Below are 142,929 nucleotides of genomic sequence, written 5' to 3'. Positions count from 1 at the left end.
AATTTTCTCCCCTACACAGGCAACAAGTTGATGGTAATGTGATTTGAAGTTTGGGTCTGAGAGCAAACAGTCAAGAAAGAATTCTCAAGACGTTTTTGGTACAAAAAGGTGTTTTTGTTATTGCACAGGGACAGGACCCATGGGCAGAAAGAACTGCATCTGTGATTGTGAAGAGTGACTGATTATATACATTTAAGTTTGTGGAGGGGCGGAGGTAGAGATAAGGTAAGTTTCTAAGGAATATCTGTACGCTGAAAGCAAGGTCTACAAGACCTTGGAGGTCTGGCTACTGTCAAGATAAGGTTGCTGCAAAACATCAACATGAAGGCAGCCATGAGTTCCTCGAGGAACGTCACGCTCTGCATGTCTCAAGTATTTATCAGTGGGCTACAGGTTGTAAGGAGATTTAATTTAAGCTACAGTTTTCTTGACTTTGTTCTCATCATTTTTCCCCCTGAGCAATTTTGACCTTTAAATCTTTAAGGTTGCTGAGTGTGGAAGGTCTTATCTTCTGTAACTTCTTCCTGCTAAATAGGGGTGTAGAGATGTCCCTACTTATGGGTCAACATTGGTCAGCTGGGGAACTTACATATAGGAGTTACCAAAGCCAGGCAGCCGAATCCAATGTAGACAACATATTTGAACCTCCTTGAGTAGAAAGGACCATCTGTTGGCTTGAAGGAGTCTTGGCACCAGGTAGGGAGACACCAGAAAAGACAATAAAATAAGGTTAATATTATTATGAGAAAAAGAAGCCTAATAAAAAAGACTTTCGATAGTTGGCCAAAATTCTCCTCCAGTCCTTCGTTGTCATTTGAAGAAAAGTTTGAGGTCTTCCACAGGTTCAGAGGAAAAAGAACGTGTGTTAGCTGGTAACACAGGATTTCTGTGAGGAATGTACAGGTTTAATTCTTGATATATGAGCCCATGAGGAATGTCCTTCTAATTTTATGACCGTGGGAGTACATAATATGACCCAGTAGGGGCCCTTGCATTTTGGAGTTAAAATCCCCTGTTGTATTAGACTTCTAATCCTTTAAATGAACCTTGTCTCCTGGGTTTATATGGGGTAGGTTGCTAGTAACTGTCAGATCAGGTTTAGGGAGCATGTGGTCTTGTTACAGAATTTTTCTCTGTTGGTGCCCGCGGTTCTTGGTCACACAGCTTCGAGGAATGAAGAGGTAGACCAGACAGAGTGGTGGGCAGCAAAGCAAGGTTCATTGAGCGATAGCAAAGTGATAGTAGAAAGCTCCAGAGGAGGGAGGGGACCCAAGTGGGTTGCCACCAGAGTTTCTAAGTCTAGGAGTTTTATGGGTTCTCTGGTGTGGGCTGTTTTAATATGATTAACTCTCCCTGCACCTGTCATCCAGTCAGGTTTTTGTCACCTATCATATGGGAAAGGGTGGAGGGCTCCTTCCCAGGCAGTGTAAAATCCTTTTAAGGGTGGTTTCCTCTTAGGGCGGGGAGGGGGGCGGGGGGCTTGTCCCTGCCTGCCTGTCTTCCAACTATTCTTCATCAGTCTGAGTATTCATTAGCTAGATATTTGAGGAAACCAGAAAAATTCAGAATCTAGTCTAGTTTATGAGAAATAGTATTAAAATATACTATCTATAAAGATAAGTTATTGAGATACTTTCTCTCTATAATCACCCTCATTTTTATCAAAGATAGGCAGCCAAATCAAGACTAATTCATTTGGGAAAAAGAAAAGCCCAATTTTAACAAACTTGGCCTAAGGATTTACATAAGCTCACCAAGAATAGTGATTGATCATATAAATCTTTCAGAATCTGCTTTGTTGGAACTTCAATAGGGAATCTCAATTGAACTTTTAGTAGCCTCTCTAGGCCAGAAGCCAAGCCAAGTGCTTGCTATCAGACATGCCTGCAATATCTGTAGATTTGGGTGAATTCCTCTGCTTGAGGTCTCAAATATATCCTGAGTTTCCTGCACCTGCCAGGAAGTGACATTCTTTGCTCACCAGGTAAGGCTGCAGGGAATTCTGTAAGCAAGGTAACAGGCCAGCATTCCTAAGGGGCTCTATTGCCTTCATGCTTCATAAAGTCAGTCTTAGTTCCTTAAAGCTGTATAGTCATATCTGAGTCCATGCATGTCTCTCAAATATGGCATTCTAGTAAAAAGCTTTGGTAAAATAACCAATGTTTCCAATGTGAACTATCTGTTACACCAGAATTCTTTAGTTTATGAATATATTTCATAATTTTAAAGACCTGTTTCTCCATGGTGCAGCATTTTAAGAAAGCACAAAACATGTTTATCAATAGACCCAAGCATCCTTGGCTTCTCTGCAATAAGAAGTCAAAAGCACAAACCTATGTTCAGTAATCAATGCTTTAGTATTTTGTTTTATTTGGAAAAAACCTAGGTGTCCAATGAATTCAATCCAATTTATCATCCAAGCAAAACTTTAAGGTTTCAGGTTACCAAAGACTTTGAAAGCTATCTTAACAATTACCCATGAAAACTTTGAGACTGACAAAATGAACCACCATTTTAAGTCTTTTTGTTGACAAATGCAATAAAGATCATGAGCTTATTTGACCTTCAACAAACCTTGGTAGAATAAAAGTTTTATATTTAATGCTGACAACTCTAAAGACATGTCTATCTTAATTAAACCAACAAACTTAAATTAGTTTAAAGATCGAATATGTTTCACCTGGGTTCACTTAAATGTCAATCAATTTGTTCCCCATTGTCAATTTTTACCTGGGGCACTGGTGGGGAAATCTGAAGTGGGTGGTGTAAGTCCAAAGGGGTGCTCTTTGCTCCTTGACAGTGAGGGGAGGAGGAGCAGGGGTCAATGGTGCCAGAGGCACCCAGGATGGTAGGAGCCAGTTATGCAAGCTGCACCCAAGGAAGTGAAGAAACAGGAGGAGGGGGAGGGGAAGGCAGGAGAGGGGAGGTGCTGCCAGCAAGTCCCGAGGTGGATAAAAGCCCAGAGGGCAGAGAATGAGGATTCCTTGGTCTTAAAGCTCATCAGCTAGGACAGATGAAAAGACAGGTTTTCTTTCTACCAACAAGTGGAAATAGGCAGTCCATGTGGGGCTGGAGAAGACAGGGAGCTTCCCCGAAACAAAAGGAGTTTCAGCAGCTGCTTGGGAATATTCCTTAAAGTCCCCATCCCAAGGTAGACTAACCACAGTTGGCTCCAGTCATCACAGCCATTAACCTGGGAAATGAATGAAGAAGAAGACCACAGGTACAGTTAGAGTAATCTGGGTCTACTAGGAGGAACAGTGAAAGAGAGTCAGTGTCCCCTTTGTCAGGGATTCCTCCAGCAACCTGGGTTTATTTGAAAGAAGCCTGTTCAATCATCATCCAATATATTAGGATGGGGTTTTCTAGCCTGGTTAGTGGCCAAACACATTCGGCAAAAGGCCCTTAGGTCCTGTTTTAGGGCCATGAAGGTCTGAACGTAGGGTACCTCAATCCATTTGCACTGTTTCCTGCAGAAGAGATCTAATGGATACATCGTATTGAAGCTTAATGTCCCATTAACAGGCCATTTTCCCTCATCTCCTAAGGAGTACTGAGGCCATGCAGTGTTACAGAAGACCAGAAGATTTCTTAAATCTTGCAATCTGAATTATTTCCAGTGGGTTAAAAGTCCTTGGGACTTTTAAGAAGTTCCATTACCAAGAAAATTCCGCACCCCCCACCCCGCAACTCCCAGGTGGCATTCCACACAGGAAATGTCAGAGGTTCCTGGTGCCAAAGTGACTAGCGGTGTCCCTCTAAGGAGCTGCTATGAACACCACCTTGCCTTGTAGGAGGGATGCTGGCATTCCCCCACTTCCACATTGCATCCTAGGCTACAAATGGGTGCTGGTGAATGGACTGAGTTGCCGTGCCATGAAGAACCCACTGTTTTTAACCCAACGAAAATGCTAAAAAAGTTTTACAAGGGGGAATTACCCAATTTTGTAATTTAAGTAGTTGGTAGGGGAGATTGATGGAAAATAGTAAAGACAGAAATCCACCATGATCTAACTGACATTCCCACACATATAGTCCTTATAACCAACTTCCCTAGGAAATGGTCCCTAGTTGGATTTTAATTCAGTTGGGTACTGGTTTTGGCCCTCTCCGTGCAGAGGTCTCATGGCCAGAATTGGCTAGACCAGAGACATGAAGGGGATCACATTAGACCAATGAGGAGGAAACCTCATATGGAAGTCTTAAGGTTGGCAGCCATCCTAGTGACTTAGGGGGCTGTCCCCTGCCCAAGAAAGACAACTTTGTATGAGAATAGGAATAGAGAGAGGGCATCAAGTTTCTGGGTCTAATTACCATGCTGGCCAGGGTACTAACTTCCAGGCAAAAGGCAGGCTTTCTCCTCCCCATAGAGTAGCCACGGGCTAGAGCATTGCACCCTGAGCAATAGACATGAAAGTTTTTCAATAAGACGGTACTCCTTGAAAAGCCCCCGATATGAGAGTAAAGGAAGAGAAGAGAAAGTACTCACCAAGGCTCAGAGTCCAGATGAGAAGACTCAGGCCCCACGCTGGGTACCAAAATGATGTGATTTGAAGTTTGGGTCTGAGAGCAAATGGTCAAAAAAGAATTCCTGAGACATTTTTGGTGTAAAAAGGTGTTTTTATATAGCACGGGGACAGACCCATGGGCAGAAAAAGCTGCATATGTGATTGTGAGGAGTGACTGATTATATACTTTTAAGTTTGTGGAGGAAGGGGAGGTAAAAATAACAAGTTTCTAAGGAATTTCTGTATGCTGAAAGCAGGGTCTACAGGACCTTGCAGGTCTGGCTATTGTCAAGATAAGATTGCTTTTACTCTCTAGCAAAATATCAGCATTAAGGCTGCCATGAGTTCCTTGAGGAATGTCACGCTCTGCATGTCTCAAGTATTTATCAGTGGGCTACAGGCCGTAAGGAGATTTAATTTAAGCTACATTTTTCTTACCTTTGTTCTCCTCATCAATGGGGTTCAGGGCAGGCCATCAGAATATGCCACTTTGGTGTATGGATTATTTTGAATTAAAGTTACTTCAGAAATACCCCTTGCAAGAAGGACAATCTTTGTCCCCCTGAAGGCAGGAAATACATTTCCCGTGTGAAACGCACCCTCCCTGCACCAAGAAGTAGAAAAACATTCTTATCACCAGAGTCAGTGAATTCAGGGCCAGAAAGGCTATGCAAACACTGTGCTTGGTTTTCTCACTAATTAGTACCCAAAACTAAGTTTCTTCATCTTCTCAGTTCTTCATAAATTTATTGTTTCTTTCTCTAAAAGCTCCCTGCTTTGGTGTCCTCTTTGAGTCTCATATTCTTAGGGGCCCCCGTATATACTTAATTAAATATTTTTTCTCCTGTCAATCTGTGTTAATTTAATTATTAGACCAGCCAAAGAACTAAGAGGGGTAGAGGAAAATTTTCTCCCTGACAGAGTAGAGAGGCAAGGGGCCCTGATCCTCAAGCATGGGGTGGTTCCAGCAGCCAGATGGAAGAGTGGGAGCAGGCAGAAGTTGTGCTCAGAAGCAAGGCCAGGAAAACTCCATAAAGCAGTAGCCTAGTAGGTGTCATCCCTCCTATCCAGGCTGAGGAAACTGAGGGGGAGGGAGGCCCACAAAGCGTTCTGAGGCGCCTGTCCTCACCTTTCCCTCTCCCAGGTGGACTGAACTGGTGAGGAGAGTTCTTAGGTGCACAAACAGACCAGGTTGGTAGAAAACAAGTCTGACAAGCAGGAGTGTGAATAAGAACAAAACAATCCTAGCCTCAGAAGGGGGAAGCCTGAGGTGGAAGGACTTTTGTGAGAGAGGGCTGAGGAGACGATGCTCTAAGGGGGGGGAGGTGAGAACAACAAAGTGACGCTCTGACACACCCCTCCTGCCCTCCTCACAACAGGGAGCCCTAGTAGGCAGACCTGAATATGCACACCTCTTGCAACCTCATGGGCACATATCACAAGATCTACTTTGCTAGGCTTCTGCCTTGCACAGAAACACGCAGAGATTATACTAACATTGACTTATCAAATTTGCCAAAGACAGTGAAAATGGTAAAGCGCAAGAGTAGACAAAGGATCTGCTGAAGACTGAGGGAGGCAGAGAATGGAGGAGGGGAGATACAGAAGTTAAAATCTCAGAGGATCTTGCAGGGAGGGGAAGCCTGCACATGCAGGCTGTCCAATGTCCCAGGGAATATCCATGGGGCCCATGTGTATTCAGCCAGGCAAGAGGGCCAAGAGTTGAGTCTGTACTGTGTGGATTTTCCACTGGAGGCCCAGGTGGAAAAACTGCTTGAACCATCTCTTTTTTTTTTTTTTTATGTTATGTCAGTCACCATCCAATACATCATTAGTTTTCGATGCAGTGATCCACGATTCATTGTTTTCGATTAACACCCAGTGCTCCATGCAGTACGTGCCCTCCTTAATACCCATCACTGGGCTAAACCATCTCCCCACCCCCTTCCCCTCTAAAGCCCTCAGTTTGTTTCTCAGAGTCCATAGTCTCTCATGGTTCATCTCTCCCTCCGATTTCCCCCCCTTCATTTTTCCCTTCCTTCTCCTCATGTCCTCCATGCTATTCCTTATGTTCCACAAATAAGTGAAACCATATGATAATTGACTTTCTCTGCTTGACTTATTTCACTTAGCATGATCTCCTTCAGTTCCATCCATATTGATGTAAAAGTTGGGTATTCATCCTTTCTGATGGCTGAGTAATATTCCATTGTAGAAATGGACCACATCTTCTTCATCCATTCATCTGTTGAAGGGCATCTTGGCTCTTTCCACAGTTTGGCTATTGTGGACATTGCCACTATGAACATTGGGGTGCATATAGCCCTTTTTTTCACTACATTTGTGTCTTTGGGGTAAATACCCAGTAGTGCAATTGCTGGGTCATAGGGTAGCTCTATTTTTAATTTTTTGGGGCACCTCCACACTGTTTTCCAAAGTGGCTGTACCAACTTGCATTCCCACCAACAGTGTAAGAGGGTTCCCCTTTCTCCACAACCTCTCCAACATTTGTTGTTTCTTGCCTTGTCAATTTTTGCCATTCTAACTGGTGTAAGGTGGTATCTCAATGTGGTTTTGATTTGAATTTCCCTGATGACTAATGATGATGAACATTTTTTCATGTGTCTGTTAGCCATTTGTATGTCTTCTTTGGAGAAGTGTCTGTTCATGTCTTCTGCCCATTTTCTGACTTGATTATTTGTTTTTTGGGGATTGAGTTTGAGAAGTTCTTTATAGATCTTGGATACCAGCCCTTTATCTGTAGTGTCATTTGCAAATATCTTCTCCCATTCTGTGGGTTGCCTCTTTGTTTTGTTGACTGTTTCCTTTGCTGTGCAGAAACTTATCTTTTTTTTTGCATTTTTTAAATTTTATTATGTTACATTAATTGCCATACATCATTAGTTTTTTTTAAATTTTTTAAATTTTTTGAATTTTTAAATTTTTTTATTATGTTATGTTAGTGACCATACATTACATCATTAGTTTTTGATGTAGTGTTCCATGATTCATTGTTTGCATATAACACCCAGTGCTCCATTCAGTACGTGTCCTCTTTAATACCCATCACCAGGCTAACCCATCCCCCCACCCCCCTCCCTTCTAAACCCTCGGTTTGTTTCTCAGAGTCCATAGTCTCTCATGGTTCATCTCCCCCTCCAATCCCCCCCCCTTCATTTTTCCCTTCCTACTATCTTCTTCTTTTTTTTAACATATAATGTATTATTTGTTTCAGAGGTACAGGGTATGTGCTATGGTGAGCGCTGTGAATTGTGTAAGACTGTTGAATCACAGACCTGTACCTCAGAAGCTTTTTATCTTGATGAAGTCCCAAAAGTTCATTTTTGCTTTTGTTTCACTAGCCTTTGGAGATGTATCTTGAAAGAAGTTGCTGTGGCCAACCTCAAAGAGGTTACTGCCTATGTTCTCCTCTAGGATTTTGATGGATTCCTGTCTCACATTGAGGTCTTTCATCCATTTTGAATTTATCTTTGTGTATGGTGTTAGAGAATGGTCGAGTTTCATTCTTCTGCATGTGGCTGTCCAATTTTCCCAGCACCACTGATTGAAGAAACTGTCTTTTTTCCATTGCATATTTTTTCCTGCTTTGTCGAAGATTATTTGACCATAGAGTTGAGGGTCCATATCTGGGATCTCTATTCTGTTCCATTGGTCTATATGTCTGTTTTTGTGCCAGTACCATGCTCTCTTGGTGATCACTGCTTTGTAATATAGCTTGAAATCAGGCAACGTGATGCCCCCAGCTTTGTTTTTCTTTTTCATCATTTCCTTGATGATTCAGGGTCTTTTCTGATTCCATACAAATTTTAGGATTGTTTGTTCCAGCACTTTGAAAAATGTAATTGGAATTTTGATTGGGATGGCATTGAAGGCATAGATTGCTCTGGGTAGTATAGACATGTTAACAATGTTTATTCTTCCGATCCATGAGCGTGGAATGTTTTTCCATCTTTTTGTGTCTTCTTCAATTTCTTTCATGAGTGTTCTGTAGTTCCTAGAGTATAGATCCTTTACCTCTTTGGTTAGGTTTATTCCGAGGTATCTTATGGTTTTTGGTGCTATTGTAAATGGAATCATTTCTCTAATTTCTCTTTCTACAGTTGCATTGTTAGTGTATAAGAAAGCAACTGATTTCTGTGCATTGATTTTGTATCCTGCCACATTACTGAATTGCTGTATGAGTTCTAGTAATTTGGGGGTGGAGTCTTTTGGATTTTCCACATTCTCTAATTTCTTTTTCTGCAGTTGCATTGTTAGTGTATAAGAAAGCAACTGATTTCTGTGCATTGATTTTGTATCCTGCCACATTACTGAATTGCTGTATGAGTTCTAGTAATTTGCGGGTAGAGTCTTTTGGATTTTCTACATAAAGTATCATGTCATCTGCGAAGAGAGAGAGTTTGACTTCTTCTTTGTCAATCTGAATACATTTTATTTCTTTTTGTTGTCTGATTGCTGTTACTAGGACTTCTAGTACTATGTTGAACAATAGTGGCGAGAGTGGGCATCCTTGTCGTGTTCCTGATCTTAAGGGAAAAGCTCTCAGCTTTTCCCCACTGAGGATATTTGTTGTGTGTTTTTCATAGATGGATTTTATGAGCTTGAGGAATGTTCCCTCTATCCCTATACTCTGAAGAGTTTTAATCAGGAAAGGATGCTGTATTTTGTCAAATGCTTTTTCTGCATATGGTTCTCTCAATTGATGCAGAAAAAGCATTTGACCATACCAACCTGAACGCTCCTGATCTTGTCTGCTTGAACCATCTTGAAAGTTCCTTTAATTTGTCTTTGCACGTAGGACCCCCATTCCAAAAGTAGGCTTTGGAGACACTGCACTGTGGGTGGCCAGGCCACAAAGGAATTCCCACTCAGGTGACAACAGAGCTGAAGAAACAGTCAGGAAACCTTCAGAAATTCCCCACGCCAGCAGACAGCAGACACATAGAGGATTCATGCAATTGCTCATTCCTCTCCTGTCTTTATTAGTACCTGCTAATTTCCTGACCCTCCATTTGTTCAGGGTAATTGATTCTGAACTTAGGTATTGAGGACATACAGGCTGACACTGGGTCTCAGTGGATGACTTCATGTGGAGTGTCACTATGAGCAAATGGCTCAGTGTATGTTTTTTCTTCACAGTGAATAAGACCTCTGTGTAGGTTGACTGGTAATGGTTGCTGACAGCTATTTAAAAAGTGCTTTTCAGTCATTCTTTCCACCCTCTTTACAACTGTGTGTGAGAAGCAAGTGCTGGCTGGATGGATGCTGAGCCCACATGCTGTGCCTCTGTTTCCCATTCTGCACAATGAGGAGTGACCATGTCCTTCCCTAGGACCTCTCCAGCTCTATATAGTGTCCTTGCCATTCTTTGCCAGTTCTAATAAATTTACTAAATTTGCTTGTAGATACACTACATGGAGCTGGGTCTGGGGTGTGGGTTGCAGAAATTTGAATCCCAGAGATCTAGGGTGGAGGTTCCCAGAGACACACCTATATCATATTCTGGAAGGCATGGAAGACTGGAGACCAAGGGAAAAACAAAGAGGGAGAGAGAAAAACTAAGGAGAAAAGAAGCAATTTCCAGGTATTATAGGTAGCAAGAATGTCTAGAGACATGCTTTTGGTACAGAACACCTAAGATGCTGGAAAATTATTTGAAAACACCTTTTAAAATAAATGACTGATATGGCAGAAAGGTAAGGGAAATCCCCTGAGCCCAGAATGCAAATCTGGAGAGATGAGGACAGCTAGAGCCTACATAGCCCTGGGCCCCTGCGGTCCTTCAGGGCCAGGAGCCTGGTCTTTGAGGGTCATGCCCTTGCAAATGACAAGGTCTGGGCTGGGAAGGCTGGGAGTTTTGTGTGTGGCCCACACAAAGCCAGTATCCCCAAAGGGCAGCCTCCTCGATGCCTGTCTTAGCTCCTTCCCTAGAAGATGGAGACTGAGGCAGAGCTTGTGTAGTAATGCCATAATGGGGTACAAGATTCAAGGGAACAAAGGGAAGGAAAAGGGAAGTGCAGTGGGAGATAAAAAACAAATACAAAACAGTGCATGACTGAGCTGCTACAGCTTCATGAAAAAGCATAGGTGGTCACCTACTCCTGTGTGACCTCTGGTAAAGACCCACAGAACCACCATTTCTTAGAACAGTGGGTTGCAGGGACAAGCAATTTTATTCTCAGTTCTTTCTCTTCTCCTGTCTCTTTGGTCAACATGTCCTCCATAGAGCATTCACTTCCTTGCACTTCCAGCTTGTATAAACTGGACTTTCTGGAGAGCTGCTGGGAAAGCCAGAGGCTCCCTAGGTGCAGCCAGATCAGACCTAGAACCAGAGCTGCCATGTCTCCTGGTGCTGTGGGCATGATGGATTCTTCCCTAAAGCCTTGCTCTCATCCCTGGGGAGGCTGACACAGGCACTATTAGGAACTGAGGTTAGGGAGGTGGAGGCCCACACTTCACAATGGTGGTGAGTGCATAAGCCACCACAGAGGCGCTCTGGCCAGAAAGCAGCCAGTGTTCAGAAGGCCCCACTAAGTCTTGGGGAGGCACATAAGCTCAGTCCAGTGTGGGATCTCAACAAGAAATAGATGGTTTATTTATAAAGGCTACTTCCAAATGTGTGGGCTAGTAGGGACACCCCAGGGACTAGTGCAGTAACCTGGTCCTCACAGTATAATGGCAATATGAACTGCTCCCACCTTTAGGCTTAAAAGGACAAAGGGAAGAAGAGGTTTCCAGAACCGGAAGGAGAGGGTCATGTACAGCAGATTACCTTGAGAGGAGCAGGAATCTTTGGCGAAGGAACCCAGTCAAGGTGAGGCAACCTCACAGGGAGGGATCCAGAGAATTAAATACCTGATGTGGTCCAATTAGACCCAAATAGGCAAAGCAGAGTGGAAAAGGTTGTGGTGAAGCTGGATCTGGAGGCATAAACTGAAGCTGCCTGGCATACCCATGGGTAAAATTCCAAGTAATACGAGTTCATATTCAAAAATCAAAAACACCCAAGGAACTGAGCCAGCATAAGTCAGAATTAGCAAAAGCATCAAACCTCAAGACCAAACCCATGAAGACTTTGGATACAGAAATTATAAATAAAGAATGCAAAATGAGTATATTAAAAAATAAACTACTGGGACTACATCAAAATAAAAAGCTTCTGCACGGTAAAGGAAACAATCAACAAAACTAAAAGACAACCTACTGAATGGGAGAAGATATTTGCAAATGACACATCTGATTAAGAGTTAGTATCCAAGATATAAAGAACTGACACAACTCAATACTCAAAAAACAATCCAATTTTAAAAAATGGGCAGAAGACATGAACAGACATTTCTCCAAAGACATTTGGTGGCCACCAGACACATGAAAAGATGCTCAACATCACTCATCATTAGGGAAATGCAAATCAAAACTACAATGAAATATCACCTCACACCTGTCAGAATGGCTAAAACCAAAAACACAAGAAACAACAAGTGTTGGTGAAAATGTGGAGAAAAAGGAACCCTCATACACTGTTGGTGGGAATGCACACTGGTGCAGCCACTCTGGAAAACAGTATGGAAGTTCCTCAAAAAATTAAAAATAGAGCTACCCTATGATCCAGGAATCACACTATTAGGTATTTACCCCCAAATTACAAAAACACTAATTCAAAGGGATATATGCACCCATATGTTTATTACAGCATTATTTATAATAGCCAAACTATGGAAGCAGTCCAAGTGTTCATTGGTAGATGAATGGATAAAGAAGATGTGGCGTGTGTGTGTGTGTGTGTGTGTGTGTGTGTGTGTGTATAAAATAGAATATTATCTAGCCATAAAAAAGGAATGAAACCTTGCCATTTGCAACAATATGGATGGAGCTAGAGAGTATAATGCTAAGCAAAATAGGTCAGTCAGAGAAAGACAAATACCATATGATCTCACTCATATGTGGAATTTAAGATACAAAACAAGCAAGCAAAGGAAAAAAAGAGAAAGAGAGCAAGACAAATCAAGAACAGACCCTTAACTGTAGAGAACAAACTGATGGTTATCGGAGAGGAGGTGGTTAGGGGATGGGGAAAATAGAGGATGATGATTAAAGAGTAGTCTTATCACCATGAAAGAAAAAAGGCATTTTCACTCTACTGAAAGGATATAAAATAAAATGGGTATATTAATACATTTAAAGAAATAAAGGAAGATACTGAAATATGATGAAGAAATAAAGGGCCATCAGAAATAGTTTGGGTAAAATGAAAAACAACAGACATTCTAGAAATAAAAAAAAATACAGAATGACTAAAAATATAAAATACAACAGATGAGCCAAGATTCATTATAGGAGAAAAAGAATTGATGAAGTTGAAGAAAGATCTAAAGATATTACCAGAATGCAGTGCAGAAAGACAAAAAGTTAGAAAATATAAAGGAGACATGGAGCATGGAGTGAGGAGGTGTGAGCATACATGTAATCAAGGTCTCAGAGGAAACTGGCAGACAGACCCTATGATCCCCTTGCTGTTATTCACACCCTTGTGTGATCCCTTCTTCTTGAGTGTGGGCAGGACCTGTGAGTTGCTTCTAGCCAATGGCATGTGGATGTGGCAAATGTGATGGAATGTCGTTTCTGTGATTTATGTCACATTAAGATTGTCACATTTGCCTTGCCAAAAGACTCTGGATAGACTCTTTCGCCACAGGGTCTGATAAGGGATGGCAGCTGGGGCGTCTTGGAAACTCATCATATTCTGTGCTTGAGAGAAGTGTCCTCCGACAGGAGAAGGTGAAAACTACCTCAGTTTCAAGTTGTGAGGAAGAGCTGTTTACCAGTGGGGAGAAGACAAGGCAAGAAAGGGGCAAGACATCTGGTGGCATCTCTAAAGTTTGGGGGCCATGAAACAGACACAAAACTTAAAAGGATGAAGCTGCTCTACTTTGAAAGATGGTCTGAAGAGCAGCAGGATGGGATGCTAAGCCATGGGATTTCCAGGGCCAGGTGCACACACAAGCTTGTGCTCTCTGGTATGAAAAACTCTTTGTAGAGCTGGGCATCCTAACAGGTGGGATTCTATTTCCACCCAGAGGCAACCACTAATATCATTTTGGCAGAGTGATGGGGAAGGGTATTTTTAATAAGCAAAATCTTCTCCTGACCCAGAAAACCTCTCTGCAAAAGTAGTGGAGAGTGGAAACAGTTTTATTATTGAATAAGCAGAATGTGATGCGCATCATAGACAATCCATTTAAGAAATTGCAAAGACAGCGATCTCACCCCGTTTACACAGCCAAGCAGATACAACCCATTACACAAAGGTTCTCAAGGTAAACAGTAACTATTCTTCCAGTAAGAGGACTCCCCAGTATCTTTTGTCGCATGTAGTTTGTTCTAACTTTATCAAAGTAATTGGGGACACCCTTGGGTTGGCTTTATCCAGAGGAAAAACGATCTTCTCATTTCAAACTGGAATAAGGGCCCCAACAATGTTAGGTTCTTAGTCTTCCAAGGTTAGGAGCTATCTCCCTTGATGAGGTTGGCATTTCAAAAAGATGGCTCTTGGGTGCTTGAGGAAACTAATCCTCAGTTGTGAGACTGGCCATTATGAAGATTTATGTACATTTGAAAAAACAAATTCTGAAACAAAAGGGAGAGAAGCTTCTTACCTTATTTGCAACAGGGAGAATTAAGCCTCGTATTTTTTATTTGCCCTTACACCATCCAGAGTATTTTCTGTGGCTATTTTTTCCCCCTTAAAATTGACAACATACTATATATAGACTTCCAAGCCCTAGGGATTTTTTTTTATGTCATTGAAAATTTCCTCATTTCAATGCATAACAGCTCATCATACAGAGCCTCTAACTTTATTTAACTGCTTCCTTAGTTTGGAGTTTGGAGTTTGGGTTATTTCAATATTTTTCTATTGTAAATAAAGTTGCAAAAATAGCCCTGAACATACACTTTTTAAAAACATGTTTCAACATCCCTTGGAGATTCTTAGACATGGAATTAATGAATCGAAGTACATACATGTTTTAAAAATCTTTGATACTCCCTGCCAAATTATTTTCAGGAAGGTTGCAACAGATTTGTTCTCACTGGAGGGTCTGGGGCATTGACAGAGCGCCTGAGCATCTTCAGCCTAGGAGGTTCAACATCTGACTAATAGGAGTTCCAGAAATGAAAAAGAGAAAACAGAGGGAAGAAAATTATCAAAGATCTTGGCTTGAAAAACATGAAATTGCCACTTTGATAGGCTCAAAAAAAGTTATATATAAGCAATTTCATATGATTCAACCTAATATATTATAGAAAAGCTTTCTCAAACTGAAAGACATGAGTCACAGGTTGAAAATGCCAAATGAATAAAAGACTATGAATAAAAAAGAATCACACATCATGAAATTTCAAAGATAAAGGAAAAATCCTGGAGGAGGGGAACAGAGTGGTAGAGAGAGAGAGGGAGAAAGGCAGCAAGGAAGGGAGAGTTCATTTCAAAAAGGATTAAGAATCCTAATGCTTTCAGACTTCTCAAAAGCAGAAGTAAATGCTTGAAAGCAGTAGAACAATGTCTTTAGAATGTTAAGAGAAAATTATATTCAATCCAGAATTCCTTACCCAGCAAATGATCAAACAAGTGTAAGAGTAGAATAAAGACTCTTCAGACATGCAAGAACTAAATGAAATTACCTCTGAAGTGTCCTTTCATAAAGAGTTACTGCAGGGTGTGCTTGAGCAAAACAGAGGAAACTAAGAAACTATGACATGGGCTCCCAGACAGGAGTTCCATTCAAGAGGGCAGAAAAGGGAAATCCAAGGATAATAACTATTGCCTAAAGAACAGATTGGGTCAAGAGGAATGAGGGTGGAGCAGGGCTGGTCTGGGGTAGGATAAAATGGGCATTTGGAAAAATTACTGAAAGTCACTGGGCAGATCCATAGGAACATTTGGAAAAAATTACACATAAAAGACTAAGCAAATTATAAAAGGAAAATACACAATAAAGGAAAAGAAACATTTTGAGAAAAAAAAACATAACAACAGGGCAGCCCTTTTGGGTCCCCTCCCTCTTCAGGAGATTTGTATTCTCACTCAATAATAAACTTTACTATCATTCAATGAACTTTGCATTGCTGCCCACCACTCTTGGTCTGGTCTCCCTCTTCATTCTTTAAAGGGGCATGACCAGGAACCATGGGCACTAAGGGAAAAGAAATCCTGTAACAGTTACATTCATTAAAAAAAAGAAGAAGAAGAAACATAACAACACTTTTTATGTTATAATTATTTTGAGAGAATGGGGTAGGATAAGAGAACTAAATCCCCAACCATCTCAACAGAAAATGAGTCAAAAATAAAATTTATGAGTTGGTAAATAGCAGAATAAGCATAGTATTTAGAAATTTTAATGGTAAATACCAGAGGGGAAAAGCAGCTAAAAGTATTTTTGGTGATTTTTCTGGAATGTGGGACTGATGTGAGGGCTGGGGACAAGGAACAGTTATATTTTGTTACAAACTTTTAGCACTGTTTAATTTTATGCATGTATTATTGGGATAAAAATTTAAAAAAATTTTTTACAAAGTACAATCTTCCTTCACTTTATGTATTTATTTTTTAAAGATTTTATTTATTTATTTGACAGAAAGAGAGCACACACAAGTGGGAGGGGAGTGGCAGAAGGAGAGGAAGAAGCAGACTCCCCGCTGAGCAGGGAGCCCAACTGACAGACTGACATGGGGCTTGATCCCAGGACCCCAGGATCATGACCTGAGCCGAAGGCAGATACTTAACTGGCTGAGCCACCCAGGTGCCCCAATAATAAAAATTAATTACAATTTTGAAAACCCCTGCATATAGAAAAGCATATGAACTCACGTTTATATGTTTCATAGGTCAGATAACTATTTTTTTCTGCTCTGATGTTTATCTAGAAATAAATCTATTCTGATGTTCTCAGTGAACCCTCTGACTCATACCTGAAGAGGTATTTGCATTTATGACCTCAGAGATTTCTAGATCTCTACTGCTCATGTGAAGGAATTTGTGATTCTTCTCTCCCTTTGAATTTTCTACCTCTTGGCAGTTATCCGGGGCCACAGAGAATGCCCATTCCACATCAGGGGGCATAGTGTTTTGGCAAATGTTGAGACATGACTTGGGTATAAAAGGGTTAGGCTGAGGGATCTAATCTACAACAGGTATCCTAATGGTCCCTGAAACCTAACACTTTCATAGAGCTTTGGTGCCCGAGCAACTGGATTTGAGTTGATCTTGCCATTTCTTCGTTCTGTAGCCTTGGACAAGTTATTCCTCAATTAACTAAATGGAGATAAAAATAATTACAGTTTTGGTGAGGATTAAACAGGACAATGTATGCAGTTTATTTATTCGGCATGGTCAATAAATTAGTTATGATCAGTATTATTTTTAAGAACAATGTTGACCGTTATGCAGTTAGCATAGGGTCCTGAGAAGAATATAACATAGTAAAAAAAATTTCATGGAGTTGGTATCAGATAGACTGGTGTTCAAATCTGGACCCAGTTACTTGCCTTCTATATGATTTGAGTGGAATGATCAAACAAAAGGGAGATGCTCAATGCATCCCACTGGGGCTCATGTCAGTGAGGGCCTCACACAGCTGTGTCTAGGATGACCAGACCAAAACTCACTTGTTAAAATTTTTGAAATCTGATGAATAGAAATCAGCTCTCATCTTAGAGCCACCTAAATAACATATATACATATATATAGAGTTCTTACATGTCAATAAGAAAAAGGTAACTAAATAGAAAAACGGGCAAAGGATACATCAGAAAAAATAGAACAGAATGATACCTATGTGAAAAGATCCCCAACCTGCAATAGTCAAATAAATGCACAATAAAACAATGATATGACTTGTTGATTCTGGTGTCTGTTTATCTAGAAATAAATCTGAAACAAATTGATATCAGTGTTTATTTATTTATTTATTTTTCAAAGATTTTATTTATTCATTTGACAGAGAGAGAGAGATCACAAGTAGGCAGAGAGGCGGGCAGAGGGGAAGGGTTAGCTGAGCAGAGAGCCCAATGCGGGGATGCGGGCCTCGATCCCAGGACCCTGAGATCATGACCTGAACTGAAGGCAGATGCCCAACTGACTGAGCCACCGAGGTGCCCCCAAGTGTTTGTTTTTTTAAATTAACCTTTTCATTTTGAGATAATCATAGATACACATGGAGTTATAAGCAATAATTAAAAGAGATCCCATGTACCCTTTACCTAGTTTTCCCCAATAGTAATCTCTTGCAAAATTGTAGTACAATACCACAACCAGGATATTGACATTGGTACAGTCAAGACACAGAATACTTCTATCACTATAAGGATTCCCTCATGCTGCTTTTTTATAACCACAGCCAGGAACCATACAGTATGTAAATTTGGGGGATTGGCACTTTTTTATCACTCAGTCTAATTCTCTAAAATTTCACCCCAGTCGTGATTGCATCGTAGTTTTTTCTTCTTTATTGCTGAGTATTGTGGGTTAGATGTACTACAGTTTACCATTCTCCCTTTGAAGACAATTGGGTTGTTTACAGCTTGGGGCTACTAGAAACTAAGCTGCCATGAACATTCATGTTCAGGTTTTGTGTGATTTTAAGTTCTTATTTCTCTGAAATAAATGCCCAGAAGCGCAGGTGATGGGTTGTATGGAAAGTGCATGTTTAAGTTTTATAAGAAACTGCCAAACCACTTTTCAGAGTGGCTGTAACATTTTACATTCCCACCAGCAATGTATAAAAAAACTCAGTTTCTCCACATCCTTACCAGCACTTTTTTATTTTAGCTCTTCTGATGGGCATGTAGTGGTATCACATTGAAGTTTTAATTCGCATTTCCTTGTTGACTAGTGATGTTGAGCATCTTTTCATGTGCTTATTTGCCATCCATATATTCTCTTTAGTGAAACGTCTCTTCATGTCTCTTGCCCAATTTCCAATTGGATTGTTTGTCTTGAGAGTTCTTTTTATTTTCTAAATAGTAGTCCTTTGTTGGATATGTGGTTTACAAATATCTTCTAACCCTCTGTGGCTTGTTTTTCCCTCCTAACAATCCTTCAGAGAGCAAAAGCTTTTTATTTTGATGAAGTCTTATTTTTCCATTTTCCCTTTTTTGAATTGGGTTTTTGGTGTCATGTCTAAGAATTCTTTGTCTAGCCCTACATCCTGAAGTTTTTCCTCTTTTTTTTCAAAGTTTTATAGTTTTGAGTTTTATGTTTAAGTGTATGATATATTTTGAGTTAATGTTGCATTAAGTGTGAAATGTAGGTTGGGTTTCACTCTTTTGCTTATGAATATCCAATTGTTCCAACACCATTTGTTCAAAAGGTTATCTTTCCTTCATCGAATTGCTTGTGCACCTTCATCAACAGTCAGTCAGGCCTATTTGTGTGGGTCTATTTCTCGGTTCTCAAGCTGTTCCATTAATCTATGTGTCTATTTCTCCACCAATACCACACAGTTTTTATTATTGTGGCTCTCTCTCTTTTTTTTTTAAAAGATTTTATTTATTTATATGTCAGAGAGAGAGAGCACGCAAGCACAAGCAAGGGGAGTGGCAGGCAGAGGGAGAAGCAGACTCCCCGCTGAGCAAGATGCATGATGCGGGATTTGATCCCAGGACCCCCGGATCCTGACCTGAGCCAAAGGCAGACACTTAACTGACTGAGCCTCCCAGGCATCCTTATTCTGGCTCGCTTATAAGTCTTGAAATCCATTTATTCTTCTTTTTCCGATTTGCTCTTTTTTTTCCCCAGATTATTTAAACTATTCTAGTTCCTCTGCCTCTCCATATAAGTTTAGAATATCAGATTTATATAAGCTTTATTAAATGAATTGGGAAGTGTTCTCGCCTGTCTTCTGGAAGAGATTGTTCAGAATTGCTGTTAATTATTCTTCAAACATTTGGGAGAATTTTTCAGTGAAACCATCATAGTCTGATGTGAAAGTCAATGAATGTAATCATAGTTCTAGTTTCTTATTTGAGAGTTTTAAAATTATGAATTCAATTTGCTTAATAACTATAGGACTATTTCATATTAGGTGAGCTGCAGTTTGTGCTTTTTGAGAAATTAGTCCATTTCATCTAAGTTGTCAAGTTTATGTGTCTAGTATTGTTTGTAGTATTGCTTTATTAACATTTTATGTCTTCAGGATCTGTAATGATATCCTCTTTTTCATTCCTGATGTTGGTGATTTGTGTTTTCTCTTTTATTCCACTGGTTAGCCTAAGTAGAGGGTTGTCAATTTCATTCATCTTTTCAACGAACCAGGTTTTCTCCTTGATTTTCTCTATTGTTTTTGTTTTCGATTTCTTTGTTAACTGCTCTTATCTTTATTGTTTCCTTCCTTCTGCTTGCTTTAGGTGTATTTTGCTCTTCTTTCTCTAGGTTCTTGAGATGGGAACTTAGATAACTGGTGTGAAATTTTTCCTCTCTTCTAATGTAAACATTTAGTGCTTTAAATTTTCCTTTCAGCACTGCTTTAGTGTTTCCCACAAACTTTGATGGCTGTATTTTCATTTTCACTCAATTCAATGTGTTGTTAAAAAATTTCCCTTAAGACTTCCTCTTTGACCCATGAGTTATTTAGAAGTGTGTTGTTTAGTTTCCAAGTGTTTGGAGATGTTTCCATTTTTTCTGTTACTGATTTCTAGTTAGATTCCATTGTGGTCAGAGAATATACTCTGTATGAGTTAAATTATTTTAAATTTGTTGAGGTTTATTTGTGGCCCAGGATATGGTCTCCATTAGTATTTGATCTTTGCACTTTTAAAAAGAATGGGGATTCTGCTGTTGTTGGGTATTCTATAATTGTCAGTTAGGTCCTGTTAGTTGATGGTGTTGTTGGGTTCTTCTATATCCTGATTTTCTGCCTAGTTGTTTTATCTATTGCTCAGGGAGGGGTATGAGAGTTTTATTATAATTATACTTGTTGATGTGTCTTTTCCTCCTTTCATTCTATCAGGTTTTGCTTTACATATTTTGCAACTGTGTTGACTGGTGCATACACATTTACAAATGCTATCTTCTTGGCAGACTGACCCTTTTATTATATAAAATCCCTTTGTCTCTATTAATTTTCTTTGCTCAGAAGTCTACTTTATCTGATATTAATATAGCCCCCCTGTTTTCTTTTTTTTTTTAAGACTTTATTTTTTTGAGAGAGAGAGAGTGGGGGGAGGGGCAAAGGGGGAGGGAGATGGACAGTCAGACTCTGTGCTGAGAACAGAGTCTGACTCGGGGCTTGCTCCCATGACCCTGAGATCATAAGCTGAGCCAAAACCAAGAGTCAGAGGCTCAACCAACTGAGCTACCAAGATGCCCCTCTGTCTGCTTTCTTTTCATTAATGTTTGTATGGTATACCTTTATCCATCTTTTTATTTTCAACCTACTTATATCATTATATTTGAAGTAAGTTTCTTATAGACAGCATATAGTTGGGTCATGTTTTCTAGTTTGTCTTTCAATTGGTGTAATTTTTTTTTTAAGTAAGCTCTATGCCCAAAGTGGGGCTTGAACTCATAACCCTGAGATCAAGAGTTGCATGCTTTACTGACTGAGCCAGCCAGGCACCGCTTAATTGGTTTATTTAAACCATTTACATCTAATGTAATTGTTGATATTTTAAGGGTTAAGTGTTTATTTTTATTAAACACTTTATTTTCATTTTCTGTTTGTTTTGTCTATTTGTTTTTTGTTTTTCTGTTTTCTTTTTCCTACCTTATTGAGCATTTTTTAGAATTCTGTTTTGACTTATCTATGGAGTTTTTTAGTGTATCTCTTTGTATAGCTTATTTAGTGTTTGCTCTAGGTGTTACATTATACATCTCTAACATCAAAGTCTACTGGTATCAAAATTTTGCTGGTTCAAGTGAAGTGTAGGAATCTTACCCCCCCCCCTTTTTTTAATATCCCTGTTTATAATATAATTGCCTTAAATAGTCCTATATGTACATTTATAACCATGTTGGGCAGCATTATAATTTTGGTTCAATTATCAAACAACTTAGAAAACTCAAGAAGAAAAGGAAAATGCATTTATCCATGTTTTTACTCTCTTTGTTTTGTTCTTCCTTTTTGATGTCTCAAGGTTTCTCCTTTTAGAGACCTTCCTGTAGTTATTCTTTTAGGGTAGTTCTCCTGATGACAAATTTCCTTAGTTTCTCTTCTTCTAAAAATGTCTTGATTTTAGCACTTGAAAAATGTCGTGTCACTTCTTTCTGGCCTGCATGGTTTCTGATGAGAAATTTACTGTCATTTGAATTGCTTTTCCACTGTAGATAAGGTGTTGTTTGTCTCTTGTGTTTAGGATTTTTTTCTTTTCTTTTTTAAGTTTTTTTTTCTTATTTATTTATTTGAGAGAGTGAGAGAGAGAGCATGAGACCGGGGAGGGTCAGAGGGAGAAGCAGGTTCCCCACTGAGCAGGGACTCGATCCTAGGACTCCAGGATCATGACCTGAGCTGAAGGCAGTCGCTCAACTGACTGAGCCACCCAGGCGCCCCTAGGATTTTTTTTTCTTTGTATTTAGTTTTTAGAAGAATGACTATGATGTGTCATCTTGCCTTGGGCTCTTTGATTTTATCCTGCTCGGGATTTGCTCAGCTTCTTGAATCTGTAGGTTTATGTTTTTTTGCCAATTTGGGGAGTTCTCAGACATTATTACTTCAAATACTTCTCCAGCTTCCCCCTCTTCCTTTCTCCTCTCTTTACAAGACTCTGATGGCACAAATGTTCAATATTTTGTTATGGTCCTACAAGTGCCTGAGGTTCTGTTCACTTCTTTTTTCATGTCTATTTTCTCTCTGTTTTCAGATGGGACAGTTTCTTTTGTTCTATCTTCAAGCTCACTCATTCTTTTCTGAGTCTCCTCAATACTTCTGTTGAGCTCATCCATTGAGTTTTTCATTTTATTACTGTATTTTTTGGTTCTAAGTTTTCCACTTGGTCCTCCTTTATATCCTCTACTTCTTTGAGGAGACTTTCTATTTTTTCATTTGTTTCAAGTAATTGTTCATTAAACATTTTTATGATGCATGCTTTAAAATTTTAGTCAGATAATTCTAATATCTCTGTAATCTTGGTATTGGTGTCTATTCATTGTTTTTTTAATTCAAGTTGAAACTTTCCTGATTTTTGTTATGATGAGTCATTTTCCACTGAAACATGGACATTATGGATATTATATTATGAGAATCTGGATCTCATTTAAACCTGTTTCAGCTGGTTTCTTCTGAAACTGTTTTGTCAGGGGTGGGGGAAGAATACTGCCTCATTACTGCCCAGTGGGGGTAGAAGTCCAGGTTTCCTATTTGACCTCTTTTGACATCGAAAGGGGAAGAAGGTCCTCATTAGTTCTGGGTGAAGTGGGAATTCTGGCTTTCCTTGAGGCTTCAACTGAGACCACCCTGGTTGGGAGGGTCAGGGATGCCAAGATACTGCTGCCCATGTGGCCTCCACTGACACCACAGGTATTGGCCTCATTAATGCTAAGCAGTAATGAAAGTCCTGACTCTCCATGAGGACTTCTCTGACATCACCCTGGGAGAAATGAGTCAGAAGGAGGTCAAGGTGCCTCACAACAGCCTTGAATGTGCAGACATTTAAGATCCCCATAAGGCCCTAGTTGGAATGGGTAGAGACTGGGCCACAGATTTTTTCCTGCATCTATTGGCCAGAAAAGGAAGCTTATTATCAAAACATTTTCTGTCTCGGGCGCCTGGGTGGCTCAGTTGGTTAAGCGACTGCCTTTGGCTCAGGTCATGATCCTGGAGTCCCTGGATCGAGTCCCGCATCGGGCTCCCTGCTCAGCGGGGAGTCTGCTTCTCTCTCTGACCCTCCCCCCTCTCATGTACTCGCTCTCTCTCATTCTCTCTCTCTCAAATAAATAAATAAAATCTTTAAAAATAAAAAAACAAAACAAAACAAAACAAAACAAAACAAAACAAAACAAAACATTTTCTGTCTTGCTATGCATGCTGCCTTTTTCCTGGTCCTCTGGCTAGAAAGAATGGGTGTTTTAGGGGGCTTTTGAAAAGATCTGTTCCTCTTGGAGTTTCCAGACAGCTGGCTGCTTCTCTCACTGCTTTGTTATGCCTTGGGTCCCAAGTGCCTACTTGGCATGCCTTTTTCACTCCACATTTTAGATATTATAAATATAGTGTTCAGGGGGTTTTGTTGTGTTTAGTGGGAGGAATAAAGAAAAGCACATTCATTCCATCTTCCCTGAAGCAGAAGTCTAGGTGTATTTATTTTCAAGTAGCCTGCTTTGTTTACCACCTTTATAATAATAGGAAGAAGACTCTAAAGAAGGAGAAAATGGTTAATAAGTGGTGTGTGCTTTTTCTGTACCAGACAGCCTAAGATATAGGTTTGAACTCATTTTACAGGTGAGGAGCACATGTGCAGGTCTCAAGTTCACATACGTAGTAAGTGGCAGAGCTGGGATTCAAGCCCAGGTTGAGAGTACCCAAAACCATGATTCTTAATTCCCATCTCTTCTCTTTCTTTCTTTTTTTTTTTTAAAGATTTTATTTATTCATTTTGAGAGAGAAACAGAGACAGAGACAGAGAGAGCACAAGCAGAGGGAGAGGGAGAAGCAGGCTTCCCGCTGAGCAGGGACCCCGATGTGGGGCTCGATCCCAGGACCCTGGGATCACAACCTGAGCGGAAGGCAGACGCTTAACCATCTGAGCACCCAGGCGCCCCTCCCATCTTTTTTCTTATCCATTCATCCCTTTCCGGTTGCTCATTTCTGGTGACAGCTGTGTCCATTCAGGCCTGTCCTCTAGCAGCCATTTCATAGAGAGGCCACACTGTCCAATTAAAAATCCTACAAATGATTAGCCAGATGCCCTTAAGCAAGTTACTTAACCTCCTCTCCCACATGTTCCTCACTTGTAAAATGGCAATAATAGTGGACTTGCCTCATAGAGCTGTTATAAGAATTAAATAAATTGATATTTGTAAAGTACCTTGAATAATGGCTGACACAAAAGGTATTAATTCAGTCTTTGCTATTATTCTTTACATGCCATTCTACAAATGGCCCCTCTTCCTGGAAACATCTTTCCCTATTGCCAACCCTATTCAAAATATTATTTTACATTTATCTTGTGGCTTGGAGTGCCCCTTGCCCACTGCCACTTGTCACCAGGGATATAGGAGTATCCAATTTGAGAAATGAGAATGTGTAGTGTGCTGAGTAGGAAGCCTAGAATCTCACAGGTGCTTAGTAAAAGATTGCAATTTTGAGCTATTAGGGAAAAGGACTTCCTCTAATTCTTAATCCATATTTGTTATTCCCATTTTATAAGTGAGGAATGTGTAGGAGAAGGAGGTTGATTAATTTGCCTAAAGGCACATTGTTAATAATAGGTAGGTTTTTGAATCTGACTCCAGTGTGTGTCCACTGCCTTACATTGCCTCACTGTGAAATAGCCTGTATAGGGCAGATCTAAAAGTAGACAGTGTCGCCCACATGGGGATTGTCAAGCTATGAGTGACTGGGAAGAGTGAGGATGCTATCCCAATAGTTTGAGTGAGAGATGCTGGTGGATTCAGATGTATTTTGAAGGTAGGAGCAACAGATATGCCACGGTTTGGATGTGTAGTGTTAGGCAGAGTTAACATTGAATTGTGTTTTTGGCCTGAGCAACTGGGGATTTGGATGTGATTTGTTGAGAGGTGAATCAGGGGGAAAACCAGGTTTGTGGAACATGAATCAAGAATTTTATTTGGAATCCATTACACTCAGATATTTCAAATGGAATTGTCACTGCATGCATGAATAAAGTTTAGGGAAGAAATACAGGTTAGACTAGGGAAATCAATCAATCAATCAATCAGCCTGTTGATGGTATTAAAACATGAGAATGGGTATTAAAACATGAGAATGGGGGCACCTGGGTGGCTCAGTCGTTGGGCGTCTGCCTTCGGCTCAGGTCATGATCCCAGGGTCCTGGGATCGAGCCCCACATCAGGCTCTCTGCTCAGCAGGAAGCCTGCTTCTCCCTCTCCCACTCCCCCTGCTTGTGTTCCCTCTCTCGCTGTGTCTCTGTCAAATAAATAAATAAAAATCTTAAAAAAAAATAAATAAATAAAACATGAGAATGGTATTAAAACAGAAAAGAGGTCTAAAGGCTGAGCCCAGAGCCTCCTGATACAGACTGAAATTCAGTAAGGGATAACAGTGTATGAAAGAGCTGCTTTGATTGATTCTATCTTTTGAGTGAAATCAGAAGCAAGGTGGAGAATGAGGACAGAGGATCAGGGGTGAAAGGGTTGTCCTAGAGCCTGGGAGGCTGAATTGACGAGGGACATTGAATAGAATCGCCAGGCAACATGGGAAGCCTGCTTGAGGTTTGTTGTCAGGAACTACATGCAATTCCATGAGAGGTTATGTGAGTCTCAGCCAGGAGTAGCTTTGTGGGTGCAGATGTGGAGCAGGCAGAGGTGGGTTTAGGGGAGTTGAGATTTGGTTGGGTAAATGTGAGAGAGAAAGATGGCGGGAGCTTTGAGGCTGCCCTGAATCAAAGTTTCCTTCCTGCTGCCCTAGACCTTGGTCCTGTTCTCAAGGCTGGTTGAGTTCTCAGTTCTCACTGGTGCCTTCCGTCTCTGTGCTCCCTGTTAATCTCCCTGCCCTGCTCACCACATTCACCCCTCTGGGCCTCAGCCTTTCTCCTACTCTTCCCCTCCTGCCTCCTCCTTTCATTTCTCATCCTGCCCACAAGTCAGCTCAGCCAGAAGAACTGGAACCAGACTTCAAAATGTATAGTAATAGTGACTTTCTCTATTCAACAAAGACTTCCACCTGCATGCCAATGCCAGAGCTGATTTTCTTAGAATGCAGCCTCATTGAAGTCAGACAGAGTTCTGTTCAGCAACTGGTCCACCCATCAACAAATGTGCTCTGAGGCCCTACTATTTGTTAGATATATTGTGAGATATGAAGGTCATCTTCTGCTGTGTTCTGCCATAAGGAGTTTGTTGTCTGGCAGAGAGAGGCTGACCCAGGTGAAAAGGATATAGTGGGCAGTGGGGTGTACCCCTCAGTCTCCCTTTAGACTGAAGGACTTATTCCCCCAGCTTTTGGGAGTGCTGCTGGCAAATGCCCCCACTGTCAGCTCTCTTGGGAATCATTGTGGCTGAAGATAGCCACCTAACCAGAGTTCAAGCTGGTCAATGCCAGGTTATAAAGGTCCAGCTTCCTTGACCCAAATTGAGACATTTCAGAAGGGTCGTCCCAGCTTCAGAACTTCCAGTGGGGTGAGCTGAGTCCTTCACTGAGACTCCATCACGGCTCAGCTTCTCCGCCTCCCCAGTGCTTGCCTCCTTCCTTCCTTTCCACAGATGTTGACCCCAAAAGCACCCCTTAATAAACTCCATGCCCCCTAATCTCCACCTCAGAGTCTGCTTCCCAGGGAATTTGGCTTGCAATAGTTGTGCCAGGGGTGATTCAAGAAAGCAGATGCTAAGGGGATATTACTGTTTTCAGAAATTTGCTTTTTTTGGCATAGCACTAAACCCACACCAGTACTCTGAAATAATCCCTTTACTGTGGCCTCATTTTCGGCTAAATCATAATTGCGTGTCATCTTCTGAGTCTTGAGCCCAGACCCTTCCTCAAATGTAAGTTGTGCCTACACTTTCTTCCCTACTTCCTTAATATCCAGACCAAGATGCTATTTCTTGGGTACGCATGAGGACACTCAGGGTTGTGCCTACTTCTGTCATGCTGGGGTCTTGTAGTCTGGGCCGAGAGACAGCAGTCCGAATTCGGGCTGTCAAAACGACTGGAAATTGTGGGACAGAATGCAGCAAGGAGGCACTAAAATCATTGTGAAAATTACCTTCAGCTGCAGGGTTATTTCTGAGAACTGAAGGAAGACCACAGATTAAGTGATTTTTTTCATATGAAAGTCTAGAATAGGGAAACTTATAGAGATGCAAAGTATATGAATGGCTGCTTAGTGTTGGGATGGGGGTGTGGGGATGGGAGGAAGAAAGAGAGGTCATAGATAAAAGGTACAGGGTTACCTTTTGAGGTGATAAAATATTCTGAAGCTGATCATAGTGATGGTTGTACATATCTGTGAATATGTGAAAAACCATTAGATTGTACACTTTAAACAGATGAGTTATATGTGGGTTATATTTTGATAAAGCTGTTTAAAAGAACTGAAGGAAGAACAGGAGTGAATCTAGGGGGGAAGCAGGGGCTCTTCCATCTGTTTGAGTTTGCTCTTGCTGCTGCAGAATGACAGATTTGGGGACCTCAGCAGCCACACACAGCCACCAGGGAAAAGCCAGCTTATGGTCTGAGATGGTCCTCAAATGAAGGATCGGTGAAACACCCAGTCCTGTGAACTTTCTCCCCACCCACCTTGATGGTAAATGAGATGAGGCTGACAGCTGATAAGGAGAGACTGGAAAGGGTCTTAGTTTGGGTTCCAAGAAGCAGAGCCCGAGACAGGATGTGGGTACAGGTGGTTTGTTTGGGAGGTGGTCCCAGGCATCAGGAGTGAGGAAGTGAAGAGGTGACACAAGGAAGGGAAGAAGCCAGCCCAGGATAATACTGAGTAGTTTCTGCTGTGAGCCCTTGGGCTGAATTCCACTGGGGACCCTCTGAGCCACCCAGGACTTGGGAGAGGCACTTGGGCTACCAATTTCAAGGGAGCACTTGTTCTCAGGGGCTGGTCCTGCTCTTATAAGACCTGACCATAAGGGTTGCCTCAAATTTTGCCTTGCCCTAGTCCTTGCTCTGCTGTGAGAGACTAAGCAGGACTTACTTCACAACTGCCCACCAAGCAACGAGAGGCTGGGGTATCTCGTCACTGACCCTGTCCCCACTACCTGAGTGTCACTAAATCCTGGCACTTCCACCCATCTGTCTGAGAGTTGGGGAGGAAGCTGCTGGCCTTCCAGGAAGTACCCACTACAGATGAGGTGAACTCAGAGGCTGGCTGAGGGCATGTGGGACTGGGCATCAGTAGATAGAGAGCATTTATTCAGATAGAGTATTTAGGGAGGGCTCTAGCATTTCCCTCCTCTCCCCCACCTCCCAGCCCCTTCCGCTTCTTTGACACTTTAAGCCAATCAAGGAAAACTGCTGAAGACTACTTGGAGTACATGGCTGGGTCTCCTGGCATCTGGGGGAATGCCAGGACTGGTGGACAAACACAGCCTGGGAAACCCTCCAGAGTAAGTGGGTTATCTGGGAAAGGTCTGCACCGACAGTTGACTGGGGAAGGGAGAATGAGCTTCAGATGAACCCCAGCAAAGGGAGCTGGAGTTCACTCCTCCTGAAAGCATCCCACTCAAGAAGACCACTGCAGGGGTGTCTGGGAGATACACTGTCAGAAGCCTAGGCCTAGGGGAGTGGTAGACATAGAAGGTCTCAACCAGGTCCATGATGGGAGCTCCTGAAAACCCCACAAAAGTGCTCCACGGGAAAGGGGCAGCCTTGGGCATGCATGCCACAGGGCATTGGTGCCAGGCTGTAACCAGAGCAATTCTAATAGACCCTCTCTGCTCCCTCTTTTCCTCCCTCTCCCAGTGCACCCCTGGAGGAGAGAGAGGTAGCAGAGCAGGTGGGGAGGAGAAGCAGGAGGAAATCAACCTCTCCCTTCCTCCCCAGCACAGCTTCCTCAGCCCAAGCAAGGCCCAGGCAGGAGGAGGGGCCATGCTGAGTGCACAAGAGATCAACACTGTGATAGGTGATTGGACTATTTTTAATACCTAAAGGAAATGGAGTTTTAACGCCCATATAACACAGGAAGGTGGGGGGTCTGCCTGAGCACTCATACGCATGGGGAAGAATGAGTCAAAGGTCTGCAGGGGCAGTGGGGAGAGACAAAAATGTTATTTTCTACTACAGCCCTTCTGGGTTCATTCGTCCAGTAAAGAGAGGAGAGATGTGGTGAACTGACACCCTTAGATCCCCATCAGCTGGTGAGGGCTGTCCCCACACCATTTCCAAAACTAAGGGAATTGTTGGAATTTGAGCAGCCACCCCAACTGTGCCTGATGCAGCCACTCCCCATCAGAAGAGCCCCAGAGGTTGAGATATAATCAAGCAGTCAAGACAGGAAGCTCTAAGAACTAGAATATTTATAGTAAGTTCAGAACTGGCATTCACCCAGGACACAGTGGTACTGCAGTCCCGGATGTCTATGGCCAGCATAGTTATTAAATAGCTTGAACATCATCCCCGAGAAAAGCTACACCCTGCATGCTTGTTGATGGCTCCATGATGGGTGGCACAGAGATTCTTCTTCCAATCTGAAGCAATGGAAGGGACAGTCTAACTTAGAGTTTGCAAATTCAATGTGTACACAGATCCACCTGGGCGTCTGTTAAGATGCAGTTAGCTTCACCAGGTCCAGAGTGGGGCCAGGATTATGCATTTCTAACGCACTCCTAGGTGATGTCAATGCTTCGCTGTATGGATCACATTTCAGGAGCAAAGAGCCAGAACAGTGGTTCTCAGTCTAAGCTCCACATTAAAATCGCATGAGGGAATCTGCAAAAAACTGAGATTCAGATTTTATCAGTCCGGTGTGGTACCCTGACAGTGATATTTTTTAAACTCCCCCATAATTCTATAAACTGCTAAAATCGAAAAATACTGATTTTGAACTTGTAGGAATTGTAACTGTTATTTATTTCATAGCTGTTCTTTACTTATGAAAAGATAAATGTGGTTGAAGAGTTAATGCCTGCATGGCCAAATGATGAGATCAATCTAATTCTCTCCAGCTCTAGTTGAAAACGCCCAGAAAGTGCCATCCCACCTGCAGCTGGTACCTCACGCTGGTGCTCCAGATGGCTGCTAACCAAAGTGCCCTTTCACCCTCACCACCATCCAGGGGTAGACAGTGCTGTACCAGAGGCGGGGACAGTTTGTGGTTGCTCTGAGCTGTCTCAGAACGAGGAGAGGCAGGGTGTGTGTGAGTATGTGTGTGGGAGACATCTACACAGTTGTGATGGGAATTCCGCATGACCCCATGGGCTGGAGTGTCCCTGGCACTGATGAAGCCTTCCTTCCTGAGTCTCACAGCTGCAAAATAGTGTCTTTATTTGATACAAGGCAATGCCAGCAACATTTTGAGACCACTTTGTGAAGTTCTCATGTGCTTTTTGTATTCATTTCCTAGGGCTGCAGTAACAAGTCCACTATCAACTGGGTCTCTTAAAACAACAGAAATTTAGCCTCTCACAGTTCTGGAAGCCAAAGTCCAAATCAAGATGCTGGCAGGGCCAAGGCAACGGTATCAGATTAAAGGCCCACCCTATTCAAATATTACTTCATCTTAACTACAAACATCCACAACGATCCTATAACTAAACAAGGTCACGTTTGAGATTCCAGGAAGAACATGAATTTTGGGGGGATATGATCCAACCCAGTCCACTTTTCTCACCTATAAATGGAAAGTTTCCTAAGGCCATCAGAGGTACATATTAGAAATACTTTACCCAAATACCTTCCAAAACGACTCTCATGATCTATAAAATGGGTCAGTAGAGATAACCAAACATCTATTGGACACTTTCTTTTGTGTGATACATCACCTAAGGAACCTTCAGAGTCATTATTTGATTAGCAAAATATCATCTTTATGAAGCTGTGAGGATAAGTTGGTTAACCTAAAGCCTGATACCCTGTTGGTGATGAACAAATATTAATTCTTTTTACTCCCCACCCAAGGTGCTGGCAATTTGTGATACTCTTGCCTACTCCCTAAGCAGAGCCACCTGGATTACCTGCACGTGCATTTCCTTTTTAAAAATTAAATTAAATTAAATTAATTTATTTTTTAAATGACCTCTACCCCCAACATGGGGCTCGAACTCATAACCCTGAGATCAAGAGTCACATGCTCTACTGACTGAGCCAGCCAGGCGCCCCTGTTTCTCATGGGCAGCATGGAACAGGAGACTTGGGGTTCAGCTCTGCCAGTAACTCCACTGTGACTTGGGCAAACCACTTAAACTCTTTCCATCTGGTCAAGAACGAGCTGTCTCCTCAAGAACGAGCAACATCTGAGAGAAACATGCCAGTGTGGAAAGTGGACACCCAGAGCTTAGGAGGTGCAAAGGCTCTCAGACCCTGGGTCATGTGGCTATGGAGTGTCCCTGTCCTGAGTTCAACACCAAAGTGGCCCTGAGCCCACCTGCTCCACCCCACCATCTGCCCCTTTGTGAGCCTGCTCCAAACTACACTGGGTTGTGTTCAAAACTCCTTATGGAGCTTCTAGGAGTTAATTGGCTTTTAAAGAAAATGTGAAGCCAGTAGAAGAGCCCCCCTCTGGTTTTGGACAATGTGTATGTCTGTATTTCCTTGCTCTCTTGCAGGACTTCCTGTTTCTGCAGAAATTCTTCCCCCACCCCATTAGCTCTGGAAGTCGCTGGGCACCCATGCAAATCTGCCAGTTACTGCATCACATCCTTACTTTGTTCTCTTCTCTTTCTTCTCTAGAGACATCTCCACTGAGTTGCTGGTGTATCCTCCTGGCACAGTGGACACTTCTGATGGGCTGAGCTGCCACATCTGCTGGGCATGGCTATCTTCTTCAGGTGTCAAGTCGTGGAGATGGGGGGTCCCACTCTCACTTTATTGGACAAACCTTGGAACATTGCATCTCTACAACTGGAATGTCCCATTTCTACAAAGCATCACATTTTTTAAGGAGCAAAAATGTTCCTTAATATTATCTTATGAAGTCACAACATCCTCATGGAAGTTTTATTCCGATGTTGCAGACCAAGATCCTAACCCTGTCAAATGTGATCTTCAGACCAGTGGCATCGGCATTGCCTGAGAGCTGGGTAGACATGCAGCATCTCAGGCCCTGCTGTATCATGATATGCTGTTTAAGAGGATTCCCAGGTGATGTGTGTGCACATCAAAGTGTGGAAGCACTGGATTAACATTCAGAAAGGTGCAGTGACTTTCCAAGAATTTTAGGGTAACATGCTGGCTCAGCTGGGACAAGAACGGAGGCTCTGAGACTCCCAGAGAAATGCTTTTCTTGCAAGAATGCTTCATTCTCTGCTTGGGGGCCACACCCACCTTTTAAGATCAGCTCCTGGGTCACCTCTACATTCTTACCTAGAGGGCCCAGGAATTAGGCACCCCACTTTTGCTCCTGAAGCCCTTAATGTGCTCAGCTGTCACTGGGTGGAGAAAACCTCATCACCAAGCATCTTCTTGGAGTGTCATGGGATTTGTCTGAAAGAGCTGTATCACTTGGAATGGGCATATCTGTGCGATGGGGAAACAAAGGGAGCAAACTGCCGTGCAAAAGGAGGAATTTATGTTGATCCTGAGAGTGAGGAAGACCAAGGTGAGTAGAGAAATTAGAAGGAGAAAAAAGGAGAATGTATCAGAACCTCTTGCGAGAGGTGGTGCAGTAAGTTTCTAAATTCTTGGTGGAAGTGGATTGCTTTTTGTTTTGATTCCGATTTTGGTGGATAGTGGTGAATGGGCTGTGTTTTGCACAAAGTGGATGCCTAGGGCAACACAATGAAGCCAGGAACTGACCTGTGCAGGAGGGGCGAGAGGCCTCAGCAGGAACTGGACTACACAGTGACTGGGCCAGTTTCTCTCATTCTCAGAATCCCTGGGACCCAATTCAGTGCTCCCCAAATGCTTCTTGTATGAATGAATGAGAGCTGAAGAAATCCATCAGTATTATCTAATCCAATTCCCTCTTTTTTGTTTTGGCTTATGCATTGTTGATTTTTTAATTTTAATTTTAATTAATTAATTAAATTTATTTATTAGTGAGTAAAGCGATAGAAGTTTATTAAGTGAGGATACAGAAAAAGCTCTCAAGATTGAGAGGGGTCCTGACAGGGTTGCCCTGATTTTTAATTTTTAAAATTATCCAGTACATTAAATATCCCAACATGAAAACATAAATGTACAGTTTAAAAAATAATAATAAAGTGAACACCAGTATATCCACCATCCAAGTGAAAAAACAGAATATCAAAGTACCTTCTAAGTCTTCCTTGTGCCCCTCCCCAACCATTTCCTTTTCCTATCCCCCACTCACCCTATTCACAGGTAGATAGCTGCGCCTATTTTGAGCTTGATATAAATAGAGTGATACTGTATGTGTTATGTTGCTTCATTAGCTCAGCATTTTATTTATGAGATTCATCCATGCTAATGAGTGTAGCTGTAATGTCTTCATTCTCACTATGTTATATTCTATTGTATAATTATATCTTGATTCAGTTTAGCCATTACACTGTCAATGGATATTTGGGTTGCTTTGAGAATTTAGTACTAATATGTACAGTGCTGCAGTGACCAGTCCTGCCCATATCTCCTGATGCACTAGGCCACATTCCATCTGTGGAGTTGCTCAGCCACAGAGGATGCCCACACTCAAGTTTACTAAATAAGCGGAACTCTTTTCCAGAGGGATTAAGTTACCTTAGACTTCCACCAGTCCTATAGAAGAGTTCCCAGAGCTACAAAATCTTTGCCAACACTTGATATGGTCCGACTTAAATTTCTGATCAGCTGGTGAGTATAAAAATAGCACCTCATTACATTTTTAATTTTAATTTCCCTGACTATTAATGAGATCATGCACCTTTTCCTGTGTTTATTGGTCATTTGGATTTTCTGTTTTGTGAAGAGATTATTCAAGTCTTTTACTTGTTTTTAAACAATGTTGTGTCTATTTCTTATAGATTTCAGAATGTCTTTATATATAATTTTAGATAAAAGTCTAAAGCTATGTGTGTTGAAAACATCTTCTCTCAGTTTTTGAATTTTTTCTTTTTCTCTTTATGGGTCTTTCAGTGAGAAGTTTTTCATTTTAATGTATTTGGATTTGCCAATGCTTTTCTTAAAGATTAATGATCTTTGTGTCTTATTTAAGACATGAGCTATGCATTATCAACAATAGCCAAACCATGGAAAGAGCTCACATGTCCATCAACTGATGAATGGATAAACAAGAAATGGCATATATATAATGGAATATTACTCAGCCATCAAAAAGAATGAAATCTTGCCATTTGCAATGATATGGATGGAGCTAGAGTGTATGTGAAGACATAGCAAGAAGGCAGAAAAAGACCTCTCACCAGCAAAGGAATCGGCTGGCGCCTTGATCTTGGACTTCTAACCTCCAGAACTGTGGGAAATTAATTTCTGTTGTTTAAGCCACCCAGTCTGTGGTACTTTGTTCTGGTGGCCCAAGCAGAATAATACAATATCCTTCCCTACCAGGAGAAAATGTCCTCCCATATTAACTTTTTAAGGTTTTATAGTTTTTCCTTTCATGTTTACATCTTTAATCCACCTGGAAATAATGTTTTTGTAAGGTGTGAAGTGCGTGGTTAAATATTTTTCATATAGCTAATCAGTAGATTCAGCAGTTGTTGAAATTTTTTTCCTTTTCTCACTGAGCTGCAATGCCAACTGGGTCATAAAACAAATTCCAACCACAAGTGTGTTTGTTTACAGGATCTATCTTTGGTCCTTTGATCTATGATTCTCCATGTAAAATTACTTGGTCTTAACCTACCAAAGTTGTAAAATAATTACTGATACCCGGTATGGTGAGACCCCACATTCATATTTCTAAATAAATATTAGAGCTAATTTTTCAATCACAGAAAAATATTGTGAGGATTTTTTAATAATTATATTAAATCCTTAAATCAGTTTGGGGAGAACTGACATCTTTTGCTATTTACTTAGTCTTCTAAAGCATGAACATGACATACTTCTATACCTACTTAGGAGTTCTTTAATATCTTTTAATAAAGTTTTGTAATTTTCTCTATAAAAGTTCCTGTCCTTTTTTATGAGATTTATACCTCAATACTTCATATTTATTGATGCCATAATAAAAGGAATCTTTTTAAAATTACATTTTATGTCTGTTGCTGAGATACAGCAATGCAATGGAATTGTGTGTTATCAATTTTTCATTCAGCAAAGTTACTAAATCATCTTGCTAACTTTAATATTTCATGTATGGACTGTCTTCGGTTTCTGACATTTGTACATCTACATTTGTAGATTCATTTGGGTTTTTTCCCCACATCCTCTGTAAGCAATGACGTCTTTGTTTCTTCTTTTCTAATCCTTATGCCATTTATTTCTTGTTCTTATTATGCAGATTAGCGTCTCTCATACCAGGTAGAAGTGGTGATAGAGTAGGCATATTTTTCTTATTTCCTAATTTCTAAGAGATTACTTTCAGTATTTCCTCATCAATAATGGTAGTTGGTATAGGTTTTTGTAGCTATATTTTCAAGTTAAAGAAATTTTAATAACCTTTTTAATGAAGTTTTTTTCTCTCAGAAATTTTTAATGCAGTGCGATATACATGTGGAACAAGCTTATATCATAAATACAGGAATTTCTATACTTTGAACCTCTCTTTATGACCAGCAGCCAGATCAAGAGACAGAATATTACTAGTCCCTGAGAGGCTCCTTTCCATCTTATAAGTCACCCGATAGAGGTAACCCTCATCTTCTGACCCCTGATGCCATAGACTGGTTTTACCTGTTTTTTGGTCCCCATTTAAGTGGAATCATATAACATGCTGTCTTTGTTTCTGGCTTCTTTTGCACAACATTGTTTGTGGAATTTATCCACACTATTCTGTATACTCAATAGATGATTCATTCTCATTGCTGCAGTGTATTCCATTGTATGACTATACCAGAATCTATCTATTCTACTACTGATTGGCACTGGGTGGTTTCCGGTAGTCTATTATGAACACTGCTATGAATATTCCAATACGTGTTTTTTATGAAATATACATTTGTGTTGGATACATATCTCAGAGTAGAGTTGATAAACCATAGAATATGTGCATGTTCCATCCCAGCAGAAGATGCCAAACAATTTTCCAAAGAGTTTGCAATGGTTTACACTCCCACCAGCAGAGTGGAGAGTCTCACCATAAAAATTGAATTTTATCAGTTTGCTTGTATCTATTGAGATGATCATGTGATTGTCTGATTTTTTCCCATTAATCTGTTCATGTGGTGAATTACACTTATATTTTTTCCAATGAAAAAGCAACCTGTTATTACTGGGATAAATCCAACTGCGTCGAGATGTACAAATTGCTTTGTACGGTGCTTGACTGAGCATGCTGCTATTTGTTTACAGTTTTTATCTCTGTCTTCACTGGTGGGGGTTGGGTTCTATTTTCCTTTGGGAATGATCCTAGCCTCCTGAAGGGTTACGAATGCTAAGATAAACCCTTGAAAGCCTCCATCTCTAACAATCTTTGATTCCCAGATTCTTCCATATTGTTCAGAAAACTGCAGATTCGATTTTCCACCTGTTAACATGACAGGTGCTTAGGCCATGCATTCCCCAGCCAGAAGAATGAAGTTCTGCTCTGCCATTAATTCTCCCAGGAATCCTTTGTGATGTATGCTTGTCTGCTAAAGCCCCTAAATTAGTTGAGATCTCACACAGTTGCAAGGAATGAATGGAAAGCAAGATTGTAGGGGTGGAGGAAGAAAGCGTCTGCATTTATAAACCTGAGACCCAACCAACTTTGCTGGAACCCGATGTCTCTAAAATGCTTCTAGCTTGCTGTGCGGAGCTTCTCTCCTGTTCTCCTGCCCCCGTCCTCTCTGGGGCTGATACACAATGGAGAGGTCCTGGACCACAAGGCCCAAACTCTGACACCCCCCTTCGTAACTAACCACAGTGCTCCCACACAGGAAATTAGTGAAAATAAGAATTTATACCTTCTGAACCAAGGAAGTACAGACATTTTTCAGTGTTTCATCTTTGTGAGAATTTCTTCCACAAAAGCTTCCAGAACAGCACCCCTGAGAGTTGGACAGGAAATAGGATATTTTCATGGTCTTGAAGAATCTCCCCACAAATGGCTATTAATAATGAAGAAAAAAAGAACAGCTTTACTACTAGCAGGCATTTTAATCAAGTGAACAAGGTTATACCACCAACATTGGGACTGGCTGACATCATTTCTGTGGTGTTTTTGCCAAAAATCTCCAACCTAGACCTAATCATAAGGAAACATCAGAACATCAGACAAACCCAAATTGAGGGACCTTCTGAAAAATAACTGGCCTGTGTTATTTTAAAAATGTTAGTGTCTTGGGACACCAGGGTGGCTCAGTTGGTTAAGCTTCTGCCTTCAGCTCAGGTTGTGATCTCAGGGTCCGGGGATCAAGTCCCAACATCGGGCTCTCTGCTCAGCGAGGAGTCTGCTTCTCCCTCTCCCTTTCCTTCTGTGCTCTCTCTCTATTCCTCTGTCTCACCCTCAAGCTCTCTCTCTCACCCTCAAGCTCTCTCTCTCTCTCTCAAATAAATAAAATCTTTTAAAAAATGTCAGTGTCTTGAAAAACAATGAGAAGCAGAGGCACAGTTTCAGATCAAAGCCAAGTTAAAGTACTAGACAGTTAAATGCAAGGCGTGGTCCTGGATTAGATCCTGAACTAGGAAAAAGGTACTATAAAGGACATTACTGAGACAATTGGTGAAATTGTAAAATAGACTTCTTAGAGAGCATTACCGTGAAATGCTAAATTTCTTGATCTTGATAATAGTACTATGGTGACATAAGAGAATGTCCCTCCTTTCAGGAAAGTCACGCTGAAGGGTTTAGGGATGAAAGAACATGATACCTACAATTTTTCTCCAATGATTCAAAAAAAATTATGTATATATCACATACAGAGAGAGAAAATGATAAAGTGGGTATGTCAAAATGTTAACACTTGGTGAATCTGGGAGAAGAATATACCAGAGTTCTTTGTAGATTCTCATAATTTTTCTTTTCTGCATGTGATTTCAAAATAATAACTTAAAAAAAAAAAGACTTCCATGTCTAGCAAAGAGGAAACCACAAAGGTAAAATGATAAGGGTTGCCTTGGTGGTTAGGAATAGAACCTGTAGTTATTAACACATATTTGGTACTAGATCTCTGGAGAAGAAAGTGCTTCTTTTTTTAACAGTCCCCTTGAGACAGGGATCACTACCCATCTTGTACAGATGAGAATGATGAGGTGTGGGGGTGAAATAAAACACCCACGGTCACCCAGCAAGTAAACAACAGGGCTGGGATTTCACCCAGGTCTGGGTGACTCCAAAGCCCTCAGGTGCCATAAATTCTCTGGGTTTTGACCCCGATAAAGACTGACCAGAAGAGAAGGTGGCATTTCTGTCCCCTTCATTGTGAGCGGTTGGGTCTTAATTCATCCTGTGCTTTCTGAGACCTACCTCATGCCAGGCACTGCCTTGGATGTATTGAGTGGAGACCCAAAAAGAGCAAGATATGAGTAGAGTCTGGTGGGAAAGACAGCCCAAAGAACATGAGGGTGAACGTGAACAAGATCTATCATGAGAACAAGGATTCTGGCAGCCCAGATGAGAAAGACTTAAGAGATGATAAATTGTGAGGAAGTGACAGGGAAATGTATGAGGGAACTAATGGAAGACAAGGACTATTTTAGTACGGTCTTTTTATGCAAACTCATCTTGATGTTCAACTCCCCATCTTTGATAAGTCATTCTCTAGTACAAGGTGAGCACCTTCATCAAAAGGAAATTTATCCCCCTGCCTTTAGACAAATGGGGAAGGACAGAGAACTCTTCCTGCATTGGTTAATTCTCAATTGCCTTTAGTTCAAAATGATCCTTATGCCAAAGTGGCATATTTTGGGGTGGTCCCTCCTTGAAGTCCAAACCTCCTTTCCTTTGTTAAAATGGCATATAAACACTGAAGTCTAACCACTTTTTTTGAGTTTCACTCCTTTTCTGGGAACTCCCATGCATGTAAATATTAATAAAAATTATGTACCTTTTCTTTTGTTAATCTGTCTTTCGTTAGTTTAATTCACAGACACCCCCCTGCCAGGTTCAGAACCTAAGAGGGTAGAGGAAAGTTTTTTCTCCCCAGTATCTGCTTCATAAACCAGATTTGCTTTATCAACTTGGACTTCCCTTGTATATCACTTTTTGTCGGGCAGGTTCTTTTTGTTCTGCAAATCATTGGGAGAGAATTCTAAGTGTGGGTTAGTAAATTCATCTACAATGTAATCATTAAATCATTTACAAAATGGAAACTTCTCTGCTTGGAATTTGCCATTGATAGCCATTGTCTATTTCCTTAAAAACTTATTGAGAAAAGGTGAAAGATTTATACAATCTGAAGAGAAATTAGAGTAGTTAAACCAGAATGGCTCAAATTAACAACTCAGGAAACAGCAGATGTTGGTGAGGATGCAGAGAAAGGGGAACCCTCTTACACTGTTGGTGGGAAAGCAAACTGGTGCAGCCACTCTGGAAATCAGTATGGAGGTTCTTCAAGAGGTTAAAAATAGAGATACCCTATGACCCAGCAATTGCACTATTAGGTATTTATTCAAAGGATACAAACAAACATAGTGATCCAAAGGGGCCCATGCATCCCAGGCAGCAATGTCCACAATAACCAAAATATGGAAAGAGTCCAGATGTCCATCAGCAGATGAATGGATAAAGAAGGTGTGGTATATACATACAGAATGGAATATTACTCAGCTATCGAATGAAATCTTGCCATTTGAAACGATGTGGATGGAACTAGAGGGTATTTTATTTATTTATTTATTTATTTATTTGACGAGAGAGACAGCGAGAGAGGGAACACAAGCAGGGGGAGTGGGAGAGGGAGAAGCAGGCTTCCCACTGAGCAGGGAGCCCGATGTGGGGCTCGATCCCAGGACCCTGGGACCATGACCTGAGCCGAAGGCAGACGCTTAATGACTGAGCCACCCAGGCGCCCCTAGAGGGTATTTTTTTAAAGATTTTATTTATTTATTTATTTATTTATTTATTTGAGAGAGAGAGAGAGAGAGAGAGACTGAGCGGGGAGGGGGCAGAGGGAAAGGGAGAAACAGATTCCCTGCAGGGCAGGGAACCTGATACAGGACTCGATCCCAGGACACTGGGATCACGACCTGAGCCGAAGGCAGACACTTAACTGACCGAGCCACCCAGGCTCCCGGAACTAGAGGGTATTATGCTAAGTGAAATAAGTCAGTCAGAGAAAGACAAATACCATATGATTTCACTCATATGTGGAATTTAAGAAACAAAATAGATGAACATAGGGGAAGGGAAAGAAAAATAAAGTAAGATGAAAATTGAGAGGGAGGCAAACCATAAGAGATGCTGAACTCTATGAAACAAACTGAGGGTTGCTGGAGGGGAGTGGGGGGGAGGGATAATTGGGCAATGGGCATTAAGAAGGGCACTTGATGTAATGAGCACTGGGTGTTATATGCAACTGATGAGCAACTAAATTCTACCTTTGAAACTAATAAAAAACTAAATTTAAAAAAATATTTTAAAAAAGTATGAGAAGACAATATACCATTGTTAAAAAAAACTTTAAAAATAAAGAGATCTAATATCTGACTGTTTTCATTTCGCCTGTTTCATTCTGGAATGTGATCACACACATCCAGGTCTTGGCACAATCATCGTTACACATGCCACTTTAATTTGCTTTTATGATCATAAAGATTTTTCTGGGTTTCCACATAGTTTTCATAATGATTTTTCCCTTTCATTATTCATCATTCTTCAAAGAGTCATTGCTAAGCTCCTTAAATGGAAACTCCTATAATTTCACCTTTTTACTCATCGAATGACCAGAACTATGCTGGGCATATGCTAGGTCCTCAGTAAGTGTTTGTAGCTTTGAGAGAAAAAAAAAGGATGTTGGTAAAAGATCAATTCCAGGAATAAAGGACCATCAAAAGGCTGAGAGATTTAATCAGTTCTTCTTGCATACAATATAGCACACACTTCCCGAACATGCAATTAAAAATACAAATATTATACTATTAGCTGGTACTATTAACTGCACATTTCTCCATGTTCAACCCTTCAAAGCAATATTGTGGTTGTACCTTTGATTGCATGCAGGCAGTGTTCCTGACTACTCTTATACAGGAAATAAATATTTACTAGTAAGAAAAATCTGTTTATTGAAACTTTTTTTTGCAATCTATGTGAAGAACTAAATTATATGTATATATACACATATAATAAACATAATTACTATAATTGATATAATATATAATTATAAACTACAAATACATATTAAATTATATATAAACCATAAATATATATTAAAATATGTGATTAAATTATACATGAATTATATAGATGGGAAAATATTTTTCTGATAAACTGGCTTTATTATTAATAACACATGCTTTTATTAAACTCATACTTCTGTCTACCACTTTTTGTTAAGCAAATGTTTTGTTTCCTGAAAATTATTGGTGGACTTACAGTTGGAAAATGTAGAAAACCCTAAAAGATTCCCCCTAGTTTTATCCACAACTCTTTGTAATGTGATCATATGAGAATTTTAAAAATATAGTGTGACACAGAAAGAACCATAGGCCGTGCTTCAGAAAACCTGAGTATAGGATCTGGCTCTTCTACTGACTCACTGTGTGTTTTGGGGTGAGTTACTTCACCTCTTTGCACTTAAGTATTCCCATTTATAAAGATAGAGTTCAGTTAGATGGCCTGAGGTCATTTTCTGCCTAATGCTCTATGACAAGTGTCTGTGATAGCAATAATTTACACATTTACACTTAGAGTTGATTTAAACATAGTCTTTTCTTTCTCTTTATTTTGGGAGAAAGGAGGTAGAATGTGCCATTTATTGCTGGCCACATGGAGAATTGACCTCCTATTGCAACATAGCTGCCTCAGAGGAGGTCTTTATCAGAGCTTAAGCAAGAGAGGGCTATTCAGACAGGGGAGGTGCAGCTGCTTCTGTCAGCAAAGGAGGCTCAAGGAGAACTAGCCATCCAAGTTTCTCAGAAGTTTGGGAAGATAACTCACACTGTGGTATTCTTGTAGGGTCTTGCCTCCCATCTGTCCTATTTTTAAAGGCGCTCTGACTCTGCACTGATGCACATCCAGGAACTGCATGATCACGCGAGCCTCTCTAGGACAGGGGCTCAAGTCAGGTCTCTTCACCAGATAGACTTGCCTGGGTGCACAAATCAAAGAAGAAATCTGTGGTGTGGCTGCCTATCAGTTCATTCTTGTGACTCCATGACAAAATCACTTGGCTGGAGATATTGGCCCAAGGTGTGATCTCCCCGTCTGTGATTGACATGCCCACCCCACAGTCTGTCATAATGACTACAGTAGTTAGCTGCCCTGCACCCCAGCCTCTCTTCCTGTCCGCACGGAGCACAGTGCAGTGAGCCCATTTCAACTGCAGTCGATCCCTAGCACAGCACTTTTTAAAGAGTTTGGAGCTTCCTTCATCAATTTATTTTTCATTCAGAGGTGAAGGAAGACCTTCTGGACCCTTGGAGGGACATGGTGGAGTTGGATTTATATGGGATGTCCCTGATAGATCCAATCCACCATTTCTGTGCTCTGGTGAACTTAAATTCTTTCTTCTATCTTTGCCAAGAGATTTTTTTCCTTTTTTTTGGCCATTCAGTGTCACTTAGGAGGCTCCAACAATGAGTCCAGGTTTGGATTAGCCAGTTCAGCAAAGTGTTAGCCACTGTTTGGCCACAAAGCTGATCTCTGATGAAAGTAGACATATCAATGAATCCATCGAAATCCCAAGTTTCATTCTCCCTCCTTGACTCAGCAGCCATTTCCACACATTCTCCAGACTTTTCATAATTAAAAAAAATTCCTGTATGTCCTTCAGAGTACCACACTATTTTCTATATTCTGAGTTCTTATTTCACCCCCATGGTTAGGATGAATTCAGACTCTGGAGAAGTGGAGCCTGAAGGGAGGTTTTCACTAAGATGCATGGGGTGTGGGGATTCATCCAGGTCCTTCAAGTCCTCAGAATCTGCAAATAACATCATTCCTGTTGTCAGGACCCTGCTTTTTAAAAAGCACAGTGCTACTAGGTATTTACCCGAAGGATACAAAAATACTGATTCTAAGGGATACGTGCACCCAGATGTTTATAGCAGCATTATCAACAATAGCCAAACTATGGAGAGAGCCCAAATGTCTATCGAGTGATGAATGGATAAAGAAGATGTGTTACACACACACACACACACACACACACACACACACACACACACACAGAGGAATTTTACTCAGCCATCAAAAAGAATAAAATCTTGCCATTTACAATGATGTGGATGGAGCTAGAGTGTATTATGCTAAGTGAAATAAGTCAGAGAAAGAGAAATACTGAATGATTTAGGAAACAAAACAGATGAACATATGGGAGGAGGGGGAAAAGAGAGGAGCGAAGGAGAGGCAAATCATAGGAGACTCTTAACAATAGAGAACAAACTGAGGGTTGATGGAGGGACGTGGGTGGGGGATGGGCATTAAGGAGGGCACTTGTGATGAGCACTAGGTGTTCTATGTAAGTGATGAATCACTAAATTCTACTCCTGAAACCAATATTGTACTATATGTTAGCTAACTAGAATTTAAATAAAAATTTAGAAGAAAAGGATAAAAATTAAAAGCACAGTGCTCTGTATTTCACAAAGAGACCCAGAGAAATGATATATGCAATTGTTGTTATGATTCAGAAACTCACAGAATCTGTTTCTGAGTGAGGTCCTCTATACCTCTGCCAATGGTTTTCAACCAGATGGTGCTACTCCTTGAAGGGGCATTTGGAAATGTTGATGGTAGTCATGTTGTCAGAATAGCTGAGGGTTGTGTGGTGTCTCTGGGGAGTCTCTTGATTAGATGGGGGCCCCCCCAAAAGTGGGGCATCCTGATTGGGTGGGGGCCAGTGGCAGGGGTGGTAAAAGAATTCACCTGAGGCAGAACAAAGGAGATAGAAGTTTATTGAATACACAGCAAGGGAGTGGAGAGCAGGACAGTAGAGGAGAGGCTGTCTGCAACAAGGTAGAGGGTGGGGGTTGTTTTTAAAGGGGGAAAGATGAGGAGGTGTGACAACGTATGGAATTCTCCCATTTTTGGTAACTGTGCCTAGTTGTAAGTAGCCCATTGGTCAGTTAGGGCTTATGGATATTTTGAGGTGGGTTGCCTGATGGGTCTTTTCTACATTCAGCCAGTTTGCCTGAAAGCAGGCTCCACAGGTTGTGATTGGTATTTAGTGCCCCAAGGCAGAAGATGTTACACATCCTGTGAAATCAGGACTCAGGGATGAATTAGAGCACTTGTGGGCATCTCTCAGGAACTGATGGACAATCTCTTTTTTGGACACTACCATGAGAATTGCAGAACCCCTTTCTAACCATGGTCATTCTCCTCAAGATGCAAAATCTCAGGTGACCAAGTCTGATTGGTTTTCCTGGGCTCAGCCTTGGGCAAAGATTTAGAGCTAAGGCACCACAATTAACAGTCTCTTTGTTCCCCCAAAGGAAAAAGAGGTTTTTCACATTAAGAGAAGAAAAATGGACACTGGGTGGGTGGGCACAGAAACAACAATGTCAGCAAACAAAACAGATGCCCACCATAGTACTGTCAGCCAGACAATCTTGATCAGATCACTTCTAGGTCAGGGTATTGATCAGAATTCTTTTAATTATAAGAGACAGAAACTCAGCTGAAGCCAGTTAAATGTACTAGCCTGAAACTGTGAGATCCACCACCACCTTAGTCTATTTCCATCCATTGCACTGGGCACGTAACGGGCCCTTTCTATCTGGAAGCTGGTGACGTTTACTTCTGGGAGATTTTCTTGAATTATGTCTTTGCTAATTCCTTCTCCTTTGTTTCCTCTGTGCTGTTTGTGGAACTTCTATAACTTGGACACTGGGTGCTAGTAGTGGTTCTTGAGTTGTTTTCTCTCTGTTTTTCCATATGTTGTCTTTCTGCTGTCCTTCACAGGAGAATCCTTAACTTCACTTTCTAAACCTTCTGTTGATCTTTAAAATCTGATAGCATGCTTCTAATGTCCAGAACCACTTTTGTACTATAAATATTCCTTTTGGTAGCATTCAATTCTCATTTTATGGATGTCATGTCTTCTTATTTTCTCTGAGGTATTTATATTTTTGAAATTCTCTTATCTCTGCATAGTCTCTGTTTCCTCGAAACCTTTGTTTCCTGTCAGTGTGTTTGGTCTCTGTCTTTTATATTGGAGCTTTCCTCTCATGTGTAGTGGTTCTTAGTAGTCTATCTGTTGGCAGCTCTGAGTACTTGGGACAGTTTGTCAGCTGTGAACTTCACCAAGTATTGCCTGTTTGGACTTTTGGGTGGGGGAACCACAATGCCCGTGGCCTTGAGTGTTTCCTCATGGACCCATCAGACCTTACTGAAGAAATTTTTCCTGTCTCCACCTGGTAAGGGACACAGGCCAGAGGTCCTTAGCTGGGTGTGCATATGGTCACTTAATGCTCTCTCCAGAGAATGCCAGTCTACTGTAGGGGTGAAGGAAGGGCAGCCACCTGCTGCACGAATAGAGAAGAGGACCTAGGGATGAGGCTGCTTATTAAATAGCCCTTTCTACCAATTTCCCTCATTTAAACTATCCCCTCATCCACTTGAAGACATCATTCTAGAGACACACAGACACAGCAGACTGGACCCACCTGTTCTAAACATCCTCGGTACAAGTACTGCTCATTCACACTATCACAGTTAACATCAAACATTTGTATAATTAGCTTTTTGCCCATCACCCACCACATCTGACCTTACAGGACAGAAGCCCTGTCTATGTCATCCCCACTGTATCCTCCCCACCCAGCACAGAGACTCTCATGTGGTAAGCAGTTGATATTTAGAGGATTAATGAAAAGAATGAATGCATGAATGGAGTCACTACTTCTAGAACTAAAACAGCTTGAAAATTTTAAATGCCAGTTCTTTAAAGTTTTCTCATCATTTCAAAAATCTAAGGATACAGTCTTAAGGCACCCCATTATGCCAGTATAATTTAAATATTTAAAATATTCATTCATCAATAGGAAATACTTGGGGATATCTACTGTGGGGGCTAAGGGCAGGCCACGCCAAAAGGCCTACTGTTTATTTTGATTTGAATGAATGTTACTTATGAAACAGCCAGTGCAAGAAGAAAAGTGTGACCTCCCTTTGTCTTCAGAAAGCAGAAATAATCTTCCATGTGAAAGGTACTCTCCCTGTACCAGGAGGTGGAGACATCCTTATCACCAGAGATAGGGCCTTCATAGCTAAGAAGGCTATATAAACAAACTTTGTTACTTTCACTAATTTACTACCACAGGCCCAAATCTTGTTTAGAATTCTTTGCTAATTGAAGCTCCCAAACATAAATTTTCTTTGTCTTGTCAATTCCTCACAGACTTATGTCTTTGTCTAAAATGTATAAAAACTGCATGGGGTGGGGGGGTCCCAATTTCATGATTAGGCCTGTGTGTTCACATAATTAAACCTTGTTTTTTCTCTCCTGTTAATCTGTCTCGTGTTAATTTAATTTTTAGACCAGCTAGAAGAATTTTGAAAGATAGAGAAAAATTTTTCATTCCCAACAGAACCCATCCCCAAAGTCCCAGCAATTATCTATTATAGCATATCCTACCAAACCGCATGACATTGTTGGACAGGCTAGGTCCCCTAAGTTGTAAAAAGTCAGGCAAAAACTCACTATGTAAATCATGTATACTCATATCATAGAAGTTGTTAGTGCAATCTCCATCTCAAACCACAAAATATTGAGGCATGTGGAAATGGAAAGTCTTGTTCCTTAAAATTATAAAATGCTTAAATACCCAAACCAGAAACATTGGTATGTTTCCTAAGAACGCTCTGAACTCTGCAATGTTCATTAGTGGTCAGAGAAGTTGTGTTGAACCAGCTATGGGACTCAGCTGGAGCAATTTCTTTGGAGGGATTGGTGGTGATTTGATATAATGGTGCATTTCAGTAGTCATCTGTTTCTAAGATATGTAACCCAGTACTTGGATACTCAGCACTACTGTTTCCTAGTCTTGCTTGTTTATTTACACCATTAACTATGGTGTTGTTTTGTGGTTTTCGTGGTATATTAAGGTCCTCCAGAAAAACAGAATTAATTAAATGTATGTATACATAGAAAGAGAGAGGTTTATATTAAGGAATTGGCTATCATGATTGTGGAGGCTTGGCAACTCCAGAACTTGCAGGGTCCGCTGGCAGGCTGGAGACCCAGGGAAGTTGCAATTCAAGTTCACAGGTGGTTTGCTGTCAGAATTCCCGCTCCTTCTGAGGAGGTCAGTTTTTTTCTATTAAAACCTTCAACTGATTGGTGAAGTCCACCCACATTATGGACAGTAATCTACTCAAAGCCCACAGATTTAAATGTTAATGTCATCTAAAAAATACCTTCACAGAAGCATCTAAAATGTTTGACCAAGTATCTGGATACTGTCACCTAGCTAAGTTGACACATAAAATTAACTATTGCATATGGTTATTATTAAACTGTTAATAGGATTTTTCTAAGTTTTGGAGCCTAGATGAAGAAGAAGGCAATCGATTTCAATTAAGATCCTCCCCAAAGCTTTGAGAAGTGTGTCAATGATAGAAGTAACAAATGCTATCAAAAATACATTTTGAAATATGTTTGCCCAGAGGGTCTTCCTTCCAGAATTCATTGAATGTATTTGTATAGCAGGAGGTGGACTCGAGAGGCTATTGATTCTGGAGGCCGTGTGTGACTTTGGCTGTGTAGATGGTTTCCACTGCCTTCCAGAATGCTGGGGCCTCCCTGGATGGCCAAAAGTGAGAAACCAAGGCTTCTCTTTAGCCAAATCACTGTCTTCTGTCTTTAGAGCTAGGGTAGAGGAGCTTGAATAAAGGCCGCCCAAAGATATCAAGTCCTAATCCCTGGAATTTGCAAATGCAAACTTAACTTGGAAAAAGGAACTTTGCAGATGTGATTAAGTCAAGGATCTTGAGATAGGAAGATTAATGCGGATTACCCAGGTGACCCTCAATGCAATCACCAGAGTCCTTATAACGTAGAAGAAGAGAGAGAACTCAGGTAGCACACAGAGGAGAAGATGGTGTGAAGGTGGAGGGAGAAACTGGAGTGACGTAACCACAAATTTAGGATTGCTGGGTGGCCACCAGGAGCTGCACTGGGGCAAGCAAGGACTCTCCTTTAGAGCCCTGGAGAACTCAGTTCTGCTGGATTTCAGTTTTCTGGACTCCAACTGTAAGAGGATACATTTTCGCCAAGTTGATGGTAATTTGTTCCACAGCAGGCTCAGAAAACTGCTACAGGGGGTGAGGGCAGACAGGTGCCCAGTCCTACAGGGCCCATGCCAGCCCCATGCAATGGCCTAGGAACCACGGCAAGGGGCTTGTCCTTCAGGTCTGGCTGTTCAAGGACCCTTCAACAATTTCTCCAATTCTTCAGCTAACCCCATGTCCTCATCTTGCCTTGCACTCTATTCAATGATTTATGGGAGGTTGCCATGCACTAGCACCATGCCAAGTACGAGGAGCAATGGATAACAGGATCTCAAGGAACTCCCAATAAAGACTCCTTGGGGTATAGACTGGCCCCAGAAGCACCTCTGCTGACTGGGTTTGCGTCTGCCCAAGTCAAATTGCTTGGTAAAACTAGGCCTCTACCAAGTGGCCCAGCTTTGTGGAGTTCAGGAAAGGCGGTGGACAGAAACCACAGACCATTCCCCCTGACTCTCCTCGGCCTCCACTCAGTTGCCATAACGGCACTCTTTCGGTGCCAGGTGCTGTGCTGTCTCATTCGGGCCCAACCTGGAACCTGGGCTTGGGGAAATTCCACCTTAGTCCCTCGAGACTGCTTGGCCTGGCTGGAAAAGGGTACATGGCTCCTTCCCCCCGCTGCGGGCGAAACAGGTATCGTAGTTTTTGCCATTGTGATGTGAGTCAGCAGTACCTGTGGGCCTGAGTTTCACCATCTGTGAGCCATTGATCTTTGCTTACAGGTACAAAACTCGCCTAAGGTATCCGGGGTTTTCCCCAAACTGCGTCAGAGCATGAACGATGTTGGTGAGGGGAGTTACCCAGGTATGAAATCAGGCACCGGCAGATATTTCTAAGAGATGAAATTTGTGAGGCAAAAAGATTGAATTCATAGGTCATGAAGCAAAATTTAGAGGACTACGTAGCCATTTTAAATTGTATCCAAATTGAAATATAACAGTGACATGGACGTCATCCACACTGGGAGCTCTTAATTTCCTCCATGTTTCTGAGAGGAACTTCCACATATGTCCACGAGGAGGAGCAGTCATGGGAAGAACAGCTCTGGTTCCTCTTCGTCCCTCTCTTACTGCTCCTCATTGGAGTTGTGCCCCATCTCTCTGTTGTCTTCTTGGGATGGTCTGCACTCCACAGTAAAGGTGCTTGTGGTAGTAGACCTCTGCAGCAAGTTGACCAAATGGGTCTGTTTTTGTCAGGCCCGTTAGGTCTTTGCCTCTTCTATTGAGGCAAAATATGATCCTCCACGCAGGTGGTCCTACTGGCATGGTCTCAACCAGCAGAAATAAACCATATTCCTCAATTCACAATTCTCTCTCTGAAATGCCATTGGCATCACTGTGTGGAAGAAAGCACAAAGGATCAAGTGATGTGGGGCAACCATTCTAGATAATATACAGATAAAATGGGGTATTTTTTTTTTTACCTAACATTGTATTCTTCCAATGACTGAATGTTTGTGCAGGCGTCATAGTAGAAGGCTAAGTGAAATAAGTCAAGCAGAGAAAGACAATCATCACATGGTTTCACTCATATGTGGAACATAAAGAATAGTGCGGAGGACCACAGGGGAAGGGAGGGAAAACTGAATGGGAAGAAATCAGAGAGGGAGACAAACCATGGGAGACTCTGGACTCCAGGAAACAAATTGAGGGTTACAGAAAGGAGGTAGGTGGGGGAATGGGGTAACCAAGTGATGGGTATTAAGGAAGGCACGTGTTGTGATGAGCACTGGGTGTTTTACGCAACTAATGAATCGTTGATCAGTACATCAAAAACTAATGATGTACTGTATGCTGGCTAAGTGAACATAATAAAAATAAAGAATTAAGCAGTCTACTTTCCTTTTTTCTTTTTTTTAAGCTTTTAAGTGCTTTCCAAGTTGTTTCTACTATAAATTACATCCTACTGTAGCTTTGTAGGTAGCTTTCTTTCCCTCCTACATTTTGGATTATTACCTTAGCTTAGATTTCTAAAAGGTGGCCCCAAGGTTCTCCCAGATGTTTTATATTTATATTTATATTATATATACAGACACTCCCAGATTACTTTTAGCTGAGCTCCTGTGCTCCTTTGCACAGATACTGTGTTGCACAGTGGAAGCAGCAAGCAAAGACTTTCCTGGTTGCCTTGGTGGTTTTCCTGTCACCTCCTGTTCTCAGCATATTCTCTGACTTTCTTAACACATACTTGTGCAAATTTTCTCCCAAGTTACCATGTCCCACAGAATGGTGGTAGCCCCTGTTTACTCCCACTCCAGATTTGGGGTGAAAATATGGGGGGAGGGGTAAACTCAAGAGTGAGGATTAGAGGACCAACCACCTGTGATGTGCTCCACCTTCATGCTGATACCTCACTTTCTTCCTCAGAAGCTTCCAGAAGGAAACTACACCCTCATTCTACATACAAAGAAGTTAAGAGTGGGAGACATATGGGCTGTGAGTTTGATTTGCATTCTAGAATTAAACAGTGGTGATACTGACAGTTTTCATCACTCCCATACTTTCTTTCTCCCAAATTCCCCTCCTTCTAGGGGATTCTCTTCTGACATCCCAAAGAATGTGTCCATTCACAACAGGCTTCCCTGCCCCTAATCTGGCAAGACTGCTTGTATCAGTTAGTTTTTATCACAACAATGCTGCGTAACAAACAATGAAAAAAGCCTCAGCTGTATTTAATGACAAGTGTTTATTGCTCATACATCTGTGATGGGCAGATAGGCAGCCCTGTTGATCGTGGATGGGCTCACTTGAACACTGAGTTCATGGAGTTGGCTGGCAGATCTAGGTTGGCCTTGGCTATGTTGAGTGAAGTAACTTGATTCTCCTCCACCTGGCTAACTGGGGCATATTTTCATGGTAATAAAGAGTTACAAGAATGAGCATGTGCCTCAGGTCTCCACTTGCTCCATGAAACACTGGAACCATGAATGCAAGGAATCTATTGCATCCTTCCAGAAATGACTGGGTTGGAAGTGGGGAGTTTCTGGAACTTCTATAGCTCCCTCCCAACATCTGGGGACCTGTTCACTCCTTTGGGCCCTGGGAAATTCATTTATGGTGAGCCTCCAAAGGCTTTCTTTTTGAAAGAGTTAACCTTCAGAACCTAATGCTTGGTTTTGACCCAACACACATTGGAACCCAAGGGCTCTGATATTTGCCAGTTTTAAGATAATGAAATTAAAAGTCTGGACTATGTAATCCCTTGGACCTGCATTTGAAGTCTAGCCTTCAGTTAACTATTTGGGTGACCACTGCCACATCACCTCACTTCTCTGAGCTTCAGTTTCTCAAACAAAAGTGATAATAACTCTCATGCATAATCTTCGTGAGATCTAATGAGGATGAAGTATAGAAAGGAATTGGCACATAAACGGCACTCGATAACTGGGAGCTATCAAATCAGTCTCTACTGTTTTAGTTGTGCCAGAAACCCAACTGAAACTAGCTTATGCCTAAAAGGGTGGTGCTAGAGGTTGGGGGGGATGGGGAGGACACTAATGAATCATACAACTGTCATTCCAAGAACACGAACAATTTCATCAGAATTATATATTTTCTCCATTTCTTGGCCATAATTTTCCTTGCTTGGTTTCATCCTTCAGATAGTTTTCTGCCACATGGGGGCTCAAGATGTGAGATTCTGTAAATCAATCATGAGCATGGATGGGAAAATGAAACATTCTCTTTGACCAGACTAGAGTCGAGGAGCCTTCCTTCCTTTTAATGGTGTGCATGCTTGTGTGTGTGCATGTGTGTGTGTGAGTGTGTCAGTGTGATTGGCAGCCCAACCAGTAATGCATAGAATGGGAGCTGGATGGATGTCCCTTTATCTAAAGATTCATCTAAAGAAGGGATGTTGACAGACATAAGCAACATGGCCATTACATTATTACTCTGCTCACCATGGGATGAAAAGAGGGAACATTTCATAATGATGATATTTTCAATGTACAGCATGTAAGTAATGAAATCATTAACAGAAACGATCACTGCTACCACTATAATTCAAATATATATGCATATACATACACGTATCCACCACACTTGGGCCTGCCATATGCCATGAAGGAGAGCCAGTACAGGTAGAAATTATACAACTTCAAAATAATGATAAAATGGTCATCTTGTTTTAATATAGTTTTCAGTTAAAAAATCTTAATAGACTTTATTTCTTAGGGAAGTTCTAGGTATGCAGACCATTTAGGTAGAAAAGACAGAAAGTCCCCATATACACCCTGTATTAGTCTGTTTAAGCCACCATAACAAAATACCACAAGCTGCGTGGCTTAGATGATAGAAATGTATTTTCTCACAGTTCTGGAAGGTAGAAGTCCAAGATCAAGGTGCTGACAAATTAGGTTCCTGGTAAGAGCCTTTTCCTGGCTTGTAGATGGCCACCTTCTTGCTGTGTCCTCACATGGTCTTTTCTCTGTACACATGCAGTCAGAGGCTTCTGGTATCTCTTCCTCTTCTTCTTCTTCTTCTTTTTTTTTTTTTTTAAGATTTCATTTATTTATCTGACAGAAAGAGAGTGAGAGAGCATAAGGGGGGGGAGCAGCAGAGGGAGAGGGAGAAGCAGACTCCCTGATGAGCAGGGAGCCTGATGCGGGGCTCCATCCCAGGACGCTGAGATCATGACCTGAGCCAAAGGCAGACACTTAACCAACTGAGCCACCCAGGTGTCCCATCTCTTCCTCTTCTTATAGGAACACCAGTCCTATCAGATCCAGGCCCCATCCTTATGACCTGATTTGACTCTAATTACATCTTCTAAAGGCAAATACCATCACACTGGGGGTTAGGGCTTCAGCATATGAATCTGGGGGGGGGGACATAATTCAGTCTGTAATACCACCTCCTCCTCCCACACAGTTTCTCCTATTATTAACATCTTGCATTAGCATGGTACATTTGTTACAATTGATGAATCAACATCGATAGATTATCATTAACTGAAGCCCACAGTTTATATTAGGGTTCATTCCGCATTGTACCTTCTTTGGGTTCTGACAAATGCATAATGATGTGTATCCACTATTACAGTTTCGTACAAAATAGTTTCACCACCCTAAAAATGTCCTGTGTTCCACCTTTTCACCCTCCTCCCCCTGAACCCCTGGAAACCATTTACCTTTTTTTACTGTCTCTATAGTTTTGCCTTTTCCAGAATGTCATATAGTTGGAATCAGATGGGCTTCATTCACTTAGCAATATACGCATAAAGTGTCTTTGTGTGTGTGTGTGTGTGTGAGACTTGATAGTTCTTTTTTTAAATCACTGAATAATATTCCGTTGTGTACATTACCACAGCTTGTTTATCCATTCCTTGACCGAAGGACATCTTGGTTGCTTTCAATTTGGGGCAATTATGAATAAAGCTGCTATAAATATTCATGGTCAGGGGTTTGTATGGATATGTTTTCAACTCCTTTGGGTAAATACTCAGGAGCATGATTCCTGAATTATATGGTAAGCCTATTCTAGCTTTATAAAAAATTGCCAATCTTCTTTCAAAAAAAAAATTGCCAAACTGTCTTCCAAAGTGGCGGTACAATTTTGCATTCCCACCAGCAGTAAATGAGAGTTCCTCTTGCCCTACATCCTCTCCAGCATTTGGTGTCAGTGTTTTGGACTTTAACCATTCTAATAATTATGTAGTGGTATCTCTCTGTTGTTTTAATTTACAATTCCCTAATGACATAAGGTGTTTGGCATATTTTCATATGCTCATTTGTCATCTGTACGTGTTTTTTGGGTGAGATCAATTTTTTTTTAACTTTTTAAATAACTGTGGGATGGTAGACCCACCCCTATTCTGCCACTCACCACAAATAGATAAGACACCTCCCTCGAGAGGAGCTCTTGCTCACTGGGCTGCACGCACAGAGGGCAGGTTCTGAAAAGAAGGAATTAGCAACACTGAAATCTCCAGAACAAAGGCTCTAATTAAGGTATGTATTAATGAGCATCCTTGGGGAAGAAGGATAGAAGTAGGGAGGGACACTTTTATGTCCCTGGGAAAAAAGCAAAGGGAAGGCAAATATTTCAGAAGTCTGGCAGAAGAGGTGAATTTTTTTTTTTTTTTAATCTTTGTATGTCCTGAGTCCACAAACCTGCAGATGTCTTAGTGGCTGTCCATGGCTCTGACTGAGGGAGGCAAGCCATGCCATTTTCTCTGCAGGATGCTAGGAGGGAGTCAAAGCTCCTATAAGAGTGGGAAGAAAATACCTCTTATCACCAGGCATTTTTGTGCTGGTTACAAGGCTTCTATCAGACAAACCGTTACTCAGCTACAAGATAGTCTAGAACTTGAAAGTCAGGTGGCCTAACTTCTAAAAGACTGGAGTGTTTTTCCTCTACCCACAAAATAGCTAAATATGGAAGAGGAAAAAGCATTCAGAGTAGATGTAGGTTTGAGTCCTGGCTCTATGGCCTCCCTCTCTGTAACTTTAGTCAGTGGACTGATGGTCTCTGAGATTCAGATACAACCCTAACTCCAGAAACAGGAGGTATGAGGGCCTGCTTCACAGGGATTCAAGAGAAATGAACGAAAGAATGCATCTAAAACACCTTGTCCACTGTAATAAATGATGGACATTCTTAATACTTCACATAGATTTTACTGATGAGAGAGCATGGGGGAAGAATGGATTGGGGTTTAGCAGGAAGAATCTGGGGAAGGAATAAGTTGAGGACTTCCCCTTATTCTAGGTTATTAGGAGAGCTGAATAGAAGGAAGGCAAACAGAAAATTATTTTTTTTTAAACAACTGTTAGACAAGTGGGAAGGAAGATGTAGGAGGAGAGACTATTATTTTGAGAGATACTAGCTACAAAAAAAAAAAAAAAAAAGACCCACCTCCATACTTCAGAAACTATGTTTTTAAACCCACTTTGGGTACATACTTAAATAAAATTAATATCTTTAAAAATGGCTAACTTGCCAGGCATTTCAAAATATAGAAAGAAAGGTGGCTTAGTGGACAGGGGTGTCTGAATGTTCAGAAGCCAAACACCTTGGAAAAATAATGTCCAAATTGAAAGCATCTTGAATGTGAATATCAATCTGAGAATTATCATGTTGTAATTGTTGAGTCTTCCCTCACATAAATATAGCATATGTTTCCTTTTTAATCGTGTCCTCTTTGATGACCTTCAACAAAGTTTCATAATATTTTACATAACTGAGCTGCTGTTTTTATCACATTTGTTTTTAGAAATCTTAGCAATTTTTGTTGCTAGTATGATTGGGATCGTTTTTTTTTTTCCTATTGCATTTTTAAAATAGTTATTTATGGTGCTTATAAAAGCAGTGAAAAGAATGAACTGAACTCTTTAGAAGAGCGTGGCTGTATTTCTAAAACAACAGTGCAGGGAGAAGAAAAGTAAGATACAAAATGAGAGACATGACAACCATTTGTGTGAGTCAAAAGAGCACAAAACAATATTATATATTATTTAGGGGTACATTGAAGTATGTAAAAGGACAGGGGAAACTTTGGAATGAACCATACCAGATTGGTTTCAGTAGTTGCTTCCGGGGTCTGGGAATCGGTTGTGTAGTTAGAGAGAGCTCTGGCTTCAGCTGTATTGCATTAGAAAGGCAGGAAGAGAGGGAAAGAAAGAAAAAAGAACTAAAAGCAAATCTGAGAATATGTTAGCAATTGCTAATTCTGGGTCGTGGAACGATAGGTATTTAAATTGTCTTCATAAATTTTGGCTTTTCTTATCCCACCCAATCCCCCCTGTACTGGTCAGCTGGGGCAGTTTTCAATTTTTAAAACATGTTAATAGACCTTATTGTTTAGAGAAGCTTTAGGTTTACAGGAAATTTGGATGGAAAATACAGTTTCCATATGCTCCTTCCCCCACCCCTGGACCCCTTCGTCTGTTTCGGCTGCCATAGCAATATACCACAGGCCGGGTGGCTCAAATGGCAGAAATGTATTTTCTCAGGGTTCTGGAGGCTACAAGTCTAAGGTCAAGATGCTGATATATTGGGTTCCTGATAAGTGCCCCTTCCTGGCTTACAGACAGTCACCTTCTCAATTTGACCCCCTAGGACCTTTCCTCTGGGCATGTACTGAGAGAGAGAGAGAGGTCTTTGGTATCTCTTCCTCTCCTTATAAGGACACCAGTCCAATCAGATCAGGACCTCACCCTTACAACATCATTTAACCTCACCTCCTGAAGCTCTATCGCCAAATACCATCACAAGAGGAATTGGGGCTTCAATATATGGGCACACAATTCACTCTTTAACATCCTGCCCTCTGGCTTCCCAAAATTCACGTCCTCAAGTACAAAGTACACGCACTCCATTTCAACAGCTCCCAAAGTCTTAACCCATTCCAGCATCAATTCTAGATCCAAAGTCTCACCTGGGTATCATCGAAATCAGGTATGAGTGAGACCTGAGGTATGATTCATCCTGAGGCTGAATTCCTCTCCAGCTGTGAGCCTGTGAAACCAGACAAGTTACGCGCTTCGAAAATACAGCGGTGGGACAGGCATAGGACAGACATTCCCATTTCGCAGGGCACAAATCAGAAAGCACGGAGAGGTGGTGGGTCTCTGGCAAGCCCCAAAGCTAGCAAGGCAAATTCAATTAGGTTGTAAGGCTCAAGAATAAGCTTCGGGGCGCCTGGGTGGTTCAGTCGGTTAAGCGTCTGCCTTCGGTTCAGGTCATGATCCCAGGGTCCCGGAATCGAGCCCCGCATCGGGCTCCCTGCTCAGCGGGAAGCCTGCTTCTCCCTCTCCCTCTGCCCCTGCTTGTGTTCCCTCTCTCGCTGTGTCTCTCTCTATCAAATAAATAAATAAAATCTTTAAAAAAAGAAAAGAAAAGAAAAGAATCTTCTTTGTCTGGGTGCTCTGCCCTCCGGCCCCACTAGGTGGCAGCGTCACCTGAGGACCCCAGGCTGGGGCCCCACCCCCAGGGCACTGAGCGGGTGGGCCTCCTGCCAAAGGGGAGGAAACAGTCTTACCCCTTGCACCTGTACGGACAGCGCTAGCCCTGATGATTTCTGTATCTTCGGGGTCATTCCTCCGTTTTCTTGAAGGATAAAATGTACTCGCAGGCATATGGCTCTATTGTCCCATCCTATAGAATCCTAGAAGTCCAAACGCGTTGGTTTATTTTGTCCCGTCTCTGCAGCTTTGGACCAAACCGGCAGCGTCTCTCCCCCTAGCTTCTGTTGAAACGGCTGATGAACTCCATGGGTGACCTCTCTGTGGAGTGGTCCTCCAGCCACACCTTAGGCGTGCTCTCCAGAAACACTTCCTCATTTCTGTGGTACGGACAGGCTTCCAAATCTTCGAGTTCGGATTCCTCTTTGTGTTAACGACTCCTTCAACTTACCTCTCTCCTCTAGCATTTTACGATAATCGGCACAGAGAAGCCAGGCTGCCTCTTTACCTTGGTTTAGGAATACCCCAGACAAATACCCAATCTTCCTCAAAACACTGGAACACAATTCAGCCAAGTTCTCTGCCACTTATAGCAAGGATCCGATTCCTCCACTTCCAATAACATGTTCTTCATTTCTGCCTGAGACCTCACCTTTAACATTCATATTTCCGCCCCCGTTCTGTTCACAATGATACCCGTAATCTCTCAGACGATGGAAGCTCTCTCTCCAGCCTCCTCTCTTCTGCCGGAGCGCTCAGCATAATCACCTTTACCATCCACATTGCCACCAACAGGCAACCTCGGCTTTTTCTAGCATGCGCCTGAGGATCCTTCCGCCTCCACCCATTAGCCGCTTCCAAAGCCACTTAGGTATTTGTTACAGTAGCACCCACTTCTCAGTATCATAATCTGTACCAGTCAGCTCAGGCTGCCATACCAAAGTGCCCCGGACTGGTGGCTTCAACAACAGAAATTAATTTTGTCACGGTCCTGGAGGCTAGAGGTCCAAGATCAGGGTGCCAACAGGGCCGGTTTCTGGTAAGACCTCTCTTCCTGGCTTGCAACCATCCATCTTCTTGCTGTGTCCTCACTGGTCTTTTCCCTGTGCGTGCAGAGAGAGGAAGAGAGAGAGAGAGCTTGCATGCTCGGGTGACTCTTCTTCTTCTAAGGACACCAGGCCTATGGATTGGGGCCCCACCCTTATGATATATTTAACTGTAATTACCTCCTTCCTGGCTCATCTCCAAATATAGTGACCTAGGTGGTGTCTTGGCCAGTTTGGGCTGCTATCCCAGAATAACGGAGACTGGGTGGTTTATAAGCAACAGAAATGTAATTCTCGCCATTCTAGAGGCTGGGAAGCCCAAAATCAGGGTGCTAGCAGGCTCTGATGAGAACCCTCTTCCAGGTTGCAGACCACTGACTTCTCCTTATAACCTCACATGGCTGAGAGCCGAGAGAAGAAGCAAGCTCTCCTGTGATTCTTATAAGGGCACTCATCCCATTCATGAGGGCTCTACCCTCATGACCTCATTTAACTCAATTACTTCCCAAAGAACCCACTGCTTAATACCATCACAAAGTGGGGTAGGGCTTTAACATATGAATTTTGAGGGGCGCCTGGGTGGCTCAGTCATTAGGCAGCTGCCTTTGGCTCAGGTCATGGTCCCAGGGTCCTGGGATCAATCCCCGCATTGGGCTCCCTGCTCAGTGGGAGGCCTGCTTCTCCCTCTCCCACTCCTCCTGCTTGTGTTCCCTCTTCTGCTATCTCTCTCTCCATCAAAATAAATAAATAAAATGTTTTTTTTTAAAAAACATATGAATTTTGGGAGGACACAAATGTTCAGTCTGTAACAGGGCTTTAGGGCTTCAAAATATGAATGAGGTGAAGGGAGGCAGTTAGAATTCAGTCTATATTTTTAAATAAAAATATTTTTAAGGAATGAATCTCTCTTAGGTGCCTCTCTGACCTGGTCCTTCTGCCTTGATGGATTATACACTGGAGCCCAATGTGACCACAGTAACCGACTACTACTATCCTGATGTCATCGCAAGCCCCTGTGATGGGGAACTTATCCAAAGAGATAGCAAGTTGCTTCTTGCTGTCTTTTACTGTGTCTTGTTTGTATTTGGTCTTCTGGGAAACAGCCTGGTCATCCTTGTCCTTGTCGCCTGTAAGAAGCTGAGGAGCATCACCGACATATACCTCTTAAACCTGGCCCTGTCTGACTTGCTTTTTGTCTTCTCCTTCCCCTTCCAAACCTACTATCAGCTGGACCAGTGGGTGTTTGGGACTGTAATGTGCAAGGTGGTCTCCGGTTTTTATTACATTGGCTTCTTCAGCAGCATGTTCTTTATCACCCTCATGAGTGTGGACAGGTACCTGGCAATCGTCCATGCTGTCTATGCCATGAAAGTGAGGACAGCCAGGATGGGCACAGCCCTCAGTCTGGCCGTGTGGCTGATTGCCATCATGGCCACCAGCCCATTACTAGTATTGTACCAAGTGGCCTCTGAAGATGGCATTCTACAGTGTTATTCATCTTATAATCAACAGACTCTGAAGTGGAAGATCTTCATCCACTTTGAAATGAATATCTTAGGTCTGTTGATCCCATTCACCATCCTTATGTTCTGCTACATTAGCATCCTGCACCAGCTGAAGAGTTGCCAAAATCACAACAAGACCAAGGCCATCAAGTTGGTGCTCATTGTGGTGATTGCATCTTTACTCTTCTGGGTCCCGTTCAATGTGGTCCTCTTCCTCACATCTCTGCTCAACATGAACATCTTGGATGGATGTGTCCTGAGCCAGCGGCTGATTTATGCCACCCATGTCACAGAAACCATTTCCTTCACTCACTGCTGTGTGAACCCTGTGATCTATGCTTTCATGGGTGAGAAGTTCAAGAAACACCTCTCAGAAATATTCCGGAAGATTTCCAATCATATTCTCTTCTTCATAGGAAGACAAATACCTAGGGAGGGCTGGGAAAGATCCCCCTCCTCCTGTCAGAACCCCTCCCGTTCCTCCAGCACAGACTACATTTTGTGACAGGGGTGCTTCTTTTAGGAGACAAAAATGATTTACACTGGAGTCTGAGGCTACATGAAGGGATACTCTTAGAAATGTGGTTACAGACACAAGGCATATTTCATGAGAGTTAATGAACTCTGACTATTGCAAATTAATCTTCTCAACTTTCAAAGATTTTGTTACCTTTTTCTGGAAATAGTCTATATATCTCACTATTAAGTATAATGTTAGCTTTGGGATTTGTTTTTTAGTTTTTGTAGTCTCTTTATCATATATCAATTTAAATTTTATCAAATGTTTTTTCACATCTATTAAGGTGATCATATAGCTTTCCTCTATTATTCTGTTAATTTGGTGAACTACATTGTCTGATTTTAAATCAACCTGTATTTTCCCTGGAAAAAAATGACCTCTTGTTCACGATCATTTTAATAAATAATTGGATTCTCAGAATTTTCATATCTGTGTTCATGAGAAATATTGCCCTGTAATTTTCCTTTTAAAATGTCCTGGTGAAACATGCAGGGATGTCCACTATCACCACTGCTGTTCAACATAGTACTAGAAGTCCTAGCCTCAGCAATCAGACAACAAGAAGAAAAAAAGGCATCCGAATCGGCAAAGAAGTCAAACTCTCATTCTTTGCAGATGATATGATACTTTATGTGGAACACCCAAGAGAAATCACCCCAAAATTGCTAGAACTCATACAGGAATTCAGCAGTGTGGCAGGATATAAAATCAATGTACAGAAATCAGTTGCAATGACGTGGATGGAACTAGAGGGTATTATGCTAAGTGAAATAAGGCAATCAAAGAAGGACAATTATCATATGATCTCACTCATATTTGGAATTTAAGAAACAAAACAGAGGATCATAGGGGAAGAGAGGAAAAAATAAAACAAGACGAATTCAGAGAGGGAGACAAACCATAAGAGACTCTTAATCATAGAAAACTACTGAGGGTTCCTGGAGGGGAGGAGGGTGAGGGGATGGGGTAACTGGGTGATGGACATTAAGGAGGGCACGTGATGTAATGAGCACTAGGTATTATATAAGACTCATTAATCACTAACCTCTACCTCTGAAACTAATAATACATTAAATGTTCATTAATTGGGGACACCTGTGTGGCTCAGTTGGTTAAGCATCTGCCTTTAGCTCAGGTCATGATCCCAGGGTCCTGGGATCGAGTCCCACATCAGGCTCTTTGCTCAGCAGGGAGTCTGCTTCTCCCTCTGCTTGCATCTCCCTTTGCTTGTGTTCTCTCTCTGTGACAAATAAATAAATAAATAAAATCTTTTTAAAAATGTTAATTAATTGAATTTAAATAAAAAATTAAATAAAATTATAAAATAAAATAAAATAAAATGTCCTGGTCAGATCTGCAATAACATGGATGAACCAGATGTATTATGCTAAGTGAATAAGTCAGAGACAGAAAAACAGATATCATGCAATTTCACTTGTATGTGGAATTTAAGAAACAGAACAAATGAACAAAGAAAAAAAGAGAGAAACAAAAAACCAGATTCTTAAATACGGAGAATGAACTGGTGGTTGCCAGAGGGGGGGATGGGTGAACTAGAGGATTAAGAGGTACAAACCTCCAGTGTTAAAATAAACCAGTCAGGGAGAAGAAAAGCACAGCATAGGAAATACAGTCAGTAATGTTTTTTGGTGACAGATGGTGGTGACTACACTTACTGTGTATGATCACTGAGAAATATACAGAATTGTTGAATCACTATATTGTATACCTGAAACTAGTATAATATTGTATGTTAATTACATTTAAAAAAATGTCCTGGTCAGATGTGATCTCCAAAAATGTGTTGGGAAGTATTCCTTTTGCCACTACTCTCTGAAAGAGTTTGTGCAAAATATTGGGTGTTACTTCCCCCATAAAAGTTTGGTGAAATCCATTAGTGGAGCCATCTGGGATTTCTCTGTAGCAAGATTTCCAATTATGCATTCAGTTTCTTTGGCAGATAAAGATTATTCAGATTTTCTGTCTTTGCTTGTCTCAGTGTTGGAAAGTTGTGATTTTAAAGGAATTTTCCCAGTTTAAGTTGTCAAATTAGCATAAAGTTGTTCCTAATATCTTCTTACAGCATTTTTTTTTTTTTAAAGATTTTATTTATTTGACAGAGAGAGACAGAGCGAGAGAGGGAACACAAGCAGGGGGAGTGGGAGAGGGAGAAGCAGGCTTCCCGCTGAGCAGGGAGCCCGATGCGGGGCTCGATCCCAGAACTCTGGGATCATGACCTGAGCTGAAGGCAGACGCTTAACGACTGAGCCACCCAGGCGCCCCATCTTCTTACAGCATTTTTATGAGAATATGAAGTAATGTCCTTTTCATTCCTAATTCACACCAAATCATTGGTGATTTGTATTTTCTCTCTTTTTTGTTCCTGATCAGTCTAATGAGGTTTACAAATTTTATTAATCTTTTCAAAAAAACAGCTTTTGGCTTTGTTGATTTTATGTTTTTGTCTTTACACTGATTTCTGCTCTTATTTTTTTAAGATTTATTTATTTATTTGAGAGAGAGAACGAGTGGGGGAGTCCTGAGGGAGAGGAAGAGAGAGAAATCAAGCAGACTCCCCACTGAGTGTGGAGCCTGAGGGGCTCCCCCCACCCCACCATGGCTGGACCTCACGACCCTGAGATCATGACCTGAGCCAAAAGGAAGAGTTTGGATGCTTAACTGACTGAGCCACCCAGGTGCCCCTGCTCTTATCTTTATCTTACCTGCTTTCCTTAGGTTTAATTTCTATTTTATTCTAGCTTCTTGAAATGGAATCTTAGATTACTGATTACCAACCTTTGTTCATTTTTGAAAGATGTCTTTAGAGCAACAAAATTTCCTCCAGCGTTGCTTACATTGCATCCCATACATTTTCATACAATTGATTTTCATTGATTTCCAATTTAAATTATTTTCTATTTTCCACTGTGAATTCTTTTTTTTTTTTTTAAGATTTTTATTTATTTATTTATTTGTCAGAGAGAGAGGACAAGCAGGGGGAGTGGCAGAGGGAGAAGCAGGCTCCCCACTGAGCAAGGAGCCCAATATGGGACTCGATCCCAGGACCCTGGGATCATGGCCTGAGCCGAAGGCAGACGCTTAACCGACTGAGCCACCCAGGCATCCCATCCACTGTGAATTCTTTGTATCATGAGTTGTTCAGAAATGAATTTAAAATTTCCAAACATTTGGGAGGTGGGGGGGGGGCGCCTGGGTAGCTCATTCGGTTAAGTGTCTGCCTTTGGCTCAGGTCATGATCCTGGAGTCCCAGGGTCCAGCCCCACATTGGGCTCCATGCTCAGTGGGGAATCTGCTTCTCCCTTTCCCTCCGCCCCTCCCCCGATCCTTCTCTTTCTCTCTTGCTCACTCTCTCTTTCTCTCTCAAATAAATAAATAAAATCTTTTTTAAAAAATTTCCAAACATTTGGGGATTTCTTTATGCTTTAGTTTCTAGTTCAACTCCACCACTCTCAGAGAATATATATGTGTGCATTTGGTTTTTTGAAATTTACTGAGAATTGTTTTATGACCCCAAATACAGTTTATTATGGTAAATGTTCCATGTACACGTGAAAAGAATGGGTGTATTGAGTGGTTGTTGGAGCTGTTTAATCAGATTGCTCTTTATTCCTGCTGATTTTTGCTGTTTGCTTATTCTATGAGTCACTGCAAATAGTATATTAAAATCTTGAACTGTGATTATGAGTTTGTCTATTTTTCATTTTAATCCCATTAAATTTTGCTGTATATATCTTGAAACTATGTTATTAGGTACATGCAAATATAAGATTTGTATATCTTTCTATTGAATTGACTCTTATCATTTTTTAAGTTTATTTATTTATTTATTTGTAATCTCTACACCCAACATGGAGCTCAAACTCATGATCTCAATCAAGAGTCGCATGCTCCTTGGACTGAGCCAGCCAGGTGCTTTTATCATTATTAAATGTTTCTTTTCCTCCAACAATACTCCTTGTCTGAAAGTTTGCAAAGGTCAGCATTAATATAGCCACACCAGCTTTCTCTGGATTAGTGTGTGTGTGTTGTGTTTCTCTATACTCTTCTACTTCAAACCAAACTATTTTCTTATGCTTAGTTTCTCTCCTATAAACAGAATTTAGTTGGGGCTTTTTTTTTTTTCTTTTTGCACAGACAGGGTTTCATTACCATGAAGATACATAATATGTATAAAATCTAAAAATCACCTTTAGATAGACTATTCTGCTGGATCCCATTATATAGTATACAAAAGGTTGATTTCTGATTTCAGAACAATTTTTTCTTTTCTTTTCCAAGTTAACAATATAATTTCAATAACAGATGATACATTCTGCAAAATTGACACACATTATATTGACCATATTGTAAATAAATGCCTGGAGGGCAGCCTACTCAGTTTAGGAAAGCATCCAAACAGCTTTATCTTGAAATGTTTAAATAGGTGCTTAGGATTCACACACCACTCCTCCAAAAAGTGTAACTCCTGAAAAACATGAAAAGGTTGCTTCTTTCTCCTGCTTTAGACACAAACTGACTTTATTCTGACTCCTGTGAGCTCCATTATTATGTTAGGTCACTAATAACAAAAGACAAACTCCTCATTCTGAATGTCCAGACACTGAAATTCCAGTTAAATTTGTAACCATGTAGCAATTTCCTGATAATCCGTGTCTTGGTAGAATTTTCATTATAAGTCATCTCGGTGCTTGGTAGATCCTCTTTTCTTGGAGTAATTTCTTACACTGATGCAAGTAAGTGTGATATGTGCTTAATTAATAGTTGTTGCATGAATAAAGGAATGTGCCCCTGAAACAAGACAGGGTTAAGAACTAGGGTGAGGTAGGTACGCAGGACTTGTACCTGGCTCTCAGGCTAATGCAAGCCACACCAGAGAGGTGGGGAATGTTCTGGGGCACAGAGCATCTTTGAGGAAAATGCCCACACATAAGCAAAGTTTTGCCAACAGTTCTGCATTATTCAGAGCCCCCTCCAGCCCAGGTTAGGCACTCCTGATAGAGAGGTTCAAACTTATCAGGGACAGCTTTAACAATCCTAGCAAGGTCTGCCTCTTTTAAGAAACTGCACAGAGCACCAACCTGAAAGTCACATCCATGACCCACACACCATCTTCTCCATGAGTTCTTTATACAGCTCCACCATGGTGGGGCTCCAGGCAGCACTGGGATGGGGAATAATCCTTACACTGGACTGCAAGTGGCTGCTGGAAATCTGAAAAGTCCAAAAGAGGTGGCAGACTACACCTGATACTATCCTGATTTGACTCATTAATTTATGCACATATATAATACATGGGCCTGTTTTCTGCAGGCAGAGCAAGTACCAATGTCCAGAGGTGAGAGGTTCCCATGTCAGGTTCCCAGAACTGCAGAAGCAGAAATGTTTAATGGTAGGAAGGGAGGCCAGGGAGCAAGTCAGAGAGAAAGCCCAGGGCCTCACCTGCCATGTTAAAGAATTCGGGCTTTATCCAGAAGAGTTACGGAAAGGAGAACAAAACGGTCAGATTTGCATGTTGGAAGGATCCCCACTTGCACATGGGGACTTGTAGTCTAGTAGCGCCTCAGTGACCCGGTGGTACAAAATTCAAAGACACCAGTCTTTTCCCTGCCACTTCCTTGCCCTGCTCCCCCATGTCGTCCAGGCTTTACTTCTGAGACGGTTCCCCTTGGTTGGCCATCTGGCTTATCATGCCTCCTTACTGGTATGCCTCACATTACAACTGGAGGCTCAACCTGAGGCTCCTTTTTCTGGCAGACAGAGGAGAGGACCAGATGTAGGTGGCCAGCCCTCCTCCCAGGGATGCTGGAGAACCCATCACATGGCAACACCTTCTTGTACCTTCTACCTGGTTATTGTTCATATTCACTGGTGTCAATCAGTCCTTCCTGTTCTTGGACAGTTTCTACTTTTTTCTGGCTTGTTTATTGGCTTACTCACAGTTTCCTGTATATGCCCTTCATCACCTACACAGATGGAAAGAAATATAGATTCTCATTTATAGGACAGACAGACCCGTAAGGGGGGAAAAAGCCTAGGAATGATCTCTAATCCTCACTGCCCTCCTTCTGGGGGCTCTTTTGCCAGCAAGTAGATGATAGATCAGCATTTGAATGCAGTCTCCATAACTTCTTCCCATTAGTACACTGTATTTCCTGCTGCTTGTCCCTTAACTGCCCTGAGCATCAGTTTTCAAGTCTGTAAAATGAGAGTAACACCATTAGAAGGGTATCCTACTGTCCCAGAGGCCAGGAGCCACAACGGGCGGGGGACTGGGCTCTTGCTCCCTCTAGTGGTCAGTTTGAGCCGCGCTCCTGAATGGGTGAAGGAAGGAGACCCGTGGAAAGGAAGGGCAGAAGCTCAGAAGTGGTGTTGAAGGGACAGGAGGAGGCAGTTGGAAGACTTCTCATATTATATGCCTAACCCGTCATGAGAATTTCTGCTTTGAGATGCTCGGCAACAATGCAGGTGTTCGACGAGTGTTTGGAGGCTTCACCCTTGAACTCTAATTAAGTCGTCTAAACCTTCCCCATGTCCCTTGGAGATAATACTGTACAGGAAAATCTTACCTAAATTTCAGACCTTGGTAATGAGAGGAGGGGCATATTTGCTTATTTTACAGACAGGATTTTCGCCTGCCAAAACTCAGCGCATTTCAGATTAGTATTTGTCATTCAGTTGATAGAAACCGTGGCATCCCAAATCCATGGGCAGTCCACTCCTCACACTGCTAACGTCTTCTCCCCGGAAGCCGCTCTTCTCCCTCAGAGGAGTGCGGGGCTATTCCAGGAGGTGCAGGTGGGAAGCTAGGGCGGTGGGGTTGCCTGAGGGCCTTCTTCAGGGGCAGGGCTTTTTTGCCTTGGAGACCTGCACCGCCTGAATTGTCAGTCCCCAGCCTGAGGTCCCCTCCCCTACCCGACTCTTCTCTTTAGTCCAAATGACAGAAGACGCCCATCTCCTTCTCTGGATCACAGAGATGGAGAGCCTTGGCTTTGAATATGTCATTTTCTACAGTGAGTCAGAGAAGAAGTGTGTCTGCTAGTTCTAGCCTGGGCCCCTCCTGGAGGGGCCATCTGGGTGAGGCTGGAGGAACAGCTAAGCCGACAGCTCAGATGGGCTCTCTCTTGGCCCCAGGCTCACTGGTGAGTCTGAGGCTGCTGTGAGCAGGTTCTCGGTTACTGTCCCACTGAGGAGCATCAGCATGCTCATTTTACTGGCTCCCTGGAGAAGGGCGGCTCCACGGGCCCCTCACTGAGGGGCCCCTCCCTGTTTAGGGATTTCTTCCCTGATCCTCAGCCTCCTAAATGGCCGTGGGACACACAGTGGATGTTGAACATGATAAGGGAGAAAATTATGCCTTTTCAGTGCGAGTGCACGCCTGACCCTGTATAGGGAGCTTCGGTTACGTAAATTGCTCACAAAAATTCTTAGAAGGAGACATTCCTTTTTCCTATCTTACAGATGAAGACACAGATGCCCCCAGTGGTTATGTGACCGAGGTCACGTGGCTAGAAATGTGGGATCCATAGTCGGGTCTCTATCGCTGCGCCATTCTGGTTCCACCAGAACTAACCCAGGAAGGAACGCAAGATTCAGCAAAATTTGAGGTTGAGGCTGGTGGTGGGCTGCAGGGCTTCTTCAGCCACTTTGAATAGCTCATCGCCTTCTAAGCAGGTGCAGCTTGTTTCAGACAACACTGCTTGTCTTCCCCTGGCATGGGTTTTCTCTGGCTTCTCCGCTCTACCCTGAGGGAGGTAAGAATCTGATGCTGGATGACAGGAGATCTTCAGCATTTTGCCTCAGCAGCACCTAGCTGTGCCAAGTGAAGTCCCAGCTGACTATTTCTCCCCTCATCTGGCCCTGCAGGATTATCCACGGTGGTGCGCTGGGCACCCTGATAGACACCACGTTTTTCGTGATGGCATACGACAGTACCAATGCAGTCTTTACAGGGACTGTGAGCATCACCTTCAAGAGGTCTGCTTCCTTGGGGCACCTGGGGAGCTCAGTTGGTTAAGAGGCGGACTCTTGATTTCATCTCAGGTCATGATCGTGAGATGGAGCCCCACCTCAGGCTCATGCTGGGTGGAGAGCCTGCTTAAGATTCTCTCCCTCTGCCCCTCCCCACCCCTTCTCTCTCTCTCTCTCTCTCTCTCTCGCACTTTCTCTATTTAAAAAAAAAAAAAGAGAGGTCTGTTTCCTTGCCTGTGTCCAAGTTAGGTGTGAGCTGCTGTGGGGTTATTCCATGTGTTATCATGGAAAATAAGGGCTCATGCAGCAATCCTGATGGCAAAGAGAACTTTGTGCTTTTGCTTTTCTTGTGGACCAAACTTAGATGTTCCTTTTTTATTCAAGGACAAGGTAACAATCTTGAAGATGGGTTTTATGTTCAAACGTAAACATAAGCTACATGGGATGCTGATGAGTTATTTTTGGCCACCTCTGATTTAGGCAAACACCAACCAATGTGCTTGTAAATATCTAAGTTGGTCTACAAAAAATTATTGGGCCCCTAGTGAAATGATCATTCCTTACGTTTAATTCATCTCTTACTTAACACTTAACGTGTACATTACTTCATTTGGTCTTTACCGTAATCCTGGGAGGTAGGTACTTTTATCTCCAATTTGAGAAATGGGGAAGCTGAGCTGAATGCACAGCTAGCAGGTGACAAAGTCAAGATCGGATGCACGCCTCGCTGCCTGCTCCCGAGGGCCACTCTCTTTGCATGCTAGCACTCTGCGTCCGCGGGCTTCCAAGGAGGGGAAACCAGGCGCATTGGTCAGAGTTCTCCAGAGAAATATATATATATATGCATATATACATACATATACAATATCATATTCATATATTAATCAATATAGCTAGTATATATAATATTAATATATTTATAGATAGATCTTAGATTTATTTCAAGGAATTGGCTTTTGCAATTGTGAGGATTGGCAAACCCAAAATCCACAGGGCAGGCCATCAGACTGGGAACTTCTGGGAAAAACTAAAGCTGCAGTCCTGAGGCAGAATTCCTTCTTGCTCAGGGAAGCCTCAGTTTTGTTCTTAAGGTCTTCCAGATGGTTAGGTTAGGCCCACTTAGATTATTGAAGATAATCTCCTTTGCTTATAGTGTACTGATTGTAGATGTTAATCACATCTACAAAATACCTTTCCAGCAACTCCTAGATTAGTACTGATTGAATAACTGGGGATTGGGGCACCTGGGTGGCTTAGTCAGTTAAGCCTCTGCCTTCAGATCAGGTCATGATCCCCCTGCTGAGTGGGGAACCTGCTTCTCTCTCTCTTTCTGCCCCTCCCCCTGCTCGTGTGCGCTCTCTTTCTCTCATTCTGTGCTTTCTCAAATAGATAAATAAAATATTTTTAAAAAATGAATAACTGGGGATTATCACCTAGTCAAGTTGACCCATAAAACTCAGCATCTCACAAGGAATACTTGTTTACTGATAGGGCCATTCTGCTGAAGATGAAGACAGCTTGCCATGTGTGGCTAGAGCTACTTGGTAGTAGATGGACTTCTGCAAGTGGGTCCTCCTCACCCCTGTGGGCAATTCAAGCTGGTCAGGAGCTGGGAGAAAACATGTGCTCTGTAAACTTTGTAAACTTTCAGCCAAAATGTAGTATATGTTTCCTCACTGGGAAGATGACAGGAAAACTCGAGGAGCTTGATCGTTGCAGAAGATAGGGAAATGGTTTGTCACAATGCTGATAGAGAGGTTTGTGGCTTCTATGTGATGATTAAACACAAAATGCCACATGGCCTGGGTTTGCTTCGCAGCTGCTTTCTTTCATTGATCCTGATATCTTGGCCATTGGAGTAGAATCCCAGGACCCCCACTCTGCAGGGGCATCCCCCACACACACACACCCACCATAGAGTCTTCCGCCGCTTTCTCGGAGACCAGCCCATGAATAGCTCTACTTCATTGCTCTCTCTCATGGTCCAGTCATCGCCGGCTCAGTGGTGAGGCTGGAGGCAAAGGTCACTGGCACAGAAGGACGTAAGGTATCTCATCTCTCTCTTGCAAAGCCCGAAACAGCGACAGGACTGTCCTCTTTGCCGAAGCTTCTGGTAAAGGCATTAGAATTTTTTTTTCCTTCTGGTTGTGCCCATCCTTGAGACCAGGCACAGAGGGTGACTTCCTCCATTGCTGAGGGCAGTGTGTGCCCTTGGAGACTCTTAAGACTGCTCTTTCAGACTGTGTTTGGGGTCAAGGGGATGTTTAAATGGAGAGGAGCTCCTATTAGTTACACAATGGAGCCCGTTATAACATATCCATTCACCTCTCTGGGAGGCCACTAGTCTTAAAGAGGCTCATGGAGATGGAGGGGAGAGGACTGTGGCCATACCGTGTGCATCATGTCTCCCCTCTTGATCCCTCCTGGCTTCCACAGGGCAAAAGTGGACTCATTGCTTTGACAACAGTAGAGGGACTCTAGATATTTCCAGAAGCAACTCTGGATCCAGGCACACAGAAAGGAAAAGTCTCCCTGAGCTGGTTTCCTGGAAGCATGGGGGGCAACTCATCGATGTGCTCTTCAGGATTCCAGCCACCTTCTTCCAAATGAAGTGACACAGGTGCCAGGTGCTGTAAGGCTCATCTCCTGCCCTGGAGGGCAGGGAACCGAAGCTTGGGAGCAGATTCTGTCTCCCATCTATCTCCAGTTTCCCATGCTTACTCCAGCTTTTTCCTTCTTGGATGGTGGAAACTCCTCCAGATGTCAAAGCTTGCTGTGAATAAAGCTGTAAAAGGGAGGTCGTGTATCCAAATCAAAGTATGTGTATTTCTTCCTGGATTGAAAGTGACTACAATCACCAGGATGGGAAATCATCATGAAACCTTAACACCCAACTCAGAAAAAAAAGGGCCAGATTGGGTTTGGGGGATCGAATGTGTAAGTGGGGGGGAGTCAGGTCATAGAAGCAAAAATCACCTTCCAGAGACTGCAGACAAGTCAGGGAAGCCACGACTGATGTTAATGACCTTGTTTTGAACTGAAGTCACATGCAATGTTTTCACCATATATTTTTCTTTTATTTTTTAACTCACCGCTCCAAGTTTTGCCATTAAGTAAGTAAGTATTGCCCCAAAACTCTCCCTCATCTGCTAATGGGTAATGCTTCTTTCACGTGATCTCATACGTTTCCACATCTCCAAGAACATGGGGGAAGGATTGAAGAGGATGGGGGGACTCTGGGTTCCAGGGCTGGGAGTGTAGCAGGAACAGATAAAGTGGAGGAAAACCTGGCAGCACCTACCACCCTTGGAAGCCAGCCCATTTCTTCTGAGCCCACAGCCAAGCCAATGTACCTGCTGGTGGTGGGGCAGCCAGCGGCAGCAGGCTTTCATTGTGGGTTTCACCTCTGCCCCAACCCCAGAGTGGCTAAGAGCAGCCTCTGAAATTCACCAATCCACTGTTTCTCAAAAGCAGGAATCCTTGACCTCTGGGGGAAAACATAGCTGTTCCTCAAAAAGAGAAGTTTTAGCTTAGTCATCCACACTGCACAAAGAAAATGAAACTCACGCTTAAAACAAGGAGTAACAAAGTATTCAACAATCACCAGACAGATTTGTTTATGTATTTCTTACTGTTTATGCTTTGCTTAATCCCTTCTGAGGACAAAGAGCCACTTTTTAAAAAAAAATTTATTTATTTGACAGAGACACATTTATTTGACAGAGAGAGGGAACACAAGCAGGGAGAGCGGGAGAGGGAGAAGCAGGCTTCCCGCTGAGCAGGGAGCCCGGTGTGGGGCTCGATCCCAGGACCCTGGGATCATGACCTGAGCCGAAGGCAGACGCTTAACGACTGAGCCACCCAGGCGCCCCCAAAGAGCCACTTTCTTGCCTGTTCCTTGTGCCTCAGTGGCACAGGAAAGAAGTCTTAAAAAAACAGCATCTTACTCCCTGAATTATCAGTTTCTTCCCTGACCTAGATATCCCCGGTGGAGACTGGATACTGGAAAGTATCCAGTACTTTCAGTACAGGTGAAGCCTGTCACCATAAGTTTGCACTTTATTCTGCAGGTAACCAGGGATGTTGAAGGTGTGTGCCTGCCTTTTTCAACAGGCATGTCAGGATCCCTGCAGCAATACCTTTCAAATGCTCCACCAGACAGGAATAATGGGAAGCTGGGAGACCATAAATGTTATTCCCAGAGTCCAGATGAGAGATACACCATAATCTTAAACATCTAGACCAGTGTGGTCTAATAGATATGTAGTGTGAGCCACATGTGTAATTTTTAATATCCCAGTCGCCGTATTGAAAAAAAAAGGAAAAAGAGTGGTGCCTGGGTGGTTCAGTGGATTCCGCTCTTATGATCCCAGGGTCCTGGGATCCAGTCCCACGTTGGGCTCTCTGTTCAGCGGGGACTGCTTCTCCCTCTTACTCTCCCTCTGTTCTCTCTCTCTCTCAAATAAATAAATAAAATCTTAAAAAAAAAAAGGAAAAGGAAGTATGTAAAATTAATTTTAATAATATATTTCACCAAATATATCCAAAACATCATTTCAACATGTAATAACAATTATTAATAAGTTATTTTACCATATTGTTGTAAGTCTTAGAAATGTGGGTGCCTGGGGGGGTGGGAGGATAGGTTAGCCTGGTGATGGGTATTAAAGAGGGCACGTTCTGCATGGAGCACTGGGTGTTATACGCAAACAATGAATCATGGAACACTACATCAAAAACTAATGATGTAATGTATGGTGATTAATATAACAATAAAAAAAAAAGAAGAAATGGGGTGCCTGGCTGACTCAGTTGGTTAAGCCTGGGACTCTTGATTTCCACGGAGGTCATGATCTCTGGTGGTGAGATAGAGCCCTGAGCCCCCGCAGAAGATTCTCTCTCTCCTTCTCCCTCTGCACCATTGCCGGCCTTCTTCCCCGCACTTGTGCGCGCACTCTCTCGCTCTTAAAAAAAAAAAGGGAGAGAGAAAAAAAGAAAAAAGAAATGCGGTGTATGGATAACTTAACAGCACATGTCAATTCCTTCACTAAATTTTAAGCGCTCAAAGGGAAATGTGGGTCTGCCAAAACAATAAAGTTGTTTAACAGAAAAATATTCCAGACTGCTTCAATTTTTAATACAAATTAACTACAATTAATTACAATTTAAAATTCTGGTCGTCAGGCACACGAGCCGCATTTGAAGTTTAACAGGCACAGATGGCTACAGGAGAGCAAGTCTGGACTGCAAACACGTTCACACCTTGCACCAGACCTTGGAAACCGCGGGCCCTGCAGTTCTGGACATGTTCACCAGGTGGCACTAAAGCTAACACCCTCACCAGCTCGAGACAGGCGCCCAACCCCGGAAGCGAAATCCCACGGTTGCACGCAGTTTCCTCCGGCTTTCTCCACCTCCGGATATACCCTACCTGATCTGGGGTCCGAAAGCGTGCAGCCGGGCAGGATGGGCAGGAGAGCAGAGCCGCGGGGTCTGCAGAGCGAGTGAAGAGCTGTGAGCAGGTCGCGGTGTGCCACGCGGAGCCACGCAGGTGGGCGCGCAGACCCGGCGTCCGACCGCGCGGACGGCAGAGCCCCCGCCTGAGAGCGCGTCGCCTGGCCACTGCTGCCGCGTCGCCTTCTCCCGCGAGGTCGCTAGCGCTGGGCCCGAGCTTCCACCAACGGCACCCAGAGCCCGGCGTCCTCTCCAATGTTTCAGAAGTCACGCCCGGCGCTGCTGCAGCCTCAAGATGTCGGAGACAGGGTGGAGACGCTTATGGTAAACTGCGGGGAAGGGACACAGGGGTTCCGAAACCGCCGGCTCGTGGAGGGAAATTCTCGGGAGGTAGCCAAGGGTCAGCGGCTCTCTGGGAACCTTTTCCGCTCCCTGGGTGTGCACAGAACAGGTTGGGGACGTGGCGCGAGAGGGATGGATTGATCAAGGGGATTGAAAAGGGAAGGGCGAGGGAGGAGAGGAGTTGCAGCCCCCTTGGGACAGACAAGCGACGGTCTCGCTGCTGCTTTGGCGTCCGGGTAGAGTGGGCGGAATTGCCGGGGCCTTGGGGGTGCGAGGGAGTGTGCCGGTGCGACCCTGAACAACGTGCGAGCGCTACCGGATGGTGCTTTGAGTTGGATGCCTAGGGCGACAGAGGTGGAAGGACGCTCGGGCAGGTATTTGGACCATCGCAAGGCCCGGTGGTCGCGCCAAACCTGAGAAGCGGTGGGTGCCCGAAGGAGGTGAGTTAGGACCGCACTGGGCCCCCGGGCGGGGAGGGAGGACACCCTCTGGGTCTCCACATCCTAGCGGGCGAGGAACTGGTGGGGCCTGTGGTCCCGCGAGGCCACGCCCCTGAGTCCGGATTGGCTGCCGCGGTCGTGCCGCCGGACCTCCATTGGTGGAGGCGGAGGCGGGGCTGGGCAGGCGGGTCCCGGAGGACGGTCTGGCTGAGGAGCCGCTGGCGGAGGGTGGAGGCGGGAAACGCAGGACTAAGCCGCGAGCGCCGCGGGTCGCCGCCACGTTCGCTCCGAGGTCTGGTGGGCCGACGCGGGCGGGCGGGGTGTGGGTTGTTTTTTTAATCGTCAAAAAAGGTAGCGGCTGCGGCTCCACTTTACATCTTTGAAAACGTGCTTAACCTACTTCTCTTTCTGGATCCTCCAGCTCTGGCCTGGAGACTTCTTTGGATTTAGTTTTTTAAAGGGAATTAAGAATTGCTTGTGGAACCTGTTTGCTAACTACTTAAGTACTATTTACTGCCTTTGTATACTGTATATTATTCGGTTGTTTTTGCCCTCCTCCCTCAAAAAACGAAATTGTTACTCATCGTTTTTCCTTGAATAACTTTAGGCTATTTTCATCCCTGGGGGCCTCTGCTTAGATCTCTGCTGTGGCAAAGCCCCTAATCCCTCCATTGGCGTCCAGTGCTCCTCCTCAGTACTTAGAAAAAAAATCAAACATGCCTTCAAAGGATGCTCCATGTGACGACATCTTAAAACTATTCAAAATGAAAAGTGTAAATTCTGTTGTTGTTTTTTTTAAACAATGATATTACCTGTTGTATGTGGGGGTTTTTTGTTTTTTGTTTTTGTTTTTTAACTAGTAGAGGTTAGTCTCTCTAGGTGGTATATATTTAGCATCTACTCTGTGCTAACTGACCAAGAAAATTACAAAATTAAAAAAGTTGTGGGCTCTAGGCATTTATTCAACAAATATTTATTATACGAATGATATGTCCAAGCATTGCACTGTGAAAATAAAGACATAAAATAGTTCCTGCAATGAGGGAGGGTGGGTGTGTTGGAGCATGTGTGTGAAGGACCTCAGCCTTAAAACAAATTCCGTACAATACCTGTGGGAGTGTTGGGGAAGCAGCACGGAGAACTGCACAGAAGCTGTTAACTATTTGTCATTCACACAACCTTGCCAGAGCAAAGGGCTGAAGGGAGCCTGGGGAGATCACCCTTTCCAGGGATGGGCCATGCAGGGCTCACTAAGCTTCAGCCTATGGAATTGTGCTCAAGGGAAAGCCATATGCAGATTCCCTGCAGATGACATGATTCATTCATTTTTGACTCTTGGGCACCTACTGTGCACCAGGCTCCGTGGTCAGTGCTGGAGGTACCATCGTGAACAGGACAGGTAGTGGCCTCTTCTGTACTGGATCCTAAGGGAGATGGGCTCAGATGCAGTGGAAGTACTGAGGAGCACTGAATGCCAATGGGGGGATTAGGGGCTTTGCCACAGCAGAGGAGATCTAAGCAGAGGCCCCCAGGTATGAATCAGACATGGGAGGAGCCAGGATGGGAAGGCGGAGAATCCCTGATGTACCATGAGTTAGAGGTAGGAGGCTGAGAACACAGGCTGAAAAAGTAACAAGGGGCCACGTGATTCAGGAAGGACCTTGTAAGCCTAGCCAGTGGCCTCGAACCCTGTGACGTAGGACACATTCGTGACCTCTGTGAGCTCCAATTTTTCTTTCTTTTTTTTTTTTTTTTTTAAGATTTTACCCATTTATTTGACAGAGAGAGACACAGCGAGAGAGGGAACACAAGCAGGGGGAGTGGGAGAGGGAGAAGCAGGCTTCCCGCCGAGCAGGGAACCCGATGTGGGGCTCCATCCCAGGACCCTGGGACCATGACCTGAGCCGAAGGCAGACGCTTAAAGACTGAGCCACCCAGGCGCCCCTGTGAGCTCCAATTTCACCTGTAAAATGGGTTTAAATACCTAGCTTTTAAGAGTGTTGTGAGATCTCGAGGGGGTGTACATAGATGCCTTACCCAGTGCTGCTCCGGGAGCTCGGGAGGGCGGCTTAGTAGGGTTGAGGCTAGAGACTGCCAAGGAGGTCACTGGAATAGATCGGTATGGGCCGGCTCTGGCAACACTGAGGGCTCATCAGCAGGACTGGGTCATGAAGCCGTAGGTACAGTGAGGAGTTTTATTTGTCTCCCAAACTTGCGGCAGGAATATCTTGTGGATTAGAGTAGAGGCAGGAGTGTGGTGAACTATTGACGGGGTTTCCATTTGGGAGTGAGTCGGAGCAGCCTGGGGGCCTCTCAGAGAGGGGGTTGCTGGGCGTTACGGGCTGCAGGCACGGTGCCCTGTGGTGTGGGTGAGGTGGCCTGAGGGGCTGTGGCCGGCAGAGATAAGAAGAGCAAGGTCTGAGGCTGAGGGAAAGAAGCAGCCTGAAAAGGAGCCCAAAACCAGCTGTTTGAAATGCACCGGAGCAGCCAAGTAAGAGGCCTAGGGCGGGAAAGGGCTCCTGGGATGGGTAGGTCCTTGGTGAGCAGGAGGGGCAGCTTTAGCTGGATGGCAAGTGGTGGGGGCTGAGGGGTGACTAGCCCAGGGGGAGTGGAGGTGATGTGGCTTGGGGCTGGAAAGACAGGGGCTTTGCCCAAGATACCAATGGAAGGATGAGACCTAGAAGCACAGACTCACGGGAATAGGGCTTAGCATTAGCCACCCCCCACCCCCTTGGGGGACAGGGAATGGCGTGCTGACAGACTGGTGAGGTAGACACATTTTGCTTGGTTGTATGTGTTGTGTTATCACTTTTGTCACCCCTGGATACTTGACAAGCCATTTGAACAGAGTTATGACCTCCAGGATTACGTGAATTTTTTTAAGTCTTTTAAGTGGTTCCAGTTCTAATTTGAAACTTGCTAGTTTGGTAGAAATGTGGAGTGATCCCTGTGAAACAAAAAAAACACAGGTTACGAACGTTTTAGTTCTGGGTTGGTGGCTATATGGGTATAACCGGCAACTTCATCTTCCGAGCGTCTTAGGAGAACAGTTGTCCATGCATTCAAGAATAATAGTCCGAGTACCATTTAATGAGGAGAGAAGATCTTTTTGGATGGAGTTTGCCAAGCCGCTTGTTTGGAGAAGAGCGCTTTTCTTTCCTCATTGGGTTTTTAAACGTGCCTTTTCACAACCATTTGTGATCGAGTGGATTCTGAGGCAAGCCGTGAGGCCTCTAGCGTGGTGGGCTCAAGGAAGTACATTTAGTCTTTGCCGTTCCAGGTGGTGCCTCTAGATTAGCCAGGGTGTGCAGCTGGCCTGGTTTAAGGGAGAGCCAGCAGACCCAGGGGTAACGGGTGGCTGCTGGTCTACCACACCATCTGCGATCTGCTTAGGTCCCAGTGAGAGGCGTGGGTATAGGAGAAAGGGAAAGCTTTTAAGTTAAGGAAATTCATAGGTTTCACAGGGAGTGGTCCATGTTTTACATTGAACCTGAGCTTATGGTTTCACTTCCTATGTCTCGCTCCTGTAAATATCTACAGGTCCCATAACCAAGAGAGCCTGGCAACCAACAGTTCAGACACTAGGTTCAGTTGATTTTGCTTCTGTGAAGATAAGGAGATGGCCAATAACTTTTAGCCTCAGGACAGAGAGGGAGGTATAGTTGGCAGCCTAATTCACAGGTGGACATAGACATGCTGCCCAGTAGGATCCTCATTGCTCATTCTCAATCCTAAGGCCAGAGAGATCCCCTCCAGCTGGGTATCATGTTCTCCGCAGGGCATTCCAGCGCTGTTAATTCCTGGGTTCACTTTTCCCTTCTCTGAAGTGGGAAGATAATACAGGGCACCAGCAGGTGGTTTCCTAAGCCACCCTTACAGAGGAAATGACTGGTCTCGGTGTGTAGAAAGCTGAGGCCCGTGGCCGCAGAGTTGCTGACTCAGTGTTCTCTTGCCCTGAAGTTGCATCCGGTGATCAAGGCTTTCCTGTGTGGCTCCATCAGTGGGACCTGCTCCACCCTCCTTTTCCAACCCCTGGATCTCCTCAAAACGCGTCTGCAGACTCTCCAGCCCTCAGCCCATGGGTAAGGCCAACTGCCCCCCGTTTCTTTGAGGAACCGGTTTCAACAACTTCTCTCAGACACAGCAGCATCTCAACTGTGTTAAGTCAACTGCTGTTCTGTTGGATGCTTCAAGAAAAACACGGGCCATGCCCAACTTCTTTGACATTTCCTGTTAATGATTCTCTGGAGGCACCTTCCTGGGATCTGCCCTGATGACATTTGCATTTTATTGTGCTAGCCTGTAATGTCATACTGTGCTGTCTGGTACGAGTAGCGTGGGTGATTTTCTGGAAATAACGTGTGTATTGAGTGTCTCTTTTATGCCCCACAATGGGCTCAGCACTGTGGGAAGTATACCAAATGCATGTAACATGAGAGGTCATCCCATTGCTTGCGGTGTGAATCAATAGATAAAACACGTATGTGCCAAATCATGAACATATGGGAACTCAGAGTTATTCCAAGATGTGTTGTAGAGATTCTTTTTTTATTAAAGATTTTATTTATTTATTTGAGAGAGAGAATGAGAGAGAGAGAGCACATGAGAGGGGGGAGGGTCAGAGGGAGAAGCAGACTCCCTGCTGAGCGGGGAGCCCGATGCGGGACTCGATCCCAGGACTCCAGGATCATGACCTGAGCTGAAGGCAGTCGCTTAGCCAGCTGAGCCACCCAGGCGCCCCTGTTGTAGAGATTCTTGAGTGCTCTTAGGGAAGAAGTCATACAAAGAAGTCTTTGGATGGGAAGTTCTTTTATGAGGATGGGGTCTAAGTGATTTTTTTTTTCTTTCTTCCCTGCCTCCATTTTGTCTGCTTTCAGATCCGGACGCATTGGGATGCTTGCTCTGCTCTTGAAGGTGGTTCGCACGGAGAGTATTCTGGGCCTTTGGAAAGGGATGTCCCCTGTAAGCTGCCTTTTGGGTCTTCTCCTGCACCCTCTGCTGTCATAGCTAGCCCTTTCTCACGCACCTCACATATCCCCTCTTGTAAGGATAGGTGAGCGCTGGAAGCGGTGGGAGGACTTACATGGTCTTCTCCCTGTCTCATGCTACCGCTCGCTCCTATTAGAGGGCTCAAGGAAATAGCTTTATGCCCTAGATGCAGCTTGTTGGAGCAGTAGCAAGTCTAGAGCAGACGCAGCTGGTGCCCCCAGCTGCCGGCGTATCCTTGCACTTGCCCTCCGATGCAAGCAGGCCACACCTGAGGTTCTTCACCTGCAGGCTTTTTCTGGCCCTAGGAACTCAATTTGCTGGGAGTGCCCGGGCATGAATGCTCACCCCAGCTAAGTGGAAGATGACAGTTGATGTTTCAGAACCTCACTCACCCTCCTCAGCTGGAGGGCCAACTCTGAGGTGTGCCCTATACTGATTCCCAGAGTTCCCCCCAAAGGGATTTCGTTGTCCGGGGCAGTAATGAGTTAGGTAGCCTGCCCTTCGTGGGCTGCCTTCTCTCGTCACTTCCCCATTCTCTTATTGGCGTTCCCTCCACACCTTCAATCAGCTACTTGGATGCAAATCTCTGTCTTTTGGGAAAACCCAGCTAAGACAGTATCTTACAGTGTCGGTCTGGGATTTCTTTCCTCCCTCTGACTTGTTCTGCAGTCCATTGTGAGGTGTGTCCCTGGCATTGGCATCTACTTCGGCACTCTCTACTCCTTGAAGCAGTACTTCCTGCGAGGCCACCCCCCCACGGCCCTGGAGTCGGTCATCCTGGGAGTGGGCTCTCGCTCGGTTGCAGGGGTCTGCATGTCACCCATCACTGTGATCAAGACACGTTACGAGGTGAGTCCGACTGCTTTCGGCCTTCAGGGTGGGTAAACAGAGGCACTGGGCTTTTGTCAAGTGGCCACCGATGTCAACTCCGGATTTAGAATCCAAAATAGAGGCCGATGTGGTCAGAGAATGCAAGCCACATGGGAACCAGAGCCCGTGGTGCCTGGTAATGCCATGTACCCCGAAGTCAGGTGGGTTCGTTGCTCAAACCCAGGGCCGCCGCGCCAGCCACTGGTTCTGTGCTTCTTTGCAGAGCGGGAGGTACGGCTATGAGAGCATCTATGCGGCCCTGAGGAGCATCTATCGCAGTGAGGGGCGCCGGGGACTCTTCAGCGGCCTGACGGCAACACTCCTTCGTGACGCACCCTTTTCTGGAATCTACCTGATGTTCTACAACCAGACCAAAAACATCATGACCCATGGTATGGATGAAAGAAGGTGTGGTGGGGAAGAGCTATCTCCAAGACCTCATATCCTCACCACTTTCTCTGCGATCGGAGCCTGTTTGTTGATCTTAGCAGAGCTTTAGGAATGGAACCATGTCGGCCTCGCATCAAGCATCGGGCCGGGTGCTAGGACGCAGTGGTGGGCGTGACAGACTTGGCCCCTGCCCGTTGGAGTATATAGTCTAAATTTGCCTTTAGTAAATTTAGTAGTTTGGTAGTACTGTAATTCTTGAGTGGGGTGGGGGAGGTATAAAGCATGTTTTGCAATAATACCTCGCAGATGTGCCTGATTCTTTAGATTGCTGGGTCCCGCCCTGGGGCCTCCTAAATCAGAAACTTTGGGGGAAGACCTTGGGAGTCTGTGTTTCTCAAGAAGCACTTGATCTGATTCTTATCAGACAAGTTTGATGAGGTTAGGGAGGTTAGCACCTCCCCTTGCCATGTTCCCAGTTAAAATGGTTTTTAGCCCTCTATTTGGGTGGAGAGAAGGTGCCGGACCTCAGGCATTCTGGCAGACCCACGCTGCCAGGAAGTTCAAGTCAGTCATGACAGGGGCACAATCAGTGGGCTGTGAACATCTACCCAAGCAGAGTCAGGTTCCGATAGAAACACATCCTGTGGAACAAACCTGCATTCAATAAGGTGTCTCTGGAGAATTTGAGCAAGGAAATGCAACCAAGGTCGTATAAGTGGAAAACCGGCATGCCCCCATCATGACAATGGTAATCAAGTAGAGTTGGGGTGCTTTAGGAGTTTGCTGCTCCACCACAGGCACCAGGAGGCATGATACTGCAGGTCACAGCCTTATTTTGCCACAGAAAGTTAGGGCAATAGGGGAGCTTGGTGTACATTTTTGACCTCTCTTTATGTGTAATTGTTTATTGCAGTCCATTTAACAGTAAGTTGCAGGAGTGATGCCCCTTTACCCTTAGATACCTCCATGTGTGTTTCCTAAGAACAAAGATATTCTCTTAGAACCATCTCCTCAAAATTAGGAAATTTAACATAGATACTGTTCTTTAGTCTCCAGTGCCTGTATCGGGAAGCTCGTGACATCGGTTTGACTATTGTGGGCGATGTTTAACTTTTTATCACTTGGACAAGATGGTGTCTCCAGTGAAAACTCTTTTGTAGTTGGGAAACACCTGGGGTGGGGGGGAATACTTTGAATCTGTATAAATCTATATAAAACATCCTGTTCCTTTCACCCCAGTGTTTGAGCCTCAGTTAGTGATTCTTTCCCAAATCAATTATGATGGTGATGGTTGTAAAAAAGGCAGATTTTAACTTCATGACTCCCATCCACATGTAGTTATACCTTTAAATGTTTACTTCTTAACCCTGTTTGAATCTAGACCCTTCTGACTTTGCGGAAGAATTACTGGGCAACTTGGTATTGATATTTATGTGATGAATGTGAGATTCATTTGTCACTGAATGTTGCCTTTGTCCTGTTTCAGACCAGTTGGATGCAGTCCTTATTCCTGCTGTAAATTTCAGCTGTGGGATCTTTGCTGGCATTCTGGCCTCCCTGGTGACTCAGCCTGCCGATGTTATCAAAACTCATATGCAGCTCTCCCCAATGAAGTTTCGGTGGATTGGCCAGGCAGTGACACTCATTTTGAAAGTAAGGCTATGGAGTAAATATTGCTTCTTATTGTGGTTAAGGCTCTCTCTCACTCTTTCTCTAGAATGTTAGCGCATGTCCTTTACACATTAGAATCAGCTGGGGAGCTTTAAAAAGTCCCCACCCCCAGGTCACAACCTGGGCTGCTTCTACCTGAATCTCTGAAGGGGGGGTGAAGCCCGGATCAGTAGCTAAGTTCCCCTGCGATTCCAAAGTGTTGCCAAGGTTGAGGATCACTGTTAAAAACCTATGGTTGGCCGTGGGTTGTTTTTGTTTTTTTGTTTTTTTGGGGGGTTTTTTGGTGGTGGGTGGGGGGAACTGACTACATTAGGACAACCTGTGATAACTAGTTAAACTTGGCAGATGGCTGGACTCCACCCCAGACCTATCAGGTCAGGCAATCTGGGAGGGCCTAGTCAGCTGATGACCAAGGACCTAGGAGGAACTCAAGTCAGAAAAAAATCACACACAAATTATTTGTCTCTAGAAATTTGCTCTAATGCAAATAGACAAAAGGTATTATTAAAGATAAAAAGTACAGGAGACATAAAGTACACTTAAGCACCATTTAAAAGCCACTGAGTTGGTCCTTTGGAAGCATGCACTGTTATCACATACCAGATATTCTTGTTCAAGCTAAGTTTGTCCCTACGTTTTTATATTTTTCTGTACGTCTCAGTTTTTCTACGTAGCAGAGGAAACAATGTGAGCATACGCATCATGTATCTGTCTCGCCCTAGATATAAGCAAATATTTTTGAATCTGATCATATTTCTCACCCTGCTTGGGTTGCCTGCTTTCTTATTCTCTATACCTAAAAGCCTAAACTTTGAAAATAATATTCTTCAGTATGTATGAAAATGGCAGGAATGATAACGATAGGAATGAATAAATCAGTCCAGATTATGAAGGAGGAGTTAGAGGTGTTTTGTCTTTAATGCTTATGTAGGATGACAAGAGCATACAATGAATTATGCAAACTATGCAAAGATGTTTCCTCCAGGCAGACAAATCGCCAAAAAGGCAGCTTTCCCTCCAGCCTGGAGCCAGGGCCCAGGGCTTGGCATGCAGACTGTGGCCTGGATCTCGGCTGCCAGTTGGGGCTTGGTGCTTATGGGAGCTGCACAAGCTATCCAGCTGTATATGGCCACCCTGTAGAAAGATTTTCAGCTGAGAAATAAATTCTCCTGGATAAAGCAAGCCTAAAAAGATAAAGTTTAGCAAAAAATGATGCAAAAAATGATTTTTTTTTTTTTTTTTAGTTCATCGTCTCCTTGGATCCATTATTCATAGTTTTGGCATTATCTATAAAAATCCAAAACCTGAGGCTCACAAATGGGGTAACAGAGACCCTCAGTCTCGCACTAGGTGTGTTCATTGTTTTGCTACTCTGCTTCCAGACTGTTGACATTCGTTTTCCTCGTAGGATTATGGGCTGCGTGGCTTCTTCCAAGGCGGCGTCCCCCGGGCCCTCCGCAGAGCTCTGATGGCAGCCATGGCGTGGACCGTGTATGAAGAAATGATGGCCCAGATGGGCCTGAAGTCCTGACCGAGAGGGACTGGGAAAAGACGGGCTCCGTTGCCCTGTTGACCTCCCTGGCTCTTGCCAAGGGCTGCTTTGTCTCACTGTCCTGGAGTTAAGATGAAAGCCAGGCAGATGTGTCCCCTTCCATTACCCAGTTGGAATAGAGAATAGATGGGCCTGACTCAAGCCTTCAGAATCTCCCCAAAGAGGAGTTACTGATGCCTACAGCACACAGGGAGTTAGAAGAAGGGCTTGCACATCCTGCCAGACTACTTGAAAAGGCATTTCTGGAAAGAGCTCTGTCAGGTGCTTCCGCCACCCACCGACGCTAGGCTGCCTGTTTGGATCTGTTCTTGGGCAAGGCATCGCACAGCCAGAGTTGCTGTGGCTGAAGAGCTCCATCGGGGGAAGCCGGGTCCGTGGAGAGAGGGGTTCTTGTCACCAGGCTGTAGTCTGTGTCTGGGATGCTGGTAGGATGAGGAAGAAAAGATGTCATTACTTAATTGGCTACTAATCCCCTTCTCAGAGGCCCTGAAGAAGTGGGGAGAGTGGCTTCTTAGCCTGTAAGTGTCCAGATAACTAATTTTGTTTTTGGCCTCTGCACTGTTTCAATTCCAAATTGTTCTGGCATTTTCCCGTAGCTAAAGTTCACATAAATAAAAGTGAAGCACTTATCATTGAAAACTGGAAAACCTAAATAGTGTCCTTCCTGTGTTCTAAAATAACCCAGTCGTCTAAGGTGGCTGGTTCTTGACCCATATAGGTCCTAAAATCTAAACGTTTTTTTAAACAGCTTTATTTCACACATTGTATAATTCATGCATTTCAAATAAGCCATTTAATGATTTTTAGTAACTTTACTGAGTGGTGCAACCATCACTATGAATCCGTTTTAGAACACATTCATCCCCCAAGAAGAGCTTGGATTTACAATTAATCCTCATTCTGAGCCCCAGCCCTCGGCCACCATTGATCTGCTTTCTGTCTATAATTTGCCTTTACTGTACACTTCATATAAATAAGTCATAGAGTTTGTAGCCTCTTGCATCTGGCTTCTTTCACTTAACATAATGTTTTTGAGGTTTCTCCATGTGGCACGTTCAACACTGTCCTTTTTTTGTTTGTTTATGGCCAAATAATACTGTATGCCTGTATAAGATCTTATTTATCCATTCATCAGTTGATGATTATATTATTTGAATGGTTTCCACTCTGGGGCTCTTATGAATAATGCCACTATGAACATTCATGTACAGGTGTTTGTGTGGACCTATGTTTTCATTTCTCTTGCGTAAATAGATGCCCAGGAGTGGAACTGCTGGATCATGTGATAACTGTTGAACCATTTGAGAAACTACCAGACTGTGTACCATTGTACATTCCCACCACAGTGCAGAAAGGTTTGGGTTTCCCCACATCCTCCTCAACACTTGTTATTGTTTTGTTTATTATAGCCACACTCGGGGGTTCCCAGGTGTTTCTATCAACTTTCAAACTTAGGAAAGAGCCATTATATTATCCAAACTGCAGGAAGGGGAATTTTGGTCTCCTGGTTAAGAATATGGGCTGTGATCTAGGTGATTCTAGATGGAAAGCCTGGTTCTCTACTTTTTTTAGACACACTTGCAATTGTTCCTGGAAAGTGGGGATAGTAATGGTGAGGGTGAAAGGAGCAGATGTTTCTGGCACCCTAGGTTAGTCTAGTGCTGCCACAACAAATTACCACAAATTGGGTAGCTTCTAGCAGAAATGTATTCTCAGTTCTGGAGCCTATGAGTCTGAAATCAGTGTCAGCAGGGATGTATGTTCTCTGAAGGCTCTAGGGGAGGATAGCTCTGGTCTCTCCAGGCTTCTGGTGGTTGCTGGCAATTCTTGGCATTCATCACTCCAGTCTGCCTCAGTCTCCACAAAGCCTCCTGTGCATCTGTCTCTGTGTCCCAATTTCAAGGACACCGGTAGTTGGATTAGGGCCCACCCTCCTCTAGAATGACCTCAACCTGATTACATCTGCAGAGACCCTATTTCCAAATAAGGTTACGTTCTTAGGAACTAGGGTGGAGGGTATTAGGAATTAGGATGGGGGTTAGGACTCCCAGCATATTCTTTGGAAGGCGGGTCACCATGGATGTAGTGGCTGCCTCCCAAGAACTTTCCTCTTAGGCCAGGAGAGCCTAATGCCAGTGGGGGCCCTCCCAGGGGCCCTTGGCAGGGGAGGGGCAGAGATGAGGCCCAGAGGTCTAGGCTTCAATTTGCTCACCTTATACTTGGCTGGTGAATTTCAGTCACAAGAGTCACCTTCTAAGCTCATTATGATGTGGTTTTGGAGTATAGGTGAGGTTCGGTGGGGTGGGGTCGGGAGCTGATGACCAAGAGAGACATCTTTGGTGGTTTATTAAAGCACAGGGATAGGACCTGTGGGCAGAAAGAGCTGCTGCACTGGAATATGAGGGGTGGCTGATTATATACTTTGGGGTTGGGGGAGGTAAGGAAAAAGGTTTTCAAAAGGATTTTTATATGTTAAAGTAGACTGGGAGGCCTTGCCATTGTCAAGTTAAGGTTGTTTTTTCTTCTAGCCTGGCATTAACATTAAGATAGTTGGGAACTCCCTGGAGGAACTTTATACTCTGTCCACTTCAAGTATCTGTCAATGGACTGCAGGTTATAAGGACATTTAATTGTACCTACATTTCCTACTGGAAGATAGGTTATTGATAGAAATGCTTTGTTCTTATAAAATGCTAAGACATTTGTAAACTCAGGGACACTCATGTCTTGCAGGATTGTGATCTCTATAAATTAACCGTTTTTCCTTTCCTTAGTTTTAGGGTAGCCAGGAGTGCCTGAGGAATGTCACGTAAATCCCATCTGGGGGGGGCGTTGTGGGGTGTCAGCTTCTGCTTTGTCCTCAGCTTGCCTTCTGTTCCATCAATTAGAATGTTCTTTTGGGGCAAAAAAAAAAAAAAAACCATAAGATTTGGAGAAACAGTCTAATTTCCTCTACACATGGAGTAAAACTGGAATTTGCCCTTTTTAACCCTGATTCCAAAGGCAAGTGGCCCTGGGTATCTCCATATCCCAGGCCCCAAGAATTTTTTTTCCTCTTTTGCAGTCTGTCACAGCTATTAAAGTTTGTGAGTTTCAGCTGGCTGGAAACAGTGCCCAGTGCCTTTTTTTTTTTAAAGATTTTATTTATTTATTTGATAGAGTGAGAGAGCACAAGCAGGGGGAACAGTAGAGGGAGAGGGAGAAGCAGGTTCCCCGCCAAGCAGGGAGCCGGATGTGGGGCTCCATCCCAGGACCCTGGGATCATGACCTGAGCCGAAGGCAGACGCTTAACCATCTGAGCCACCCAGGTGCCTGCCCAGTGGCTTTTTAAATTGATTTGTTCTTGGCTGCCTCAGACTTAAAGCAAATTATTTAGAGGCAGAGCTTTGTGGAAGGAAACAATCATCTGGCCACTACAGATAAGGCCTGGTAAGGCATTCGCTAAAAAAGTACAGAAGCAAAGCTTTCAAGCTGTTATATTTAGTTTCCAAAAATATATTACAAAATATTTCAGTCACAAAGAGTAGAGCAAATGGTACATTGGCCCTTCATTCCCATTACTGAGATGAAATGATTATCAGAATTTTGCTACCCTCGTCTCTCTACTCTCCCCTTTATGAAGTCTTTAAAAAATCAGATTCCAGACATCACACCATTTCACCCTTCCATAGTTCATCTCTAAAAATTTGCATCTCTAAAAATAACATATTTCTTACATAACTACAATGTCATTATCCCACCTGGAAAACGTTAACAGATTTGTTGCATATAATCCAATACCCAGCCCGTATTCACATTTCCAATTGTCTCAAAATTGATTTTTTTAAGGGCGCCTGGCTGGCTTAGTCCGTCAAGCAAACCCCCTAGATCTCAGGGTTGGAGCCCCACGTTCAGGGGAGATGATGTGGGATACAAAGGCAGAAGGAACTGTAGATAAGATTAAGTGTCCTTATAACCTGCAGCCCATTGACAAATACTTGAGGCAGGCAGAGTATAAAGTTCCTCCAGGAAGCTCCCACCTCTCAATGTTAATGTCTTGCTAGAGGGAAAAACAACCTTAGTTTGACAATAGCAACGCCTCAGGTTTCCAGCGATTCTTCTTTAGCATATGAAAATCCTTTTGGAACTTCCCTTCCCTTTATTTCCCCCAACCGCAAAGTATGTAATCCGTTGCTCCTCACAATCCTGGGGCAGCAGCAGCAGTGGTATTTTGTGCCCATGAGTCCATCCTCATGCTTTAATAAAATCACTTTTGCACCAAAGACGTCTCAAGAATTCTTTCTTGGCCCTTGACTCCCGACCTCACCAACATTCCGAAACTACATTATAGAGATTACTTAAAAATAAAATCTTAGGGGTGGCTCAGTTGGTTAAGCCTCTGACTCTTGGTTTGGGGTCAGGTCCTGATCTTGGGGCTCTCGGGTGGAGCCACCCTAGGCTCCTGCTCAGCGGGGAGTCCGCTTGACAATTCTCTCCCTCTGCCCCAACCCCCACATGTGTGCGCGGGCTCTCTCTCTCTCAAATAAATATTTTTTAAAAATGAAATCTTAAAAAGAAAGGAAAAGTGTTTTTTACAGTTGGCTTATTAGAATCAAGATGCAAACAGGGTCCTGAGTTTCCTTCACCAGATCTCCCACAGGGTAAGTAATTTTGAGGTGAACCACAATTAGAGTGAGTTCCTGAGGGCCTCATCAAATCAGAGAACCTAAGAGCAGTGACAGTAATGGGCAGTTGCCAAGCTGAGATCTGCTCCCCAAAGCAATGTCCCTTCCATACCCCACAGGCTGAACAGTAGGCATTTCCAACTTCTTGCTGACTTCAAATTCTCAACTTTTTCACCACTCCGTCTCCAAAAAAAGCTGGCTGAATGCAATAGTCTCTAGGTGTTATTTCAGCGTCCAAGGTCTTCCCAGTGGTTCTTCCAAGTGGGATCCAGTGGGTTAGGTAGCTAATAAACACTCGGGACCTAAGATCAGTAGTTCTGATCTTACACATTGGAATCACCTGAAGAGCTTTAAAAACTGATGTCTGGGTCTGCCACCCAGAAATTCGATTGTAATCAAGCGAGGTTGTGGCCTGGGCACGAGGGGTTTGGTGACCCTAACGCGCAGCCGAGGCAGAGAACCACCGAGGAGCCCTGGAGGGCAGGGTTCCCACTTGGCTCTCCTTAACCTGCTCCAAGGGTTAAGCCGGAGCTGGCGGGGCGGGGCGGGGGCGGGGCTTCGGCGCAGGGGCGGGGCCGAAGAGGAAACAGGGCGGGAGAGTCCAGGTCACCGCGGCCAGCACGCTCGGCTGTTGCAAAAACGAGCGGAAACGCCTCCGTTTTACAAAACAAAGCGGAGAAGCGGGAGGCGTGCGCGGTCCGCGAGGCACGGACCTCGGCGGTGGGTCCCTCCAGTCCGGGCGCTTCGGCATCTTTGGGTGGAGATGGAGAGAGGCCTTGAGAGCTGCCGGCGCTCGGAGTCCAACGGCCTCTGGGCGCCTCGGATCACGGCGGTGGAGGAGCTGCAGAGCCGCGTGCAGGAGACCCTGGACCTGCTGTCCCCGCAGGAGCTGAGCAACTTCCGCATCTTCCTCAAGTCGGTGGACGAGGAGCCGCGCGTGACCCCGTGGCGACTGGAGCTGGAGGGCAAGAACACGAAAGGGCTGGCCCGTCTCCTGGTCCAGCACTACTGCGAGCCCGCCGCTGCGTCGCGCGTCCTCACCAAGGTGCTGCAGCAGCTACGCCGCGTCGACCTGTTCCAGCGCTGGCAGGACGCCGCCGCCGCCGAGGACCGGGGTGAGCTGGGGGCTGCCATGTACCCGGGCTGGGGGCGGGGCCTGGTGAGCCGGGGGGCCGCGGGGCCTGGGGCTGGGCGGGTGGGCCGGGCCGGTGTAAGCGCGGGGTTTGGCCGCGGCGCCCGAGGGTTCCGGGCTCGGCTTGGGGGCGGGGCACCCGGTTTGACTGGGGGTGCGGAGGCTAGCGGAGCGAGGAGCGGGCGGGCTTCCTGGGACCCAGTGACGCGCGGCGCGGGGGGGAAGTGGTCCCGAGAGTCGCCGTTTCCGAGCGCGGAATCCGAATGAGCCGTTGAAGAGCAGCGATCAGGATCTACCAGCACATTTTGGGATCAGATCGACTCAGCAGGCCTGAGATGCTTTGTTAACATGTACCTTCAAGAGATGATGATGTGGGAGGTTTCTAAATGATGCAGTGAGAAGCACGGTATTGGAATTCCCGCTGTCGCATCTCCAGGGAATGTATTCACGGGGGCGGAGGGGGAGGGCCCCTCTTCTTGCACACCATGAGACTATTTGCCATTAATCTATGATCAAGAAATGCAGTATGTAACAGGTTAAGGGAGGTTGGGGCTCCCCCCCCTCCAGATTTAATAAACGTATGTGCACCATGATATGTGTGTGTGAGAGAGAAAGCAGCACTTACATGAGAACCATCGAAGTAGACACTAAAATATACCGTCCGTGACCTCTGCCATTAGTATGCTTACGATCTGATCTGACTGAGCTTTGAGGTGTTACGGTTGCTGATGTTGTTTAGATTTGTAATGAACGGATCACAGCGGTAATGGCCCAACGAACATGGCGTGTAGGCAGAATACCCGCTCCGTGGAAACGACTCTCCCTGCTTTGCGTCGCCTGTACAGCATTTGTGTTGTCCCTCCCAGCTTCGTTGTTCAGGTATCACATGAACACCTCTTTAGGTGTTCTCACCTCTTTAGACTTTGAGTCTCTTACTGTTGGTAAAGTGGTTTTTTTTCCAGAATCATCCAAACTACACAATATTATGGCTGTACCCTGTCGGCACCCAGTAAATATTTGAATTAAATGCTAGGAGATTATGTTAAATTAAAAAAAATACCTAATTCCTTTACTTTATCTGTCCCTTTATTGATGTCTTGATCGCCTCTTCAGGAAGTACATGTAAAGTAATGTCAATCAATTACACCTTGTCCTTTTTATCCCCCGCCTGGCTCTTTCTGCCCTTGTACCTAACTGCGGTCTAAGGGAGGTCTGTTTTAAGTTTCTAGCCTTGTAGGAGTTTGAAAGAGGGTGTGTTCATAATCCAGGGAACCTGTTCTAAAATGAGGTTGAAGCCTACAGGACCTGAAAACATAAGGCAACAGAATTCTCTGGGAGGAGCTTCCTGTTAACAGTAATGACAGTGGATTGATTGAAAAGAAAAAAATGGGGAAAAAATAATGCAATAATGCTCTTTTTTTGTTTTATTCTCTTTTCATGAAAATTCATTCAGGGATTCCAAGAAAGATTCTAAAGAGAAGCTATGATTGTGTGGATGGCGAACTGGTAAATATTTTTGCTCTTACTCCAGCACTACACACTGGTGAGGAACAATGGTATTTAGCCACTTTAGCTGACATTGGAACATTTTTTGTGCTGCTGTCTTGTTAGTTAAAGGAAACTGTCTGGTTGCCTCAAGTGGTCAGATCTCACTGCTTTCTGTTATGATTGTGAAAGATAAACATGAGCCATTTAAAACCGCTGTGCCTGCATTAACCAAATAGGTAGGCACTGCTGTTATTTCTATTTTATAAATCAAGAAAAATGAGGCACTGGAGGTTTGAGGATGACAGGCTGTGTGGCCTTGGACGGCTATATAAATTGCTGGTTGTAGGGCTTTTTTTTTTTTTAAGTTTTATGATGGAAATTTTCAATAAATACTAAAATAGAATAGAAAAACAAATCTCTCAAACTCCAGTCCAATGTACTTATGACCCTGCTTCAGCAAATTAGTAACATAGGGCCAATCTTGTTTGTCTGCTTCCTGGCATAATTATTTTAAAGCAAATCCAGATAACCTATCACGTTCATCTACAGATACGTTAGTATGAATCTCTAAATCTTTAGTACGAGAAAGAGGTTGTTCAAAACATAACCACAATGCCATTATTCTGCCTAAAAACAACTTCCTTAGTGTGTGCAAAGATGTGGTTGGGATTCAGATTTCATTGACTGGGTCCTATGTCTTTTGCAGGTGGTTTGTTTGAATCAGGATGCTGACTCATACAAAGTCAACACAGTTACAGTTGATTGCTTTGTGTCCTAAAGCTCTTAACTTAGGATACTTCTCCCTTCTTTAACCTTTTTTCTTATTGTTTAATTATTGAAGAAACCAGGTTATCTGTAGCATGTCCCATATTCTGGATTTTGATGACTGCAGCCCTGTGTAGTCATTTTACTCTGTTCCTCCTTCTGCCATGCTTCCTTAAACTGATAGTGATAGCTATACATAAGGAATTTAAAACTGAGATTGGCCTATTAGTCCTGGTGTAAGGAAGATTTTTGAAAGAAGTATAAATCCAGTCATCCCCCCGCCCACCCTCCTTCCATAACTGATAAGAGAGACAATCACTGTTGCAGCCCTGATCCAAACTGGGAAACCTCACCATTGATCCCAGAAGAAACTCATTATTTCAGATCGATGACATATTTGGATTTCTGAGTTTGGTTTGGTTTGCTTTAAATATTACTGGCTTTCCTGGAAAATAGGACTGTTATGACCTGAGGGGCAAGCGGAAGGCTTTTATCATGTGCGTGGAGAAGAACAGACCAGGGGCTCAGCGGGACATCCATCTAATGGAGGAGTGGCTTGGCCAGTGCCAGTTTGAGCATACACAGTGCATCGATCCTAACAAAATGGTATAATTTTCCTTTTTTTTAAATTGGGTTTTGGAGGGGCACCTGGGTGGCTTAGTCGATTTAAGCATCTGACTCTTGGTTTTGGCTCAGGGTCCTGGAATCCAGCCCTGCGTCCAACTCCATGCTCAGTGGGGAGTCTGCTTTAGGATTTCTCTCCCTCTCTCTCTGCTCCTTCCCCTGCTTGCGCTCCTTCTCTCTCAAATAAATAAATAAATCTTAAAAAAAAAAAAAAAAAAAATTGGGTTTTAGTACCTGGCAAGAACCAGGACCTGCTGAACAATCCCATGCATGTCCTGATAAAATTCTTGATGCTTTTGTAATCTTAAGTGTGTGATACCCTACCTCCCCTTCCAGTCAAGCAGGGACCTCTTGGGCTCCAGTCTTGGCTAGGGCTATGCAGTTGAAGAGGGAAGGGGACCCAAGAAGGTGTCCTAAGCAAGATGGGCAAGGAGGCCCAAGGACAAGGCGTGAGTCTGGAGTAGGCAAGTTCCAGAGACTTTGGGAGCGGGAAAGACCGAGGAAACCCCTTTGAGAGGTCAGCAGGAGGCAGGCCAGAAGCATTGCAGCACTGTGAGTCCTTGTGGGATTCACTTGGAACCTGGAAGAGGTATAGAGAGGGAGCTGATAGCCCTGGGCAGACCTGCATTGTGACCTAACTAGTTGATACTGAAAAAATAAGGTGGAAGAACGGTGGTGGGAACTCAATTTGACCTCTCTGACTCTACCTGAGTCATGACCTAGACCTACCCTTTTTTAGGGATAGTAACATGGGAAAGCCCTTCCTAGATCCCAGAAGTCCCTGCTAATGAATGTCTAGGAACAGCGCAGCATGGGGCTGTGGATGCCACATAGACTGCCTGGGCTGGAATCCTGTCTCTTCCTAGTTGTTACCTTAAATCTGGTTCTCACCCGAGGGTGATTTGTCCCCCTCATTTGGCCATGTATGGAGACATTTCTGGTTGTCACACCTGGAGGGTACTACTGGCCTCTGGTGGGTGCTATCATGTCCAGAAGAGCCCCCACAGCCAAGGGTTTTCTGGCCCCAAATGTCCATAGTGCCATAATTTCAGCAGCCCTGCCTGAAATTGACTACTTTCCTCTCCCGGAAATGGGGTTGTTGAGAGTGGTTATTTTGGAGGGCTGTGGTGATAATGAGCTGCTGTGTCAAAATGCCCAGAATAGTAGCGGGCTTATAGCAAGTGCCCAGTAAGCTTTGATTTTATTATTATTTCAAAGGTAAAAATAGACTCTTTCACTTTCCCTAAGGATTGTACCAGAATCTCTTACCTATTGCATGGTTTTGAATCAGATGGCAGATACTGTGCCGGTGTTCCTTTCGTTTATTCTCTTAGGGGTCTCCAGTGGCCGCTTTGCCTGCATCCTGGCACGTTTAGTTTATTTGTAAATATTTAGCAGTGTTACTGGCAAAAGTATTTCATCGTTCTTAGTTTCATTTTCCAGATTATTAGTTTGGTTAAACATCTTTTGGCCACTGTTTTCCTTCTGTAAATTGTCTGTTCTGTTTCCTTTGCCCTTTTTCCTACTGGGTAGTCTTTTTCCTGCTCTTATAGTTATTTTCCTGGACTTTATTCATTTACAAAACATAGTGCAAATACTTCTCTCTTGTGTCTGTTACTTTTTTGATTTTTTGTTGTTGTTGTCTTAAGTTGTATAGAAGTCTTTTTTAAATTTTATGTGAGTAAACCTGTCAATCTTTTTTGGTGGCTTCTTGATTTTTGTGTCTTGATTAAATCCCATGCCTTAGGGCGCCTGGGTGGCTCAGTTGGTTAAGCGACTGCCTTTGGCTCAGGTCATGATCCTGGAGTCCCGGGATCGAGTCCCGCATCGGGCTCCCTGCTCTGCAGGGAGTCTGCTCCTCCCTCTGACCCTCCCCCCTCTCATGTGCTCTCTCTCTCATTCTCTCTCTCTCAAATAAATAAATAAAAAAAAAATCTTTAAAAAAAAAAAATCCCATGCCTTACCAACTTAAAAAATGTTTAAATTATTTTTCTGTACTATTTGTATAGTTTAAGGTTTCCTTTCTAACTCTCTGGAATCTTACTTTTGACGTGTGAGGTAAGAGGTCTTACCTTATGTCAAGATGGATAGTCAGTTGTCTCAACATTTATTGAATGATGTGTCCTTCCCCCACATATTTGAAACTCCACCTTTATCATGAAATAAAGTCCTACAGATAATTTGATTGGTTTCTGGAATCTAAAATATCCCATTCATATGTTTGTTTATACTTCTGCCGGTATATCACTGTTTCATTCACCGTGATTTTTTTCAGGACATTTTGATGTCTGACAGGACCTGTCCCTCCTTTTTTTTTCCTTTTTGACTTCTGAATATTCTTGGCACTTCTTGAACATCATCTGTTCTCTGTGAGCTTGAGAATAATCTGGTTAAGTTCCACCGAAATCCTTTGGGAGTTTGATTGCCATGACACTGAATTGAGATTCATTTGGAGTGAATTGACAAATTAATAGTGTTAACAGAGCATGGGCATGTCATGTGTATGTTTCCTCTTCCCTGAAGCTTTCTTTATCCTTTTCTTCATTTAGGTGATGTGTGTTTCTTAGGTTTATTCCTAGGTATTGTCCTTGTTTGGGTGTGACCATGAACGGGACCCCCTTTTAATTATGTGGTTTAAATGATTGTTGCCAGGGCGCCTGGGTGCCTCAGTCGGTTAAGCGTCTGCCTTCCGCTCAGGTCATGTTCTCAGGGTCCTGGGATCGAATTCCGCATCAGGCTCCCTGTTCAGTGAGGAGCCTGCTTTTCCCTCTGCCCCTCCCGCTGCTCATGCTCTCTTTCTCTCTCTCTCTCAAATAAATAAATAAATAAAACCTTTAAAAAATTTTCTAAAAAAATAAATGATTGTTGCCAGGTAACTGGGGCGGGTGGTGGGTGGTGGGCGTTAGATCTTTGTGAGTTAATCTTGTGTCCAGTCAGCTCTCCGGTTGCTAGTTCCAGTAGTTACTTGGTTGATTATTTTCTATTTCTAGATAGTCATGGTATCTGTAAGTAATGAATTTTAGCTCTTTGTTTCTCGTATTTAGACTTCATTTAAAAAAAATTTTGTATTTAAATTCAATTTAATTAACATATAGTGTATTACTAGTTTCAGAGATAGAGTTCAGTGATTCATCAGTTGCATATAACACCCAATGCTCATTACGTCAGATACCCTCCTTAATGTCCATCACCCGGCTATCCCATCCTCCCACCAACCTCCTCTCCAGCAACCCTCAGTTTGTTTCCTAGAGTTAAGAGTCTCTTATGGTTTGCCTCCCTCTCTGTTTTCATTTTATTTTATTTTTCCTTCCCCTATGTTCATCTGTTTTGTTTCTTAAATTCCACATATGAGTGAAACCATATGGTATTTGTCTTTCTCTGACTGACTTATTTCGCTTAGCATAATACCCTCTAGTTCCATCCACGTCGTTGCAAATGGCAAGATTTCATTCTTTTTGATGGCTGAGTAATATTCCATTGTATGTATATACCACCAGGGTAGCTCTATTTCTAATTTTTATTTTTTTTATTTTATTTTAATTTTTTTTTAAAGATTGTATTTATTTATTTGACAGAGAGAGCGAGAGAGCACAAGCACGGGGAATAGTAGAGGGAGGGGGAGAAGCAGGTGCCCCACCAAGCAGGGAACCCGATGCAGGGGTCAATCCCAGGACCCTGGGATCATGACCTGAGCTGAAGGCAGACGCTGAACCATCTGAGCCACCCAGGCGCCCCTCTATTTTTAATTTTTAGAGGAACCTCCATACTGTTCTCCAGAGTGGCTGCCCTGTTTGCATTCCCACCAACAGGGTAGGAGGGTTCCCCTTTCTCTGCATCCTCGCCAACATCTGTCGTTTCCTGAATGGTTAATTTTAGCCATTCTGACAGGTGTGAGGTGGACTTCATTTAACTTTTACTCCCTTTATTGAAGTGAGGAGCTAGGATCTTGGCTACGAGGGGCATGGGAGCTGTGATAGTGGCCATTCCTGCCTTGCTTCTCTCTCTGGGGAGCTTGATTCTGATGACGTCTCCCCATAGGTTCTGGCAGACCTGTATTATTGGTAGGCACTTCCATTCCCTTCCATTTCTAGCTTTTTGAGGGCATTAGTTTTCGAGAATAACAATTTTTTTTGTTAAAATAAGTTAATAATATAAAATTTACATATACTAGCCCCTTGGGGAGCTATAATTCTGTTGTATTTTGTGGTAGAGAATTGGAAATGCCCTAATTCTGTCCAAGAAGAACCAGTGGCACAAGAAGAAATCATGTGAATTCTGAAAGCAACCGAAAGGGAAGTGACCAGTTAAGGAACTGATATTTATCTCATACTAAGCCTGTTTGAGATGTGATTATTGTTGTATTTGTCATGTCCTCCAATTGCGAGGGAAAGGGGCCGTCTCTAGCATTTCTGGTTTTTCTTACCTCCAGTTCTTTTGAATATGTTATCCTATTTTACAGGTGTTAATTGAGAAAATAAGATCATTCCGTGATGGACTCAATGAAAGTAAAGATGATGTTGGCTGTTGTCTTGTTACCCTTATGTCCCACGGAGAGAAAGGGTTTATTAAAATGGAAGATGGTGAAAAAGTCAGCCTGGAGGACATTTTTGAAATGTTTAATAATAAAAATTGTCCAGCACTTCAGGAGAAACCAAAGATCTTTATCATCCAGGCCTGCAGAGGAGGTAAGTGAAGACTTCTTTTTAACAGTCATGCTTCTAGGAAATTCTCCTACGGATGAGTGAGGAAAGAAAAAGAAGTTAAAAATATTTGTTTGTTTCTTTAAAATCAGAGGCCCCTCCGCTGATGTGACTTTAGTTGTGTAGTGTACTAGAGACTTTGGGCTGGGAGGAAGGGATAGAAGGAGAACTTAGGCTGAGGAAGGGTCCAAGTCTCTCACGTCATGAGGTGGGCCAGGGAGCCTCACATCTGAGAGTGATGTGTGCAGTTTCCAGGGGCTGTCCCACTGTCCATGGGATGCCAGGAGGCCTGCGGGGCCGACATGCAACTTCTGTAACTTCTGCGGATATTTCTGTCTCTTGTGGAGATACCAGCTTGTTGGGACTTTGATTGGGGGCTCCTGGTGTCTGTGGTGTATTACTATAGTTTGTATTTTTGTTCTTCAACAAACAGAGAGAAGAGACACCGGTGTTGAGACAGACGATGAACCCATGGAGTCTGACGACATATCCGAGAGGAGGAGGCTGCCCACCTTCAGTGATTATTTCATCATCTATCCCACCCAGGCAGGTGAGACATGAGGGTAGATGACAGTGACACACACTTTCTTCCAGAAGGTTTGGGTCATTTGTACTGTTTTTTTTTTTTTAATTTTTTAATTATCGGTGCTTTACAAATTGACATGTATAAGGAGATTTTTCATTAACCCATCCATCTCTCTTTACAAATGTTCCCACTTTTAGAGATGGCAGGTTGGCATCTTACTGTTCATTTCTTCCGGGAAGGCACGAACCTCTGAGCAAAATATCACATGGTAAATAAGATCACTGGCTCTCCTATGAAAAAGATGTTGGCCCAAAACCTAGTTCCTCCACTTGCTATATTGGAGAATTTCAATATTTTTTAATCTCTAGATATATCAGTTTCTTCATGTAAAACAGGAATGATGGAATTTACTTATGTCATTGAGATGTTACATAAATTGAATAATATAACCACAGACGTGCTTATCATAATAACTCGCATAATCCAAAAAAAGAAATTAGCTACTATTATTACTAATACATTATGCTAATAATATTACCACCATTACTTCATTACTAATACTATTATTAATAATAAGGTAAGGTCCAAAAGAATCTTGTGTGTGAAGAGCCACCCCTTCACTTGATTCACTTGTAGGAGAGAGAGAATTAAGAGGTCAAGGACATTTCTTTAGCTGGGCTGTTTTTTTTGTTTTTTTTTTTGTTTTTTTTTTTAAAGTCATGTCTACACCCAACATGGGACTTGAACTCACAACCCGGAGATCAGGAGTCACATGCTCCACCAGCTAAGCCAGCCAGGTGCCCCCCTTTAAATGTTTTTATCTTAACTTCTTTCAAAGAGGATTAAGGCAGTTTACAAAAATGTATATGGAATTCAACATAAATTTTATTTTATTTTTTTTTATAGATTTTATTTATTTATTTGACAGAGAGAGAGATCAGACAGGCAGGCAGAGGGAGAGGGAGAAGCAGGCCCCCCGCTGAGCAGGGAGCCCGATGTGGGGCTCAATCCCACGATGCTGGGATCATGACCTGAGCCGAAGGCAGACGCTTAACGACTGAGCCACCCAGGCGCCCCCAAGATAAATTTTAATAAAGAAATGTAAGCAAAGGAACATAGGGCAACAACTTAAAATGAAACACGCTTAGTGGTAAGATGTGAAAAACACCCCCATTAAAGTGAGATGTCAGATTTCACTCCTTGGTTATTTACCCAAGAGAGATGAAAGCATGTGGCCTCCCAGAGTGGCATAGCAGCTTTATTTGAAGTAGTCAAAGACTAGAAACAACCCAAATGACCATCAACAGGTGAATGAATAAACAAATCGTGGTATGCCATATATGGAATACAGCTCAGCAATAAAAAGAAATGAGCTGCTGATATAAACTAACCACAGAATTATTATGGAGCAGTTAAGGGTCAAGGTGAGGAACTTCATGTTCCAGTTTTATTGAATGAATGAATTTTATGACTGTGCTGAGCTATACATATTTAAGGGCTAGAGATTCAGCATTGAACAGAAGAACTAAAAATCTCTGCCTCCACAGAACTTACGTGCTAGTTGGAGACAGACAATAAACACATAGAGAAACTATATATTGTGCTATTTTATGATCCCATTTGTATAAAGTTCAAAAACAGGCAAAACTGATCTGTGGTGTTAGAAGTCAGGATAGTGCTCGCCCTCCGGCATGCAGTGTTTGGGGTGGTAAGGACCAGAGGGGGCAAGAAGGGGACTTCTGGAGTGCTGGCACTATCTTGTTTCTTGATGAGGGCACTAGTTACAGGGTGTGTTCATTCTATGAAAATGTATTGAGCTGTTTTATACCCCTAAGCTTTGCACTCTTTTCTGTGCGATGGTTACCTTTCAGTGAAATGCTTACCAAAAATAAAGTATGTTACATGGTGACCATTGCTATGGAGAAAAATAATGCAGGGACAAGGGATATAGGGAGTGTCCAGGGGCAGGAGTGGAGATTGCAATTTTAAAAAAGAGACGTATAGAGATGTCCCCACTGAGAAGCTGATTGTTGTGTAGACACTTGGGGGACATGAGAGAGGGTGAGCTATGCAGATATTTGAGAGAATTTGTGTTGTAAGATAAGAATACTTCATATATAGCAGTATCAAAAACTCTATGTATAGTGTGTCCCCACTGGGATAGAAGAGAGAACCTAGAGGCAGAACCAAATATGCAGGGAAACAAGACATGTGACAAGCCATTGCTGATTAGCGTGGAACGAATGGGCCGTTCAGTATAGTGTTGGGAAAACCGGCTTCCCCGTGGGAGAAAAGTAAAAATTTATTTTCAGATTTCTTGGCCCAGGGTTCAGTGCCTCTTTAATCATGTGAAATGTCCAATATATAGTAATGCTCCTTTTATCTCTGATATTTGTGGCTTTCTTCTTTTACTCTTTATCAGCCTTACCAGTGGTGTATTTACTTAAGAACCTATTTTTAGTTTTGTTAATCCCCTCTAGTATCTGTTTTTGATTTCATTAATTTTGACTCTTGTTTCCATTTTTCTTCATTTGGGGGGTGTTTATGCTACTTGTCTTTCCCTGGCTCTTTCAGTTAGGTACTTGACTCATTATTTTCTATCTTTTTAAGCATATAAGCATGTTTAAAGCTTTAATTCCCTCTGAGGACTGCTTTCACTCTGTCCTTCACATTTTAACATGGACCAGTTTTGTCCTTCAGTTCTAAAAGTTCTTAAATTTCCATTGTTCTTTTACATGTTAGAACTATCTCTAAATTTCTGTGTTGGGATTTTAAAATTTGTCCTTTTGTTACTGATGTCTGGTTTATTTGTGTGAGGAACTGCGAAAGAATATGGACGACAGTACTGATCTGAAATATGTTGAGACTTGGGTTATGCTTTGGTCTTTAGTAAACTTATTTTAAAGATTTATTTATTTTTTAGAGAGAGAGAGAGAGCATGTGAGCCCCAGATGGGGGTAGGGGGGTGGAGGAGGAGGAGAGGAAGAGAATCTTCACATAGACTCCATGCTGAGTGGGGAGCCCAACCCAGGATTCAATCTCAAGACCCTGAGATCATGACCTGAGCCGTTTGAAACCAAGAGTCGGACACTTAACTGACTGAGCCACCCAGGTGCCCCTCTAGTAAACTTTTTAATGGCATTTGGACTTTCCTAGATATTCTGTGTGTGCTTAAGAATATGTGTTCTGCACTTGTTGAATGCAGGGTTCTAAATATTTCTATCAATTAAGCATAATTGTGTTCAGTTGTTTTATGTCTCCACTAAATTTGTCTGCTTGACCTGCCAATATCTGAGATAAGTGTGTCCATATGTCATGTTATTGTGGTAGGCGTGTCTGTTTCTTCTGTAGTCCCAGTGTTTTTGTTTTATTTTGACACAACTTGAGTAGAGGCACACAATTTTAGAATTGTGGTGAAATATATAGAAGAAATAAGATAAAATGTTCTAAGCACTCTTTAGTGAATCTACTGTCCCAAGTAGTGCTTTTTTTGTGTGAGTTCATTTTGTCTGGAATTTATATAGATACTGAATATTCTTTTGCTCCATATTGGCCTGGTATACCTCCTTCAGACTGTTTCTGTGAACCTTTCTGGGCCTTTATGTTTTAAGTGGGTCTCTTTTAGATAGGATATAGCTGGTTTTTTTTCTTTTAATTCATTGTGACATTATCAATCTTTTCATTGGTAAATTAGGGCAATTTGTCTTTATTGTGACTATTGATATATTTGCCCTTTTGCCATTTTATTTTGTGCTATTTATTTTTCTTTGCTTTATTTCCTTCCTTTATGGCTCTTGTGTTTGCTTGATTAATAGTTTAGTATGTTATTCTAACATTTTTTGACCCCCTGCTGACCTAGAAGGTAGACATCCCATAATTCTTTTTCTCATGGTTACCCGTGAAATTTTATACATGCGCAGTTAGCCTAAAGTTAATTTAAAAAAAGCTTATTTTTACTCCCTGATGATTCAAGGAACCTTGGAACACTAATTCCCATTACCTTCTCCCACACCTCCGTGCTACTTTTAACATTTATTTCTTTTCTTTTTGTATCTTGCTTAACATTGTTTATATAAAAATATTTATGTGTTCTTAAATTGCCTTAAATTATCCTTCCACTGCCCCCTGGTTTTTTTCTGAATTAAGACATCAATTTAACACACGTTCATCAAATGTGTTGGCACACACTAGGGTGGCAAACACTATTCTAGGTAATACCTAGTCCTTTTTTTAAAACCCCACAAATTAGAACACTATTTTTTTTTTTAGGATTTTTTTTTTTTTTTGACGGAGAGACAGCAAGAGAGGGAACACAAGCAGGGGGAGTGGAAGAGGGAAGAAGCAGGCTTCCCGCTGAGCAGGGAGACTGATGAGGGGCTCCATCTCAGGACCCTGGGATCATGACCTGAGTCGAAGGCAGACGCCCAACCGACTGAGCCACCCAGGCGCCCCTGGAAGGAGGTGGAACCTGAATGATTATCTGAAAGGCACTTTGAAACTGCAGCCATTTAGTAGGTTGACAGTTGAGGAATAATATCGATGGATCATTCCTCACTTCAGTCCCTTTTCTTTTTCTTTTTTTTTTTTAAGATTTATTTATTTTAGAGAGAGAGACAGAGAGACAGAGCATGACTAGGGGGAGGGGCACAGGGAGAGGGAGAGAGAGAATCTCAAGCAGACTGCCCGCTGAGCACAGAGCCCGACGCAGGACTCAATCCCATGACACTGAGATCATAACCTGAGCTGAAATCAAGAGTCAGGTGCTCAACCAACTGAGCCATCCAGGCGCCCTCAAGTTAGAACATTATTATTATAAGTTTACAATCCATGTTTCTGTTTATTCATGTGATTACCGTTTTCTTCTCTATTCCTTCTTGAATCTCAGACCATTTTTCTGGATTCATATTCTTTCTTCCTGAAGTATATCCTTTAGAAATTCATTTAAGGAAGATTTATAGGTGGTAAATCCATTTTAGCACCCAAATCTGGCTGTTTATTTGACAGAATCTTTGCTTATTTCTTCTTGTGAGTCCATCTTTTATTTCTTCAAACATTTCAGGCGGTTATTTTATATTTTGTACCTAATACTTCCAATGCCTGATGTCTTTGGGGGTCACTCATTGGGTTGCTTTTGTTGACTGTCACTCATGGTGGCTTATTTGTGTGTTTGAAGTCATAGTTCATTTGTTGAATCTTAATCTGTGTGACTTCTGGGAGCATGAATAGGGAATTCTTTTCTTTAGGGAGGATTATTACCCACTTGGACCACTGTAACTCTCTTTGGGGTCACAAGGTGAATGCAGGAATCTCAGGTTCATCTCCGGCACCTCCCGGGCACATCTTCAAGACTTTTGTGCCCTCGCTGGAGGTGCTCCTAGTCCCTCGGACAGGGTGCAACTCTGTGTTTCATGTTTATTTTCTGCTCTGAGCTCAGGTTTCAGTTTCCTCATTTGGAGGAATAGGAGCCTTGGAGATTTCCATGAATTTCCGTCAGCCCAGGATAGCATTAAAAGTTTTATTTTAATCAAGTTTTACATCTGGAGGAGCATTTAAAGTATATGGTGTCAAAAGTGGAAAATTTGGAATATGTGTTAAAATCTCTCAGAGTTACCCACTTGTATTTCATCAGAGAACACATAAATGGCCTGGCAGTACCGAGTATATGTGGGGATAGGGAGCAACAGGTACTTCCATACACCACTAAGGAGAGCAGATTAGTTCTACTTCTTTGGGGAGCAATGTGTGATACCTAGGAAAGTTAAAAATATGTTTATGCCATGACCCAGCAATTTCACTTCTGCATATATACTCTAGTGCTGTGGTCCCCCAACCAGGGGGCCACAGTGAAGTCACATAGCTCTACTTAATTCTGGGAGCCACTAGCTTGAGGTCGTTTATGGTTTCTACAATTAGATTATGCTGCATTCTTTTCAATGATACCATATCTTGGGGGAGTTAAGTTTTAGAGGGTTGCTGAGATAAAAAGCAAGTACTTAGGTATCCTGGGTTGAAAAGTCATGCAGTGCCAACAGGTGCACACATCCCATTAGTAAGTAATTATGGTTCTTTAAGAATGAAATTAAAATATTAGTTGTCTTTCAATTTGTGTGAGTTCTTTCCCCCTAAATGGCTAATAAGTTATTTAGATAATAATACGGAGCTTAGACCTAACTACTTTAGTAAATGGAACTCTTAGATATTTCTTTTGGCCTAGGAGCACTGCAAAAAAAGTTACTAAGACACTAAGGGCACCATGAACTGAGAAAGCCTGGGAACTTCTGCGTAGGAATCTTTTGCACGTGTATATCCATGATATGGGATGACCAACTGCCCTAGTTTGCAAGAGATGGAGGGGTTTCCTGGGATACTGGACTTTTCAGTGCTAAAACTGGAAAGTGGGTGAATGAGGATGCGTTGAGCACTCTAATCTGGGCGCTCCTTTGAAATTGTTTATAGTAGGGAGAGTGAAGAGGCGGGAAAGCTCAAAGCCACTGGGACTGGTATATTCACACTGTAGAACATACTATGCCACCGTTGGAAAGAATCCGTGTGGAGAAGTTTTAAATGTAACAATGAATGAAGATAAGGCAGCTGTAACAGGATACAGGTAGTATGCCTTTCATATAAAGATTTAAAAACACAATAATACAATCTATTATGACTGAATATATAGCTGGTAAAAGTATAAAAATATGGCACAAAGAACAGCCAGCACCTTTGTAACAGGGACTGCCTCTGGTAGAGGTACAGAAGGCAGGGAAGTGGGACCAGAAAGTAGTCAGGGAGAAAAGTGAAACGAGGCTTCAACTGTATTTCACCAGAAGAGAAGGGCTGAAGCAAATAAAGCAAAATGTTTCCTGTTTGTTAGACCTGGGTGGTGGATGCTCAGGTGTTGATACACTATTCGGTGTTCTTATTTTGGTATTTTTAAGGAGATGGGAGCTAAGGAAAGAAATTGGAAACTGCAGATACAGCCAGCTCTGATGGAGTTTTGCTATGAAGGGAGTTGAGAAATAGACAATCTGGATGGTGATGAGGGATCAAAGGTTTTTTTTTTTGTTAAGATGGGCAGTACTGCCGCACAGCTGCTGATGGAATGATCCAGTAGAGAGGGGACTTTTTTTTTAAAGATTTTATTTATTCATGAGAGGCAGAGGGAGTGGGAGAAGCAGGCTCCCCATGAGCAGGGAGCCTGACACAGAACTCGATCCCAGGACCCCGGGATCATGACCTGAGCCAAAGGTAGATGCTTAACTGACTGGGCCACCCAGGCGCCCCAAGGGGGGGATATCTTTAGGAGAGATTGCAGGTGCAACAGCTGGTGGAGCTGAAATTTTGAGCATAGGCAGTGTATATCCTCCAGGGATTAAGGTAGACTGATTTTTCAAATGGAAGAAAGAGGTTGCCCTTTTCCTCTGTGGGGAGGACTCCAGGAAGAGCAGGTTTGAGGAGGAGGGGAAATCCAGAGTTTGAAATGGTAATTAGCTGTCCCAGTAGACATGTGAAGAAGGCAGTTGATTATTTAAGTCCGGAATCAAGTGAGTGGTCTGCCTGGGAGAGAGAAATGTGGGGGCCATCAGCTTGTAATGTTATTTAAAGCCATAGTCCTAGATGAGGTCACGGGCCTTGCTCCAACATTTATAAAATGTCAAGATGAAGAAGAGTCAGTCATGGAGAGTAAGAAGGAGCACCCACTGACATGGGAGAGAACCAGGTGGGTGTGGTGGGCTGGAAGCCAGGCACAGAAGTGTTTAAGAAGGAGAGAGTGACTGTCACACCCTGCTGACAGGTCAAAGAAGGATGGGGACACAGAATTCATTGGGCATCTTGACAAGAATAATTTGGGATGTGGACAAAATTGTGGACTCAAAAGAGCAGAACTACAGCTACATGTGATAAAAAGGATCAAATCTCAGAAATAGAACATTGAATAAAAAAAGTCACAGTAGATTTGGGTTTGTTTTGGTTTTATTTATTTAAAGTTCAGGCAAAAACACAATGTGTTCAAGAATAGCATATACACGTATGTATGTATGTGGTAAAACTGACATTAGTGGTTTCTGTGTGGAGGAGACGGAATGGGGTCTGGGAGGAGCTCACAGGTAGATGCTAATTTTCCTAATACCTGAGTCAATGAGCAAAAGACCTAATAGAACATGAGGTTTGGGCTATTAACTGATAATTCCTAGGGAACACCATTAACATGGAGAAGATGCTCAATTTAGAAGAAGAAAGTAAACAATATTGGAGTACCACTTTTCATCTATCGGATTGGCAAGAGATCAAAAAGTTTGAATGTATATAGGGAATATACTTCTTAATTCCTGGCGGAACTGTAAATTGGTAGCATTTCTTGGGAGGACCACTTGGCACTGTCTAGCAAAATTGTAAATGCACACATAATTCCTTGTCGAGGATTTTATCTTCCAGATATTTAGTACATGTCTGAGTGACATGTGCTCAACGTTATTCAGTGACGTTGTTTATAATAGCAAAAGTATAAGGACAACCTAAACATCTATCTCTAGGGGACTAGTTAAATAAATTTTGATAAATCATAAAGTAACAACTATTTAATCAGAGGAAGAAGCTCTTTATGTATTGATGATGAGCAACCTCCAAGATGAACTGGCAAAAACAACAACAAAAAAATCAGGTCCTAGAACAGCATGTACAATATACTACTGAGATCGGGAGGAGGGTGGTTATACCCTCAAATATGTATCAGCCTCTTTGTACGCAGCGTGGATCTGGAAGGATACACGAGAAACGGATACCTTTGGTTTTCTTGGGCATGGGATGAGGAGGGAGGGAGACTTTGCTGGATTCCTTTTGTAATTTGAATTTTAAACCGTTTATATTTGAGTCTGTTTTTTTGTTTTTATTTTTCAAAATTTTAAGAAGATTTTATTCATTTGAGACAGAGCTACAGAGAGGGAGAGCATGAACAGGGGGAGAGGGAGAGGGAGAAGCAGACTCCCTGCTGAGCCGGGAGCCCAACGTGGGGCTCGATCCTGTGACCCTGAGATCATGACCTGAGCCAAAGTCAGATGCTTAACCATCCTGAGCCACCCAGGCGCCCCTTTTTCTTTGTTTTTAGATTCCACATGTAAGTGAGATTATATGGCAGTCTTTCTCTGTCCAGCTTATTCTACTTAGCATAATACCCTCTAGTCCATTCATGTTGTCACAGATGGCAAGATTTCATTGTTTCTTATGGATGAGTGATATTTTACTGTGTGTGTGCACATGCACACATGTGCACATATAAGATAAATACGTAAAGATATATATATGTATATATATATATATATCACTCTTACCGATGGATGAATTGTGAGTCATTTGAATGTATTATCCATTCAACAAATGGATTTAATCACTTCTTGGCCTTTTGGCTAAGATCACGTGCAAAAAATGGATTTAAAACGTTTTCAAGTTATCTTCTTTTAGAAATTGGAAGATTTCAACAAAATTCGGGTTTCGGACATCTTAGCTCACCATAGACTTTTATACCAGCTACCTGACCGCAGTGAGTCCTTAGAGCTTGTCTCTCCTGCTTTGTGACAGAGGCATGTCATCTGTATGCAAGAGAAGCTGCAACATGCTCTCACCTGCTTATTGACTATTTGTAGTTAGTCTTGTGATTGTCGCTCATGTTCTATGGCCAGAGTTCTCTAAACAGCTTTTTTTTTTTTTTTTTAAGATTTTATTTATTTGACAGAGAGAGAGATAGCGAGAGCAGGAACACAAGCAGGGGGAGTAGGAGAGGGAGAAGCAGGCTCCCCGCTGAGCAGGGAGCCCGATGTGGGGCTCGATCCCAGGACCCTGAGATCATGACCTGAGCCGAAGGCAGACGCGAAACGACTGAGCCACCCAGGCACCCCTAAACAGCTTTATTTTTTTTAAGATTTTATTGATTTATTTGAGAGAAAGAGAGATCATGAACGGGGGAGGGGTAGAGGGAGAAGCAGGCTCCCCACTGAGCAGGGAGCCCGATAGGGGACTCGATCCCAGGTCTCTGTGATCATGACTTGAGGCAAAGGAGACGCTTAACCGACTGAGCCACCCAGGTGCCCCTCTAAACAACTTTATAATGCAAGTATGGGGAATCCCGGTCCTAACGATATTTTATTTGACCTTGTTTGGTAAATCTGTGGACATTTACTAGCTTTCGGCCATAGTCTAAAGTTCTCCAATATCACTCATCAGACTCATTTTTTTATGGCCTAGAATCTGTCCTGACGACTGACCCCATGGCCATGAACGTAGGATCGCTGATTATTTTCAAAGCAATGAGAAATTTATAATCTATCATTTGATAAGATACTTGGCAGCTGCTCTGATTTTCGTTTTGCTGACTGGCACGTGATTCTTCAAAGGTGTTGAGACCGCATTAGGTCAGAGGTTTTCAAATGTTATTTGCCATAATCCACAGGAAGAAATAGCTGTTGTGTTTCACCCAGTCTAATGCCTTGATTGTAAGACATACCATTATTTTGTATTCTCTATGCCACAGAAGAGATTATACATCACATCCAGATTTCAGATTGGTGGGAAAAAGAAACTTCGATCTTAGAATTGATAAAATACATAATTCATTGTAGTCTATTATATCTATTTATATAGAAGTATAAATATACATGTAATACTAGTTTTATAAATCATAGCTGCACTTGCTACATTTGAGCCACTTTAATATTTTCTATTACAGCCCATTTTATCCCATTATAAAAAAAGGCAGTTTCAGTCTGCTAAATTGATTTCTTGGCTGATTATTGGGCCACAACCGACAGCTCGAAGCACACTGGACGAGATGGATTGTCAAGCTTTGTAATGAGGCGTTTCTGACTCAGATTTACTCTCAGAGGGACAATACTGAAATTCCTGTGTAGTTCCTACACTGAACAGATAGGTTCTGTGGATTTGTTTACAATGTTATGGAGATGTAATTGAAGTATGAGCTGTACATATTCCACGTATACCATTTGAATGCATGGGAGAATACATTCATGACACCATCACCATGATCAAGATCAGCGTAGACTTCTATCACCCCAAAAAGTTTCCTCATGTTGAAATCTATCCCTGCCTCCATCCCCATCCCTGGGTCACCACAGTTGTACTTCCTGTTACCACAGATTAGATTACATTTTCTGGAATTTTAGATAAGTAGAATTATATAGTATGTATATTTCCTATCTGCCTGCCTTTCTTCTTCCACTCCACATAATGGTTTTGTGATTCGTCCACGTTGTTTTGTCTATCAATAGTTCATTTCCTGGGCACCTGGGTGGCTCAGCTGGTTAAGTGACTGCCTCCGGCTCAGGTCATGATCCTGGAGTCCCAGGATCCAGGCCCACATCAGGCTTTCTGCTGAGCAGGGAGTCTGCTTCTCCCTCTAACCCTCCCCCCTCTCATGCTCTCTCTCTCTTTCTCTCTCAAATAAATAAATAAAATCTTTAAAAAAAAAAAAAGTTCATTTCCTTTTATTTTCTTCCTCTATCTATCAGTAGTTCATTTCCAGTATTCAGTTGCGTGAATATAACACAACGTGAACACAATGTGTTCAGCCGTTCACTGGTTGAACATTTGAGTTGTTTCTAGTTTTTGGTTATTAGAAGTAAAGCTGCTGTGAACACATGTGTGTAAATCTTTGGGCATATGATTTTGTTTTCCTTGGGTACATACCAAGAAGTGGAATGGTTGGTTCATATAGTAGGTATATGTTTGACTTTTATTTTTATTTTATTTATTTTTATTTTATTTTTAAGATTTTATTTATTTGTCAGGGAGAGAGAGAGAGAGCACAAGCAGAGGGAGAAGGAGAAGCAGGGAGCCCGATGCGGGGCTCGATCCCAGGAGCCTGGGATCATGACCTGAACAGAAGGCAGACGCTTAACCATCTGAGCCACCCAGGCACCCCTATGTTTGACTTTTAAAGAAACTGCCAAATTGAAATTCTTTTTCAAAGTGGTTGCATCATTTACATTCCCGCCAGCAGTGTATGAGAGTTCCAGTTTCTCCACATCCTCATTATCAGTTGGTTTGACCTGTTTTAAAAATTTTATTTTTTTATTTTTTATTTTATTTTTTTTTTTTTTTAGATTTTTTTTATTTATTTATTTGACAGAGAGAGAGATAGCGAGAGCAGGAACACAAGCGGGGGAGTGGGAGAGGGAGAAGCAGGCTTCCCGCCGAACAGGGAGCCCGATGTGGGACTCGATCCCAGGACCCTGGGATCATGACCTGAGCCGAAGGCAGACGCTTAACGACTGAGCCACCCAGGCGCCCTGTTTTAAAAATTTTAGACAGTCTGATATGTGTGTAATAGTATTGCCTTGGGGGTTTAATTTGCATTTCTTGGAGGACTAATGATTATCTTTTCCTGTACATATTGGCCATTCATATATCTTCTTTTGCTGAATGTCTGTTCATATCTTTTGCCCAATTTTTTATTGGGTTGTTTTTTTCTTGTTAAGTTGTAAGAATTATTTATGTAATCTGGATACAAGTTCTTTGAAATGTATTACAGATACTTTTTTCCAGATCTGTGGCTTGCTTTTCATTTTCTTAATAACATCTTTCAAAAAAACAAAAGTTTTGGGGGCACCTGGGAGGCTCAGATGGCTAAGCATCTACCTTCGGCTCAGGTCATGATCCCAGGGTCCTGGGATCGAGTTCTGCATCGGGCTACTGGCTCAGCGGGGAGTCTGCTTCTCCCTCTCCCTCTGCCTCTCCGCCCTGCTTGTGCACACACACTCTCTCTCTCTCTGTCTCTCGAATAAATAAAATCTTCAAAAAAAGAAAAAAGTTTTTAATTCTGATGAAGTCCAATTTATCAGCTTTTTCTTTTTATAGTTTATGCTTTTTGTGTTCTAAGAAACCTTTGCCTATGCTGAGGTTGCAAAGATGTCCCCGTGTTTCTTCTGTTCCAACCTAGATTTATTATCAGAGGGTACAATTTTGATATTCCCATCAAATTTCCACACTAAACCGACATGTTTCATGTTTTTTAATCTAACAGTAAAAATAATTTCACTGAATTTTTGAGGACCCCAAAATGAATTCTATATGGGTGTGTTCTGGGGGTATTTAGCTTAAAATCCTAAAGCAAAAGTCAGAAATTAAAAAAAAAAAGAAAATGAAGTAAATATGGCAAAATGATGATAACTGTTGAATCTAGGGGATGATTATATGAGAATTTGTTAAACTTTGCTTTCTACTTTTGTGTATATTTGAAAAGTTTTATTTTAAAAATTCATATAAGAGAATTGCCCTCATGAGGGGTTACGTGCTGCTGGTCACAGGAGTCCCCTGGGAGGCTCAGGTGCTTCCTCTTTTTGTGTCTGTGTCTCTTACAGCCCCAGACACACTTATTAATGCAAGAGTGCTTCTGTATTCTCAGTTCAAAGCCATTTTCCAGGTTTAAATGTGGGTAAAAGACAAAGTGTGGTGCAAAGGGAGGAGGAAAATGGACGAAATGTCTTGTGTTTGCTTTGTAGATCACGTTGCTTTACGGCACCCTCGCACTGGTTCCGTGATGATTGAAGCAATGTCTAAAGTCTTTAAACAGTACGGAAATAAGTGGCACATCGTTGACTTCTTCACCAAAGTAAGTAAATTCCAAGGGAACTCGTGCTCCATTCGTGCTGACGGTAATGCACTTGATGAGAGCATTTTCAGGAGAAGGTTGACTTTAGCCATGAAAACACGAGAGATACTGAAAAGTTGCTTAGAAATGATGGGCTGATCATGAGTTTCGATGATGGTGGCATTCAGAAAACATGGTTGAGCCAGCTGCTGAGGGAAACGGGTAAGTGACACTTTCTGTTCATTTGTAATACGAGTGCATTGGATATGAGGTGAGCTTTCAAGTTCCTGCCTGCTCTGTAGCCCACCATTGCAGTCAGCTTTGGCCTGACTCAGGACTTCTTTAATGACCGACTCTGGCTCACACTTGTCTCCCCATTTTGTAGCCCATAGTAAACATTCACTGAATGAATGGGTGCCCAATAATGGCAGTAGATTTATACACGAACCATAGTTTGGAGAATGGCCCAATTATTGTAGTTTATCATATCAGGATTAAAGGGCAATTTTCTTCTCAATCTGAGAGTTTTACATCCAAAGAAAGCTAATTAGAAGAGACTGTCGAAGACTACAGTAACATGGGGCACCTGGGTAGCTCAGTTGGTTAAGCGTCTGCCTTCAGCTCAGGTCATGATACCAGGGTCCTGGGATCAAGCCCCACATAAGGCTCCCTAATCAGGGGGGAGTCTGCTTCTCCTTCTGCCCCTCCCCATGCTCCTTCTCTCTCTCTCTCTCTCACTCTCTCTCTCAAATAAATAAAATCTTAAAAAAAAAAAAGTACAGTAACAACAATGCTAACATCTATTATCTATTGCATGGCTCACTCCATGTCAGTTACTGTTCTCTGTGCTACACAGATATTAATCCATTTAAGCCTTCCAACACCCCTCAGGTAGCTACTGGGATTCGCATCCACTGACAGGTGGGGGCTAGTCAGTGGCTGGGCTGGCATTCCAGCCTGGGCAGAGTGCTTCTAGAGTTCATGCTGTAATCACTGAAAAAATGTTTTGCTGACCAATGTTCATTAAACCTTTACTGAACACCCTTCATTTTTATTTTTATTTATTTTTAAAGATTTATTTATTTATTTGTGAGAGAGAGAGTGAGTGCATGGGAGGGGCAGAGGGAGAGGGAAACAGAATCCTCAAGCGACTCCTTGCTGAGGCGGGGCTCGATCCCAGGACTCTGAGATCATGATCTGAGCCGAAACCTACAGTTGGCCACTTAACCGACTGAGCCACCCAGGCACCACCCTTCATTTTTAAAGCACTTGCTGAGTAGGCCCTAGCAAAAAAAAAAAAAAATCCAAAAATGAGCATGATGTGGCCTTTGTATTAAAGGCACATACAGCTTAGTTAGGTAGCAGATGGTAAATGTGCTTATAACCAACCCCAAGACTGTAGAGCTGTGGGATGTTTTGGACATAGCATTATCCAACCCTTTCATTTTACCACGTGTTCCCAAGGCTTAGAAAGGGTTAATATCTTGCCTACTATTACCCCGGGGCAAGTTGAGACCAAACCTAGGTCTGTGGACCTGAGTCTACTGCTCTTCTCATCCACAGTGCTGCATTCCAAGCACTTGGTGGGACATGCTCTTTCGAATGCCATTTGCATCGCTTTCCGGAATGCATAGAATTTGGCCATTTCACTCTGTAGGGTTTACTAAAAGACTTTTGCTCAGGGCTTTTAGACAGTTTGTGCTTTAATCTTCCAGGTGAATAATAGAGTGGTACACGCCGAATTTCATCTACATGAAGAACCAATTAAAGTATCACTCGTCATGGAATCAACTTTAACTAAATTTGTGTACTTCTGACATCAGGAAGATGAAAAACTAAGGACTGCTTTGTAACAGACTTTGTAAAGAGCTGAGAGCATTTGTAGCATAGTACTATTAGTTATCATTTTGCATTATTACTGTCAACAGCTGTATTTCTCCAAATCGTTTTGCATATATATAGTATTTTTCTAAGATTGAACCGTGCTTATTTGACACTTAGAAGTAATTTGACTTCTTTTAAAAGATCATTGTTTTTTGAAAATGATTTTTCCTGAACTGTTATCAAAACATGGAAGTCCAGCTCTATTTGTGGACCATTTTTATCATGTGCTTTTTTTTTTTTACTGATTACACCCCATCCTTTCCCACTTGGTGCTGGTGTTCGTCCTCATTTTCTTGGCTGTCTTCAAGAACTGTCTTTATGTAGTCTTGTCCTATGTTTTACCTGATTTCCTCCATATTCTTGTCTGTAGCCAGACTTGTCTCCTTTTGACTCCATGAGCCATTCTCTAGTCTTCCTGGATGTTCTCATTTGCACTCTGTGCCCTTGATGCCTCATGTTTCCACCTTCCCCCATCCCCCAGCTTCCTCCCAGCTGCACAGCACCTTTGAACTGCTATTTTCTCTGCCTGGAACACTCTGTTCCACCCCAATCTATTCAGTCCTTCAGAGTTTGGCTCAAGCATCCTTGGCACAGGGAAGCTTTTCGCAACCCTTCATGCTAGGTCAGCCTTTTCTACATGCTCACAGACCCCGTGCTTTTCTTCTGCAGCAGTTAGCACTACTGTACTTAAGTGACTATGTAGTAGCTGTTAAATCTCTCTCTTCCAGTTCAGTCATAAGCTCTGAGAGGCAGAGGCCATGTGTCTCATTCATCCTTGCCTAAAGACACAGAGAAGCGCTGTGATGAATGTTTACTGAATAACTGGTCTCTGTCTTTCAATTATTTTGTCCATTCCTCAGACCTCACCTCATTACCTCTGTGCATCTAGCCACCTTCTAGTCATCCCCACCTACTTGGATGTCCTGTGGCCACTTTAACTGAACAAGTTGGAAGTCAACCTTACGTTTCCCTTAAACCTCTTCATAATACCCATCTCATTGTTAATAATCCTTTGAGTCCCCACTGCCGGCAGAATATACTCAAATTCCCCTAGGAGAATATCCCAAATCCTTCTCTGTCAGGCCTTAACCTATACTACTTGTATACTGCCTACTTGTCCTGGGTCTTGACCACTCCAAGTGATTTGCCCTCCCCTCAATAACCCCCTCTCACAGAATCAGGCTTGTGGATTACTGAATGTTGAATGAATGCTCTTGGCTATGTTATAGTTCATTCTCTCCTTTCTGCCTGAAATGCCCTTTGTTCTCACTGTACGCTTCCTCTCTACCATGCATTCCTTAGGGTGCAAGTTGGGTCCCATCCCACTAGAATGAAAACCTGTATGTAGGCCAGTGTTTTTAGAGTAACAAACTCCGGACTGAGCATGAGTTTTCATTGTAATTGTGTTCTAACTTCCAGTGTAACTTTGGACTATATTAAACCCCGGTTTCCACATCACAACAGGAGGGCTGGTTCGGCTGGGAACTCATTCCACTGGACTTCGATGAACTTTGGCTTCTTAATAAACTGTTCGTGAATATCCTGCAGGTGTGGCTATTCCTGAACCTAGAGGTTCACACTGGCAGTTGCATAAGACTGTTGGGCCTGTACGAGGTTACAGGCGTTTGGTGAAAATGCTCTGAAGATTGAGGGTCACGATGACTGAAGCAACCCGGAATCTCCAGGCCTGTCTCCATTTCAGGGACAGTTATGTCCTTTTTAGTTAATGTGATTTCTCAAGTATACATATGTGTGATTGAATTAAAAAACTTTTGAGTTTTGATATTTGATATGTAACTTTCCTTTTTTATAGAGCATTAAACTGACACCTTGGTTCATAAAATATCTGGTGAGCCTTCTCTGTTCACTTGCATGCTGTGTGAGCCTAGGATTCCCGGCACAGGCGCTCATTTCAGGGGAACGGCAGCAGCTGAAATAGGCAATAGCTCTTATTTCCTGAGAGAGGTTAAAGGACTTCTTCAGAGTCAGAGGTTAAAGGACTTCTTCAGAGTCACACCATGTGGCGAAGCTGGGATTCTAATGCATGAGCACTTAACCGACTGAGCCACCCAGGTGTCCCCCTTTTTATTATTTTTTAAAGATTTATTTATTTTAGAGAGAGAGTGTGCAAGTGGGGGGGAGGGGCAGAGGGAGAGAAAGAACCCTGAAGCCCACTGTGCCCTGAGCGTGGAGCCTGACATGGGGCTCAATCCCATGACCCCAAGATCAGGAGCAGAAACCAAGAGTTGGAAGCTCAACGAACTAAGCCACCCAGGTGCCCCAAGTTTTTATCTTTTTAAATATGAACCCCAGAAATCAAAAGTTTGCAAAAGATAAGCTCTGAGATTTTTATTAAAAATTGGCATGAACAGGGACACCTGGGTGGCTCACTCAGTTAAGCAACTGACTTGGTTTCGGCTCAGGTCATGATCTCAGGGTCGTGAAATTGAGCCCCTCGTTGGACTCTGCTTAGCTCAGAATCCACTTGGTACTCTCTCTCCCTCTGCCCCTCCCCCCGCTCTCTCTCTCTCAAGTAAATCTTTTTTTAAAATGGGCATGAATAAAAAATGTTGCGAAAACTTGTGCAGGAGGACTGGGAAGCAGCAAGGTGGCCGCAAGAACACTACAGATATTCTTTGACAAATGCTTCTTGGGGCAAGGGCTCCTCACCATGGTTTACTGCCACCACAGTCAAGCATTCATCATCTCTGGACTTTTGTCAACTCATTTCCTCGCCAAGGATTTTCATCACGCAGATGAATCCTCAAGAGCAAAGTTACTGGGGCGCCTGGCTGCCTCAGTCGGTTAAACGTCTGCTTTCAACTCAGGTCAGGATCCCAGAGTCCTGGGATCGAGTCCTGCATCGGGCTCCCTGCTCAGTGGGGAGCCTGCTTCTCCCCCTAACTCTGTTGCTGCTCCCCCTGCTTGTGCTCGCTCGTTATCTCAGTTTCTCTCTCGCGCTCTCAAATAAATAAAATCTTAAAAAAAAAAAGGAGCAAAGTTATTTTGTGAGAAAAATATTTTGTGGAGAAACACCTAAACATAATTACAGTACCATGTCCTCCTTGTAACAAAGGAAGTAGTCTTGGGACTGGAGCGTGCATATGGGAGGGAGCCTACGGTGGCTTGGGAGTGTCCCGGAAGGCCCTCCAGAGAAGTCATGCAGTGACAGAAAACTGCCCCTAAAAGCCACCCATTACCTTTTCATAGAGCTACTTCTTTTTCTTGTGAAAGCCAAAATGTCTCCAGATATTTTCAGCAGTTTCTAAGGATGCTTATAGCCATGACTAAATTTACTTCTTTCCTTCTATATCAGCTTTTTAAACTGCAATGGGGTTTTGTTGCAATGTAAAACAAACTGTGTTCCTCAGAAAATTTCAAAAATACTAAAAATGAGAGGGGAAAAAAACTCACCCAGTTTCTCTACTTGTACATTAGCGGTTCTCATCCTGGCTGCACATTAAAATTATCTAGGGAGCTACTTTTAAGAATCAGATTTTTTAAGTCCTGGAAATGTAATATAATATACAACGTGGTGACTATAGTTAATACTGTGTTGCATATTTGACAGTTGCTAAGAAGGTAAAAGTTCTCATCACAAGTAAAACAAACTTTATAAGTGGATGGTGACAGATGTTAACTGGATTTATTGTGGTGATCATTTCACAATATATACAAATATAGACTATGTAGTACAACTGAAATGTTTTATGTCAATTATACTTCAATTTTAAAAATCGGATTTTTAAAATTGAGGCTGGGCATATGTTTAAAAGCTCTCCAAGTGATTCTCAGGTGTGGCGGAGATTGAAACCTACTATGTAATTTAATAACTTGGCTATTTTTTTTACCATCATCTTTTAATGTGTAGGGCTTCAATTATTTATTTATTTCCAGAGCGAGCCCCCTCCCCAGGGAGCGGTGGAGGGAAGGGAATCTTAAGCAAGCTCCATGCTCTAAGCAGGGCTCGATCTTACGCTCTGAGATCATGACCTGAGCCAACATCAAGAGTCGGTAGTTTAACCGACTTAATCCCTTTTTTTTTTTAATTGAAGTACAGTTGACACGGGTTTCAATTTTTTAAAATAATCTCCCTCATCCTGCAGTTCTTGTTTGTACATAGAGTATCTTTTGAATATTTCTCGGTGGCTGCATAGTACTATATGAACAGAATACATTTTTAATAACTAACCTATTGATATTCCTTTTCTTCTATTAAAAAAAAAACAAAACCTTGCCATCTGTACAGTCTTTTCCTTTTAATTTTTTCAGGAAATTTCCCGTAAGTCAACTTTCAAACTCTGAATTACGTACTGCCAAGTTGTTCTTCAAGAAATGAAAATAATTCCAGCTTTTGTTGATCGAGTATTTAGGCACGTTGTGTTACAGCTTCCTACGTACGGAAACTGCAACTTAGGACAGGTAACCCGCTCAAGCCCCCGGCGACCAATCGCTGAGCTAAAGTTGGAACCGCTATTTACTGGCCGCCTGCAGGCGCTCGATCCTGACGACGTACTGCAGGGGCGGCCGCACAGCGAGGAACATCTTTGCGGCGCCGGAAAGCACTAACGGTCGCAAACGGCCCTGCGGAGTTAGGGCGCCCATCCGCCCTTCCGCTCGGCTTTTTGTTGTCATTGGCTGGCGGAGGAGTATATAAGGACGTCATTTCCGCCCGCCTGTCCTTTCCGAGCTACCCAGGGAAGGGTCCATACGGCGTTGTTTTGCGTGAGTGCTTTATGGGGTTCCCCAGCCTCTCCGAAAGCCACCAGAACAGCTTCCTGCTGGAGTGAGGGGTGCGAGGACTGGGATGGAAGCTAGGAGGGAGAGAGGGTCTGTCTCCTGCCGACGCGCTCCACCACTGCCCGGCCGCGCGCACGTGGCTGGGCTCGGGCCCGCGAGTTCCCACAATGCCTCGGGAGCGCGCGGAGGTTGTGCTGGAGCCGGGGTGAGGGTGCGGACCGGTCTGCAGCTGGGCGGCGGGGCTGCGGGAAGCATGGCCCACGCACCGCGCTGCGATCGCTCCGGACCCTGGCACTCGGCCGTGAGTTCAGGCTCAGGCGCCAGTTTACAACAGATATTTAGGCTGTTGGTTTTTCCCGTTTGTGTTAAGATTTTTGGCAGGGTTTTGCAGAAAATTAGTTGTAACCCTAGAGAGGAATAATTCTGAAGCGCCCGCCTGCAATCTGTTTGAAAACAAACTTGTTCGCATCTGTACTGCCGTTACTCATCCATACCTTCACTCCGGGTTACTTTGGAGTGTTAGTGGCAATTCACCATTTTCGTCTTGTTTAATTATTTAGGTGTTTTTTCCCATCTCCACACTAAAGATTTGCTGTAATTTTATAACGTGTGGGATATGTCTGTTGCGTTGTGTCTCATCCCACTAGACTATAAACTGAAAGGTGTGGTCCTTGGGTTGCATTTAAATACGAAGGTGTTTGGCTCTTGAGTAGGTAAGAATGCCCCTGGTCCCTTACCCACTTAAGTCACTGGAATGAAAATGACTGGATTGTTAACTTGTTTTTCAGGTTTCCGTCGTAACTTAAAGGGAAACTTTCACAATGTCCGGAGCCCTTGATGTCCTGCAAATGAAGGAGGAGGATGTCCTCAAATTCCTTGCAGCAGGAACCCACTTAGGTGGCACCAACCTTGACTTTCAAATGGAACAGTACATCTACAAAAGGAAAAGTGATGGTCAGTTGTTGCTTTGATTTGTGGGGAAGGGCATTCCAACTAAGCACTGAATGAAACCAGATCACTACTTTGGAAATAAGCTTTAAAACTAAGTAAAAGTGGGGTGCCTGGTTGGCTTAGTCGGTAGAGCATGCGACTCAATCTCAGCGTTGTGAGTTTGACCCCATGTTGGATGTAGAGATAACTTGTAAGAAATTAAAGTGTTCTGGTGGTTTTGGGAAGGATAGCTTTCTGGGCTTCAGTGTAAGAGTATGTCTCTTGACAGGTTATGGGACTTGGGTTGCTCCATGAAAGAGCTGTGAGATATGATGAGGAAGCTCATTAGTTTTATTTTCTACAGTGCCTTGTATTTCACAGGTACTGATACAGGTTCGTTTGAGTTCTGAGAGTAAAGTAGAGCAAGAGATAGGAAAGAACAATTAGGCTTGGAAGGGAGTAGAAAAGGGAAGGTAGGTTGTGAAGCCTTTGTAGTAAGGCATGTTGGGCAGGGGAGTGCTTCAGCTCAGAGATGCAGCCACTGAAGGATGTAAGCGTGGGAGTGGCATGTTGTAAAGCAGTTTTGGGTGAATCTGGCATGGAGGTAGGTTGAAAGGAAAGTGTGGCTAGAGGCCAGGAAGTGGGTAAGAACTTGTAGGAATCCATATGGGGGCCTGATGGAGGCTTAATGCAGGAAAAGAAAAAGATGCACTTCGCCTACTGAATCAAGGGTGCACACTATTAAAGCTCAAGGTTGAGGCCAGCCGTGGCCAATGAACTTCTGAGTGTCGGAAGTGTGCTATAAAAATTGCAGGATTTTCGCTAACACCAGTAGAGCTTGCCTCTATGACTGGAGTTTGATAGTACTCTCTGCTACATTCAGTTTTTTAAAAGAAAATCCATTGCAAATTAGGTCAGGTGTTACAAAGCTTTTTGTTATCATCTAGGTATCTACATCATAAATCTGAAGAGAACCTGGGAGAAGCTTCTGCTGGCAGCTCGTGCCATTGTTGCCATTGAAAACCCAGCTGATGTCAGTGTCATATCGTCCAGGAATACTGGCCAGGTTTGTAAACAATATGCTTGGTTTTTATTATAAAAAATAAGCTTACAGACATTGTGGGATATAGGGAAAAGTATAAGAAAATAAAAATAGTCTGTAGTTTAACTACTTATACAAATCTTGTATTGCCAGTATTCTGTGTCTGCAATATACATACTATTTGGCATCTGGTGGTTTGTTGCGCTTCAGTTTTTAAGAAAGGTTTTCTAATAGGATACCAGTCCCCCAAGGCTCATCACGTCTCCTGAGAGAATCTTTGCCAACACAAGTAACTTAATTTTTTTTTAGTGGCCAGTGGGATAAAACTTGTATTTTGCCCTATTTCTGTTTTGACAATTTTTTGTTGAGAAAACTAATGAATTTCTTGAAAATTGGTTTACAGTTGACCATTGAACAACACCGTGAATTAGGGGCACTAACCCCATGCATGACCGAAAATCTGTGTAACTTGACTCCCCAAAAACTTTACTGATAGCTTACTGTTGACCTTCAGAAGCCTCACCAATAAGAAAAGCAGTCAAGTAACACATTCTGTATATGTATTATGTTCTGTGTTTTTAGGAATAAAGCAAGCTAGAAAGAAACTATGCAGTACTATAAAAAAGAAACACATAAGTGGATCTGCGTGGTTTAAACCGTGTGGTGTTCAAGAGCCCACTAGATTAAGAGCTCTAGTAAGGATTTCAGTCAGCCCATTTCTAATTTGAAAAGGATGTTTGACTCGGATTTTGATAGGTACTTAAATTGTCTAGTGAGACAGGTTCTTTTGTACTTGTTTAGATTGATGGTAAAACTGGTTCCCATGAATTTAGGGTGTATTTTGCAGGGGGTTATTCCCCAGAGGCTGGCTTGTGACAGCACTTAAAGTAGGGTGCATAGTAGAAGACAGTTTTTAATTGCTACTGTGAATGAACTTAGTGACAACTCATCGTGGCTTGCCTCAACAAAAATTTACAGAGCATCTATATTGATAGTCCAGGCAGTGTTGCTAGGGTTTTGGGATATAGCAGGAAAATACCAAGTCTGCCTTGCTGAAGGGATGCAGGAAATACATTTTTATGGAGGTAAAAAGGAAGGGAAGGGAAAGAATGTGGGTATATTCCTGCTTTATGTAGGGTAGCTGTGATGAAATTGGACCAGGTCATGGAAGTGCTTATTGGTTGTCAGGCACTGTCGTATTGATGAATTTAATTTTCATGACCCTGTTGGAAGCACGCAAGTAACCTGCCCAAGTCACTCACAGGAGTGGCTTTCTTGGTTCTTGAAACCAGGTGGTATGGCCCTGGAGCCTGCAGATATGAGGAAGCCAGTGAGCCACAGGGGCCCTAGGGGATTGAGAGTGGGGACAGCATTCCAGGCAGAGGGCCTTGGGGTGGGGTATGCTTAGCATTTCTGGACCCTAGTTCTGTAAGTAGTTCTCAGGTAGCACAGAGGACAAAGAATTGCTGGGTGTGTGAAGTGCTTTGATGTTTTCATTGTTGAGCAGGGAAGATGGGAGGGCTCCCAGCTCCGTGGGCTGTTGCAGGGTGGTTACAAAACTGGGTGTCTGCACATGGACACTTGGGGAGTTCTTTGATGCCATCTCTGGAGCACTGCTAACTCTTGATGTTAATTCTTAAGCGAGCTGTGCTGAAATTTGCTGCTGCTACCGGAGCCACTCCTATTGCCGGCCGCTTCACTCCTGGAACCTTCACTAACCAGATCCAGGCAGCCTTCCGGGAGCCGAGACTGCTGGTGGTTACTGATCCCAGGGCTGACCACCAGCCTCTTACAGAGGCGTCCTATGTTAACCTGCCTACCATTGCTCTGTGTAACACAGACTCTCCTCTGCGCTATGTGGACATTGCCATCCCTTGCAACAACAAGGTAACTGTGATGACGTACACTAGAGCCTCGAGAGTGCTCTTGAAACAGTTGGGCATTCCTCTGCACATTGTTAGAGCTTGGAGTTGAGGCCGCTGACTGGCCGATGAACTCACAAGTGTAGGTAGTGTGCTACACGAGGGGCAAGTCTTTTCGCTAACACCACAAGGGTCTCTGGCCCAATGAGTGGAGTTTGATAGTAATTCTTGCTACAAGTATAATTCATATGTGTCAGCTTTAAGGAGAAATCCTTTTTTAAATGGTCTGTATTTTCTTTTCTCCACATTTCTTAACTGCTTGGGCCTCACACATTACTGGGCCTTTTCGATTTTCAGAGCAACTTGATGAATCCTGCTATAAGGTCCTAAAAAAGGTGGGTTGCGTATGGTTCACATTGGTCCAGTTTACTGGTCTCAAAATCTTGGTTCCACATAGGAATCACCCAAAAAGATGTTTTAATACCAGTGTCAGACACTCGTTCCAGGTATTTTGTTTCATTGCCTAGGGTGGAGTCTTGACAGTTTTTTTTCTTTAATTCCCATGGGTCCAGTGGCAATCAAGGTTGAGACCCACTAATACACAGAGTACTCCTTCTTAAAAATAAGCACTTAACAAACTAAGAGACATGTCTATTTTGTTGATACCAGGGGTCTAGATGATGGGACAGACAGGTGGGATGGGGAGGTGCATGCTGTTGGGGGTTGACCCAAGTGTCACTTCTTAACCTGGCGCTCTTGCAGGGAGCTCACTCAGTGGGTCTGATGTGGTGGATGCTGGCCAGGGAAGTTCTGCGCATGCGTGGCACCATTTCCCGAGAACACCCGTGGGAGGTCATGCCTGATCTCTACTTCTACAGAGATCCTGAAGAGGTAAGCTTCCTCCACAAAGGCCTGTGGTCACATAAGCAAATCAGACATCTTGGTCTGCTTCTTTGAAATAAAATTGTCTCTATAAACTTTTTTTTTTTCCCTTAACCAGATTGAAAAGGAAGAGCAGGCCGCTGCTGAAAAGGCTGTGACCAAGGAGGAATTTCAGGGTGAATGGACGGCTCCAGCTCCTGAGTTCACTGCTACTCAGCCTGAAGTTGCAGACTGGTCTGAAGGCGTGCAGGTGCCCTCGGTGCCTATTCAGCAGTTCCCTACTGGTATGTGTTGGGATAAGTCAGGCTGGTGTTTCGGGTTTTTGGTATTCTTAGTTTAACTTTTAAAGGATCTCCATGGCTATGTATGTAAGCATTGAAAGGTTCTCATCCCAGTGTGCTGTAGCTGTGCTAATGACCTGACAGGTTGAATTCAGGTGTTTTTGACGTGGTGTGGCTGGCCTTGGGTGTTTGTCCTTCCGAATGTATAGTTGGTGGAATTCAAGGCCCAGTGTTGGTGGGAGTGGGGCTGACTGTGTTTTTTGGTGTTTCCTTAACAGAAGACTGGAGCGCCCAGCCGGCCACTGAAGACTGGTCTGCAGCTCCCACTGCTCAGGCCACTGAATGGGTAGGAACAACCACTGAGTGGTCTTAAGCTGGTCTTCCACAAAGGCAAACAAAATGGAAATAGAAATGGAAAAGGTTGACGGAAAATAAACAGTTTGTAAAAGTCGAGTCCATTTCTGCTTATTTTGCATTCCAGATCAGGAAATGCCTGGGATTACTTCAGGTCCTGACTTGTTTACTTCTAAGGCCCACTTAAGAGAAACTCAAAAGATACTGGTTCTTGAGAGTTTCTCTTCACTTTCTTTTTGTGTAAGGAACAGCTGTTCTGAAAATAGATTTAGGGGTGCCTGGGTGGCTCAGTCTGTTGAGTGTCCCACTTTTGATTTCAGCTCAGGTCATGATCTCAGGGTTGTGGGATAGAGCCCCATGGGCGTGGAGCCTGGTTAAGATTCTCCCGCCCCACCCCCCACTGGTGTGTACTCTCAAAAAAATTGATTTAAATAATTGTAAATAGGTGGTAACCCTGGGAATATATTTTCCAAGTTCAGACCTGATACTCTCTCATTGCCATCTGCCCTGGTAAATTGTGGAGCCAGAGTTCGAGTAAATTGCTTTTCAGTGACAGCCTTGTATGCCAGTTGTGTGGCCAGTCCTCGAGTAACATACGGTGTTTGAAAACCTGCCTAGGGCAAAGGTGGGGTGCAGTCTTTTCTATTCCGGAACACTGGAGGGGCCCCAGCCTGTCACCAGGTCAGCTTGCCTACTGGTTCTGGGAGGGTTGTACAGGTGTATAAAAATGTCATCACGTTGTGCTCTTTATATCTGCCATTTTCTGTGTACTTTCCATTCTATTTAAAATGCAGCACTCCTGCATTAATTTTACAATAACATTTGACCCATTAAAAATTCTAGAGAAATCGGATGGACCCAGGTTTTTGAGGAACCTGAATGAGTTAAACATTGATTCACTTCCCTCTTGGAAGAGCTATAAATATCCATGTGACCTGATTCCCAGGGCCACTTCCAGTAGTGAAGGGACCCCATAGCTCAAGCATCATTGGCTTCATGGGGATTCTGCACTGGCTCTGTGCAGAACAAGTTTGGATGCCTCTACCATAAAACTGTAAAGCTCCAATGTGCTTAGGCCTTGAACGCATAGCACTTTGTAGTGCTGCAAATGGTCATTAACACCAGTTAATTCCTGGAATCAGGATGGCTGGAGGGAGGGATGAGATGCATGAGGAGGACCAGAAAGAAAATTGGGAGCTGGGGAGAGGTGTACCTCATTTAACAGCCTATCAGTATGTTTTGGGGTGGAGGGGAACGAGAGGAAAACTGGCATTTCCTGGCAACTTAATCTGTATTCTGGAAAATAATGCTGGCATCAAAGGCTGACACCCATCCCTGCTTCAAGCTGTGTGTGCTAGTGGCCAGGACCTCCAAACTAGAGCCCTTGCTGTGTTTCTTTTTGCTCCTTGCTCGGGCACTTGTCTCCTGGCATTCACACGGTAGTTCCACAAACAGGCTTCTTTTTTTCCTAGAATCTAAGTTCCTAAACTTAAGTTCAGAGCTAAGAGCACCAGCTGGCCTCTCCTGGCATGGTTGGTTTATGCCCAGTGTGATGCAGCCAGGAGATGGAAGTGGAATTTTTCACAGATCTTACCCACCTGGGTTTAGCTTACGCAGGGCTTCACACCCTCTTCCTGCCTCCAGGAGAATTATTTGATCCCGTTTCTCTTGTCAACAGCTGCTGAGATTCTGCTCCAATTGGGGACCACAAGGTGGCCCAGACAGAAGCCACACCACTCTGGGACAACACAGCTGCCCCCTGGCTGCAGAGCCAGTACCTTTACGCCAGCACGAACTGGAATAGGCATTTTTAACCAATCCAAACTCACTTTGTTTCGGCTCGATGGTACCTACCTGATGGTTAGTCCCTAAGGCCTGCTTAATCTACGTGACAAATTAATGTCCCCCTCCAGGTGTCCACCCTGCAACTGGCAGCTTTCCCCCATGGGTGTTAGCAGCCTTGATCTTCCCGGGGACTGCTGGAGCGAGGAGGACCTTCCCTCCCTCCCCTGCCCTGCATTTGATTTGGCCGAGGGGGCCACCTCCTTTTTTTCCCTTGGCACCTCTCCCACCTCTGTTCACACTAGGACAGTCTTCCAGGACGCAGTAACTCAGTTCTCTTGTCCCACCTGATCTTGGAAAGTGCTGTGAGTAACATATGGCTTATGATTTTTTTCCTCTTTATTGTGGAAACAATACCATAAGAAGAAATGTCCAGCTTAAGGTTTTTCTTGTTTTTATCACAGCTTCCAGCTCTTGATGCACTTCTTGGGTTTTGTCTTTTAAACTTACAGAAACTGAATTCCATCCAGTTTTGTAGAGTTCCCCCTTTTCTCCCTCTGCTTTCCTAAATACGTTGGGGGCTTCTCCTTCCATAGAACACGTTTCTTAGTACATCCCAGTACAAAGGCAAATCAGCATCCCCGCTGAATTCAGCCTAACACAGAACTTGACGCTTGGTAGATACTAGTGAGTGAGTACTCTGAGTGAACAGAGAAAGTGGTTAAGAATGGCTCAGTCAGTTAAGCATCCGACTCTTGATTTTGGCTCAGGTCGTGATCTCAGGGTTGTGAGATTGAGCCCCGCATTGGGCTCCATGCTGGGCATGGGGTCTGCTTGGGATTCTCTCTCTCTCCTCCTCCTGCCCCTACCCCCTTGAGTGCTCTCTCCCTCCCTCTCTCTCTCCCTCTTTCTCTCTCTCTCCCTCCTTCCCTCTCTCTGATAAAATCTTTGAAAAAAAATACTAAGTCTTAGAGATTTACAAAGCATTTAAGAAAGAGCTGGAGGGTTAAATTCCATTTGGCGAGCCTCAGGCTCCCAACAAGGCTTGAGGTGCCCACTCTTGCACATTATTTGGCAGCACAGGGCTCACTTCACAGGCAGCTGCATCACCTGCTCTAAAACTTCCCTAGGGTGTTAACAGTCTGTTCCCCTATGTCAAAGCCTTAATCTCACACGGTGTTTCAGGGACATGCTACAGTCCCCAAGGTTGGCTGGGGTTGAGGTCTTCTGGTGAGGGGGTGGGTGAGACTGGGTCTGGTGGGGGCCATGGCCCCGCACCAAGGACACCCTCACCCAGTGACCTGTGAAAGGACTCTGGCTGTTGCATTACCCTGGACATCATGTGCTATGAGTGAGGCAGATAGCAGAGCAGACTTGGGAATCAGCTATGCCTGAGATGTTGAAAGCAAGCCCTGCCTAGCTCCTTCCTCGTGTGGGGCTCTGGGCAAGAGATGTCTTCCAGTGGCCCAAGTGGCCCCAGCATGGGGATAATCATGGGGTTGTGATTCAGAGATTGTTATGCACAGCAATTAGCCTGGATCCTGGCATGTAGCAAACATTCATTCTATGTATCACATTGTCTTTTGTTAGTGCATAATTTAAAAAGAATTTTTAATTGTAAAATGCATGATGTATGCAGATGACTACAAAAGATATATTTGTATATTCTAGAAAAATAAGAATCAAATGAAAGCCTCTGTAATCATTACATGGGTTTTGAAATAGAAAGGTACCAGGACCTGAGAAAGTTGTCAAGTGAGCCTCCTATTCCTTGCTTGCCCCTGTAGTCGCAGGGTTCCTCTCCTGCAATCCCTTGGTTCACTTGATTTACCTAAGTGCCCTTTCAATCAAGAATTGTTTAGTTTCCCTGTTTTTGAGTTTCCTATAAATGTATTCCTAGCATATTTTCTTGTGTCATTTGCTGCTTTTTTTAATTTTTAATTTTTTTGGGGGGGGGTAGGGCAGAGGGAGAGAGAGAGAGAATCAACCTCACAACCCTGAGTCATGATCTGAGCCAAAATCAAGAGTTGGTGACTGAGCCACCCAGGCGCACCTTGTGTGATTTACTTCTTGCCTTCAGTGTTATTTTTGTGCTTTTCAATCCAGTTGCCATGTTCCTACAGAATCATCCATGATATCAATATCCTGCAATGGCCATTTGGGTTGTTGCCACGTTCTGACCATTATCAACAGAACTACTTTGAATGTTTTTGATAGATCCTGGTGCACCAAAATTTCCCCACTGTGGCCTTCTACTCTAACTTCAGATAATGTCAGATGGTTTCACAATAGTATACAAAATCCTATGAAAACACCACCACAACCCTCAGTACCTTGTAGTGAAAACACCATCCTTTCTTCACTGCTCAGAACTGCTGCCTCTCAAAATCTAGGGGCTGTCGATGCAAGGTCTGATCCTGATCTCTCTATTCTACCACCGCTCTAGGAGTCAGTCCCTGGGCCAATGCCACACTGTTCTTCCTCTTTACTAGAATTTTATAACCTATCATGGCAATAGGGATGGCAATCCTCCTCCCTTCCTCTTCTTGATCATTTTGCATTGTTATATACATTTTTTAATCAGTACAGTTCCACTATAAATCCAGTTGGGATTGTATTGATTCTATAATTTAGAGCAGTATTGACTGACATTGAGTTTTTCAATCCATGAACAACCTATATTTCTTGCCAGTTTCTCATTTTATGTCCTTCCCTCAGTGAAATTTTATAATTTTTCCTGAAGAGGTTTTGCACATCTTTTGGTAAATTTATTCCTAGACACTCAAGATATTTTAAATTGTACTCTTTAAGAAGCCACTATTAGGAATCCTGTTGTAACAGCTTAATCCATATTCTAAGTAACATAGATATCCAGTGGTAAATGGTAAATGTCACTATTGCCATGGGGCTTCTGACTCTGCCTGAGCAATCATGACCTTATTAAATTCCATCCATGAAAAGCCCGCTCCAAACCTACATGCCACACATTGTAGTCATTCAGTAGAGCAGAACCTGTCATACTTCTGGTGCTAAGTGCAGCAGGGTTCACTTAGGAATAACCCAAGAATTACCCAATTTTATCTCTGCAAAGAATCTCAAGTAAAATAAGAATTCAACATTCAACATATTTATTAAGGACATACTCTAGGCCAAACATTCTAAGCACTGGGGATAGAGTAGTGAATGAAAACAAAGCTTGTGACCTTGTGACCTATATTTTGATTGGGGACGCAAGTAATTAGTTAACAAGGAAACCATTTTCTATGGGAACAGAAGTGAGGATGATGGGAACATGGAGAAGATGTCTAAAACAGAATCATAGGCATTAAGCTATAGAAAGAAGCAAATGGAAAGTATTATTGGGGAGAATCAAGAGAGTGAAGAAACAAACCTGAAAGGAGGAGTCTCAGCCCAGTCTCACCAAGTAGAGCTGAGAGAGGTCTACCCTCGGGGAGCTGGGGGCCTTTACCATAGGCCCTGGAGTCTCTTGGAGCCCATGCTGTGTGAAAGGTGTAGATCTCCCCTGTCTGCCCCACAGAAAAGTCACCTACATTTTTTCCTTCCCTTTTCCTTTAGATATTTCTGGATATTAGATATTCTGGAAATGAGTTGGAAACCAGAAAAATAATCTCTAACTGCATAGACATCTACCCCCAGTTCCGCCCCCTGTTGTACCCTCACTGGAAGACAATGTCCCAAGGAGCACTCTTCCCTCTCCGTGGGTGGTTGGCTCAGTTCACACTGGGACGAAGAGCACCCAACATTGCCAGAAGTGCCCACCATCATGTCCCCACCAAAAGTCCTTCCACTACCTCCTCAGCCACTGACCTCTGCATTTCCTTCTATCCAATACCCTATCCCAACCCAAAGGTGTCTTCCATTTATGATTTGCAAGACAAAGTTACAGCTTTAAGCTAAAAGTAGTCCTCCAGACCATCATGGCCATCCATACATAGGACTCTTCTCAGGGCCTCAGAGGCTTTCAAGCCTGAGGGAATGAATGGGCTGGTTTGACATTTGTTTCAGAATCCCTAATAGAGGATTTTTTTTTTTTTTGTATTAGTGTATATCATTTCATATAGATATAATTGTGTTAAGTAAACTGGTGTTTCAAAACAATGTCTATTAATACTCTGCAATTTAGAAATGAAGAAATATCACAATTTAAAATATAATGGACAGATTTAACAATAAGACACTGTTGGAGAGAAGTTTGGAGAAAAGTTAGAAAAACATGAAAAAATTACAAGGAGACAGAGACAGAGGGACAGAAAATCAGAAAGAGAAGATACACAGAGGGTAAAATGAGAAAGTCAAACATCTAGTTGGGAATTGCAGCAGGAGAGAGAGAATGAGGACAGTCAGTGTCAAAGAGAAAAGGCTGAAAACTTTCTGAAATTCTCACGAATCCACAAATTCAGGAATCCCACTGTGTACCAAGTAGGATCAATTCTTTTTTAAACATTTATTTATTTATTTGACAGAGCACAAGCAGGGGAGCAGCAGAGGGAGAGGGAGAAGCAGGCTCCCCACCAAGGAGGGAGCCTGATGAGGACCCTGGGATCATGACCTGAGCTGAAGGCAGATGTTTAGCTGACTGAGCCACACAGGTGCCCCAAGTAGGATCAGTTTTTAAAAACCTATCCTTTACATTGTTGAGGAATCAAGGAAACACCAAAAACAAAAGTGTTCTTGAAAGCAGCCAAGGAGAAAAAGAACACCTGATTATTCCCCATTAAGAGTGACCGAAGACAGTTGATGGAGAAAAATGAATGGTCAACCCAGCTCTCTTATCCAAGAACTAGGACAATATAAGGACATTTCCAGAAAACAAAAATAAAGTTAATAAGGGGGGAAAAAGTGATGCTGGTGGAAGCTGTGACCCATTGCTGGTGGTCCACCAATGTCCATCCTCCCTTCTTCCATAGTAATAGCTCCCCTGACTTCTATAGCTGGGCATAGGCTGAGAAGCTGGTACCTCAAATTACATGGTGGTAGAATGTTTGGTCAGGTTTCGAGGCCTGCATTACTTTGGACGGTAGACTATAATTTGACCAAATCTGTAGCATTAGGGAAATGGTAGGAAAGATCCAGAATGATGGCTTATGTTGACAATTTTTTGACTGCTTTAAGCAAAGTCATGAGAGAGACAAGAATTCCAGCTAAATCTGGCCAGCCTGTAAAGCAGCAATGGAAGGATCCAGAGTTTTGCTAATACAGGCACATTCTATCTTTGGTATCCATATACTCAGCCAAATATTTCTGTACAACCAAGTCAAACAGTTATGAGCTATGCAACGGAAGGGGCAAACTTTTTAGGGGAAAACTTTCTTAACTCTTTGGGAAGATGGCATGCAGGAAGGTGAGATTAAGGTAGGATTAAGGTGTTGTTTTCCATTACAAAGCTACCATAAACAAGAAAAAAATCTGGCAAAATCAGATTATGGTTAACAGGGCTTTGGAACAGGAACTCTCCTACTGACTAGTGGGAGTATACATTGGTACAGTTTGGCATTATTTAGTAACATAAGCATCTCTAATATCCCTGTTCGGGATATACGCCAAAGAAACTCATGCACATTTGCACTACGATATGTGGACAAGAATGTTAATCAGCAACCCTGGAAACGGTCAACGGTCCACCTACAGCACAGTTGATCAACTGTCATATATTTACATCACAGAGTGCCAGGCAACAATGAAAATGAACAAAGCACAGCTACACAAAATGACATGCATCAGTTTCAAAAACATAGCTTTGGGCAAAGAAAGTGGTAACAGAAATTATTCTTAATATGTGATTCCATTTGTAAGAAGCTCAAATACAGACAAAGGGAAACTATATTCTTTAGAGATGTATTCCTTGGTGGTATACATTAGCATCCAATTTATGGGGTAAAAACCAAAAAAAGAAAAGGGCATCTGGGTGCCTCAGTCGGTTGAGCATCCAACTTGGTTTCGGCTCAGTTCATGATCTCAGGGTCGAGGGACCGAGCCAAGCACTGGGCTCCATGCTCAGCAGGGACTCGGCTTCAGATGTTCTCTCCCTCTTCCTCCCTCTCAAATAAATAAATAAATAAAATCTTTTCTTAGAAAAAGAAAAAAAGCATTCAATAAAATATATACAAAGAACAGAGGGGGCATGTTGAAGATAAAGTGTTTCAATGTCTTTGTTAATGAAAGAGGTTAAAATATCAACTCTAGAATTTAAGAATGTCTTTCATCGGGGCGCCTGGGTGGCTCAGTCGTTGAGCGTCTGCCTTTGGCTCAGGTCATGATCCCAGGGTCCTGGGATCAAGCCCTGCATGGGGCTCCCTGCTCTGTGGGAAGCCTGCTTCTCCCTCTCCCACTCTCTCTGCTTGTGTTCCCTCTCTGTGTCTCCGTCAAATAAATAAATAAAATCTTTAACAACAACAACAAAAAAGAATGTCTTTCATCCCATACAACCTTGCCACTACCTCATGGATGGAATCTTTGTCCTCCTCCTCTTAATCTGAGTGAAACTTTGGGATTCCCTCAACTACTAAGCAACAGTGGAAACTATGTTGTGTGATTTCCAAGGACAGAGCATGAAAGTGCCTTTGGTTTGGATCTCTTGGGACATTTGTTCTGGGAACTCTGCCATTGTCCAGTGAAGAAGCCCAAGAATCTGAGAAGCCCACTTGGAGAAGAAGCAAGGCCCCTTGCTCCCAGACCCCAGACCAGCCAAACTGCCAACCGACAGCCAGCATTAACTTGCCAGCCATGTGAGTGATCCGTACTGAAAGTGGATTGTCCAGTCTCAGTTTGAGCCATCTCTGTGGATGCCATATGGAGCAGATGAAAGTCATTCCTGTCCAGCTCTGTGGAAACTTGAGTATCTGTGAGCAAAAGAAATGTTTCAAGTAGCTTTGCTTTAAGAAAGCTTGTTATTCAACAATAGACAAATGATACAATGGAAAAATTCTAGAAGCATTTCACTACAGAAAGAAGATATGGATGCCCACTATCACCAATCCTTTGTATCATAGCAAGGACCTTATCAGGCAATGCAATTAGGCAAGAGTAAGTAATTATAGACACAATAATAGCCAACTGACTTTTCCCTATAGAATTTACAATAAGCATTTCTCCATGATATTATAGGTATGTACCTATTGTATATGTTAGCTCTATAATATAAACTGTTGGCTACCAAATAGTTTATATGTTTATTTTCCTATATTTTACAGAATTTCTACTTCATAAACATAGCATCATGAACATCCTTGTAGTTCGCTGGATCAAATGACAGGGACATTTTAAGGATTTAAAATAAAATCATTACATGTTCTTAAATTGCATTTTTAGTAGCATCAAAAGAGAATGCAGAGTTCAATTTCTCATCACCCACAATAATTACTGATCTTTGTTAATCTGATTAATGAAAATTTTATCTTGGTGATGTTTCTTTGCATTTCAACTAGGTAAAAAGCAGTTACTGACCTGCTTTGATTCAAATATCCAGGAAGAGGCTGCAAGACTTCCTTCATGCAGGGGGAAGTGGGTCTAGGTGGCATAAGGTCCCTTCTGCCAACAATAATCTATGCATAAGATAATCAAATAAAAAAGCCACTGCCTGCCACGTTTGCTGCAAAAATAAAGAGAAACATAACATAAACTCTTACAACTTGTAATTTTGTTATTCAACAATATTTGCTGGAAACCATGTGCTCTTCATTGAGCTAGGAACATGGGATCTGACAAAGAACTAGAAACATTCCCTACCCTCCAGGAATTTACCTTGTCATGTAGAAAGAAGACAAAAAGACATTTATTATGTGAGGGTGCCAAAAAGCAGAGATATTTATACCACTTTTTTTCCTGTAAAACAGTAAGTTTATGAATTAAAGATACAGTACTTGAGAAAAACCTTCCATTTCACATTTCAAAGAATTTATATCTTTCACCTTACCCATGCCTATAATAGAGACTACCATCTAAATTAAATGGGAAAATAGAGGAATGTATGGCTTTCATTCATCTAAATCCACAAAGGGAAGCTGGGCACCTGACAGATCACGGTCAGTCATTCTGTTAACCACGGGAGGGCAGTGGCACTCTGCCTATGAAATGCTTCCTGGCTAGTACTTTTCCAAACCTTGGTGAAGATCTGTGCCTGTTCCACCATCTGAGAACTGGCGCTCAGGACCAGAACATGACCCAGGTGCTTAAAACATGGCTTCTCTCCTGTCGGTAGGATTCTCAGCCTCACAAGGGTTCCACCAGGAGACAGCTCCAAGGTCCCCTTTTGTGACAGATTCACAAGGAATTGCTTTGAACCCCCTGCATCTTGCCAGTGATGGGCAGTCCCAGGGGCTCAATATCGCAGAGGACTTCCTCCAACTCAGATGGGCACTCTCAATGAGAAGGCACCGTGGGAAATGGGCGTCTTTCCCACGGGGCCTTCCTGAGGCTGGGAGGGACATATTGTCATCACCAGCGCAGTTCCAGTTGTCTGAGCAGGCCCGGAAGAATCCTACTCTCAGTGTGAACAAGCTGCTTGTTGCTTTTTCTTGTCTTCTCTCTTAGATGATTTCATTTTATTCGAACCTTCTAGAACCCAAACTAGTACATTATTTACCATGGCACAGACCCCAAACACTTGCTACTGTAGAAAATGCCATCTACCGTTGTTCAGGAAACCAGAACCTTAAATATAAGACTGAAAAATTCAGCAAGAATATATCCGATTTAATTCTGTACAAAGAACCTGGTGCATATTGTACACATTCCAGGTTGAAGTCTGCTTTTGTGAAGCAACCCGGATAAATCTAATTGAGTTCTTGTTCTTGCCTTCTAAACAATCCCCTTGGGCAGGAGCTTGGCCACCTTACTTGGGAGGTCATAGCTTATTACCACTCTGGAACTCCTCTTGGGTGCTCCCCCTCCCCAAAGCCCTTAGCTCAAGGGGCTTTGAAATATTTTCCAAGGTGGGAAATCCTTATAAGAGAGTGAACTGAATTTCTGATACAGACTGAAAGAAGTTTGGAATCCGTGAGATGAATAAAAGGGCAATCAAATTGCATATTACCACCCGGGATGGAAAATGGAAATGGACTCGATAGGAATGAGACCAGGTTCTAGGAGTTCTAAGCTGGCTCCAAAGGGTATTTCCAGCGACGGGTCCTAAACATATTCTGAACACCTATAGGGTGTTCCTTCCTATGCAAGTCCAGTCTCTAGGTTAAGGGTCAGTCATGAAATTTCACTCATATTTCTTAGAACTTTGTTAACAGATTGGATCTGCTCTTGTAATGGCCAAGCAGCTCCTATCAATCTCCCATGGATAAACACTAAAAACTCAGGAGGAAATATAAAAAAACTGTTGCCGGAAAATACAAAAAACAAAACAAAACAAAACCCAAAAGTAAGTAGGTTCTGGAAGAGAGTTGACCCCTATAAGAATAAAGTCACTGGATGAGTTTCCCACTTTTTGTAGCTGTTATCTTTTGTCAAGCTCAGTCTACTGGCAGCAGGACAGTTAAAGCTGGAATAGAAGCCCGCAGTCATCTAGCATGCATAACCAGGACTAGTTTGAGGCAGTTTAGTTAAAATCACCTGTAACCCTCCTGGCACTTATTGGCTATCACCTCACACAATGAAAGAAACGCATTTTCTATGACGTTCTCACACATGCATGGATACAATGTGTACCTGAGATTGTTCAAGGACAAAGGACATCTTTATGAAAGGACCAACTACAGGGGGTACAGCTATCATCACAACCAGGCCTTCCTAATTCTCTCATCCTTGCTTACCTGTATGCATTTGTCTGTTTCAGCTGTGTGGGTGTAGGAAGCTGACTTGTCCTACCTCCACGGTGCCTAAATCTAGTGGCGAAGCGCACAGCCCAACCGTGTGTCTGTCAAAGCCTTTGTCGACAAGCTCTGGGTAAAAGCGGACAAATCTGATCTCAGCCTGACATGGAGAAATCTTCCCTCCGGAGTTGCGTCTTGGGGGTCAGGACAGCTCAGGGCTTTCACAGGCTCACAGGATCTAAGTCACCGAGGTCAGCCCTGGCGCTCAGGGTTTCAGCCATTAGCGCACAGCCAGTGAGTGAGCACCGGGCAGGGCGGCCGGCGAGACCTCCCGCGCACTCACCCTTAGCCAGAACTGGCAAGAGCCCGTGCCAGGTAAAGGCCCTGCTAGCAGGCCTGGGCTAAGCTCTCTCTTCCACAGCCTCTAAAATTGGAGCCTGTGCTCGAACAGGTCGGGAAAGAGGCACAGGAAGACGGGAAACTGAGCGCAGTCCCACATCCCTCGCCGCTCCCGCGGGTGCAGCGGGCGGCCGCCGGGCGCCTCCGGGCTCCGGGCAGTGGCCGCCGGGGACTTGCGGGCGATTTGAGGGCCGCGCGGTCCCGACTCCCCGGACGACTCGCCAGGGGGCTCGGCCTCCCCGCCCCAAAAGACCTGCTCCTCGCAGCGGGGGCGCCCTCGCCCGGCCGCCCGCAGAGGGCCGGACCCAGCAGGCCGCTCCGGGGCGCCGCAGTGCTCCCTCATCCGCCCGGGGCGTCGGAGGCTGGGGGCTCCCGTTGGATTCCTCCTCACTCCGGGTCCAGGGCGCCGGCGGGCGGGGGTCCCCACCCTCCAGCCCTGTTTGTCTCAGGAGACCCACCCTGGGTGTAAGCCCGGCCTCCCTCCCTCAGCGCTTGCAGCAACTGCCCGCGGCCCAAGATCCCTGGACAATCCCCAACGGCCCCCAGCCGGCACCCCAAAAGCACCCAGTCAGCCCCCAAGGGAATCCAGCCAATCCCAACGGACCCTGGCCAATCCCCACCGGTTCCCAGCCAATCCCTAACGGCACGCAGTCAGCCCTCAACGGAATCCAGCCAATCCCAATACCCTGGCCAATCCCCGGCAGAACGCCCCCAGAGGCCTCCAGCCAATCTCCAATGGCCCCCAACCAGTCCCAAAGTCCTCCTGCTAATTCCCAACGGTCCCCAGCCAGCCCTCAAAGGCTTCTAGCCAATCCCCAACGGCCCCCAGCCAGTGCCCAACGGCCGCCAGCCAACCCCCAGTGACTCCTGGTCAGCCTCTAACAGACCTCAAGGCCCCTACATTCGGATCTTAACCTACTCTCTGGACAGGGTGGGGCTGGGAGGGCTCCCTAGAGGACGCTGTCTTTAAGAGGGACAGGAAGGATGAGGAGGAACTGACAAAGAGGGTCTGCAGGGTGTTGTAGGTTGAGGGGAGGAGGGTGCCTAAGGAAGTCATAACTTGGGGGGCCTCTCTGGTTATCTGCAGCTGGAGCTTAGAACCGGGGGAGAGGGGAGAAGACAATGCTGGGTAGGAGAGTGGAAACGAGATCATGAGGCCTCCATGCTCAAATGGAGAGGGTTGACTGCTGCAGTCAGATGTGTGGTGTGGAAGGAAGCTCTGGAGACAAGGGGGACAATGGCTGAAGTTCGCAAGCAAGTCTGGGGCAGGAAGCTGGCTAGGAGATTGTGTGGGTGACCTAGGTAGGAGGGAAGGTGGCCTGGGCTAGAAGATGGCCCTTTGGGTGGAGAATTGTGGACTTGTTTTTAAAACTACAGACAAGAACCTAAGTCACACAAAGCAGGAAAGAATATCCAATGGAAAAAAGATTTTCTCTTCAACAAATGGTGTTGGGAAAATTGGACAGCCACATGCAGAAGAATGAAACTGGACCATTTCCTTACACCATACACAAAAATAGACTCAAAATGGATGAGAGACCTAAATGTGAGACAGGAATCCATCAAAATCCTAGAGGAGAACACAGGCAACAACCTCTTCGACCTCGGCCACAGCAAATTCTTGCTAGACTCGTCTCCAAAGGCAAGGGAAGCAAGGGCAAAAATGAACTATTGGGACTTCATCAAGATAAAAAGCTTTTGCACAGGAAAGGAAACAGTTGACAAAACCAAAAGACAACCGACAAAATGGGAGAAGATATTTGTAAATGTCTTATCAGATAAAGGGCTAGTGTCCAAAATCTATAAAGAACTTATCAAACTCAACACCCAAAGGAGAAATCATCCAATCAAGAAATGGGCAGAAGACATGAACAGATATTTCTCCAAAGAAGACATACAAATGGCCAATAGACACATGAAAAAATGCTCAATATCACTTGGCATCAGGGAAATACAAATCAAAACCACAATGAGATACCACCTCACACCAGTCAGAATGGCTAAAACTAATAAGTCAGGAAATGACAGATGTTGGTGAGGATGCAGAGAAAGGGAATCCTCCTACGCTATTGGTGGGAATGCAAGCTGGTGCAGGCACCCTGGAAAACAGGATGGAGATTCCTCAAAAAGTTGAAAATAGAGGTACCCTATGACCCAGCAATTGCACTCCTGGGTATTTATCCTAAATATACAAATGTAGTGATCCGAAGGGGCACATACACTGCAATGTTTATAGCAGCAATGTCCACAATAGCCAAACTATGGAAAGAGCTCAGATGTCCATCGATTGATGAATGGATAAAGAAGATGTGGTTCATATATACGATGGAATACTACTCAGCCATCAGAAAAAATGAAATCTTGCCATTTGCAACGACGTGAATGGAACTAGAGGGTATTGTGCTAAGCGAAATAAGTCAATCAGAAAGACAATTATCATACGATCTCATAAGTTGAATTTAAGAAACAAAACAGGATCATGGCAGAAGGGAGGGAAGAATAAAACAAGACAAAGAGAGGGAGACAAACCATAAGAGACACTTTTTTTTTTTTTAAAGGTTTGTTTTATTTATTTGAGAGAGAGAGGGAGAAGCAGGCTGCCTGCTGAGTGGGGAGCCTGACACGGGGCTCAATCCCATGACCCTGGAATCATGACCTGAGCCAAAGGCAGATACTTAACCAGTTGAGCCACCCAGGTGTCCCGAGATTCTTAATCATAGGAAATAAATTGAGGGTTGCTGGAGGGGTGGAGGGTGGAGGGATAGGATAAAGGGGTGATAGACAGGAGGGCACGTGATATAATGAGCACTGGGTATTATATAAGACTGATGAATCACTGAACTCTACCTCTGAAACTAATAACACACTATATATTAATTAATTGAATTTAAAATAAACAATAACTGGGAAACCATAAATTAAAAAAACAATCCTGTCATCTGCAAAAAACCACAAAAAACAAAAACAACCTAAGTCACAGACCAGGCAAGATGGTGGGCACAGGGCTGTGAAGACAGTGGGTCAAGGGTGAAAGTGGCTGAGTTGCCCCTGCCCCTACCTGAGATGGGGAAGCAGCAGTAAAGGGAGGTAGGGCTGTGGTGGGGAAAGGGGGATGCCAGGTTCAATTTGGGAATGTTTTGTTTGTAAACAGAGATACCCTGGGCCCATCCAGGATTCACAGGGAGGGGTCCAGGGTGTGGACTTGGGAGTCAGATATGGGTGGGATTCACCGACCTATACTGGAGCTAATGATATCAGAGAGCTGGGCTCAGAAATTTGTGGACAGTCCCATCTGAGGGCTAGGTAGAGGGAGAGAGAGTTCACAGGAGACTGAGGCGGCCAGGTGGGAGAAGATGAAGAAAATCAAATGTAAAAGTGTTTTAAAGGCTGATGGAAAAAATCAGCGTTGGGGCGCCTGGGTGGCTCAGTTGGTTAAGCGACTGCCTTTCGGCTCAGGTTATGGTCCCAGGGTCCTGGGAATGAGCCCTGCATCGGGCTCCCCCTGCTCTGTGGGGAGCCTGCTTCTCCCTCTGCCTCTGCCTGCCACTCCCCCTGCTTGTGCTCTCTCTCTCTCTCTGTCAAATAAATAAATAAAATCTTAAAAAAAAAAATCAGCTTTGGAATGGAGTTTGCAACAAACATTGGGCAACGCTCATGAACATTGAAATATAATTCCACTTTTCAGTATCTACCAGGAAGACAGAGGAGGAAGGAGGGAGCGGTCCATTTCTGAAGGCAGTAAGGGGTGCATTGGGTGGAATTCAAAAGCAGTTACTGAGTAAACGCATGTCTTCTGCTAATTAACACCATTCAATAGAAATTCTAAACAAAGGCATGGATAGACTCCCCCCCACTGTAGCGGACTGCTGCCTTATGGCCCTCCAGCTGGGCAGGGGATTATTATTGCTGCATTGCTTATAACAGAGGAACTTCAGGTACATCCTAAATGTCCATCCACAGGGGAAAGGCAAAATCAAAGAGGATCTGTGCAGGTGATGAAACAGGACATACAACAGTTACAAGGAATTCACATACCTATATATCTGAACAGACTCTAAAAACACTGATAAACAAGCAAACACGCACGGATATATTCATATTGACACTTTTTATGAAAAATTACCTCCTATAAAGGAATTTCTATATAGGGATGGGCTGAAGCAGCCGGGCTGGCTGAAGGCGCCGAGCCGGGTGCTTGTGGCCTGCCAGACCATGCATGCTGAGCGGAGCATGCGGTTGGCCTCGCCTCTGCGCTGTGGGATCCACATGTGCCACAGTTCGTGGGCGCCCGTAGGTACCTTCTCGCCTCGGGGTCACGGCCGTCCACAGACAAGAGCGAGAGGACCAGGGACCAGCCCTGAGCCTTCGACCAGGCGCTGCTTGAGTTCCTGTGCGCCTGCTCTCCCAAGAAGCCACTCAGATATGAAGCATTGGCAAATGAACTGATTAATGAAGAGTTGGGAATAGCCTATCCCATTATTGATGGGATCCCTAATATGATACCGCAGGCAGCTAGGAGGACACATTAAAATAATAAGAAGAAATGGAGCAGCACTAGATCATAATTAAAAACCACAACACACACAACTAAATTTTTTTAAAGATTTTATTTGAGAGAGTGAGAGTGCATGAGCAGGGGGAGGGGCAGAGGGAGAAGCAGGGTCCCTGCTGAGCAAGGAGCCCCACGCAGGGCTCGATCCCAGGACCATGACCTGAGCTCAAGGCAGACACCTAACCAACTGAGCCACCCAGGCATCTCACAGACTAGATTTTCTTAATACCACTTACATTTTTAAAAGAGTGGCAGGTAATAAGTGGGGGAGAAGAATGTTTCTGTCTCTTCCTACGGTGACTGCCCTCATTCCGTTGGTATCTCTAGCAGGACTGTTGGCAGCCTCCGTGGAAGAAAACTCCCCACAAGATTGCACCAACACAACCAGCTTGTGCTTTCACGATCTGCTTCTGCCCATTACCATACCAGTTTCTGTGTTCTTCCACCTTTGGACCTGGATGGGTATTAAACTCTTCTGGCATAATTAATACAACCAGAGCCAAGATGATATATATGTATTAATGATATGTCATGAGCATCCATCTCTGAAAGCTCAACTACATGGAAATACTGGAAACCCACTTAAATTGCAGGAAAGTTGCTTTGCCTTGCTTCTCTCAGAGGTTTAGGACTATGGGAGGCTTAAGCTGCAGAAGTTTCTTTTATTGTACTTTTGTTCTGCCCTTGTTTTTTGAAAATTCTAATTTATAACTACTGTATCAAAAGAAACATTTCAACACAGTTTCTTGTTGGAAATTAACAGTCCCAACCATGACCTGATGACTTTCTTACCCCATTCATCTAGAAGTTAATAATTAAAATTTTATATGTTTATTTTAGATTCAAAGTATTTGGCAGAGTCACATGTTAAGGATGACTGAAATAATTCCATAGGAGTTATGTTGGAGTAGTTGTAGAGAAATGCATTTGAACTAGTGTGATAGAAAACTACAATAAAATGGAAATTTTATGTACTTGCAAACATTCTGTGTTTGTAAAATTACCTTCATTTCTTTGGCATCAAATGATTACATTAGTAATAATAAAATAAGATGACACTTTTCCATTAAAAAGAAAAAAGGAATTTATATGTATAAAGTGTAAGGACAGGCCTAGAGAGACACACCCCAAAAGGGGTTACACTGAGCAGGACTTGGGGCACTGGGGTTGGTAGCGATACCAAAGAGGATTTGAACTTTGATTTCCAGCAAAGAAAAGAGGCAAATGCAAAGTCAGGGTATGATTAGAAGTGGCACAACTGGAAGTAAACAAGTATTTTTTTTAAGTACCTATGGTGAGGGGCGCCTGGGTGGTACAGTTGGTTGAGCATCCAGCTCTTGATTTTGGCTCAGGTCATGATCTCAGGGTTGTGAGATTAGGCCCCGAGTGGGGCTCTGCACTGAGCATGGAGCCTGCTTAAGATTCTCTCTCTCTCCCTCTGCCCCGCCCCTCTCTCTCTAAAAAAAAAAAATTTTTTTAAAAAGTGTTAAAAGTACCTATGGTGAAAAAAAGGCATCAGCCTCTTTACTCCATTGTTTAGAAAGTACACCACTGCAGCCCACGCCAGGTTTCCCTCTGCCTTGGCCTCACTCTGGGGACATGAGTGGGACACGGGAACATCATGGCCACCCCTCACTGACTTATGGTCCCACCCGTACATGGAACCTCTCCGGTGCCTTTCAGGCCTTTCCACGGCCCTGCCGTTTCTGGGGACCCTAAGCGGGGTGGGTCCCAAGAGTCATCTGGAAACTGCTGCTTGGGGCCAGCTTCAGGCTGCTGCCTCCTGGGAGGGTGGAGGGATGTCTAACTTGACCTATCAGATGGACCTTGGACGTGGGTCAGAAGCTGAGGTAAGACTCAAGGAGTGGCCCACCCTTCGGGCCAGGTGGCCCACTTCTCCTTTGCCCTGGGTTCTGTAAGATGGCACTACCCCTCCAAATCCCCTCCCCAATAGTCACCTCTCCAGGCCACCTGCGCAGCCCCCAGGCCCAGGTTGTCAGGCTCTCAAGCAGGCCGAGGCAGGGCTCACAGGGAGGTGGGGAGCTCTCCTTAGATTTACTTGGCTTGCGTAAATATTGTGCGTTTAAAATTTATTGAAGTTTTAAAAAAAACTTATTGACGTTTTCTTTCTGACGGTGATTTTTTAGCCATACAGGTCAGCTTCCTTAAGGTCCATTTTTATTTTCTGGAATTTAGACTGAGTCCAAAAGTAGGCACCAATACCATCCTCTGCAGTCCAGTCCCTGCAGTGGGATTTGGGTCTCCTTGAGGACCATCCATCCCTCTGTCTACACTGGAGCCCCCAATGACCATTGCAAAAGGCTGGGAATTTTGTACTCTATGCTCCCAAGAAGAAAAAGAAAAGGTGGGGGGAATGATCTTGATTATGGACCAACCTGGAACCTCCCTCCCGTCCTTCCCCAGCCTGGCCGGCATCCGCTGCTCATTCTGTCCTTTGCACAGTTCTCTAGCTGCACTCGAGATCAAGGAAGCTGAAAGCCCAACCTCGAGAGAGGAT

At 43.3% G+C, this 142,929-nt stretch overlaps 5 protein-coding genes and 2 non-coding genes across 13 annotated transcripts; all 7 read left to right on the top strand.

The window, feature by feature from the left end:
* The first annotated feature begins 54,596 nt into the window (after positions 1–54,596).
* CCR8 (C-C motif chemokine receptor 8) lies at positions 54,597–61,818 on the top strand. Its single transcript, XM_036076825.2, has 2 exons — positions 54,597–54,708; positions 59,622–61,818. The coding sequence occupies exon 2, from the start codon at positions 59,652–59,654 to the stop codon at positions 60,717–60,719; it is 1,068 nt and encodes a 355-aa protein (XP_035932718.1). The 5' UTR covers positions 54,597–54,708; positions 59,622–59,651; the 3' UTR covers positions 60,720–61,818.
* Positions 61,819–74,081: 12,263 nt separating this feature from the next.
* Positions 74,082–85,078, top strand: SLC25A38 (solute carrier family 25 member 38). 3 transcript variants are annotated; one of them, XM_036076821.2, is made up of 8 exons: positions 74,086–74,274; positions 74,442–74,501; positions 78,920–79,041; positions 79,837–79,921; positions 80,618–80,797; positions 81,042–81,210; positions 82,695–82,861; positions 84,288–85,078. In XM_036076821.2, the coding sequence occupies exons 2-8, from the start codon at positions 74,499–74,501 to the stop codon at positions 84,408–84,410; spliced, it is 849 nt and encodes a 282-aa protein (XP_035932714.2). In that variant the 5' UTR covers positions 74,086–74,274; positions 74,442–74,498; the 3' UTR covers positions 84,411–85,078. The 3 variants fall into 3 exon arrangements, with proteins under 3 accessions (XP_035932715.1, XP_035932714.2, XP_035932713.2); XM_036076820.2 differs by having other exon boundaries at positions 74,086–74,501; XM_036076822.2 differs by lacking the exon at positions 82,695–82,861 and having other exon boundaries at positions 74,082–74,501.
* A 4,592-nt stretch (positions 85,079–89,670) lies between these two features.
* LOC118525898 (caspase-14-like) lies at positions 89,671–115,651 on the top strand. 4 transcript variants are annotated; one of them, XM_078073361.1, is made up of 7 exons: positions 89,671–90,210; positions 91,681–91,733; positions 92,937–93,086; positions 97,564–97,789; positions 98,238–98,354; positions 111,836–111,945; positions 115,273–115,651. In XM_078073361.1, the coding sequence occupies exons 1-7, from the start codon at positions 89,859–89,861 to the stop codon at positions 115,438–115,440; spliced, it is 1,176 nt and encodes a 391-aa protein (XP_077929487.1). In that variant the 5' UTR covers positions 89,671–89,858; the 3' UTR covers positions 115,441–115,651. The 4 variants fall into 4 exon arrangements, with proteins under 4 accessions (XP_077929487.1, XP_077929508.1, XP_035932712.1 ...); XM_078073382.1 differs by having other exon boundaries at positions 115,228–115,416; XM_036076819.2 differs by lacking the exon at positions 115,273–115,651 and adding an exon at positions 113,640–114,412.
* Positions 115,652–118,387: 2,736 nt separating this feature from the next.
* Positions 118,388–123,998, top strand: RPSA (ribosomal protein SA). Of its 2 annotated transcripts, none has more exons than XM_036076823.2 (7): positions 118,388–118,533; positions 119,337–119,502; positions 120,426–120,544; positions 122,162–122,407; positions 123,145–123,273; positions 123,383–123,548; positions 123,824–123,998. In XM_036076823.2, exons 2-7 carry the CDS (start codon positions 119,370–119,372, stop codon positions 123,916–123,918), a joined length of 888 nt encoding a protein of 295 aa, XP_035932716.1. In that variant the 5' UTR covers positions 118,388–118,533; positions 119,337–119,369; the 3' UTR covers positions 123,919–123,998. The 2 variants fall into 2 exon arrangements, with proteins under 2 accessions (XP_035932716.1, XP_077929480.1); XM_078073354.1 differs by lacking the exon at positions 118,388–118,533 and adding an exon at positions 118,832–118,849.
* Positions 120,209–120,359, top strand: LOC118525914 (small nucleolar RNA SNORA62/SNORA6 family). Its single transcript, XR_004912371.1, has one exon. It is a non-coding gene; the product is annotated as a small nucleolar RNA SNORA62/SNORA6 family (small nucleolar RNA).
* Positions 122,467–122,621, top strand: LOC118525913 (small nucleolar RNA SNORA62/SNORA6 family). The gene has a single exon (XR_004912370.2). It is a non-coding gene; the product is annotated as a small nucleolar RNA SNORA62/SNORA6 family (small nucleolar RNA).
* Positions 123,999–140,686: 16,688 nt separating the features above from the next.
* LOC118525901 (phosphatidylinositol N-acetylglucosaminyltransferase subunit Y-like) lies at positions 140,687–140,899 on the top strand. The gene has a single exon (XM_078061223.1). The coding sequence runs from the start codon at positions 140,687–140,689 to the stop codon at positions 140,897–140,899; it is 213 nt and encodes a 70-aa protein (XP_077917349.1).
* Positions 140,900–142,929: the final 2,030 nt, after the last annotated feature.

The sequence above is a fragment of the Halichoerus grypus genome, chromosome 1 (assembly GCF_964656455.1).
Source record: "Halichoerus grypus chromosome 1, mHalGry1.hap1.1, whole genome shotgun sequence".
Lineage (NCBI taxonomy): Eukaryota > Metazoa > Chordata > Mammalia > Carnivora > Phocidae > Halichoerus > Halichoerus grypus.
The sequence above is the reverse complement of the archived record's forward strand: the minus strand, read 5'-3'. Positions and strand labels throughout refer to the sequence as shown.

Coding starts and splice junctions, on each gene's coding strand:
- CCR8 (XM_036076825.2), top strand. CDS start 59,652: ATGGATTATACACTGGAGCCCAATGTGACCACAGTAACCGACTACTAC.
- SLC25A38 (XM_036076820.2), top strand. CDS start 74,433: ATGTTTCAGAAGTCACGCCCGGCGCTGCTGCAGCCTCAAGATGTCGGA. Junction 79,042..79,836: donor CTCCAGCCCTCAGCCCATGG/GTAAGGCCAACT, acceptor GTCTGCTTTCAG/ATCCGGACGCATTGGGATGC. Junction 81,211..82,694: donor CAAAAACATCATGACCCATG/GTATGGATGAAA, acceptor GTCCTGTTTCAG/ACCAGTTGGATGCAGTCCTT.
- LOC118525898 (XM_078073361.1), top strand. CDS start 89,859: ATGGAGAGAGGCCTTGAGAGCTGCCGGCGCTCGGAGTCCAACGGCCTC. Junction 91,734..92,936: donor ATTGTGTGGATGGCGAACTG/GTAAATATTTTT, acceptor CCTGGAAAATAG/GACTGTTATGACCTGAGGGG. Junction 111,946..115,272: donor TCGTTGACTTCTTCACCAAA/GTAAGTAAATTC, acceptor ACATCACAACAG/GAGGGCTGGTTCGGCTGGGA.
- RPSA (XM_036076823.2), top strand. CDS start 119,370: ATGTCCGGAGCCCTTGATGTCCTGCAAATGAAGGAGGAGGATGTCCTC. Junction 120,545..122,161: donor CGTCCAGGAATACTGGCCAG/GTTTGTAAACAA, acceptor TTAATTCTTAAG/CGAGCTGTGCTGAAATTTGC. Junction 123,274..123,382: donor TCTACAGAGATCCTGAAGAG/GTAAGCTTCCTC, acceptor TCCCTTAACCAG/ATTGAAAAGGAAGAGCAGGC.
- LOC118525901 (XM_078061223.1), top strand. CDS start 140,687: ATGTTTCTGTCTCTTCCTACGGTGACTGCCCTCATTCCGTTGGTATCT.